Source organism: Dryas octopetala, chromosome 8 (assembly GCF_963921425.1).
Source record: "Dryas octopetala chromosome 8, drDryOcto1.1, whole genome shotgun sequence".
NCBI lineage: Eukaryota > Viridiplantae > Streptophyta > Magnoliopsida > Rosales > Rosaceae > Dryas > Dryas octopetala.
This window is the reverse complement of record NC_141373.1, coordinates 10,732,624-10,876,802: the sequence shown is the minus strand read 5'-3', so window position 1 is coordinate 10,876,802 and position 144,179 is coordinate 10,732,624. Positions and strand designations below refer to the sequence as shown.

At 35.4% G+C, this 144,179-nt stretch overlaps 18 protein-coding genes and 12 pseudogenes across 19 annotated transcripts; 18 read left to right on the top strand and 12 right to left on the bottom strand.

The window, feature by feature from the left end:
- Positions 1-10,797: 10,797 nt before the first annotated feature.
- On the bottom strand, positions 10,798-11,288 carry LOC147277156 (auxin-induced protein 15A-like). Its single transcript, XM_086255192.1, has one exon. The coding sequence runs from the start codon at positions 11,235-11,237 to the stop codon at positions 10,950-10,952; it is 288 nt and encodes a 95-aa protein (XP_086111318.1). The 5' UTR covers positions 11,238-11,288; the 3' UTR covers positions 10,798-10,949.
- Positions 11,289-12,739: 1,451 nt separating this feature from the next.
- On the top strand, positions 12,740-13,327 carry LOC147277155 (auxin-induced protein 15A-like). Its single transcript, XM_086255191.1, has one exon. It carries the CDS (start codon positions 12,793-12,795, stop codon positions 13,090-13,092), a length of 300 nt encoding a protein of 99 aa, XP_086111317.1. The 5' UTR covers positions 12,740-12,792; the 3' UTR covers positions 13,093-13,327.
- A 1,086-nt stretch (positions 13,328-14,413) lies between these two features.
- On the top strand, positions 14,414-15,097 carry LOC147277154 (auxin-responsive protein SAUR24 pseudogene; annotated as a pseudogene).
- Positions 15,098-44,259: 29,162 nt separating this feature from the next.
- On the bottom strand, positions 44,260-47,453 carry LOC147277153 (putative polygalacturonase At3g15720). Its single transcript, XM_086255602.1, is given in 10 exon segments — positions 44,260-44,523; positions 44,980-45,087; positions 45,296-45,404; positions 45,498-45,579; positions 45,683-45,890; positions 46,635-46,640; positions 46,712-46,753; positions 46,755-46,883; positions 46,966-47,115; positions 47,319-47,453. Coding segments are annotated over 10 exon segments (1,233 nt in total).
- A 1,433-nt stretch (positions 47,454-48,886) lies between these two features.
- Positions 48,887-49,578, bottom strand: LOC147277152 (auxin-induced protein 15A-like). Its single transcript, XM_086255437.1, has one exon. It carries the CDS (start codon positions 49,511-49,513, stop codon positions 49,244-49,246), a length of 270 nt encoding a protein of 89 aa, XP_086111563.1. The 5' UTR covers positions 49,514-49,578; the 3' UTR covers positions 48,887-49,243.
- A 1,071-nt stretch (positions 49,579-50,649) lies between these two features.
- Positions 50,650-51,424, top strand: LOC147277151 (auxin-induced protein 15A-like). Its single transcript, XM_086255436.1, has one exon. It carries the CDS (start codon positions 50,728-50,730, stop codon positions 51,010-51,012), a length of 285 nt encoding a protein of 94 aa, XP_086111562.1. The 5' UTR covers positions 50,650-50,727; the 3' UTR covers positions 51,013-51,424.
- A 746-nt stretch (positions 51,425-52,170) lies between these two features.
- Positions 52,171-53,024, bottom strand: LOC147277150 (auxin-induced protein 15A-like). Its single transcript, XM_086255434.1, has one exon. The coding sequence runs from the start codon at positions 52,819-52,821 to the stop codon at positions 52,537-52,539; it is 285 nt and encodes a 94-aa protein (XP_086111560.1). The 5' UTR covers positions 52,822-53,024; the 3' UTR covers positions 52,171-52,536.
- An 868-nt stretch (positions 53,025-53,892) lies between these two features.
- Positions 53,893-54,565, top strand: LOC147277149 (auxin-responsive protein SAUR21 pseudogene; annotated as a pseudogene).
- Positions 54,566-55,775: 1,210 nt separating this feature from the next.
- LOC147277148 (auxin-induced protein 15A-like) lies at positions 55,776-56,457 on the bottom strand (annotated as a pseudogene).
- A 763-nt stretch (positions 56,458-57,220) lies between these two features.
- Positions 57,221-57,585, top strand: LOC147277147 (auxin-responsive protein SAUR21 pseudogene; annotated as a pseudogene).
- Positions 57,586-58,512: 927 nt separating this feature from the next.
- LOC147277146 (auxin-induced protein 15A-like) lies at positions 58,513-59,311 on the bottom strand. The gene has a single exon (XM_086255456.1). It carries the CDS (start codon positions 59,224-59,226, stop codon positions 58,942-58,944), a length of 285 nt encoding a protein of 94 aa, XP_086111582.1. The 5' UTR covers positions 59,227-59,311; the 3' UTR covers positions 58,513-58,941.
- A 743-nt stretch (positions 59,312-60,054) lies between these two features.
- LOC147277145 (auxin-responsive protein SAUR21 pseudogene) lies at positions 60,055-60,548 on the top strand (annotated as a pseudogene).
- A 1,129-nt stretch (positions 60,549-61,677) lies between these two features.
- Positions 61,678-62,375, bottom strand: LOC147277144 (auxin-induced protein 15A-like). Its single transcript, XM_086254239.1, has one exon. It carries the CDS (start codon positions 62,298-62,300, stop codon positions 62,019-62,021), a length of 282 nt encoding a protein of 93 aa, XP_086110365.1. The 5' UTR covers positions 62,301-62,375; the 3' UTR covers positions 61,678-62,018.
- An 815-nt stretch (positions 62,376-63,190) lies between these two features.
- On the top strand, positions 63,191-63,667 carry LOC147277143 (auxin-responsive protein SAUR21 pseudogene; annotated as a pseudogene).
- An 882-nt stretch (positions 63,668-64,549) lies between these two features.
- On the bottom strand, positions 64,550-65,261 carry LOC147277142 (auxin-induced protein 15A-like). Its single transcript, XM_086254240.1, has one exon. It carries the CDS (start codon positions 65,170-65,172, stop codon positions 64,903-64,905), a length of 270 nt encoding a protein of 89 aa, XP_086110366.1. The 5' UTR covers positions 65,173-65,261; the 3' UTR covers positions 64,550-64,902.
- Positions 65,262-66,462: 1,201 nt separating this feature from the next.
- LOC147277141 (auxin-responsive protein SAUR21 pseudogene) lies at positions 66,463-66,745 on the top strand (annotated as a pseudogene).
- A 733-nt stretch (positions 66,746-67,478) lies between these two features.
- On the bottom strand, positions 67,479-68,794 carry LOC147277140 (auxin-responsive protein SAUR24-like). The gene is made up of 2 exons (XM_086254238.1): positions 68,719-68,794; positions 67,479-68,276 (listed from the first exon to the last, which is right to left on the bottom strand). The coding sequence occupies exons 1-2, from the start codon at positions 68,724-68,726 to the stop codon at positions 68,003-68,005; spliced, it is 282 nt and encodes a 93-aa protein (XP_086110364.1). The 5' UTR covers positions 68,727-68,794; the 3' UTR covers positions 67,479-68,002.
- A 377-nt stretch (positions 68,795-69,171) lies between these two features.
- Positions 69,172-69,577, top strand: LOC147277139 (auxin-responsive protein SAUR21 pseudogene; annotated as a pseudogene).
- A 4,782-nt stretch (positions 69,578-74,359) lies between these two features.
- On the top strand, positions 74,360-75,426 carry LOC147277138 (auxin-responsive protein SAUR21 pseudogene; annotated as a pseudogene).
- Positions 75,427-76,339: 913 nt separating this feature from the next.
- LOC147277137 (auxin-induced protein 15A-like) lies at positions 76,340-77,037 on the bottom strand. The gene has a single exon (XM_086254241.1). It carries the CDS (start codon positions 76,942-76,944, stop codon positions 76,678-76,680), a length of 267 nt encoding a protein of 88 aa, XP_086110367.1. The 5' UTR covers positions 76,945-77,037; the 3' UTR covers positions 76,340-76,677.
- Positions 77,038-77,525: 488 nt separating this feature from the next.
- LOC147277136 (auxin-responsive protein SAUR21 pseudogene) lies at positions 77,526-78,634 on the top strand (annotated as a pseudogene).
- Positions 78,635-79,813: 1,179 nt separating this feature from the next.
- LOC147277135 (auxin-induced protein 15A-like) lies at positions 79,814-80,509 on the bottom strand. The gene has a single exon (XM_086254243.1). It carries the CDS (start codon positions 80,435-80,437, stop codon positions 80,171-80,173), a length of 267 nt encoding a protein of 88 aa, XP_086110369.1. The 5' UTR covers positions 80,438-80,509; the 3' UTR covers positions 79,814-80,170.
- A 1,545-nt stretch (positions 80,510-82,054) lies between these two features.
- On the bottom strand, positions 82,055-82,720 carry LOC147277134 (auxin-induced protein 15A-like). Its single transcript, XM_086254242.1, has one exon. It carries the CDS (start codon positions 82,661-82,663, stop codon positions 82,397-82,399), a length of 267 nt encoding a protein of 88 aa, XP_086110368.1. The 5' UTR covers positions 82,664-82,720; the 3' UTR covers positions 82,055-82,396.
- A 749-nt stretch (positions 82,721-83,469) lies between these two features.
- On the top strand, positions 83,470-83,757 carry LOC147277133 (auxin-responsive protein SAUR21 pseudogene; annotated as a pseudogene).
- A 1,333-nt stretch (positions 83,758-85,090) lies between these two features.
- On the top strand, positions 85,091-92,511 carry LOC147277132 (TMV resistance protein N-like). Of its 2 annotated transcripts, XR_015123861.1 has the most exons (7): positions 85,091-85,960; positions 86,087-87,185; positions 87,576-87,851; positions 87,975-88,910; positions 89,074-90,434; positions 91,444-91,580; positions 92,270-92,511. XR_015123861.1 is itself a non-coding variant. In XM_086254232.1 (5 exons), exons 1-5 carry the CDS (start codon positions 85,467-85,469, stop codon positions 90,148-90,150), a joined length of 3,882 nt encoding a protein of 1,293 aa, XP_086110358.1. In that variant the 5' UTR covers positions 85,091-85,466; the 3' UTR covers positions 90,151-90,740. The 2 variants fall into 2 exon arrangements, 1 of the variants encoding a protein (XP_086110358.1); XM_086254232.1 differs by lacking the exons at positions 91,444-91,580; positions 92,270-92,511 and having other exon boundaries at positions 89,074-90,740.
- A 3,836-nt stretch (positions 92,512-96,347) lies between these two features.
- On the top strand, positions 96,348-96,841 carry LOC147277131 (auxin-induced protein 10A5-like). Its single transcript, XM_086254236.1, has one exon. It carries the CDS (start codon positions 96,626-96,628, stop codon positions 96,791-96,793), a length of 168 nt encoding a protein of 55 aa, XP_086110362.1. The 5' UTR covers positions 96,348-96,625; the 3' UTR covers positions 96,794-96,841.
- A 4,497-nt stretch (positions 96,842-101,338) lies between these two features.
- Positions 101,339-101,653, top strand: LOC147277130 (auxin-responsive protein SAUR21 pseudogene; annotated as a pseudogene).
- Positions 101,654-107,412: 5,759 nt separating this feature from the next.
- Positions 107,413-109,391, top strand: LOC147277129 (pentatricopeptide repeat-containing protein At2g13600-like). The gene has a single exon (XM_086254234.1). It carries the CDS (start codon positions 107,421-107,423, stop codon positions 108,852-108,854), a length of 1,434 nt encoding a protein of 477 aa, XP_086110360.1. The 5' UTR covers positions 107,413-107,420; the 3' UTR covers positions 108,855-109,391.
- A 915-nt stretch (positions 109,392-110,306) lies between these two features.
- On the top strand, positions 110,307-115,279 carry LOC147277128 (transcription initiation factor TFIID subunit 14b-like). Its single transcript, XM_086254235.1, has 6 exons — positions 110,307-110,440; positions 110,821-110,909; positions 111,005-111,226; positions 111,866-112,053; positions 112,136-112,257; positions 114,964-115,279. Exons 1-6 carry the CDS (start codon positions 110,327-110,329, stop codon positions 115,048-115,050), a joined length of 822 nt encoding a protein of 273 aa, XP_086110361.1. The 5' UTR covers positions 110,307-110,326; the 3' UTR covers positions 115,051-115,279.
- A 5,566-nt stretch (positions 115,280-120,845) lies between these two features.
- Positions 120,846-121,719, top strand: LOC147277127 (protein SMALL AUXIN UP-REGULATED RNA 12-like). The gene has a single exon (XM_086253991.1). The coding sequence runs from the start codon at positions 120,846-120,848 to the stop codon at positions 121,380-121,382; it is 537 nt and encodes a 178-aa protein (XP_086110117.1). The 3' UTR covers positions 121,383-121,719.
- Positions 121,720-144,179: the final 22,460 nt, after the last annotated feature.

The window sequence follows — 144,179 nt, the reverse complement described above, 5'->3', positions numbered from 1 at the left end:
CTGAAAATAGCTGAATCGCCCACTGTTTTCCACAGATTGAAAGAAACCACCTGATTATCACATCAATGATAAATTTGCAGATGCATAAGAGTATGAGAGTCAGAAATCAAGACTGACAGTGAGTACATGTGCCATATATTGAAGTTATTGTTTGTGGAAAATAGTGGGAGTAGACTGATCATGAAATTTAAACTCATGATTTCTTTGACAAAAGGAAGATCGATGTCATTTATTAGATCAAATATCAGTTATTTTTTGTACACATTATTGATGTCATTGGCCAAAAATATTGTAGATATAATAATACGTGGCTGGTTAGAAAAATTATTGTATATAAGTATATAACAACATAACATAGTTTGCTGATGTGATATTACAAATTTATTCACATTATTATACATATAGTGACTAACAGTTAGTGTGAGAATATTGATGTGATATTACAAATTTATTCACATTATTATACATCTAGTGACTAACAGTTAGTGTGAGAATATCTAATGTGGCACAGTCACAACGTACAGCTAATGTGGCACGTACAGTCACAATAACTGTTAGTCACATGCCTAATTGTGAGAATAGACTTTTCATTTTGGATATGAGATATTCTCAACAAAATAAATTAAAGTGTGTATCCTAAGCCATGATTGAATAATTTGTAAGTGATAACCAATCTGAAGTAAGTAGCAGTTGCGGCTAAAGCCATAGATATGGGCAATGGCAATATATAACTTCAAATTGGCACATGTACTCACTGACAGTACTGACTTCTGACTCTCACTGTCAGTACTGCCACGCATTTTACGATTAATGTGATGAGTGCCAACTCACACGTCGATCACATGCACTACTTGCACGTTCCATCCCCCACCCCATCTTTCCCACTTTTCTGATTTTTAATTGGAAAAAATTTTCAAATAGGACATTTATTTTGGAATCAATTTTAGTTTAGGACACCAGTTTGAGTTTGTCTTAGTGTAAGACACATATTTAAGATTTATATTAGTTTGGGACAATCCGTCAACTCCGTTAATTTTTCCGTCCAAAAAAGGATAATTTGGTCATTTTATATTTTTAAAACAAATAAAAACAAAAAACTGGGGGGAAGGGTGCGACGCGGGCTGGGGGTGGGGAGTGTGACGAGGCGGGGGCTAGGGGGAGGGGGCGAACCAGGTTGAGTTGGGGAGAGAAAGACAGGGGTGGTTCTGGGTGGGGAAGAAGAAAGCGGGCGGGGGGGGGGGGGGCTGGTGCTGGGTGGGGGGTGAGACGGGGGCTGGGGCTGGGGGGGAGGGGGTGCGACAAGGGCTGGGGGTGGAGGGTGTGACGGGGCGGGGGCTAGGGGGAGGGGGGCGAACCAGGTTGGGGCTGGGTTGAATGAGGTGCGACAGGTGGTCGGGTAGGCTGGGGGTGGAAAGGGGAGAGAGAGAGAGAGAGAGAGAGAGAGAGAGAGAGAGAGAGAGAGAGAGAGAGAGAGAGAGAGAGAGAGAGAGGGGAGCTTGGGGTCGAGTCAGCAGGTAAGGCCTCCGCCGACGGGTAAGCTGTCGTCGACAATAGGCCGTGCAATCCAGATCTGCTGCATCTCAGTTTTTTTTGTTTTTTTTTTTTGTTATTAGTTTTAATCTATTTTAAATTAATTTTTAGTTTTAAACTTTTTAATTATTTTTTGGGTTTTTTTCATATTTAGTACCTAAACTTTGATCATTGTCTTAATGTGGTACCTAAACTTTTATTTGTCTCAATTGAGTACCTAAATTTTTATTTTGTGTCTAATAGGTACCAAAATGAATTTCTGTTAAAATTGTCAACAAAAATTAGGGGCAATATAGTCACTTCAAAAAATTTATATTTTAATTATAATTTTTTATATTTTTTGTTTGTTGTGTGTTTTTTTTAATAATTTTAAACATATAAAGAAAATAATTAAAATATACTTTGAGTATATTGCCCCTAACTTTTGTTGACAATTATAACAGAAATTCATTTTGGTACCTATTAGACACAAAATAAAAGTTTAGGTACTCAATTGGGACAAATAAAAGTTTAGGTACCACATTAAGACAAGGGTCAAAGTTTAGGTACTAAATATGAAATAAACCCTTATTTTTTTTTCCTCCAAAAAAAAAGTTTTGATTTTTTTAGGTAGTAATTAAGCTTTGTTTTTAATTTTTATTTGTTTTAAAAATATGAAATAACCAAATTATCTTTTTTTTAACGGAAAAGTTAACGGAGTTGACGGGTTGTCCTAAACTAACATAAATCCTAAATATGTGTCCTACATTAAGACAAACTCAAACTGGTGTCCTAAACTAAGATTGACCCCAAAATAAGTGTCCTATTTGAAAATTTTTCTCTTTTTAATTTTCTTTATTGGATAATAACAACATGGTCGATCAGTTCATGAATATATAACACGTAAATTTGAAGAAATTGAAATATTTAACCTTAAATTAATTAGTAACTTTTAATACATTTTTTTGTATGAGTCATTTAAGTTAAATATGTAAATAACTCTTTAGATGATGCAAGAGCATGTGTGGTCCTTTAGTCAATTTCACGGTCAACACCACTTTGATATCATACAAAAATTAAAACATCCAATACAAAAATTAGAGCATATGCGAAATCTTAACATTCTACTCTGAAAGGCTTTGTTTTCTCAATATATGCACCTCAATAATATTTGATGACTTTTTGTTTAAGGCAGCCACTCTTTGAGCCAATGATATGCCAACAATTAACATCTCCAATTAATTACAAAATATTGGAGAATCAGGCGGTTTCAGGTTTCTTTGTTTTCTCTGTGGAAAACAGTGGGCGAGAGAGAGAGAGAGAGAGAGAGAGAGAGAGAGAGAGAGAGAGAGAGAGAGAGAGAGAGAGAGAGAGCTATTTTTGGTATATACAATAATGCGGGACCTTCATTGCCACAATTTAACAGATTCAATTAATGATGTGTACAGGACAAAGTACGTACAAGTTGGACTTCCTCCTCTATATAAAACACACATAAACCAAGTCTCAGAGAAACCTCTCAATTTCACAAATTGTATCATTTCATTAATTTGAACAAGAGCAAGTTAACTACTAGCTCCAAATGGGCATTCGTGTAACCAACATAGTTCTTCTAGCCAAGAAAACTATTTGGAGACATAGAAGCAGCAATTCTCAATATTCCAAAAAGCATCAACTCTCAAATCCACCATCACCAACATATATCAATAATATTGGATGTTCCAAAAGGTTATTTTGCGCGCGGTTTATGTCGGAGAGGAAGATCAGAAGAAGAAGCGATTTGTGATTCTGATATGGTACTTGAACCACCCTTCATTCCAAGCCTTGCATGTTGAGGCAGGCTGCTGAAGAGTTTGGTTTTGATTATCATGAAGTGGGTGGCCTAAGAATTCCTTGCAGTGAAAGGCAGTTTATTGACCTCACTTTCTGTTTAAATAGATAAAATTCTGAGACTAGCTTAGCTACAATGTTATTCTAGTCTTTCTTACATAGTTCATAGTTATGTAAATATATGCTTGGTTGAAGAATATCCAATCCCATATATATTTAAATATTTTGGGTTTCATATAGGGGTGACAAATTTTGACACGACACGATAACACGATGCAGTTAGCTGTTGGAATTTCTAGATATGCATACAAAAGGGACTGACCTTGTGAAGCCATCTCAACACACACGACAAAAGAATAGCTGCAGCAAAAGTGTTTGTAGGTAAACCTTGATCAGCCTAAGTCTTCCTCTCTCTCTGTATCTCTCTATGCACTCCTAATATGGGGTAGGAATAATTGTGCTTAATTGGTACATGAGAGAGGGGACCTAAGCCTTATATTTATAGGTGAAAACCTCTAGATTCCTTGCCCATAAAGGAATTCTCGATGCTATCCTAATCACCTCCTGATTTTCATGACCTTATAGTATAGGTATTCCATATAGAATAAAACTTCAACTTCACCAAAACATATCCGGTTGTCTAAATTGATTTCTATCTTGTATTCTTAGTTAATTAGGTGTTTAAATAGGATGCAAACTCAATTAGGTTCTTACATTCTCCCACTTGAGTGCCACACCTATTTAAAAACCCTTCTTCACAACCAAAAATCAATTTCCTTATGTGCACAATTAAGAAAACAATTTAGACAATACCTATTTCAAACTCAGCATTGATCACCACATACTTATAGAGTTACAGACATGATTTCCAATAAACATGGTATCATCCACCTATAACCACCATAAGTAATGACAACCACACAGAGTACCAACAAGCCATGAACAAAATCATATGACATGTGAGCTAAAATGTGAAGTATTTCACTTGTCATACAAATGGTCCTCCTTATGATCCCAATGTGATCTATCCTTAATGCTTAATGAAAAGCCCTTATGTTGACAAGAACATCTTTATTATGTTGCATGATAAACAGAAAATTTTAAAAACCTGAAATTTAATCCATTAATAAGCTTGAAAGAAAATATAACACTCCTTAACTTTAATGCATATCCATGAATCACCAACAAATAACTTAATCAAAAATAGAAAATTAAAAGCTAAATAACTCCCACTGAATTAGGGCATCTTTAAAACTGGATAGTACCCCATGTTGGTGACATGCTCCTAGAAAACTGAATTAGCTAGGGACAACTTTATTCGATAGGTACTATATCCCAAGAATTCCTTATAGATAGGTACAAGAAAAAACAAAGTACCAAAACAAATAAGAATCCTAGCTCAATGGAAGCATAATTCATAGTAGAAGAGTTCATGACTGAATATATAAGCACACCAAAACAATGTAATCATAGAAAACTTTGTGCATTAAAAAACCAAGAACACATGATATTTTATATTATGTAGTACTGTGAGAAAATCAACTCAAGCTCCCACAGATCGGTCCTACCTTTATGGTTCTTTTATGAACCCCTTTAATGCTTCTTTAAGAAGCATTTAAGTTTAATCAAAATAAGCAACTTAATAGTCATGATAACACCTTATATATGACAGAACATCAATATATGTAAATATTCTAAAAATGCTGGAACTCCTACATTTCTGTCCAAAACCTTCCTTATGCGTGCGTCAAATTGAAGCCCTTACATCTTTATTATAAAGACATAAAAACAATAAGATTCAACTTAAATAATACAATGATTTTCAAGATATTCCTAAATTTCTGTCAGTCATGTATATGTGAAAAGATCACAAGATCACAAGATCTCCCCGTAGGTGCATAAAACAAAACTTTGCTCTTTGTTCCTTATCAACTAAACTTACTACATTCATCATTAGTGGTATAAATCTTCCCCCGAATGTAGAGAAGTTTAATTGTTCACACAAAACTGTAGAAATTTATGTATTTGTTTAAACTGTAGTAAACCGAATACATTCATTAGTGTTAAGAAATTAGGAACTGTAGACAGAATACAAAGAAAATTAAAAACCGTCTTTCTTGAAACTATAATTTATTCGGCCAAGTAATTAACACCAATCAATCAATAAAAGCTTTACAACTCATCAAAGCCAAAATCTGTAAATTAAAGAAATAGCCACTTCTATATAGTGGACAGAAAACCTACAAAGCTCTAATTTTCTGTTCTAGTGTACAAATTTAATATATAACTAACTAAATAAAAGCATCAAATCAAATTCATATCCTCCATCATCAAAATTGCATTATACAGTGACTTTAAGCATCAAACAAATTGATATGGTAGCACCACTGTCAAGCCACCAAGATTCACTAGCATTATGCTTCCAACAAAATATATATAAATAGCACATATGCATGACTTTAAGCATATATACATACTTAGTGAAAACCCTTACGATTGATTCAAAATAAATGAAATAAAATAATTTAGAAATGGAAAATTATGAGAGTTCTCAACCAGCTAAGTCATGATAAAAAAAAGACTATAAAGTAATCTTAAATCTCGCTTTCCACTTCTTAAAAATTCCTGCCAGTCAAGGGTTCAATGGAATATGCAACATGATCAATCTAGCTTTAACCCCAATAATCTTTATGCATGAAAGATACTCATCTGTGGACAGAATATCAACATGCCCTTCGTTTCTTTCACAAGACTAAAAGCATGAACTTAACATGATAATCTTTTATCAAACCCTTATCATCTGTGGACAGAAAAGAGCCAATTGATATTCATATAAGTTAATGTAATATCTTGTTCCATCATAAGTGACATCCAATTAGGGTTCACACCTGTAGGCAGAAAACTCTAATTGACGGTGCCTTATGATGCAATTATGTCACTGTTACCTTGAATTGATAAACAATACCTAATTTATGATTATCTGTGGACTAAACAATAGATTAGATATTCCATATCAAAATGTGACATTCTTATTGTTCATAATTTCTTTATGCAGAATTTAATATATTCATGCTTTATGAAAAAAGGAAGAACATGTGCAGTACATGTACAAACTTGCAGTTTATACCATTACCCATATTCAATCACCGAAATATTTAAACACAAATAGTTAAAGGCTTCTTATTTCCTTATTGGTCATAATTTTCCTTGGCATGCAAACATGTTTCTATAAAAGCAGTAGATTAATTTAGCCTAGCAAAGCATAGAAACAACAAGAAAAATTTCGTGCAAGCAAGCTTCAAATTTTAGATCTTTAGATGCATGAGAGTTCAGATGTGATAAAGAAATAGACAATATGAACTAATGTGTTAGTCTTTTATCAAAAAAAATTTCATCTGTGGACAGAAAAGATTCGGATATGCACATCAGTTTATATGTCATCTCTTCCATCATGAGATATGTTTCAATTGAATTCACACTTACGAGCAGGAAATTCAATTGATAGTCTCTCATGATACAATTTTGTCAGTTTCACTTTGAATTGATTAACAATAATTGATTAATGATTGTCTGTGGACTAATCATGAAATAATTACCATTAATCAAAGCCTGAAATCCTTACAAGATATTCTCTTTTTGCGGAATTTTAGTTATACTAATGTATAAGAGGAAGATCATACAATATAATAGGTTCTTTAAGCAATTATCTTTATATGTAAGAAAACATGTTAAGGCAGCGAATTTAAAAGGATATGTTCTTACAATGAAACTCTTACAGTGAAACTTGATTGCTTTAAGTGTGACTGATATGATTTAAATATACTGATATGCAAACATATAAATGGCACAACCATGAATTTCAAAATTAACTTTATCCCATAATCAAGAAATTCACAGCATGTGTTCAAAGGCATATCAGTTTCAGCAATTACAACAATGGGACAGAGTGCTTGGACAGAAAATAAACCTATATGCACCTAATTCTTTAGTTTGTATTGAGATTACACCTGTGGGGCAAGAGAAACAACAATACCCTTAAATTCCTTATCATATCACAGACTTTAAAAACAGAATTTAGAGATTTCCTACACCTGTATGGCAAGAAGGAAATATCTACCATATGTTATTAGAATAATGCAACAAGTTGAGCTAGTCCATAATAAAAATTAACTAGCAACAATGAATTTAAATTTTCTCCAATCAACATGCACACAAGAAAAACATACCTTTGTGCGTTTGGTTCCTGCAAACTTGTTAGAGTTGAAAAGCAAGTAAGAGTAATCTGACTCTAACCCATAATTGAGAATTTAAGCAAGAATAGAAATTCGAAAATTTTCAACAAAACCGAGAAAATCAAACAAAATTGGAGATCCCAGAGTCGATATTGTTTAGTTAGCTTTACGAATTGAGCATTAAAAACAAACAATCAACCAATTTCGAAATTTTCCCAAAAATTCCCAAATTTTTTGAAAATTATCATCGATTCTTAGCATGAATTGGTATGAATTAAACACAACATCTATGAATAATCTGTAGCAAAACTCAATCTTAATTTCAACAAAATCACATACAAAATCGATTTTAATCCTTGAACCCGAAAAAAAAAAAAAAAAAACCTCAATTTTCGAAATCAAACATGTTTTAATTCGAATAAACCTTGAAGTAAACAAGCATACCTTAATCGAAATCATGAGATAATCATTATTGAACAAAAACTAACTTCTTTATGAGATATTTCTTGTTGGGGAATTCTTTTATCATACATAGAGGAAAATCAACACATAAAGGCAGATATAAAGCCTATACTGCTTGTAACGTGTGAATAAACAATCACATATTATATATATGTATATATATATATTAGTGACAACTTGTGTAAACAAAACAATCAGAAAGATAGCTTTTTTTTTTTTTTTTTTTTAATCAACTTGTGAGTTAACAATCATGTAGTTTATAAACAACTATATATGTGGTGGCACTGGCAGTCATCAAAGTCAAAAGGAACAAATAGTGCAAATTGTCTTAGCATGCATATATGTTTCGTTAGTTAAAAACAACCAAAATTTGCAGGCAGATTTCTCTAGTAAAGTAACCAAAAATTTATGCACACAGACTTCACAAAATAGACCTTAAGATGCATAGAACCTAAAGCTCTGATACCACATGTTGGAATTTCTAGATATGCATACAAAAGGGACTGACCTTGTGAAGCCATCTCAACACACACGACAAAAGAATAGCTGCAGCAAAAGTGTTTGTAGGTAAACCTTGATCAGCCTAAGTCTTCCTCTCTCTCTGTATCTCTCTATGCACTCCTAATATGGGGTAGGAATAATTGTGCTTAATTGGTACATGAGAGAGGGGACCTAAGCCTTATATTTATAGGTGAAAACCTCTAGATTCCTTGCCCATAAAGGAATTCTCGATGCTATCCTAATCACCTCCTGATTTTCATGACCTTATAGTATAGGTATTCCATATAGAATAAAACTTCAACTTCACCAAAACATATCCGGTTGTCTAAATTGATTTCTATCTTGTATTCTTAGTTAATTAGGTGTTTAAATAGGATGCAAACTCAATTAGGTTCTTACATTCTCCCACTTGAGTGCCACACCTATTTAAAAACCCTTCTTCACAACCAAAAATCAATTTCCTTATGTGCACAATTAAGAAAACAATTTAGACAATACCTATTTCAAACTCAGCATTGATCACCACATACTTATAGAGTTACAGACATGATTTCCAATAAACATGGTATCATCCACCTATAACCACCATAAGTAATGACAACCACACAGAGTACCAACAAGCCATGAACAAAATCATATGACATGTGAGCTAAAATGTGAAGTATTTCACTTGTCATACAAATGGTCCTCCTTATGATCCCAATGTGATCTATCCTTAATGCTTAATGAAAAGCCCTTATGTTGACAAGAACATCTTTATTATGTTGCATGATAAACAGAAATTTAGACAGCCGATGATAAGGGTTTGATAAAAGATTATCATGTTAAGTTCATGCTTTTAGTCTTGTGAAAGAAACGAAGGGCATGTTGATATTCTGTCCACAGATGAGTATCTTTCATGCATAAAGATTATTGGGGTTAAAGCTAGATTGATCATGTTGCATATTCCATTGAACCCTTGACTGGCAGGAATTTTTAAGAAGTGGAAAGCGAGATTTAAGATTACTTTATAGTCTTTTTTTTATCATGACTTAGCTGGTTGAGAACTCTCATAATTTTCCATTTCTAAATTATTTTATCTTGTATTCTTAGTTAATTAGGTGTTTAAATAGGATGCAAACTCAATTAGGTTCTTACATTAGCGAGTTTGGATTGAGATAGTTCAAACAGCCCCTATCTTCAGCCCTCTTTCTTACATAGTTCATAGTTATGTAAATATATGCTTGGTTGAAGAATATCCAATCCCATATATATTTAAATATTTTGGGTTTCATATAGGGGTGACAAATTTTGACACGACACGATAACACGATGCAGTTAGCGAGTTTGGGTTGAGATAGTTCAAACAGCCCCTATCTTCAGTCCTCTTTATACCAAAAACAGTGAGCGGAGATTTATGGCTCTAGTGGTTGAGGGAGTATTTGCCTCTACGTCAATGCCGGAGTCCGTATCCTCCCTCCTCGTTTGGCCTTCCCTTGTAACTCAAAAAAAAAAAAAAAAAAAAAAAAAACAGTGAGATGAAAAACACAGAATGAGTGAGAGGGAAATTCTTTACACATGTAAAAACTTCATAAAATTGGCACAAAGAATTCCCGTATAAAATCTTGTTCGGACCAGTTGTGGGTGCGAGAATCACCCATCAAAACATTTCATTACATAATTATAACCAAAAAAAAAAACATTTAAGAGGCGAGGGCATTAGCCCCAGATGACAGGAAGTAGCCAAACACCTATCTTAGGATGCCGTGGTACGTGGAGTGGAGTTGGACTCCACCGCAAGTCAATATAACAAGGATTTTCCTTTTTCTCATTGACAACTACAATCATGTTCCAAGCCAATCTAAGTTATCCTTGCTAATTCGAGATGCTAATGGTCTTCGGTATGTCTGGGAACCAATGGTTTTTATAATTCTAAAGAGAAAGAAGAATTGAAAATGGTTTTTCAAAGGACTTGAAAACAGAGAACATGCACTTTTATGCTTGGGACTGATCGATAAGATTTGTGTTGCTCCTAAACTCTTTTGTGTATGTATGCATTGCTTGGCTACCAAAAGATTATAAATTAATAAGAAAATGAAAGATGGACGAAAAAAGTAAGCAATTCAATTAAAAGGAACATATTATATTCCAATTTTTTCTTTGCAGAACAACTAATTAAATATATGAGTAATTGGCTGTCATAAACAATCCTCTGCTATCTTTAACATTCAAATTTACGCAGTATTATCGTTTTTCGAAATGGTGTTAGCGAGTTCAAGTCCGCTGGGCCGGCCATTTTCTCCTCAGCTCACGAGCGATTTGAAGACTTGAAATTGTAGCTCCTCCTTTAGCCACAGGTACCAACTACCAACTACGTACTGCAGCCACTTACTGGTTTCAAAATTGTGTGCATATATATGAATTATGAGTCTCCGCTCACACGCCAAAGCGCGAGGTAAGATCAAGGAAGGTATCTTCACTGCAGGGGATTGTGATACCCCCCATTGGATGATCATATCCAAATTCTTCTTCAGCTCGACTTAACAAATCTTGGAATGAAGGTTGGTTCAAGTATGATACCGGGATAACAAACCGCTTCTTGTGGCCCTGCTCCCCAACATAGACTGCAAAATAGCCTTTAGGGACATCTAAGGCCTTTGAAGAAGATAGAGACTGAAAGAGATTTTTCTTGGCACGGACGATACCAGGCAACCGGAAACCCATGGTTTTGAAAGTTCTCAAAAATTAGACCAGCAAAGAATTTGAAATAAATTGTGAAACGAATTAAGCTTTGATAGGCTTGGGAGTGAGAAGGCTTGTGTTGCTTTGCTTCTCGATCTGACCATGTGTATATATTTATAGATAAAGTGGTATATGTTGAAAGCTAGCCATCATCTGTTACATAAAATTAATGATTGGTGATTAGGCAATTAGATGGACCCTAGTGAAAGACATTAGCTCATGCTATATCACATGAATTTGTCTTACAACTAATCAAGAAAAACTCATTAATTAGTCAATGTCCTTAACCAAGAAACATCTTGTCCTACCTCTCTTAATAGCTTCAGAGACCTACACAAGTAATTAAAACTCAGATACATCATGTTCTTGAATTTTAGGTCCAAATTGAAGAGAACCACAACCTAAAAGTTGTTAGCTTATGTGTCATGATCATTAGTGGTGCTTCACAAACTATATTGCTGTGAATTATTGGAGCCATATATGAATTTGAAGGGTGTGGTAGCCAAATTGGGAGCACATAACCAACCAGCATGTGGTGTTGTTCTGTGGCAGATGATCAGTCGCAGCAAGTAATCCCGGGTTTAAAAAACTTCACCAAATTGATGAGTCGATCAATCCCAGCAAGCAATCCCATATGTTACATGCATGATTAGAAAATTATAATCATTTAATCAGATAGAGGCTTATCCTCTAAATAGAATTTCATCCACAAATTAGTATTTTGTCAACTTGGTCTTTTGAATTGCTGACCACAGGAGAAAATGCTTTGTCTCAGTTTGTCTTAATCTGATAGAGGCTTATCCTCTAAATAGGATTTATTGCATTTGAGTTTTCAAATAGCTTGTCTCAGCATGTTTCTTTGTTATATATGGACCAATAACTCATGAGTTGGAAGACAAATCCATGTGATTTTCAAACAGCTAATGTCTCTCACTTTGGTCCATCGATCTTGGGGCCTCACTCTAACTTGAATAGATTTTCTGGAGAACCCTTTTATTATACCTAACCAAACCAAGTCCTCAAATTTTATCTCAAGCATGTTTCTAATCTTATAGGCCTTTCTTTCTTGGTTTTAATATCCACACATTCTCTAATCTTATATTGTATTTTAGTTTTAATTACTTGTTATTCTTGCTTGTAGGGCATTGTGTTTCTTTGGTCATATATTGACTCGGAGTTTTTCTTGATTAGTTGGAAGACAAGTCCCTGTGTTTTTCCTTGAGTTTTAATTACTTGTTATTCTTGCTTGTAGGGCATTGTGTTTCTTTGGTCATAAATTGACTCGGAGTTTTTCTTGATTAGTTGGAAGACAAGTCCATGTGATTTTCCTTGAGCTATTGTAGTCTCTCAACTGGGTCCATCCCAGTGCTTCATCATTAATCATTTTTTTGTAAGAGAGAACTTTCAACATACCACTCTATCTATATATACACATACATGATCATTAGATATGAGCAAAGCAACAACCTTCTCTGTTTCACAATTCATTTGAAATCTACTTAATTTGTTGGTCTTCTCATTCAGAAATTTAGACACAATGGGTTTTCGGTTGCCTGGTATTGTACATATTAAGAAAAATCTTTTCCAGACTCTGTCTACTCCAAACCAAGTGTCTTCAAAGGCCTTAGATGTCCCTAAAGGCTATTTTGCAGTCTATGTAGGGGAGGACCAAAAGAAGCGGTTTGTAATTCCGGTATCATATTTGAACCATCCTTCATTCCATGAGTTGTTAAGTCGAGCTGAAGAAGAATTTGGGTATGATCATCCAATGGGTGGTATCACAATCCCCTGCAGTGAAGATGTCTTCCTTGATTTCACCTCTCGCTTTAATGTATGAGTGGAGCCTAACATTTTTCATTATTTTGACACCAGTGGACTTAGCTAATTCTGGCTGAATTGGAGGGGCTTGGATGCCTTTGATATTTTACGGGCTACAACTTCAAACCGCTTGTGAGCTGTGGACAAAATCGCCAGCCCAGCGGCCTGACTTTGCTTCATAACACCATTTTTCAGGAACCATATGTACTGCTTTAATTTGAATTAGAAAGATAGCAAGATTATTTATTGTCAACCCCATGAATTAGAATATATTACCTTCCCTTTAATCGAATTGCTCATACTTCTTTGATTCATTTTTCATTTCAATATTATTGTGCTGATCTAAACAAAGGTGATGACTTAAGAAAATATCCAACTGCATGGTTAAGTCTCTAATAGTAATGACTATCTGAATTCACCATGAATAATATTCATTGACTTAGTGAAGTTGCAAAGTTTTGGGACACATCGTTTTTAATCATAATAAATATAAAATACAAATAAACGAGTGAGAGCTGTGAGAACGCGGAGTGTGTTGTTCCAAATAGAAAAATTATTATTTTGTGTAAGTGCTACTTTATAAAGATCTCCCTCCTATTGCCAATAAGATTTGAAATGAATGACTAGATTCCTTCAAGGGGAAGTTTCAGGTGTGAGATTTCATCTCAAAAGGTAGATCAGATCTGTAAAATTGCCATTAATATGTGCTTGTCAAGATATGACATATGGCATCACAAGCTTGTCCCTCAATAAAATTAGATAGACACCTTACCTATCCACAACTAGGCAAATTCATCGAATTCATGGCAAATTTATTTTGCTTTTTAGCTAATAGGGGGTCCATCACTGCCAAATTCCTGATGCTGATTCGGAAGACAACCAATGTGATCCTTCAAATGCTTATGTGTACTCCTAACTTACCCAACCCCACCATATAGCACATATTCACTGCACATTTCATGGACTTTCCAATCTATATATCTACCTTTCACACATATAAGCTGGTCCATCAAGTTGTTATATCAGACATGATTGGGTTTAAAACAATATATCCAACAAATATATTGTCTCAATCACTGCCCAAACAGAAGCATGTGATCCTTCAAATGCTGATGTCTCCCCAGTCCCCACCAAATAGCCTCTACATCAGTCACTGCACATTTCAGGGATTTTCCAATCTACTTTTCATCTATATATATATATATATATATATGAAAACATTACTGCAAAGCCAACTCAAGTTCCCACATTTTCCACTAGAAACATCTTCTCTTTTTCTCCTAATTCAGTTCTGAACTTCAACCTCTAAATTAATAAAGCAATAATCTAATTAGACAGAGATGTCGATTCGATTTCCTGCTATTTTGCATGCCAAGAAGATCCTCGGTCAGTCTGGTTTGAGAGGTAAACAAGCAGAAATGATGTCAAAAAATGTTCCCAAAGGCTTCCTTGCAGTCTACGTTGGAGAGGAGCAAAAGAGGCGGTTTCTGGTACCAATAACATACCTGAATGAGCCTTCATTTCAAGAACTGCTCCGCACGGCTGAAGAAGAGTTTGGATTTCATCATCCAATGGGCGGTCTTACAATTCCCTGCAGAGAAGACATCTTCGTTGATCTCACTGCTCGCTTAGGCTGATCAACACGACACTAAAATATATCATTGAGCAAAGACGAATTTGCAAATTCATACACATTTCTTTCACCTCAAGCAAACGAGAGAAGGTAGCAATTTTCTAGCCAATTGGGGAAAGTCAAAAGTTGTACTGCCATATCGATCTCAAAAGAAACTATGAGAGTCATCAGATTCTCAGGATGTGCAGGAGCTGCTGATGGCTTGAAGAGGCCACAAAAGCTTGGAAAGGCAACATCACAATATATCTGCATTGAAGAGACGCCAACAAGCCTGCTCATATGCTTCCCATTTGGACTTCAAGCATCATTCTCTTGAAGACAGAAAGAAGCCTCTTTGATCTCTGTAATTTGAATTTTAAAAATCAGAGAGATCAATGTTATACATGATGATCGACGGCTATGTCGCTGGACATGAACTGATTGACACAATATGACAATAGCTTGTCTTTTTCACTTTGAATACAAGAATTATTACTCCCTTACTAGTAAATTTTTTGAAGAAGATATATAAAAAGTTCAGTTTTTTCTTCTCTTTAATTAGTTGATTTGGTTGTGTTCAGTTTAAAAAAAATGCTTAATTTCACTTTTGGTTTCTATAGTTTCAATTGTTCAGATTTGTACGCGGTTATATACTTTACAAATTGTTGCAATTTAAAGACACATTGTGAGAATGTGAAGTGTTACTCTACATCATGAAAATGTATAACCTTATATAATAACTTATAAGAGTTTGAGCTACTCTTCTCATTGCCAATTGGTTTTGAGATGAATGCCTATCCTTAACTCGTTTACATAACTATATTGTTACGCAGTCTTGATATAAGCTAAATAACCCAAAAAATGAAACTGTTTAATTTGTATGGATTGATGTATGAGCTCTCCTCTTTTTCTTAGACTGATCGATACGTCAACGACCTTATTAATTTGGACGATTTGAGTTGTAAGCAAGATCAGCTGTTTAAGTCTACCAATAGGCAATAGCTAAATATTCAGTCCAGGCTCTCAGTAGCAATATTTCAGTAAATAAACAACTGATCGAGGTGAATATTTGGATCCATCATAGGAGTCTGGCCGGTAGCAATAACGTACTGAATGAGCGTTCATTTCAAGAATTGCTCCACATGGCTGAAGAAAATCGATAGAGTTTGGATCTTATCATCCAATATATGGGTGATCTTAAGTACAATTAATTCCATGCAGAGAAATATACTTGTACCCTTTTGGCTCAAGAAAATGGTGAACTTTATATTATACCAGGGATTGCTTGCGGCAATTGATCTACCATACATGCAGAAGTAACAGAACAACACCATACTTTTTGTAAAAGGGAGTTGGTTGTTGACTAATAAAATTAAATTAAGAGAAGTTTTCTTAATTGTTCCTATTTTTCTGATATTTCATTGAATTATCGGATTGGTAGATGCCCTGGAACATCAAGACGTCCACCACATGCTTCACCACTCTATGATAACCCTAGCCACTTCTCTTCATGCCAACTCTAATCTTAAGGCGGGCCAGCCTGACCACTATGACGGCCCAGGTACTGCAATTGGGAGTGGAGATAATTGTGCCAACCGGCTGGATATACACGTGTAGGGCAGGCCCACCCACTTGTGATGCTGTGATAGGCCGGGCTTCACGCCAACCCATCATACTCTTTTTAATCAATTTTGAGATGATGCATAGCCTAATTCCCAAGGCCAGTCTTTGATTGAAAAAAAATAAAAAAAAAGTTCCCAAGGCCGGTCAAAACTCATCTTAGCAACATGGTGCTGAGGTGTCCTACTTTGTCTGTCCAAATCATCTTTCAACCTCACATCTGGATGCCACGTAATTTTATGGCTCAAACAATTAAGTTATCAACTTGTTTGTCTTAAAACATCTCCAACCTTTCTCTAAACATTTCTCCAAATTTAAATTTAGAGGAAAATAATATAAAAAACAGCTCCAACCATTTCTTAAAATTTTCCCAAATTGCACATTTTTTTAAATTTTTTCCCAAATCAAGTTGAATTGATGGAGCTCCTCAAACTTTCCTCAAAGTTATAGACAGATTTTAGACTAGAAACCCAAACAAAAAAAAGAGTTAGGAAAAATTTCAATTTTAATATTGGAGAGCCCTTCCCCAAATTAATCTAACTTTTTTTCCTAACTTATCCTCAAATTGGAGAAAAATATAAAAAAATGACTAAAGATGCTCTTCAAGTTGGACAAAAACATATGTCAAACTAATGGTCTATTTTTCTGGACATATCAACCTCCCCAGTCAAAACAATTGTCCCAAATGAAGCTTTATGTAATTCCCTTTAGTCGTCTATTGGTATGGGAGGAACTTCGATCAATAGGCTGGACCTTAATTTAAGGTTTGATCACCCTTAATTTATGGTATGGGTGCAATTTCTCTCATTTCCTGATAGATTTGACACGATGTATTCCATTGTCGTTCTCTTCACCTTCACAACATGCAGTGCGGTTGGAGTTGTTCAGATTCTTTTCTCAAAGGATACTCTTCTCTAAAATCATAGTCAAAAGCTAACTTGATGCTTGTAATTATATATAGAGGGCTTGTGTGTGATCAGTGAATGTGTGTTGCAGTTCTAAGATTGAAAGCCGATGAATGAAGCGCAAGGCTTGAACATAGGAAAGCGGAAGGCCTAGGGTGAGTAAGGTAACAACAGTGTTGATCGAGTGTGGGAAAATATTATTTAAGATTTAATAAGTAGTGCAAAAATAAGGTGTGTGGAAAAATAGAAAAAAAGGTGAGAAAACCAGCACTAAATAGTCTCTCTCTCTCTCTCTCTCTCTCTCTCTATATATATATATATATATATTAACGGCTTTTAGCAATAGGCCCTAGAATTCAATTACATCACAAAGGGGCCTCCTCTCATGATCGAGGACCTAGATTGCCAGGATTTGGTCTGAACATAGATACTATATGGTGATAAATAATGCCTATTCTATACCAAAACGTCCACATATATATATATATATGTGATAATACATGATGCACAGTTTATTAGAAGACATGTTTTCTTGCATATATAGGATGATCACCATGTATTGCCATAGAGTCATAGAGAGACGTTCTCATATAAAATAAACATTATGTATCGTCGTATAGTGTCTGGATCCGGTTGTATAGTATCTAGGTTCAAATCAGATCTTCATCACTCAAGATGTTCAATCATGTGAGAAATTCCGCTATATATCACAAATATACAAGGACAAAGATCTTATACATGTATTAATTATCCCTATTGTAGCGAGTATATTTGAACATCGATCTTGAACAAATTAATAAACATTCTGATTTCTTAATTAATTTCATCATGATCGTACAATCCATGTCAGGTTTGCCTGGATAGATAGATATATACAGAAGCGCTACAGGCGCGCTAGCACAACTTCAAAATAATGAAATATGCATGGCAGATTACTTTCCAGCAGTTCAAAAATCACATCTACATGGTCGATCAGCTACAATCTGAATACTTCGAATGGCTTAGCTACTTTCTGTATCAACAAATTAGTTGAGCAACTTATAATCAATAAAGTCAGTAGAAAGAAGGACAAATTAATATACAGAAAAAATAAATGATTCAAACCAATTCTTGGTGATCAATCTATAGACATGCGCGCACAATTCTAATCGTCCAGTTGCATGCAAGACATCATCACATACCATTATTTATTGTAAACGATTGATGAATCTTATAGATGCCCAACAATATATAAAAATAAATTAAAACCATTTAGGAAGAGCCGATTTAATTTGAGCTTCCTTCACTCCAATACCAAAAAAATCAAAGTAGTCTCGTCTCCAACTTCATGCAAATCCTTAGCATGCGTACACCCAATCGCTATAGAGCGCACCTAAAGATATTCATGAACTAGCAGCCGTGGCCTACCATCACCTCTTTTCAGAATTAGAGTGAATGAAAGCTCAAATTGAACCCCGAATCTGGATTTCTGCTAATCCATTATATGCTAATCTCATACTAATCAATAAAAACTATGAGTTCTACTATGTAAGCTCATGATCACAACTGTTCATATTTTAGACCACCCTTCAAAAATCATCTCTGTAAAAAAATTAACCAAATCGAAAATTGTTTAGTCAATTAGCTGTTATCAAATAAACTTAATATTGGTTTATTCAATAACAATTACATAACCAAACGATTTCCGATTTGATTAATTTTTCGCAGAGATGATTTTAAAAGATGATCTAAAAAATGAATAGTTCCAAGTATGAACCTGCACTGTAAAACGACGTAATTTTTATTGATTAATATTATGAGATCAACATAGAAGGGATTAGTAGAATATCCAAACTATAATAATATTTGATATGAGGATGGGCAGACCTTGGGTTTATTTATATAGGCTAGGACTCGCATTTAGATGAAATCAGGGCCGTTCATTTTAAGAGATTTGATATTAATGAAAGAATCCAATAATGAGATTTTCTTGTCCAAGAATTGGTAAAACTTTGCATTATTAGTACCGAGAAATTAATTAGTGCTGATTTAGCATATCTTCTTAACTTTCCAACTATGTTTATCATTGATTGTTCTTATGTATAAGTAAATATATTATATTTATGATTTAAAAAAAATAAAAAACCAGAATTTTTAGGTCCCATGCACGGAGTTGCTTGTAATTAACTAATTAAGTGTGGATTGGTCATCTGATTGGCTGACTTTTTATATTAATTACTTTTTGCTTACATAGTATGAATTTCCAAAATTAACCTATAATAATCATACTCATGATCCAATCAACTCTCACCATGGACTAAGTCCAAAGACATCAAATTTTTTGGCCTCGAAAGGTCCTACAAATTTATGAAACTGACTTTTTTTAAAGTTTGTTTGTTGATAAAGGAATCACACGAAAAAAGCCATACAAGGGAAGCCTAAAATCCAAAGAGACTAATATATCCAAACAACATATATGTAGTCATGTATTTACAAAAATTTAAGAAAATATACATATAATGGCAAATTCAAATCCTCTACTTATTTATGTATGACTTTTAATCTTAGTCAAGTCATGTATTTATTATCCAAGGATAGGAAGCTAAAGATGAAATGGGTTCATAACATTTTTTATGTATGAGTAGAGTTACATAAACCCTAGCTTGCATTTATATTATATGGTTTGGATCGAAAAAAGTAAAAACAATATAAGTAGAGAATTCAAATCCTTATATTGGAGGCCCAGGAGCCAAAGTCCTTAAAAAAAAAAAAAAGATAGAAATTTAACAAAATACCATAACCCTAAAACAAGACACACCTCTTACTGCCATCAACCATCAAAAGAAGGACCCCCGTAGCAAGATGAGCCATAACGGCAGAAGAATTTCAGCAACAACCAACAAAAGACAAAATCAAATCCTAATAAAAAAAAATCTCAAAGTCGAGAACTATATCTATAGATCCAAGATCCAAAACAGATCGACCACCCACATAATCAATACCCACAAGCATGTGAAAAAAATAAACAACACAAACCAAGGTCCAAACCTTGACAAAGATCAAGGAGGTGCAACCACCCATGTCTTTACACTGTTCGGTTCATCCACAAGTCTAGTGAATTCACTAGTACAACAAAACTTGCATTAGGTCAATTAGGACCGGATAGGAGATCCAGAGCTGGACATCGGTTTCAAAGAAAAATACTGGGCAAACAAAAAGAGGGAAATGAAAGTAGAGAATGAGAAGGTGCATGGGGAGGTAAAAAGTAGGGTTTTAGAACACTATATTTGGCGCATGGGCTGGGTAGAACAGAGGCAAATAGGGAAAGAGAAAGAAAAAAAAAAGGAGAAAAAAGAGGCAAAAAACCCAAGGAATAATTATCATCGACTCTCAAAACAACAATCTAAATCGACGACAAAGGTTGAGTGATGAGAAAGTTAGAGAGCATATGTAGAGAGAGGAGAAAAGGTCTCTCTAGAAAACCGAAAAATATGAAAAGGATGACTTAATTCAACCTATTATATAACCAAGTTGAATCCGAAAAAAGGCGAAGAAAATCAAAGTAATTATTAAATTTAATTTAGATTAAAATCTCAACCAGAATCTAAAACGATGCCTAAATTTAATAAGCATTTACCAGCGTATCAAGAAGAATTTAAAAAGAGGCCAAATTTGAACAAGTCGGGTCGACACGAGCACAACACGAGTATGACACTAGTTTGATACAATTAAAATAGGTATGGCATGAACACCAAACAGTTTAGGCCGACATAAGCACGACATAAGTAAATGGACCAAGTCGGGCTCAAGTTAATTTTCAACACATCAAGCACAACACGGGCCAAGCATAGTACAAGAGCAAGGACAAAATGGGCCTGAATTAGGCACGACTGGTTTAACATTGTTTTATCTTCTTTTTTTAAAAAAAATTTCAACAAGAAAATTCAATTTTTAAAGAAAAAAATGTTCATATTTTATTATAATTAAAAAGATTACATTACAAGTTTCTAACCTAAAAAACTGGAAAGAAAAAAGGGCTTGTGGGCCAACCTGTTTAAGGCACGAGAAAAACATGGCACAAGTACTAATAAGCCATAGGCTAAACCGTACTAATCAGTCAAGTCCTTATTATATGAGTCGAGATGAGTGTCACACGATTATTAAATGGGCTAACACGAGCATGACATAAAACATGCACGACACATTTGGAACCTCTAGTATTGGTCCATACACTGTATTGCATACCGCCCGCCACACTATGAGAGCTGGCCATACCCGAATCAGGACCGAGTTCAAATTGGCCTTCCTCCTTTGGCCTACTTTATAACTTAAAAAAGAAAAAAGAAAAAAAAAGTTACAAATCTTTGATAGCTATGATGATTACTAACATTACTTAATTGGCTACCATATAGCTAGATCCATAAGAAGATAATAAAATGAAAAATGAAAAAGAAAAGTACGTACGGATCGTTTGAGGTCGGGCTGGCCAAGGTTGGTGATTAGTAAGTTACTAACATTACTTGGCCAAGGTAATTGTTTCGATGTCGTTCAAGTCCATCAATTATCAAAGGTCTCTTTCATCATTAGATATGAGAAATCAATTATATGATCAATCCAAGACCGGCCCTCCTTCAATTCAGCCAGAGTTAGCAAGATCCATAATTTCTTCCAAGCAATCCATTTGCTACGTACCCATTACAATTGATAAGGACGCATCCTACAATTAACGAAAATTGAAGGGTTTAACAATTTCTGCTAAGATTGCAAATATATGTCAGCTGATAGAATTGCTAGAATTGAAATTACATAAGCTAAATTAAAAAATCCCAAAAAACTTTAGGAGATAAGCGAAATTGAAACCCCATCAAACTATAGGAGAAAAGTGTAGTTTAAATACAAATTATTTATGTAAACATATGGCGTACGTAATTATTGAAATGTTCTACAAATGAATAACTTTAGTATGAAAAAAAAAAAAAAAAACAGAGTACCTTACATTTTAAAAAGAGTGCTGCTATTTGCACACCCTAAATTTCTCTTTGCACACCCTTTCTTGAAAAAAAAAAAAAAAAAAACTCAAGGGAAAAGACCATTTGGCCCTTCCCTCACCCACACACCCCCATCCATTTTTCTTTTTGCACACCCTCCCTAAACAGAAAAAAAAAACACACACACACACCCAAAACTCACACACCCTATCCCCATCTCCCCCCCCCCCCCGTACACACCCCCTCCCCACCTCTCCACCATGCTGCACCACCCTCCCCGCGCGCAGCACCACCACCGTGCGCCCACCACCCTGCTGCACCACCCTCCCCGCGCCCACCACCATGCTGCACTACCCTCCCCGCGCGCAGCACCACCACCTTGCGCCCACCACCCTACTGCACCACCCTCCCCGCGCGCAGCACCACCACCGTGCGCCCACCACCCTGCTGCACCACTCTCCCCGTGCCCACCACCATGCACCACCCCTCTCTCTCCTCCCTGCTGTACCACTCTCCCCGCGCCCAACCCAGCCCCGACCACCCCAGCCCTCCAGCCACCGCGCGCAGCGCTCTCTCTCTCTCTCTCTCTCTCTCTCTCTCTCTCCTTCCCTCTCTCCTCTCACCCAGCAGACAGCCAAACAAATTAAAAAAAAAATAAAAATGCAGCGGGTTCGGCGGACCAGTGCCGAACCCGGTGGTTTCGTTCGACAGGTACCCGCCGAATAGAATAGGATTGTTCGGTGGGTACTTACCGAACGAAACCATCGGGTTCGGCACTGGTCCGCCGAACCCACTCCAATTTTTTTTTTTTTTTTCAGTTATCTTCTCTCCGGCGCGCGACGGTGAGCTAGCTGCGAGGAAGGTGGTGGCGCGTGGTGGTGGTTCTGCGAGGAATGTGGTGCTGCTGGTGCGAGGAAGGTGGTGATCGGCGGAGGGAAAAAAAACAGAGAGAGGGGTGGGGTGGTCGGGGCTGGGTTGGGCGGAGGGCTGGGGTGGTCGGGGCTGGGTTGGGCGCGGGGAGAGTGGTGCAGCATGGAGGAGAGAGAGGGGTGGTGCAGCATGGAGGAGAGAGAGGGGTGGTGCATGGTGGTGGGCACGGGGAGAGTGGTGCAGCAGGGTGGTGGGCGCACGGTGGTGGTGCTGCGCGCGGGGAGGGTGGTGCAGCATGGTGGTGGGCGCGGGGAGGGTAGTGCAGCAGGGTGGTGGGCGCACGGTGGTGGTGCTGTGCGCGGGGAGGGTGGTGCAGCATGGTGGAGAGGTGGGGAGGGGGTGTTTACGTGGGGGGGGGGGGAGATGGGGATGGGGTGTGTGAGTTTTGGGTGTGTGTGTGTGTTTTTTTTTTCTGTTTAGGGAGGGTGTGCAAAAAGAAAAATGGATGGGGGTGTGTGGGTGAGGGAAGGGCCAAATGGTCTTTTCCCTTGAGTTTTTTTTTTTTTTTTTCAAGAAAGGATGTGCAAAGAGAAATTTAGGGTGTGCAAATAGCAGCACTCTTTAAAAATAACTGAACCTATTTCTTCTATATTTGAGAATTTTAGATGGAAGAGAGCATTCATGGGGGATGAGCATGTTCATCAAGACACACTGAAAATGTGAAGGCAATCATTATATACTTGTTTGTTTTAAGCATTTTTCACCGAATAGTTTTTAAGCATTAATGTGATGAGCGTGGTCATTGTTATTTGTTTTTAGTAAAATTACTCTCAAAACCACTCTCCACTCCCACCACCTATTTTTAGACATTTCCTCGCATAAAGCTTGGGCTTCACCTCTAGGTAACTATATGCAACTTTTTTTTTCTTCCTTTTCTTGATCTATGAATCTATTCATTTTTTTTCCCTTCATCTATGATTTTGTGTGTACTTTATTTTTTGATTTAATTTACGATTTAAGAAAAAAAAAAAAAAAAACCAACCAAGCTGGGATGAAGCTAGGGAAGCAACATATATTTGTTTTCATTTTTGTGAAACCCTTTCTATAGCTCTCTCTTTCTCTGTTAGCAGAAGACCGAAGGATTATATAAGTTTAATGAAAGTTTACGAGGCTTTAATGATATGTTTTATTTTCAGCTTGAAATATTTTTCTTATGTATATATACGTCCTTGGAGGGCCCTTCTAATAAGGGATCCCTCATTTAGTGTTAAATGAGGGATCGCCTTGTGGGGATCACACGAGTCGTTTTGTGTTAATCCGAACCGTCCATTTTTTACATCTCCATTGATAGATCATTCCTGCAAAAAATCAACTAAATCGGAAATCGTTTACCCATTCGATTAAGCGGTCAAAGTTTAGGTGTTTATAGAGGAATTTGATGTTCGTCCATTTGTTTTAAACTTTGACCGCTTAAACGAACGGGTAAACAATTTTCGATTTGACTGATTTTTTGCAAGGATGATCTATCAATAGAGATGCAAAAAATGAACGGTTCGAATTAATACAAAACGACTCGTGTGAGCCACACAAGGTGATCCCTCATTTAACACTAAATGAGGGATCCTTTATTAGAAGGGCCATGTATGTCCTTGATATTCAACTCTGAACTCCTATATTTTAATTTATACAGTTGTATGTGAAACCTTAAAATAAGGTACAGTCTCTTTCGTCTTCCAATATAGTTAGCGCGGGTTTGATTGTGTAATTACTGTGTCATTTTGTGAGAAAAGATATCTCCTTCGCAATAACAAGCCCGTATATAATTTGGGGAATGTAAAAAAGATGAATGCCATATATGCATGTGATGTAATATAATTTTATGTGCCTAGTTTTTTGTAAATAAAATATATAGTTTTCTTTTTAGATTTATATTAAACCATATTTGTTCTTTTGTTTCCTTTGATATATATGCCCCGGCCCTGATCGAAATTTTTAGTAGATAATGGTTTTCTTTTATGAGTTTTATTTTAAATATTTTCTTTTTGTCTCCATCTCGTCTTTGATTTGGTGATTTTGTGTAATCTAACACAATATAATCTATTGTACAGATTTTTACCTAATTGATTAGGAGACTGACTTTATAACAAAGGGATTGACCATAAGAAAAAAGAAACCATCATTTAACACGTACTTCGGTTTTTGAAGAGATGAAAAGCACATTTTTCTCATCTAAATTGTTGGAATGGGAGGTTTTGGGAATAACAAAGTAAATAATAACATAGCACATTCAGACAGCGAAAATGGAGACTTTCATGCCTCTATCACCGTGAGACATGGCCGTGTTCACATACCCCAGCTTCTTTGGTATATTGCAAGTCAATAATGTAGATGTGGGTTAGAAAATTTCTACTTGTAGACAATAAAGTGGCCGGTGCAGCAACAGGCAATATTGTGTATATATATGATCAATGCTTGGCTCAGCGGAGGTTGTGCATGGAAAATTGGGTCAATCGACCTCCAACCTCCCTAGTGTCTACTCTTGATCGGACTCCTTGCCCTCCAAATTAGAAGCTCTGCTTGTTGGTCCTTCTTTTGTTATTTTGATGTTTTATCTTTTTAGCTTTCTTGGCCTGTTTCCTTTTCTGCCTCTGTGGCTTATGAATTATCTTTTGACAAAAAAAAACAAAAACAAATGCTTGACTCCACTTATACACAAAAGTGAAATATGAGATGATTGAGGAAGTGTCTTCAGTCTTCACTATAGGTTTGGTCCAAATATGATACTTCTTAGCAGGTGCAATACCAGTAGCCAAAAACCCATAGTTGATAAAATTTCTAAATAATAAGACCCACATGGAAAGATTTAAAATGAATAGTGAGATAGAAAAAGCTCTGATCATTTATTGATGGAGTGCCATATACATATGCTGAAAACCATGGTGTTACATATATAAAATGATTGGTGATTACCAACCGGACGCTAATGTCGACATTAGCTGTTTGAAAATTACATGACTTGTAAGTAATTAAAACTCAAATACAATAGACCTTATTATTTCCCCAAAAAAAAGAAAATGATACAATAGATCTATTTGAGAAGATAAGCCGTGCAACTAAATTGAAAAGAACCACAAGGACTAGCTACGCACATTTGCTAGCAAGTAGCAAACATCAAAACAAACACGTTACTAGGTATTGAATCAAGAAATTGGTGAACTTTATTAAACCAGGGCAGCTTGCTGCAGTTGATCTGCCATAACCCATATGTAGAACAACACCATACATTTTGTAAAAGAGCGTTGGTTATGGGTAGCCAATAAAAATGTTTTGATATATAAGGAAGTTTTCCTTGGTTTTGGGTATTGAGAGATGTTTTCTCCATAGTTCCTATCTTTAAAGTATAGAGAATTATCATATTAATAGGTCCCTTTATTCTGTCTATTCTTGTTGTAGGGAATCAAAAGGATCTAAGGAAGGTTTGTGTTTCGAAGAACCTCATGTGCTGGATCACTCTGTGATAACCCTAGCTAGCTGCTTCTCTTCTTACTATCTTAATTGGTGGGCCTGACCAGTGACCACTAGTACAGCCCAGCCACTGCACTAGGGATGAATTGGGCCAACCTGGATTACACGTGTAGGGAAGCCCCATCAAGATGTATGTGTGCCTCTTACTTACACTGCTTACGACCCTGCCATAGGCCTCTCGCTTGTGCCGACCCATCATACTCTTTAATTTGAGATGCATAGCCCAATTTCGAAGGCCAGTCCAAACTCATCCTGGCAGGATGTGTTGAGGTGTTTTTGGTCAAGAAATTATTCTGTATTATCACATTAATATTGACGTGGTGTTATTAAGTCATTCAAATTAAAATATGTACAATTTGAAAAGAATGTATTATTTAAGATGTATACGTACAGTACGATACACTTGGATGCAAGAACAAAATCATATACATATATTATGCCTTGGATTGAGCAAGTACATATATATAAACATATATATAGATCTTTTTTTTTTGGGCAAAAACATATATAGATCTTGAATAATCACTTTCAACCCAAATTTGAAATAAAAAAAGTTCTTAATTAACTTCATCATGATCATATATACAAAGGGGACATGGACATGTGAGTTTTGGGTAGATAGATATATACGGCGATGCTACAGCGCTCTAATGCAACTTCAAAATTAATATGCATGCATGGTAGATTAATTTCCAGCAGTTTCAAAATCGCGTACGTCTTCACCTTCAGCAAGAGTCTGAATGTTTCATGAATGGCTAGCCACGTACTTTCTGTATTAACAAATTAGTTGAGCAACTGATCGAGGATCAGTAAAGTTAGTAGAAACAAATCAAGACAAATTAATATATATATATATAAAATAATAAATGATCCAAACCAATTCTTGGTGAATTTTGATGAGTCTTACAGATGCCCAACTGTATATAAAAATAAATTAATTAACATCATTGAAGAGCATTATTTGAGCTCTCTTCACTCCAATACTAAAAGAATCAAGGTAACCTCGTCTCCTACTTCATGCAAACCCTTAATATGCGTACACTAAATCGTTATTATACGCACCCAAGGGTATTCATGAACTAGCAGCCGTGGTCTACCATCATCTCCTTTTAGTATTGGAGTGAACGAAAGCTCCAATTAGACCCCCCACCTATATATATATATACTCTATGAAGCCCTATACACTCGTATATTTGAATATACCACTACTACTGCTACTAGAAACATAGGAAACAATATTGGATATGAGGATGGCAGACCTTGGGGGTGTTTATATAGGCTAGGACTTGCATTTAGATGAAATCAGGGCCATTCATTTTAAGAGATTTGATATTGATGACAGAATCCAATCGTTGGATTTTCTTGTCCAAAATTTGGTAAAACTTTGCATAATTAGTACAGAGAAATAATTGGTGCTCACTACAAGAAATGTGAGCAAGAGTCACCTTTATTGGTTGCACAGAAAGGGGTGGCAATTGGATAATAGGGACTAAATGCCTTGATTTTAACAAAAATAGGTGGCAATTAGGCAATACAGACTAAAGTTCCCAAATACCACCCCTTTCTGTACAACTAATGAAGGTGGTCTTTATTCACATTTTTTATAGTGGCTAATTTTGCATATCTTCTTTTTTAATTTGTAACTTTCCAACTTTGTTTATCATTGATTAATTGTGTTAATGTATACTCATATATATACTATATTAATAATCAAAGACCCTAGAATTTGTAGGTCGCATACACAGAGTTTCTAGTAACTGTGGATTGCCCATCCAATTGGTAGGATTTTAAATTTCTAATGGATTTGGTCTCATATAATAAGATTTTTCTCCTTGGACGAAGGTCCTAAAAATTTTAGGAAAGTATGACTTTTGTTTTAGGCTTATTTGCATATATGCCCTTTGAAAGTAACTCTTATTCTCATTTTATCCCTTTAAAGTTTAATTAATCTTCTCACTTTGCCCTTTGAACTTTACAAACCCTTTCAATAAGTCATATTCCTTCAAGTCCATCAATGACTCTGTCAAAAAAGCTAACGTGTCGCTCATATATCCATGTAAGCGACATGTCAGATTTTTAACGGAGCCATTGACGGACGTGACGGAATATGAGATTTGCAAAGTTCGGGGGGCAAAGTGAGAGAATTAAAGTTTAAAAGGGCAAAGTGAGAATGAAATGTACTTTTAAGGGACATTTGCGCGAATAAGCCTTTTTTTTATTTGTTTGTTCATAAAGAAATCACTTGAAAAAGTCCAAACAACACGGGAAGCCCAAAATTTAGAGACAGACCAGCCCAAACAACACACTTACAGACACAATACAAAAATTAAAAATATACATATAGCAGGCCTAAGGTTCCAAACATAAAATAAAATAAAATAAGGAAAACAAAAAATTGTAACCCCAAAAATAGTAAACACCTCTTGCTACCACCAACGATCAAAAGGAGGACCGCCACAACAAGATGAGCCATAGAGGTAGAAGAATTTCGACAACAACCAACATACCAAAGCCAAAAAGAAATTCTAAGAAGCAAAAAATATCAAAGCCGAGAACTATATCCATAGATCCAAGATTCAAAACAGACCACCCTAATAATCAACACTCACAAGCTTGTGAAAATTAATAACACAAAGCAAGCTCCAAACCATGACTAAGATCAAGGAGGTGCAAGCACCTATGCCTTTAAAGTATGCAGTTCACCCACAAATCTAGTGAAATCACTAGTACAACAATAACTTGCATTAGGTCAATTTAGGAGACCGAATAAAAGATCTAGAGCCTGACATCGATTTCAAGACAAATAGTGGGGGAAAAAAGGGGCCGGATAGGAGAGTAGAGAATGAGGTGGTGGTGGAGGTAAAAAAAAATTAGGGTTTCAGAGAGGGAACATATGTTTGGGGCACAGGGAGGACAAGACAGAAAGAGAAAATTAAGTTCAAAGTGGAGAAAGAAAGTGGCAAAAAGCCCTCGAGAATGATAATCACCGACTCTCAAACTGGTAGTAGAGATTGGCGATAAGGTTGAGTACGGGAAATGATTATCACCAACTCTCAAAATATGACTTAATTCAACCTATTATATATATCCGAGTTGAATCTGAAAAAGGTGAAAAAAAAGTAAAGCAATTATTAATTTAATTTGGAGCAAAATCTCAACAAAATCTAGAACGATGCCTAAATTTAATAAGCATTTATCAGCGTATCAAGAAGAATTTAAAAGGGGCAAACTTTAATAAGTACTGACATCAAGACCGAAGTTAGAATCATCTTCCTCCTTCGGCCTACTTCAAAGTGGGAAAAAAATAAAAAATTAGAATGGTTGTTGAAAGATATTTTTAGTCAAGTAACGGAAAGATCTTAATCGTTGCTTCGACCAAACTTTGTCGATGGGGATTCAAATAAAAAAATTTGTCATAATATATCACAACTGCATGTGTTCCAATACGAACGTAATAAAGGAAAATGCTAATGTTCAAGTACCAATGAGTGATTTTCATACAAAGTTTCCAAAGTTCAAGTACTTAAAATATTTTCATACAAAGTTAAATTCCAAAGTTCAAGTACTTAAACAAAGCTCGAATCCCCTCTCCTCAAAATAAAAAATAAAAAAATATATAAAAACAAAATATCGATCGTAACCCTAAGACTAAAAACACGTCTTACTACTACTAACTGTCAAAATTAAGGAGGACCCCCAGAGCAAGATGAGCCATCGTGGCATAAGAATTTCGACAACAACCAACCAAACACAAAATTAAAGAAATCTTAAGAAGCAAAAAATCTCAAAGCCGAGAACTATATCCATAGATCCACAATCCAACATAGACCACACTCGAATAATCAACATCGGAAAACTTGTGAAAAGAACAACACAGGGCAATGTCCAAACCTTGACAAAGATCAAGGAAGTGCAAGCACGAATATCTTTACAGTGCTCGGTTCATCCGTAAATCTAGTGAAATCACTAGTATAACAAGAACTTGCATTAGGTCAATTTAGGAAAATGAATAAGAGATATATAGCATGACGTTCATCAGTTTCAAGAAGGATATATATATATATATTGGGGAGAAAAAATGGAAATGAGAGTAGAGAATGAGACGGTGGGGACATAAAAAAGATTAGGGTTTTAAACAGCATGGAACACTATATTTGGTGCATAGGGAAAAAGTTGCAGAAAGAGAGAGAAAAGAAAGTCAATCAAGAAAAAAAGAGGCAAAAATCCCTAGGGTATGATTACCACCGACTCTGAAACGACAGTGGGAATCGGCAACAGGGGTTGAGTAAGGGGGAGAGTATGTAGATCGAGAGAGGAGACAAGGTCCCCTTCTAGAAACCTAAAAAAAATGGAAAGGACATCTTAATTTACCTGATTATATATCCAAGTTGAATATGAAAAAAGTGTATTAATTCGGAGTAAAATCTCAACAAGAATTTGAAACGATGCCTAAATTTAATAAGCATTTATCAGCGTATCATGAAGTATTGAAAAAGAGTCCAAATTTAAATGGATTTAGTCGGCACAAGCATGACACGAGTACGAAATAGGCTCGATTAGCATGAATACGTCATAAGAAAATGGGCCGAACTAAGCATGAGCCCGAACTAAGCACGAGACTGAACTAGGCACGAGCCCGAACTAAGCACGGGCCCGAACTAGGCACGACTCCCTTAAAATTATTTCATTTTTAAAAAACTTTTTAAGAAGAAAATTCAATGTTTAAAGCAAAAAAAGTTTTAAAATTAAATTACAAATAAGAAAAATAAACATAGCATATGTTTCAAACCTAAAATAAGGGCTTGTTGGCCGGCTCATTTAAGGCACAACACCAACACGGCTTGAGCATGAATGGACCACTAACTAGGGCGTCATGCGCCTAGGTTTTTGCTTTGTGGATCTGCATAAACACCACACGATTATTAAATGGGTTGGCTTATCCCATTTGATGACATTTAGTATTGATATATACACAATCACTATGGAAAAATAACTAAAAAATAAAAATAAAAATTGAAATGGTTGTTGAAGGATAGTTTTGGTCAAGTGATGAAAAGAACTTAATCATTGGTTCGACCGAGCTTTGTCGATTGGGATTGAAAGCCAACAATGTTTACTTTTAGATGAAAATTATATATATACTAAACGTTGTGAAGGAGGCTTTACTATTCATATTGTTCATAAGTTGTTCACTGAATAGTCCTTTTTGCCCCTCTTTGTTTTGTTTTTAGTTGCTTTCCATTATAATAATTAATGGAGATAGTTAGGCCCGTTTTTGTCATTTCATCCTCCCTCACTTTTTACCTTTGCCTTTTCAATTTTTTTGCATTTCTTGCCGTTCTTTTGGTTTTGTCTCATAGCTTTTTTTTTTTTTTTTTTTTTTTAATCTGGCTTGCCATCGGGAGTTAATGGGGTGGCTGTGGCCTTTTTGGTCATTCACCCTAGCTCATTTGCCTTTTTGGCTTCAGTTTGTAGAGAGAGAAGGGAACAAGTGCAGAGACAAAGACTCAGCAAGGAAGAAATGTTGATATCGATGTTAACAAACATATTTACATTGTCATATATATGCAAGGAGTAAAATTTCGATTTCGAGGAAATTTTCGATGAAAATTTCGATGAAAATTTTTGCCGAAATTTCGATTTCAATAAAATTAGACAAAAAGCGACGAAAATTGCTATTAAAATATGGAAATTTTGAATGAAACTTGACCATATGTTTATTTAACATATTATCTACTATATTGATAAAAAACATTGAAGAAATCAAATAATATAGTAGATTTCATGTGATATGTAATGAATATAATGTGCGCCGGAGACAATACTATTAAAAAAAATACTTCACTAATTAATAATTACATAATAAAATTACACGAATAAATCATCAATGTGGCAACGGAAAGTAGCAAGCTTACTCAAAGGGACTTGGAAATGGTCTTCGATAGTTAAATTAAGCCGAATTTGGTTAAAATAGAACCAATCCGATGGCAGCAGTGGTGACAACGGTTTACTTAAAATTTCAATTTTACAAATTATCATAATTGAAAAACCAAACATTAAGGAAATGAAACTTCATGATAAGGGGATAAATTTCTTTTTCATAATTTATGTTTATAACTAAACGAAACACCAAAATGACCAAATCAAACCCCAAATAAAATCTAAAACTTTTTTTTTTTTTTTTCCAATTGCCTAAAGACTTCAAATCTCAATCTACCTTTAAAAAAAAAAAAATTTCTTTCCTTTTTTTTTCTTTTCTCTTATTGTTTTTCTTTCCTTTTTTTTTTTTTTTTCTTTTTTTTCCTTTTTTCTTTTTTTTTTCTTTCCTTTTCCTCTTCTTCCCCCGTGATTCACACCTACCCCCTACTACACACTCATTCTCTCTCTTCTCTCTCATCCCTCTCTCTTTCTTTTTCTTTTTCTTCTTCTTCTTCTTTCCTTCTTCAATTCTTCCTCCCCTGCCCGTGACTAACCAGTTTGACCTCACCTCATCCTTTTTTTTTTTTTCTTTCCTTCTTCAGTTCTCATCTTCTCTTTCTCTCTCCTGGTCCCTCACTCCCTCCTCCTCCATGTTCTCTTCTCTCTACTCCCTCTCCCTCCCCCTTCCCGATCTCCCTCTCTGTCTCTCTTCCCGGATCTCTTTTCTCTTTCCTTCGATGACGACGGCGGCGGCTCTGCCTCTTTCCCTCCGGTCTCAGCCTCCCCTCTCTCTCTCCGGTCTCTACATCGAAAATTTCGGCGAAATTTTTCGAAATTAATTTGGTATGGTGTTAAAATTTCCATACCCCTAAAAAACGAAATTTTCGCCGAAAATTTCGAAATTTTACTCCTTGTATATATGTAAAAAGTCTTCTCTTTTCTTTCAATCACTACAAGAAAAACATATTTGGGCGACCACACTTTGGGCGACGAACATATATTCGTCGCCCAAAGCAATTTAGGGCGACGAACAAGAAATTTTGTCGCTCAATGTCATAAAGGTTTGGGCGACGAACTCATCTTGTCGCCTAAACATACGCAACAAACAATTAATTGAGAAATACATAGGGCGAGGAATATACATGTTCGTCGCCCAAAGTGTTTTGGGCGAGGAAAACGTAAATTTGTCGCCCAAACTTACTTTGGGTGACAAAATATTTCGTCGCCCAAACTCATTTTGGGCGAGGAATATACATATTCCTCGCCCAAAGGCTCTTTGGGTGACGAAATTATTTTCGTCGCCCAAACTATGTTTGGGCGAGGAACCTGTTCGTCGCCCAAAGGGTCATCCTGTTTTGTAATAATGGTTTGGGCGAGGAACGTAACATTTCGTCGCCCAAAGTTACCCCAAAGTAACTTTGGGCGACGAATTGTGAGGTTCCTCGCCCAAGATCACTTTGGGCGACGAAATTTGTAGTTCCTCGCTCAAAGTAAGAATACTTTTTTGTTTACAATTTTATATATGTAATAGCATACGATACGATTGTATTTCCAAAGATCATAACCATTCATTTTTTAATTCCCCACTCAAGGATCATCCATGCAAAAAATTAGCTCAATCGGAGATGTAGAAGTTAGGTAACGGTGGTTGAACTTATGAACGATTGTAAATTTTGTAATACGAATCGAAGTATGAGATGAATTCCGATTTAGCCGATTTTTTGCAGGGATGATCTTACAGTATAAACGAATAGAATGAACGGTCCCGATCGTTGAAATCACATTGTAGTCTTCACAAATTGTTGAATCGCCAAAATTTCTACCCAAAAGTTAATATAATTATACTCTTCAAGTGTATTTGTATGTAGAAGATCACTTTTGTATTGTGTTTTTAACGATCCAAACCGATCATTCCTTAGTGGCTCACTCAAAGATCATCCATGCAAAAAATTAACTCAATTGGAGATGTAGAAGTTAGGTTTAGCATTTAGGATGTATGAACGATCTTGATTCTTATAATAATAATCGAACGGGTAGATGAACTCCGATTGAGCCGATTTTTTCCAGGGTTGATCTTTGAGTATGAACATATATGAAGAATGGCTCTGATTGTGATAATCACGTTGTGGTCTTCACAATTATTGAAGCTATAAGGTTTTAACGAAAGAGTTGATATAATTTTATTCTTCAAATGCAAAAACCACTGATTTATATGTAGAACTTTATATGTCGATTGTGTTTTTAACGATCTGAACCGTTCATTTATTAGTTTGTCACTCAAAGATCATTCCTCTAAAATATTAGGTCAATTGGAGATCTAAAAGTTTGGTATTGGAGCTCGAACGTATGAACGATCATGGTTCATAAAAAAATTCAACTTTGGGCGACGAAATGTAGCTTTAGGCGACGAATAGTGCATCGCCCAAAGTCTGAAATTATGGCGGGATAAAACGGTGCCCTAAAGTCAACGACTTTGGGCGACGAATTCATGTTCGTCGCCCAAAGTCTTTAAGTTTATACCCAACACTGGTTCACTTCAGTCACTCTCCTCAGTCACTCCCTCACCCTCGCAGCGCCGCGCGCAGTCCCGCCTCCTCCTTCCCTCAGCTCTCACTCCCTCCTCCTCCTCCTCCTCCCTCCTCTTCCTCCCTCCGCCTCCTCCTCCTCCTCCCTCCTTCCCCGAAACCCAAAACCCCCCCCCCCAATCGGCAACCCACCCCCGCCGAAACCCACCCCCCCCGAATACCCACCCCCGCCGAAACCCACCCCCCCCGAATACCCACCCCCGCCGAAACCCACCCCCCACCCGAATACCCACCCCCGCCGAAACCCACCCCCCACCCGAAACCCACCCTCCCCCGAAAACCCACCCCCACTGAAACCCATCCCCCCCCAGCCGAAACCAGCTCACCCAAAACCCCCCTCCAAGCCGAAACCAGCTCGATCAACACCCCCCCGAAACAGGTTTTTTTTTTTTTTTGAATGTATGGTATTTTCTGGGTATTTTTTGTTTTTTATGGTATTTTTTTTTTTTTTTTTTGGTATTTTCTGTTTTTTATGGTATTTTCTGTTTTTTATGTTTTCTAATATTGTGGATTTTGTACTTGTTGTGGATTTTGCATAAATTGGTTGTGAAATTTCTGATTTTAGTGGTAATTAGTTAATGTTGTGGGTTTTTTTTAATTTAGTGGTTTGGTTGTGAAATCTGAATTTAGATTGATGTTGGGCTTATATTTGACAATGATTTCTTTTTTTGGTGAAGGAAGGATAGTGTTGCATTTGTTGTGAAGGATAATTGCATTTTTAGTGAGGTATGTGTTTAATCTATCTTTTAGTTAAGTTTTTGTATGATTTAGTATTTAATGTTTCATATATAATTGTATTAAATTTTTGAGTGAATTAGTTTGTATGTTAAAATTAATTACAAAATTGATTAATTAATTTGTATGTTTTTATATGCTAAAATTTAATAGTTTGTTTGTATGCTTATATGTATATTGTTAGATTAATTATAGTTTAGTTTGTATGTTACATTTAGTTTAGTTGTAATTGCAAAATTTCCGATGACGTAGTCCAGCACTCCTCGAGTACTGGGTGAGGTCATGTGGCACGAAGCGCTTGTGCGAAGTTATCAATCGATAACTTTGTACATTTAACTAGTCGTGCGAAGTTATCAGTGGATAACTTTGTACACTAAATTTAAATTCACCTTAGACCCGTTTGAGAGTCTATTGTGTGTTGTGGTTAGCGGTTCATGTGATGTGGATTAGTTAGTTTGTTAGTTTTTAAATATAAAAATTAGTTTAATTACAAAATGTAGATTAATTAGCTTGAGAAATATAATTTAGTTATAAGGTGAAAGGCGATGGAGTCAGCTCCCAATGATGTAGTTCAGCCATCCTCGAGTACTGGGAGCCCCTCTATGCCACGGAGGGCCCGTCGATCTCACCGCTCTAGTCAGGTCACCACTTCCGCTTCCGCTTCAGCTACTACCACGTCATCCACTGCGACGAGGGTACCATGTAGTGGGTTGAAGTCCTCTCGGATCGTGCGCAGTACTAGGGCGCGGATTCCAGTCATGTGTGTGCAAAACGGCCGACGACAGTTAGATCCTAACGTTGACAGTTTGTTCTCGCATGATGTGGGGGCTATTATTCGTGCCGAGTGCGCCATGGTTGCAACCACTTGAAAAAAATTGCCGGCAGAGATTTAACACAAAGTGATCCGCTCCATCTCAGTGAGTATATAGCTCAATAATTAATTCAAAATGATACATTTGATCATTCATAACAATCTAATATTTTTTTCAGGTTAACTTTGACATTCAGATGGATGATCCCCTCACTGTCACGTACATGACAGATTTACTCATCAAGTCCTACAGGCAGTGGAAGCACGAACTACACGTGCATTTCAAGGGATTTTCGTCGGCAGTTGAGGCATTGGCGAACCCCCCTATGGAGTTGGTAGAGCGGTCTGACCAGTGGCGTTTTTTGTGCGATCATTTCAGGAGTCCGTCGTTTTTGGTACGTTTTATCATCTTAAGACTTTAAAAAATCAATTATTGTTTTGTTATTCTATTATTGTATACATACACTAACATATTTATAATTTGCTTAATATTTAACATAAGAAGTCGGTCGCCAACGCCAGAAACCGGAAAGGGAAGCCGTTTAACCATCATAGTGGTCCGACGCCCATCTCATATCGAGTGGAGTCGCGACGTCGGGTACGTCATTATTTAATTTAATACATATATATTCTTTAATATTGGTTGGGTCTCTGACAAAATTATTTTCTTTTTCAGCGTAGGTCGCAATTCCCGGAGATAGATACTTTCAGAGATATCTATGTTCATTCCGGTTGTGATGCGGCCAAGGCAAAACATGTTAGTTTTTTATATTTTAATTTTTTCACAATTTTTTATATTTATTTTTCTAATTGGTTACTTGTATATATAACATTTTGAAGGATGAGATGGTGGCCAACTCGAGAATATATTTGGAGAGCATGGCCGAGCAGCACCCTCCGGGTACTCCGTTGGAGTCGATTCCAGTACCCGATCCCGATGTCGGACTTCGTATTATGATAGACTCACTGGGTGTTAGGCCCGGTAAGGAAATACGCGGCATGGGATATGGGCGGATTCGTGATGTTCGATCCTCGTCTTCGTCTTCATCTTCGTCTCAGCCATCTGCAGTCGTCGCAGGGTTGTCCGCTCAAGTGAAGAAGTTGCAAGAGGACTTACGAGCTGAGAGAGCGGAGAAGGAGGCGTTGTATGCTGCATTGACCAAGGCGATACCTGGGTTTGTCCCGCCACCATCTTCTCATCAACCTCCGTCAGATATGAATGATGATGATGCTACTAGTTTAGAATAGATTGACTATATATATTAGGGTTAATTACTACTTTGTATGGATATTTTGATATATAAATTTATGAATTTTGTTTTATATAGTTTTTGAATAAAGAATTTTTTTTTAAATATTAAATTTAAATATTAAATTTAAATAAAAAAAAACAATTTAAAAAAAAAAAAAAATGTTTGGGCGACGAAATTTTTCGTCGCCCAAAGGGTGTTTGGACGACGAACAAAGCTATTCCTCGCCCAAAGCATGTTTGGGCGACGGAATTTTTCGTCGCCTAAACATGCTTTGGGCGACGAAATTTGTCCGTCGCCCAAAGCACGTTCCAGCGAGGAAATTAGTTATTCTTCTCCCAAATCTTGTTTAGGCGACGGATAATTTCGTCGCCCAAACATGCTTTGGGCGAGGAATAAGTGTGTTCGTCGCCCAAACCCTCTTTGGGCGACGAAATTTGTCTGTCGCCTAAACATGCTTTGGGCGACGAATTTTATGTGTTAGGAGACGAAAAAAATCCGTTGCCCCAGGTGTCTTTGGGCGACGAAATTTAGAAGTTCGTCGCCCAAACTCTTGGGCGTCCAAACGCTCGACGAACGCATTTCGTAGCCCAAACGTTTGGGCGACGAAACTCTACTTTGGGCGACGAATTTCGTTCCTCTCCCAAACCCTTTTTTCTTGTAGTGAATTTTACTAAGCCTTCCATTCAAATTTTAAAACTCTTCTTTATATTTTATAGATTTTGAACAACCGCAGCAGCGCGGCTAATTTTCTAGTATGTACTACTTATTGAACTATTTTTCAGCCATTAACTAGAGTCATATCTTCTCATTAAAATAAATAAATCATATCTTAAGTACTAATGAGAACATATTTTGTTCTAAAAAATATTTAAGGCGTTAAGATTATTTGAAAACAAAACTAACTAGCTTGTGGTCCAGTGGTATTTCTTTCCACAATGTGGGAGTTTTCAAGTTTAAATCCCTCCTCCCCATGTTAAAAAATAAAAAGTTATTGTATAAAACATGGATTCTTGCATACGGGAATTCGCATTAAAAACTTCTTGTATAAGATTTGCATAAAAGAATATTCCTATACTATATAGGATTATGTCCGAACAAGGTGTGGATGACCCGGTGGATGAGCAAAACACTCTTTTTTAAAACACATCAAATGTCATTGGAATGTTTTGAAAATTAACTTAAATTTGGGCCCTTAAATGAAATTGCCTTTTTTATGATTTTAGAAATGTAACTATTGAATAGTGCTTGAACCCCCCCTTTAAGTTAATAGTGCATAAATCTTTTCAAGTAGTGCTTAATTCGTGGGGATATATATTCAAGCACAATTTGAGGGAAGCTTGAGCACCACTCAATAGTTTCTAAGACTATAAGAAAAAGGTTAAAAATATTTGATGGTTATCGTAATTACTATCATTACTTGGCTATCAAAGGTCCAGAAGAAGATAATAAAATGAAGAATGAACGAGAAAAGTAAGGATCAATTGATAACTTTATTGTTGATAATGAACAACACTCTTTCAAAGCAATATTGTTAATTCTTGGCCAAGGTTGTTATCGAGTTTATATCCGTCAGGCTATATATTTCCATTTTCTTCTCATCTCACAAGGTGTATCGAATTAAGTTCAAGCCCATCAATTATCAAAAGTTTCTTCCATCATCGGAGATGAGATATCATTTAGTGCAAGATCAATCCAAGACCCTCCTTGAGTTCAGCAAGAGCTAGCAAGCTAGTACTAAAGGATGCTTTGGTTGCACATTTGTATCCAAACGTTCCTCCTTGTAGACAACTATATAAGTGGCCCTAGTACTGCTGCTGACCATGGTGTACGTCAATATTGTGCGCATATAATAAAGTGAGTCTCATTCACCAAAGTGAGAGTGAGATCGAGGAAGCTAGGTGTGTTCACAAACTGTTCTTCAGCTCAATCTAACAAATCTTGGAATGAAGCTAGGTTGGTTCAAGTATGATACAGCTGGAATCACAAACGGTTTTTTTGTTTTTTTGCCCTTCCCAACATAGACTGCAAAATAGACTTTAGGGTCGTCTAAGGCCTTTGAAGGTACTTGGTTTAAAGTAAATAGAGACTGAAAAAGATTTTTTTCCGACATGTACAATACCAGGCAACCTAAAGCCCATTGTTTAAAATTTGTGAATGAGAAAACCAACAATGAAGATTTCGAAGGACTTGTGAAACAGAGAGAGCTTTGATCTGCTTAGGAATGATAAGAGTATTACTGTTGCTCTTCTCCTGAGTCTGGTCATGTCATATATAGATGAAGTGGTATGCTAAAAATCATCTGTTACCTAAAATGATTGGTGATGAGGCCCCAAGATGGACTCCAAGTGAGAGACATTAGCTGTTTGAAAATCACATGGACTTGTTTTCCAGCTTCTGAGTCAATGTCCATAAATAACAAAGAAACATCAGGTCCTACACAAGTAATTACAACTCAAATGCAATAAATCCTATTTAGAGATGCGCCTCTATCAGAGTAGAGACATGCTGAGAGACAAGCATCTTCTACTGTGGTCACGAATTCAAAAGACCAAGTGGACCCAATTCTAATTTGTGGATGAAGTCTATCATAGCTATTAATTTTCTAACCACTGCAGGCTAATTTGCCTACACTTGTCCTCGAGGTTTACGTCCAAATTGAAAAGAACCACCAGGGCTAGCTACGTGCATTAATTTGCTAGCAAACATCATAACAAACAAGTAACCAGGGATTGTTGCTTGCTGCAATTGATCTGCCATGCATATATACAACAACACCACATGGTTGTAAGACAATGAGCTTTTCTTGACTACTTAATTGAAAGACAAATCCATGTGATCGATATACCATGAGCTAACGTCTCTCACTTGGGTCCAACCTGGTGCCTCATTACCATTCATTTTATATACCATATATATACACGTACAGTTATACACGCAAGACTAGATTCAGGATCAAAGCAACACAAGTCTTCTCATTCCCAATTAAGCATATCAAAGCATTCTCTTTTTTTGCAAATCATTTTAAACCTTCTTTGTTGGTCTTTTTCTTGAGAAACTTTAAAACCATGGATAGGTGGGTCGTAATTTTCTCTTCACAACCTTGTAAGAAGAGCTTGGATCCTCTCCTAGCTTCCTGCAACTTCTTTATGCCATATGTTTTCAAACTCCTCGTCACTTCAAAGATGCGGGTCTTAATCTCATTTAAATTTTTGACCAAAATCCGATGTGAAAGTACATATTTGGCAAGTGGCTGGGCATTTTGGACATTTTAAATAGCCATAAGTGAGACGACTCTAATCTGGTGACATGGCTCAATCTCACAACAACACGTGTCTTTTCTTTATTGTGTTCTTTTTGTAATTGCTTGGATTTTTATTTTTTTTTTATTCTACGTACAGATGTAAAAAAAAATATAAATAAGAAAAAAAACTAAAACAAAAAGTCTAAAACCCTAAGTCCCTAACCTGATCGGCTACTTACATCCTTTTGTCCACAAGAGTTGCTGCCTCCGGCGGTCCCACCCACTCCACCGTGAGTACGTGCCTCCCCTTCTCTCTCTCTCTCTCTCTCTCTCTCTCTCTCATGTATATACAAGTATATATATATACAACAGACAGCTGCCAACATAACACAAGTTATTATAATTGGACTTGAAATTAATTGGCGTGCACTTGGATTTGTTTTGTGAGATTACATTATGGTAATGCAAATAGCGCTGCCTAAAAAATTATATTTTAAAAAATTACATTATAGAAGTTACACTTAAACAAAAATACAGTGTTGTTCAATATGGGTGACTAAGGTATGCAAGAGAGAATATGTATGAGTTACAATATAGCCCTTAATTTCTAAGAAGACTCAAGAAAAAAGTATATATGGGTCGGAATTACATGTTTTGTGTTGTGTCACTAAATAATGTATGAATGAGTAAATATAAATGCATCACCCACGCGACTACTTCAATAATTTTAATCCCAATCGTTTTCCCAACAATTTATTCAAACATTGAAGTATAAAACACCTTTATTAATTGTAATGGGATGACTGCGTAAATGAAAATTAAACGGACAACCAAATGGTTGCTTATTATAATTGTTTATTTCTCTCCACTAAAATGGCATTAAGTGTGGCTAGAGATATGTGAGAAATGGGAGCTCCAATTTCTTTAGTCGAAGGTACAGTTACAATAACAGTATGGCACCGGGATTGTACCCATTTTCTCAATCCTGCATGAACCTGTTACAGAGCAATGTTCTTGGCAATATCGATTGCAAACTTGGTCATCAGGGGTTCCTGGACTGCATGGTCCAATTCGATGTTCACCACAACACTGACTCGGGCCCGGACTCTGAACAACTACATCTTCGGCAGCTGAAAACATCATTTGGGCAATGTTTTTATTAGATAAACAATGTAACATCAAATAAAATTAAGCAATTGTTAGTTTAGATATGTGTCACAAAAGAAGAGAAAATTAAAGAAAATGATTTTTAAAGGTCTCAAATTCATCCTTCCACCTCATTAATTGGATACAAAACTTTAAGGTAGACTTTGAGTATGCTTAATTCATATCAATTACACTAACCTGCGCATAGAACAAATGTTGCAATAAGGAAAACAAACAACTCTTTTGCTATGGCCATCTTTTCAAACTTGGAATTGCTTTGGACTGTTTTGTGCCACCATCATTGCATAATACCATATATATATTAGTAATGCTGTTGTAGACCATCTTAATTGAATTTCCTTTTATGAAAAGATTGCATATATCTAGAAAGGTGTATGCATTTAATGATATGGCCGGACTTATCCACTAATTTTAGTATATTGGGAAAGTATTTACTGCTAAATAAAATAAACATATTTTATTATAGGGAAGCGATTTTCGCATTCTATTTTTCTCCACTTGCACTCCTATTCTTTTTTTTAATATTTCTAAAATATTTTTATGAGTTAAAATCTCTAATTTACCCTTCGTCGACTTTTCCTAATTAAACAACTTCATCTTAATATAAAATTTGCCTTATTCTTTCATACAAATACCTAACCAATTCACACCCAAAGCATTTGCTAATTATTTGAGGTTCATACAAGGTTTTCTCTATGCAGATTTAAGAGCTCTTTGGTTGTTTTGGATTTTGAGGAGTTAAACACCATCAACTACCAATGGGTATCCACCAAGTAAAATTTTTGTAGATCTAATATGTAAAATTTCGAAACGCACTCCTATCATGTGATGATGCTCTTTGTCCATAGAGTTCAATTCTGTTTATATATAGTACTGTTATCCACAACAACAACAACAACAACAAAAAACAAGAAAAATAAAAAGAAAAGAAAACTAGAGAAGGTGAAAGTTTGTTTGCATTTGGGTACATGTATGAACTGAGATGATGGTACTCCTATATAGTTGGGATCCCTCTTGTGGCTTCCAAGTTCCTGACTCGTTGGGAACTTAATTATTGTGGTGATTCTTATCACATATGTTTTAAATTTTCAACTTCAACTATAAAATTGGGAATGAGTTTGGTGGGAATGGCTAAAATAGTAGAGTTGAGTTGAGAGGCTATAAAGATGTGTTTGTCCCTGTAAATAAGTTTAGCTGGTGATCTAAATGAGAGAAAGAGGCATAGAACAGAAAAGGAATTGTTTTGAAAAGAAGATGGAGTTTAGAAAACATGCTTAAGGGTAAACTTGGAACTGCAACTAATTAAAACATATAAAAATATAATATATAAATAAAGGAGTGTAGATGGAGAAAAATGAAGTGCGAAAATCACTTCCCTTATTATCTTATAATAGGGAGGTATTATTCATACTTTCAAAATTTAATCTCGCACTCCACTCATTGTTTTATTTTACTCATTTAATACATTTTTATTAATTAAGAGTGATTTACAATTTAGTCCAATTTATAGACAATCTATAAAGTAACAAATACACATGTGTAGTAATCATCAATCCATTGATAAATGCTCATGGGTTCATTCAATTCATCCCAATTGTAGCAACAACAAGAATAACAAGTATATATCATCGATCAACAACAACAATGACAACAAGGTCATGATCAAGCTCTATCAGCAACCTAATATCTCATACCATCAGCAACAATTAATGTCAAGGGGCTTGAGCTTGGCCTCACCACCACCAAACGCCGCAACACCTACATGTGCCAAGCGCTTAGGGTCGGCCATTCCATCTTAACTAGCCCTTATACATAACAAGAATGTGGATCAATGATCATTACATCGATGAGCCTGCTAGATACAACTGTATTGTTTTATATATATATATATATATATATATATATATATATATAGGGGAGGGGAGGTTTGACCTTGGGACCTACTCTACACATTGTGTAGAGAAATTAAAATACTACTAGACCAATAGATAGTTGGTAATTGATGTATTGTTTAGTAGGCAAGGGACACTAGGAATAGTTGCGTTACAAGTTCCATTTACATTGTTGCAAGAGGCATAAATCTCTTTCCCAAGAATTGCCGAAGTGATATTGATTTGGTCCATAACAATGTTGAGACAACCTGTTGTCTTAGAGCAATCAAATATAATTGCTTGCTCATCAGCAGAAGTTCCTTTGAAGCCACTGTAGGTCACATCGCTCACCTCCACCACCGACGTTGTCTGTCATTTTTCAAAATAGATTTGGACTAGTTAGTTTTCATTATAACTATATATTATCCTGTCCAGATGTTCGGAAATTAACAACTTCTGAATTCAGAGTTGATCGATTGACATTTTACACCACTAGAAGTATATATAGTTTCTTCAATCAACAGATTCTTTTCCCATTTTAACTTCATAATTCAACAGGGTTTAAAAACTTAGGGTGTAGAACCACCATTATAGCTTAAATTTTAGATTTTGACCCTCTCATAACTTAAAATTCGAGAGTTTAAATTCAAGAGTTAAAATCTAAAACTAAACAATGAATAAATGTCGATAATTTGGAAAAGATGAAAATTTCAGCTGCCAATTGATTTGCGCTTGCATCCATAGTCAGTGTCCACAAACATTCAGATAAGATAAAAATTGTCATTGATTATATCCTAAACCTTTATGATAAAGTAATAAACTCACCAAATTTTTGCGGTCATTAGAGTAATGTTGGTTGACGATAATAGGGTTTTTAGCGGCTATTAGTGTGATTTGCTCAAATGTAATCTTCCTAGCATATCCAGAACCGCCCTGAAAAACAAAGAGGACATTTTGGGAAAAATGAATTTTTTCTTTCTATTCATATTTATTGGAGTACTCATGTTTATCTTTAGTGGGCTAGCATGCAAATTAAGTTTTTTATAATGGTAATTGATATATCATAGCTAGAGAGGCACCATCTAACTAAATATAATCAATAATAAAGTCCAACAAAAATCTTTAATAATAATGTTATTACCTGCCATGTCTTAATTCTAGCACCATTTTGTGTACCATTGAAACTACAATTTCGCACATGTACCTCTTCTGCTGTGGCATAAGCTCCATCTTTACCTAAGCTTCCCACACTGTATATATGTAGGTATGGAGAAGTTAAAAGTTAATCACACATATATTATGTGTAAATCACTTATTGATCGAAGAAGTACTGGATTACGAACCTAATTCCATGACCTGGTCCGCATGCAATGTTGGTGATATTGATATCAGATGAGCCACTATTAATAGCAATACAATCATCACCTATCATAATACAAAATGCCACAAAAATTATTATGTGATTATATAATTGCATATAACAAGTGAAAGAAAATGAATGTATAAGATTGATATATGGCCGGATTACCTGTTCCAATTATAGAGTCATGGATATTGACATGGCTTGATTCAGAGATGTCTATTCCATCTGTGTTGGGACTATCTTCAGGAGCACTAATATGAAGATAGGAGACAGTAACGTTGTTGCATTCGTTTATACTAATATGTGCTTTTGGGCTGTCAATATGTTTAAGACCACTTAATTGAAGATTATCACATCTGGAGAAGTGCAGAGCCTGAAACAATTATCCATAATGCATAGAGAATTTATTAATTAATAACTGTGGCATATATATGAAGATTCTTTATGTATTAAGGCGTCTCCACTATTTATTAAGAAAATAAAATTTATTTTCTAAAATAGAGAAGATAAGCACACAACATTGTTGGGGCCCCACCCCACAAAAATTGGACAACAATTTATATGTGACTGCCACGGGCAGTATGATTAATTTACTTAAATTATAACATTGGTACAATTTTAATTTTTAAAAGTATTATTTAAGGTTTAGATTTTAATATAATTATACAAATGTTATAATTATAATAAATTGATGACACACCACCGCGTGATATATGAAAAAACTTCTCCAACAAGTAATATAGGTGGCGGATCTTTTAGTCACGTGAAAAAATTCATGTGAGTAAGGTTATTAATAGTCATAATTAGTTCCTAAACATAACAAATATATTTTTACCACCAAAGCCTCTTTTAGTTACGGTGTTGTGCTGTGACTAAATAGCACTTTAATTATGGTGGCTGTCACTAAAGCTTGTAGTTTTAGGCTTTTAGCATTAGCATCGGCTAGTTAATTTAGTCACAAAATTTATAATTTTAGTGACATATTTCGATGTGACTAATATATTTGTAGTGACAATTTCTATAGATGGAGCTAACCTTGGGTCGTTGGCATTTCACTTCGTTTACCTGAAAATAAGTGACAATTTCATGTTAGACTTGAGTACGTACTCGAATTAACTTTTAACTATAAAATGTACAAGCACACAAATAATTCGAATGTCAATGCAAATTTACGCAAGAATTTACATTGATAACATGGTTAAATTGGCCAGCTTTGCTCCACCAAGGTGATTGGTGAACCTTTCCCATCGATTTCTCCCGTTCCATTGATGATGAGATTGGTAACCTCTGAAAAGAATAGCCAGCATTCTGATTCACACATTTTCCATGCATCCGTAGTGTTTGGTGCCACAATATTCCCTAGAATCTGTCATCAACTCAAACTCAACAATTTAGAAAAATATAATACATCATACATAAACTTGATCTCAACCAAATTTATTTCTTACCTCAACATGGACAGAGTTGGATTTACAAGGACCCGAGAATTTTGTAGGTTGCAAAAGGAATGTTTTCTCCACAGGGATTACAAGCGTTGGTGTCCCGTTATTATAATCTTCAGTTGCTTTACATAAGGCATTCCATGTTTTCAAGAATGCCTTTCAGCAAAGATAGTTAAAAAATTAATGATCAATAAAGGAATAAGGTAATCACAAACTAACTAGTTATTAGTTTAATTAGTAGTATTTCTCTTCTTAATGTTGGAAGAGGTCCTAAGTTGGACTCACACTTCCCCGGCCACATCAGAAAAAAATGAAATAATCTAGCACATGCAAAGTAAGAAATTAAATGACAAACATACTCCAGAATCATCACTTTGGCCATCTCCAGCAGCACCATATTCAAGCACATTGAATTTTGTTTGGCCATATCCAAGACTAAAATTTGGTGATGCAATAATACAAAATATCAAAAGGCTTGCAAGTATGTTGCTCATGGTTGGAAGCCCCCCAAGTGATAATATTGCAACACTAATAGAAGTGTCCAAAGATAATGGAAAATGCAATTCAACCGGCCATTGCATATATATATGCAAGGATTATAAGATGAAACGAATAAGCCATGCATGCATGTTTCTTTTTAGGAAAAGGGGTCATAGGCAATATTTCTTTTGAAGGAAATAATCTATGTGGTTTGAATTTTATTAGAGTTAGGTCAAAAATAATTATTTAGGACATTAAAGTTTACCAAATTACCATTTTTTGTGAGAGTTATTCCCTTTAATATATTTTTGGGCTTTTTTAGCCCAAAACAACATCCCCAAAGATGAAAGGGAATTCGAATCCGGCCCATTTTTAATGAGCTGAGGGTTTGCTAAAGAGTTGAAACAAACACTAACATGCATGCAGATTCCAAAAAAGATACTATTATACACGTACATTACCATACACTCCTATATAAATTTAGATTTGTACTTTGTTTGTCACTTAGCGGTTGCCTAATGGTGCCGAAACAAACACTACCTGTAAATTCCAAAACTGATACTACCATATAAATTAATTTAATACCATTTTAAAATAAACATGACCAAAGTACAGAACGGAATAGTGAAAACGAAGTAGATGCTTAAAATGTGGGTTTTGCTAACATTTTAAAGATAATAGGTGAAACTTTTTAGCACTTAACACTTTTTGATTATTTTATTATAGAGGTCTTTTATCATTTATTATTATTTTTTTCTTCATAGAGCCACCGCATATCAAAGGTTTCACATGCACCATGCATAGCGCGCGACCTCCACCGCCACATGCATTACCCTATCTCACATCAGGTCATATTGCCACATCACCCCATCACCTTGCCATGTCACCCCTACCATGTTACCCCACTGCTGCCATGTCACCCTAGAGTTATCACCATCGCATGCCAAGCTCTTTCTAAAGCTGTACGAAAAAACAAGGACTAAATTGTAGTTGATGAGGAGATTTTAATTCCCAACATCAAGCTTGCAAATGAAGTATCCAACCAACCCAGCAATGTTTGTGTTGTTTATACTGTTTATTTTTTGTTATATTTTTATATAAAAAATAAATCATATTTAATTTTTAATTTTTTGGATTTTTTGCACTATTTTTATCTGAATTTTTAAACTTTTCAATTGGGTACTAAACTTTCATTATGTGTTAGTCACAGTCCAATTGATAACATAAAATGGTCATGGTTGGAGGCAGAGGGCAGAGGATGACTAACTAAGAGGAGAGGATCCAGGTCCCTCTCTGAGGTATATATTTAACTTTACATTTGTTCAAGAATGAGAAATAAAACTTATCTCTGAACTCAGCCTATAATTAATCGAAACGTAAACTAATGCATATGATAGCAATTGTATATTTGCAATTAATATAAGATTTGTGCAGAAAATTTGTTCACACTAATGCTCTTTAACAACAATTATACATTCCCATATATTCCTGGAGAGAAAACAAAGAAGTTTACATATATGGGGTTAAATTAAAGACAGAATATGACTGTCTTTGAGTTCAAAATTGGAGTCATGATTTTGGGGTCAATGGCTTCGGAGAGTCATTTGCCTGCTTCATAAATTTGGCATCTTTCTGCTCAGCTCACATTTCTCACGAGCAGCTTGAGGATTACAGAAGTTTCCCATCAACACAAGCTGTGAGTCAATTCAGTGGATGATCAATCATAGCCTCTTCTTCATCCTGTAGACTCAGTGAGCTCTGAAATGAGCTATGAATTTGGATCCCAGATCACTTCAGCATTCACTCATACACATAAGCGGGAAGTGAGATGAAGGAAGGTGTGTTCGCTGCAGGGGATTGTGATGCCACCCAAGGGATGATGATATCCATATTCTTCTTCAGTTTGTCTCAGCAAATCCACAAATGGGGGTTCGTTCAAATATGATATTGGAATCACAAATCGCTTCTTCTGGCTCTCATTCCCAACATACACTGCAAAATAGCCTTTTGGGACATCTGAGCTCTGTGAAGCAGCTCTCTTGGCATTACCAATTCCAGGCAAGCGGAAACCCATGGTTTTTATATTCACACAAGTGGAATTAGAACAAGAAAAGGAACTCCAAGTAGTTGGGACACAGAGAAAGCTTAATTTGATGCTTGGCAGAGAGAAGAGTTGAGTTGGTCATGAAGCTGATCATGTGTGTATATATAGAAGAAAGGGTATGTGGAAAATCATCTGCTACTGAGATGGACACCAGTGAGCTAGGGACAGTAGCTGGTGAGAAATCAAGAAATCACATGGGTTTGTCTTCCCTACCTTCTTTCACATGCAATGACCAAACTGTATGTTTATGTAGAAACAGCATTCCCTACCTCCTTTCAAGTAGGGCTAATTAACCACTCCTTTGTTGTACTTGTTCAATAATTTTGTGGACTAATTAATAGTCTTGAATCTCATGGCCAATGAAGAGAAGTACCAGCAGAATACATATGTTATGGCCCTACCCAACACTAATAATTGGTGCTGCTTTACAAACAAGAATTGGTGGTGCTATGGCAATATCATAACGGGGACAGATTTGAAGAGATGCGATATATGTGAATGAAAGGTTGTGTAGGGAAATGTCATGGATGTGGAGAATTGATTAGAGACACAAGCATTTGAAGGATCACATGGCTCTGTCTTCCAACTCATTGTTGAGAACTCAGTAGTGATTGAGGCTGTATATTTGTTGCAAAACATTATGTACAACAAATTTTGTGACAGAAATCTACAAGGAACCCCACCTAAAATCTAGGAGCTGTGGATTGGAAAAGCCTCTAGTTGATTAAGTGGTTGACCTCTTTAAATGGAGGACAGGCTTGGACATATACGCATTTCTATCCATATCTATTTCTAGGCGACAACGGATTAGGCCATATTATATATCATATGCCATCTAGATATGTAGAAATTTCCCATCTGGTGGTCCATTTGTTGTCTGTTATTGAAAGTAGGTAGGGAATGCTGTTTCTACACAAGAATGAGTTACGTGAGCTGGAAGACAAACCCATGTTATTTCCCACAAGCAGCAATGAGTTAGGTCACAGTGACTGTTCACCACACATTTCATGTAATGGATGATTTTCCACATACCCTTTCATCTATATATACACACATGACCAGGTTAATTTCATGAGCAACTCAAGTATTCTCCTTGCCAAGCATCAACTTAAGCTTTCTCTGTTTCCCAAGTCCTTTGAATTCCTTTTCTTGTTCTAATTTCCACTTGAGAGAATATAAGAACTATGGGTTTCTGGTTGCCTGGAATCGTTAACGCCAAGCGAAGTCTTATTCGATCTCTATCTGCCACAAAGAGCTCAGATATTCCCAAAGGCCATTTTGCAGTGTATGTTGGGGAGAGCATGAAGAAGCGATTTGTGATTCCAGTGTCATATTTGAATGAGCCGTTATTCCTTGATTTGCTGAGTCAAGCTGAAGAAGAATTTGGGTATGATCATCCCATGGGTGGTATCACAATCCCCTGCAATGAACACACCTTCCTTGATCTCACTTCCCGCTTATGTGTATGAGTGAACGCTGAAGTGAATCTGGGATCCAAATTCATATCCAAAACATGCTCATTTCAGAACTCACTGAACTGAGTATTCAGGATGAAGAAGAGGCTATGATTGATCATCCACTGAATCAACCCACATCTTGTGGTGAAGGGAAACCTTCTGTGATCCTGAAGCTGCTTGTGAGCTGTGCAGAAACATACCAAATTTATGAAGCTGACAAATGACTCCATTGCCCATTGGTCCAAAAAACATGACTCCAATTTTGAAATCAAAGACAGCCAAATTCTTGTCTTTTAACCTCTTGTAGACTTCTTTGTTGTGAATATATTTTAAATCCTTATTCACTTGTCTTATTTTTCATTATATTCTTGTAGCTCTGTTATATAATTAATTAATCACCATAAGGCAGCATATTTTTACAAGAAATGAAGTATAATATGGCTTACTCTGTACTTTTAATCCATGGTGCCTCATAGAAAATGGGACCTTGATGTAGACCATAATTTGACATTCCAGTCTCCAAAATTAATGATAGAGGGATCCTTTCCCAGTAAAATTTATGCAGATACAGTCATATATACCCTATTGATATTAATAGCACATTAGAGCTATTGCAGCTGTCATCATAGATAAATTTTCAAGCCTAAGAATAGGTTAATTAGTGCTAAATTAACATTTTCTTAATAACATAATATGTTTTTTGGTCTATAGTTATGTGAGTTCTCGACTATTTCGTTGATCTGTTGTTAATATCCTTATGATCTGTATGTCCAATATTTATGTAATATAGTAATTAAGAGGCAGACAATTTCTTTCAAGTTTCACCCATATATTTGTGTCATAAATTCTGCAGATAGCTATTTAAGGCCTAAATCTGTCACATAATACTGGTTTTTTTGGTTTTTGAAATTCCTTTCATGCACCTCTTTCTTACATATAGACTACAAAAAACTTGTTAAGACATGATGCCGAGAAGATCCCTGGTCTGTCTGTTTTGAGAGGTAGTAAAGCAGCTATGATATCTGTGATTAATGTTCCTGAATGGTATTCATATTCATAACCTTTACATTTGTACAAGAATGAGAAATACAATTAATTTGTGCCTCAAATGAAGCCTATAATTAATCAAAACCTAAACTAATGCCTATGATAGCAATCATATATATGCAATTAATATAACAACAATTATATATTCCCATATTTTTCTGGAGAGCAAACAAAGAAATTTACATATAAGGGATTAAAAGACAGAATTTGACTGTCTTTGAGTTCAAAATTGGAGACATGTTTTTGGGGCCAATGGGTTCAGAGGGTTCATGAAATGGTCATTTGCCTGCTTCATAAATTTGGTATTTTTCTGCTCAGCTCACAAGCAGCTTCAGGATTACAGAAGTTTCCCATCAACAGAAGATGTACTTGGTTAGTGGATGATCAATCATAGCCTCTGCTTCACCCCGCAGACTCAGCAAGCTGTGAAATGAGCATGCTTTGGAAATGAATTTAGATAGCAGATTCATTCATGATTAGCGGAATTACTCATACACTTAAGCGGGAAGTGAGATCAAGGAAGGTGTGTTGACTGCAGGGGATTGTAATACCACCCATGGGATGATCGTATCCAAATTCTTCTTCAGCTTGACACAGCAAATCCAGGAATAAAGGCTCATTCAAATAGGATACTGGAATCACAAATCGCTTCTTCTGGCTCTCCCCAACATACACTGCAAAATAGCCTTTGGGAATATCTAAGCTCTTTGAAGCAGATAGAGATCGGATAAGACTTCTATTGGAGTTAACAATTCCAAGCAACCGAAAACCCATGGTTTTTATATTCTCAAGTGGGACTTAGAACAAGAATAGGAATTCTAAGGACTTGGCAAACAGAGAAAGCTTAATTTGATGCTTGGCAAGGAGAAGACTTGAGTTGCTCATAAGCCTCATCATGTGTGTATATATAATTATATATATAGATGGAAGGGTGTGAAAAAATAAATCATCTGCTACATGAAATGAGTGGTGAAGATGCACTGAGGTGGGCAGCAATGAGGGACACTAGCTTGTGAGAAATCACATGGGTTTGTCTTCCTGCTCACGTATCTCATCGATCCCACAAAAGATTTCACATTAAATTGCCAAAACTCTTATCTTTTGTGTAGAAACAACATTCCCTACCTTCTTTGGATAACATACAACAAATGGACCACCAGATGAGAAATGAGAAATTTCAATCAAATAAAATTATGGCTGCTAGATAAGAGGCATTAATAAAAAGATTGATGTGGCTAAAGAGTTGCTAACCTGTTCATGTCAAGAAATTATAGACATATATGTCTGAACCCTGTCCTGTATTCAAAAGAAGCCATCCACTCAAACCATCAAGAGCCTCTTTCTAACCACATCTCTAAGATGTGGCTTGGCTCTTTTGTAGGTTGTCATAAAAATTAGGTTGGCCACAATTTCTTCCCAACAAATATACAGACACAATAACTACCAAGTTCTTGTTGAAGTTAATGTCTAAGTTGATTTATGCATAAGACAAAAGTTCTGAAAAATGTGGCTTAAGCCAAAATTTTCAGAAAATTCTACCTACTTCTGCTCAAAGGCAAAACTTCTGGAAATTGTGGCTAATGCCAACTTCATCAGAAATTTGGACATAGGAGGACAATCGATCGTCAAGTCACTCGTCAAGCCAACTTTGACAAAAAATATCTTTTTCTATTTTTTAGCTTTATGCTTTGACTTTTATGTTTGGAAGGTTTGACACTCAAGCTCTGGCCGATATCATTACCTAACCTTAGATATTTTGTATTAAAGTACTTTTTGTAACTTGATATATATATCACAAGCCGTAGATGAGATCAAATATAGATTTCACTACTCACATCAGAAAATTCTCTCTCAACTCTCTCTGCATTTTTTCTCTTCTCTTGTGCGTGTTGTGCTTAACTTGAATCTTTCATTCATTGTGTGTGTGAGATTACTTGTAAGCTTGGAATCAAATCCAACAGTTCTTGACAATGAGATAGAGGACAGATCCATGTGATCTTTCAAATGCGTATGTCTCTTGCCAACCGCCATACAATTGCCTCCACACAACTCTTTCCACATTCCAGACATTTTCCTATACATCCTTTCATTTATATATATATGTTTGTATATCCCATAAACAAATCTAAGTCTTCAAATTCTTTACTAAATCTCTTCTCCAAGTCATTTTTGAACTCAACCTGTTTTGAAGTGATAATTTAGACTCATAATATGGCTATTCGATTGCCTAGTATTATGCATGCTAAGAAGATTCTCCGCCGTGCAGCTTCAACACATGTAGGTGTTCCAAAAGGTTTCTTAGCAGTGTATGTTGGAGAGAGTGAAAAGAAGCGATACATGGTTCCAGTTTCATTCTTGAGACAGCCTTCATTTCAAGAGTTGCTAAGTAAGGCAGAGGAAGAATTTGGATATGACCATCCAATGGGGGGACTCACAATCCCTTGCAGAGAAGAAATGTTCATTGATCTCACTTCTCGCTTAAAGGGATTGTGATTTGTGGTTACAAATACAAATTATCACGGACAATTTTGTATACACTTGTAAATTCTTTTGTTTACAAGCTCTTTAGCATAAGAATTAAGAAATGGATTCGATGTTTATTCTGTGATTAGCAACATTACCTTTTAACATTCTTTTTCTGCAACTATTTGGGCATCCTTTTTATTTATTGACCAATTTAATACATCATAAATACATCCCTCTTAAGACAAATTTACAGAATATCAGGAAAGGTAAATTCTTCGTTGGGTGGATTAACAATTCCTTGTAGAGAAGAAATCTTAATTCGTTGATCGCACGTCTTGCTTGAATGGATTGTGATTTAATTTGTGGTTATAGATTTGTGAAGAGTTGTAAATTCTTCAGTTTCTATGCTTTTTAGAAAAAGAAAGTGTATGACAAAGTTGCAAATGGAAATTGCTTCTAGTTAGATTTGGAAATCTAAATAGAAAATGATCGACTTTCTGTCCATATCCTTTTAACGTACTTTCTTTTCCAGTTAGCCACTTTTTCTAGCCATCTATTTTGTTTATATTTTTATCGATTAAATAGATAATGAATACATTGTTTAGACTGTCCTTGACACAATGTTAAAAAAAATTAAGCACATGAAGGAAAAAAAAAAAAAAAAAAACAAAACGAACAGAGTATTCTTGTGTTGGCATTTGTTGATATTTAATCTAGACTGTAGGTATTCTAGCCCTTTGTATTTTAATACATGTTCTTACGTACCCAAGAATTAATTAGGTGAACAAATTAGTATTAATTGTTCATTTGCTTTTCTGAAACTATAAAAGGGAGCTCATTCCGTCATTAATTTGTAATCACCAAATTCACCAATCAGAGATGAATCAGAATGTTGTTGAATCAAAGATATCCCACTTGAAATGGTTTGAACTTTCTTAAGAAAATCTTATGTTTTATTCTTTTAAGAGCTTTGTGATTACCCCTCCGCTGCTTCAGAATTCTAAGGACTCCAAGATTGAGAAATCTAATATGTAGTAATAAGTTTGCATCACAATTGTAATTTAGTTTAATCACAATAGTAAGGTGGCTGATTGGTTAGTCTTGTAAATAGACTGATTGCTTGTAATTGCTTCCTAGTTGCTACGTACATTCAATCTTGCATGAATTCCTCAATATGGAGAAGAAAAAATCATAAAAGAATCACTGCCTCAATTTTTGACGTAGTATAATAGAAAACAAGACAAGAAAATGGAGGAGGAATTAAAACATATTATATTCCCATATTTCTGGAGAGCAACAGAGAAGTTTACATATATGGGGTTCAAAGACAAAATTTGGCTGTCTTTGAGCTCAAAATTGGAGTCCCTAGTTTTTTTTGGCTAGTGGTTTTAAAGAGTTCATGATATGACCACTTGTCTGCATCATGAATTTGGTATGCTTCTGCTCAGCACAAGCAGCTCAGCCCAAGATATGACCTGTGACTAAGATCCATCATAGTCTCTTCTAGTCTTCTTCATCTTGACTTAGCAAGCTCTGAAATGAGGATGTTTTGGATGTGAATTTGGACCGCAGATTCAATTCATGATAGCAGGTTCACTCATACACTTAAGCGGGAAGTGAGATCGAGGAAGGTGTATTCACTGCAGGGGATTGTGATACCACCCATTGGATGATCAAACCCAAATTCTTTTTCAGCTTGACTCAGCAAATCCATGAAAAAAGGCTCGTTCAAATATGATATTGGAATCACAAATCGTTTCTTCTGGCTCTCCCCAACATACACTGCGAAATAGCCTTTTGGGATATCAAAGCTCTTTGAAGCAGATAGAGATCAGATAAGACTTCTCTTGGCGTTAACAATTCCAGGCAACCGGAAACCCATGGTTTTTATATTTTCACAAGTGAGAATTAGAACAAGAAATGGAATTCAAAGGGCTTGGGACTTGGGAGATAGAGAAAGCTTAATTTGATGCTTGGCAAGGTGAAGAGTTGAGTTGGTCATGAACTTCATCATGTATTCATGTGTGTATATATAGATGAAAAGGGTATGTGCAAAATCATCAGCTACATGAAATGAGTGGTGAACAGACACTGAGATGACAGCAGGGACAGTAGCTTGTGAGAAATCAAGAAATCACATGGGTTTGCCTTCTTACTCACATAACTCATCCCCCAGGACATTTCACCAAACTGTACCATTATGTTGAAACATCATTCCCTACCTCCTTTCAATGCACTTGTCTTTGTGCTGACTAACTTAATGGACCAAATTGGACTAATCAATAATTTTTGGGTAATACTTACACATCTAATGAGTACTAAACTGTTCAAGTCAAGAAATTGTAGACATAGATGTGTGAAGCCTGTCCTGTATCCAAGGGAAGTCAGCCATTCAAATCAACAAGAGGCCTTTCTTTTCCACATCTATAAACTTCTAGTAGGGTTACTTAATTTGTAGGTTGTCTTAAAATGGTCATATACAGACTCGATAACTAATAAGTTGTTGATAATGAGATGGAAGACAGAGCCATGTGATCCTTCAAATGCTTATGTCTGTTGCCAACCCCCACAGAATTGCCTCCACACAACTCTTTCCACATTCCAAATGCTTTTCTATACACCCTTCCATCTATATATATATATAAACCCTTTCATCTATATATATGCACTCACATATCCCAAAAACAAATCAAGTCTTCAAAATCATTTCTTCAAGTCATTTTTCTACTTCATCAGCCTCTTTCGTAGTGATAAGTTACACTGTTAAATATGGCTATCCGATTGCCTAGTATTGTGCATGCTAAGCAGATTCTCAGCCGAGGAAGTTTGTTTGCAAACCGAGCAGCTTCAACACATGTTGGTGTTCCAAAAGGCTTCTGTGCAGTGTATGTTGGAGAGAGTGAAAAGAAGCGATACATGGTTCCAATTTCATTCTTGAGTCAGCATTCATTTCAAGAGTTGCTGAGTAAGGCAGAGGAGGAATTTGGATATGACTATCCAATGGGGGGACTCACAATCCCTTGCAAAGAAGAAATCTTCATTGATCTCACTTCTCGCTTGAAGGGGTTGTGAGTTGTGGTTACAAAAAAAAATTAAGATAGACAATTTTGTAAAGACTTGTAAATTCTTTTGTTTCTAAGCTTTTTAGCAATAGAAGAAATAGATTCCAAAGTGTATGACCAATTGAGAAGGTTGCAAATACAAATTGTTGACACTGTACATTTTTTTACCTTATTCTGATGTTAGCAACATTGCCTTTCAGCTTTCTTGTTTTGTTTTTTTTTTTTTTTTTGGACGTCCTTTTCATTTATTGATCAATTGAATACATCATACATACATCCTTTTTATGACAAATTTACAGCATATCAGGAAAGGTTCAGGTAACACAGATAATACAGATGTATATCTTAAGAAAAGCAAAGAAGCAAGGGACAAACTTGGATCTCTGTATATAGAGTACCTTAAATCGTCAACCCTGATAAATACAACGGATTTTGGACTTGTCTTAGGACTAGAGAACATGGAATTTCAATAGAACAACTACATAATCTATTGCTGACCAAACTTAAACACATCAATTCACATATGGTAAATTAAGTTTTATTTGAATAACATCCAATTCATACACAGTAAACATCCCAATAGTGCATCCGCTTCTTATATTTTACTAGGAAAGGAGGGTACCATTAATTTTTGGAGACTGGAATGTCAAAATGTGGTCTACTTCAAAATTCCATTTTCAACAAAAAGTACAGAGTAAGCCAGTAAACTTCATTTCTTGAGAAAATCTGCTGTCATTTGGTGATAAATCAAATAACATTGCTACAAGTAGATAGTAATATGTTGGAAGATAGTGAATGACTGATTGATACTTATTGATCTCATTGACTATATATAATTAAGCTGATTGATTAGGCTGACTGCTTGTAATTGGTTTCATAGTTTGTACGTTCAATCGTGTATAAATTCCTCAATATGAAGAAGAAAAATACAGAAAAATACAGAAAAGAATCACTGTCAATTTTTCACATACTATTATGGAAAACAAGACAAGAAAATGGAGGAGGAATTAAAACATATTATATATTCCCATATTTTCCTGGAGGACAACAGAGAAGTTTACATATATGGGGTTCAAAGACAGAATTTGACTGCCTTTGAGTTCAAAATTGGAGTCCTAATTTTTGGCCAGTGTCTGAGAGTTCATTATATGACCACTAGTCTGCTTCTTAAATTTTGTATGTTCCTGCTCAGCACAAGCAGCTTCAGGATTACAGAAGGTTTCCCCTCAACACAAGGTGTGACTTGTGACTATAATCTATCAGAGTCTCTTCTAGTCTTCTTGATCTTGACTCCACGAGCTCTGAAATGGGGATGCTTTGGATGTGAATTTGGATTGCAGAATCACTTCATGATTAGCAGGCTCACTCATTCACTTAAGCGAGCAGTGATATCTTGAAAGGTTTGTTCACTGCAGGGGATTGTGATACCACCCATTGGATGATCGTATCCAAATTCTTCTTCAGCTTGACTCAACAAATCCAGGAAAAAAGGTTCATTCAAATATGATATTGGAATCACAAATCGCTTCTTCTGGCTTTGCCCAACATACACTCCAAAATAGCCTTTGGGAATATCTAAGCTCTTTGAAGCAGATAGAGATCGAGCAAGACTTCTCTTGGCATTAACAATTCCAGGCAACCGGAAACCCATGGTTTTTATTTTCTCCAAGTGGAATTACAACAAGAAAAGGAATTCAAAGGACTTGGGAAGCAGAGAAAGCTTAATTTGATGCTTGGGAAGGAGAAGAGTTGAGTTGGTAATGAGCCTGATCATGTGTGTATATATAGATGAAAGGGTATGTGGAAAATTATCTGCTACATGAAATGAGTGGTGTAGAGGCACTTTGAGGGCAGCAGGGACAGCAGCTTGTGAGAAATCAAGAAATCACATGGGTTTGTCTTCCTACTCAGATAAATCAAGAAATCGAGAAGATTTCACATGCAAATCACCAAACTGTATCGTTATGTTGAAACATCATTCCCTACCTCCTTTCAATGCACTTGTCTTTGTTCTCATGAACTTAATTCACCAAATTGGACTAAATGATAATTTTATGGTTAATACTTACATATAGAAAAAGCATATAATGACATGATTAATCCGGTCTAAAGAGTACTGACCTGTCCATGTCAACAAATTATAGACATATATGTCTGAAGCCTATCCTGTATTCAAAGGAAGTCAGCCACTCAATGAACCAAGAGGCTTTTCCTACCACATCTAAGGTTCCTTTGTAGGTTTTACTCAAAATATTGTTAGGCATAATGTTCTCCAACAAAGATACAGACTCAATAACTACCAAGTTGTTGAGAATGAGATGGAAGACAGAGCCATGTGATCCTTCAAATGCATATGTCTCTTGCCAACCCCCACAAAATTGCCTCCACACAACTCCTCCCACATTCTATATACTTTTCTATCCATTCTTCCATCTATATATATATACACCCTTTCATCTATATGTTTGTCCTCAAAATTTTTACTAAATCATATTTCTTCAAGTCATTTTTCAACTTCATCAACCTCTTTCGAAGTGATAAAGTTAAACTGTTAAATATGACTATCCGATTGCCTAGTATTGTGCATGCTAAGCAGATTCTGAGACGAGGAATTTTGTTTGCAAACCGAGCAGCTTCAACACAAGTAGGTGTTCCAAAAGACTTCTGTGCAGTCTATGCTGGAGAGAGTGAAAAGAAGCGGTACATGGTTCTATTTTCAATCTTGAGTCAGCCTTCATTTCAAGAGTTGCTGAGTAAGGCAGGGGAGGAATTTGGATATGACCATCCAATGGGGGGACTCACAATCCCTTGCAGAGAAGAAATCTTCATTGATCTCACTTCTCGCTTGAAGGGGTTGTGATTTGTGGTTACAAATACGAATTATCACAAACAATTTTGTATACACTTGTAAATTTTTTTGTTTCCAAGCCTTTAGCATAAGAAGAAATGGATTCAAAATCAATTAAGAAAGTTGCAAATGGAACATTTTTTAACGATTCTGGAATTGGCAACATTCAAACTTAATTATTTCTATTTAGGCTTGGAAATGATTTTCAGTCCATTACTTTTCAACTTTCTTTTTCTGCAACTATTCTCGGACATCCTTTTTATTTTTTTATCAATTAAATGCATCATACATACATACATTCATACATACATCCTTCTTAACATTATTTTTGCTTTTGTGATTGGTTCCCTACTTTGCCTGTCAATGAGACTAATTGACCAGGGATGAACTGTATTCCACCTAATAGTACAGTTTAAGCTATTAGTTGTGTCACCATCAAGAACAGGCTTTACTCTCTCATCCACTGCACTCCCTGGCATATGTCGTAGGCTTCAAGTCGGCTTTACTCCCTCATCAATGTCGGGAATACTGCTGAAAGATCTTTTATCATCCAACTTAAAGACAAATTTAGAGAATATAAGGAAACACAGATCATGCAGATGCATATATTCAGTGAATCAAAGAAGCAACTAGAGAACATGGAATTTCTACAGCTAGAACAACTACATAATCTACTGCTGAGCTGTCCAAAATATAAATAACAGCATTTTGATCAATGCATTAACCACAAATCATATGATTGAATAAACTGAGATACACTATTGATTGTCACTGGAGCTGCCATTCGATTCTACCAAACCTAAACATATGATTGAATAAACTGACAAAGGTCATCTTCTATCTTTTTGTAGTTGGTTTTCCACTTCACTTGTCTATTTGGACCTATTACGTGTTTGTTGTACTTTCTATCCTTTAACATGATCTCTTCCATTTTTAATGTTTCATTTTAGTTATAAACTTAGAAGGATAACTTTATTTGAATAATAACCAATACATTTAGGGTAAAAAAAAATCCCAGTAGCGCTGTCTGCGTCTCATATTTTATTGGTAAAGGTGACCAACAATAATTTTTTGGGACCGGAATGCCAAAATGTGGTCTACTTCAAGAGTTCATTTTTGTATGAAAGTACAGTGTACACCATGATACTTCATTTCTTTAGAAATCTGCTGCCATTCGGTGATTAATTATATAATAGAGATAGAACAAGATAATAATAGTAATAATGTAATGAAAAATTAGATAATAGTGTTTGAGGATTTAAAACAAATTATATATTCCCATATTTTCCAGGAGAGCAACAGAGAAGTATACATAAATGGGGTTCAAAGACAGAATTTGACTGTCTTTGAGTTCAAAATTCGAGTCCTGATTTTTGGCCAGTGTTTTTAGAGACTTTATGACCACTAGACTCAGCACAAGCAGCTTCAGGATTACAGAAGGCTTCCCCTCAACACAAGATGTGACTTGTGACTATGATCCATCAGAGTCTCTTCTAGTCTTCTTCATCTTGGCTCCGCGAGCTCTGAAATGAGTTATGAGGATGCTTTGGACGTGCATTTGGATTGAAGATTCACTTCATGATTAGCAGTTTCACTTATACACTCAAGCGAGAAGTCAGATCAAGGAAGGTGAGTTCACTGCAGGGGATTGTGATACCACCCATTGGATGATCATATCCAAATTCTTCTTGAGCTTGACTCAACAAATCCAGGAACAAAGTCTGGTTCAAATATGATATTGGAATCACAAATCGCTTCTGGCTCTCCCCAACATATACTGCAAAATATCCTTTGGATATATCTAAGCTCTTTGAAGCAGATAGAGATCGAATAAGACTTCTCTTGGAGTTAACAATTCCAGGCAACCGAAAACCCATGGTTTCTATATTCTCACAAGTGGAATTAGAACAAGAAAAGGAAGTCAAAGTACTTGGGAAACAGAGAAAGCTTAATTTGATGCTTGGCAAGGAGAAGAGTTGAGTTGGTAATGAACCTCATCATGTGTTTATATATAGATGAAAGGGTTTGTGGTATATTATCTTCTCCATGAAATGAGTGGTGAAGAGGCACTGAGATGGCAGCAGGGACAGTAACTGGTGATAAATCAAGAAATCCCATGGGTTTGTCTTCCTACTCACATAACTCATCCCCCAAGAAAGTTCACATGCAAATGACCAAACTGTATCTTTATGTTGAAACATCATTCCCTACCTCCTTTCAATGCACTTGCCTTTGTTCTCACTAACTCAATTCACCAATTTGGACTACTTAATAATTTCTTTGGTAATACATCCATATCTTAAAAGCATAACATAATCACCACTAAAGAGTATTGACATGTTCTGTCAAGAACTTATAGACATATATATATATATATATATATGTGTGTGTGTGTGTGTGTGTGTGTGTGTGTCTGAAGCCTATCATGTATTCAAAGGAAGTCAGCGACTCAAACAACGGCCAAGAGGCTTTTTCTACCACATGTAAGGTTCCTTTGTAGGTTGTCCGAAAAATATGGTTGGGCATAATGTTCTCCAACAAATATACAGACTCAATAACTACCAAAATATTTGTTGAGAATGCATGAGATGGAAGACAGAACCATGTGATCCTTCAAGTGCTTATGTCTCTTGCCAACCTCCACACAATTGCCTCCATACAAATCTTTCCACAAAATTTCATCTATATATATATACACCCTTTCATCTATTTGTATGCACTCACATATTCCATAAACAAATCAAGTCCTCAAAATCTTTACTAAATAATTTCCTCAAGTCATTTTTCAACTTCATCAACCTCTTTTGAAGTGATAAGTTAAACTGTTAAATATGGCTATCCGATTGCCTAGTATTATGCATGCTAAGCTGATTCTCAGCATACGAATTTTGTTTGCAAACCAAGCAGCTTCAACACAAGTAGGTGTTCCGAAAGGCTTCTGTGCAGTCTATGTTGGAGAGAGTGAGAAGAAGCGATACATGGTTCCAATTTCAATCTTGAGTCAGACTTCATTTCAAGAGTTGCTTTGTAAGGCAGAGGAAGAATTTGGATATGACCATCCAATGGGAGGACTCACAATCCCTTGCAGAGAAGAAATCTTCATGACCTCACTTCTTGCTTGAAGGGGTTGTGATTTGTGGTTACTAATACAAATTAACCGAGACAATTTTGTAAACACTTGTAAATTTTTTTGTTTCTAAGCTCTTTAACTTAAGAAGAAATAGATTTGGAATTAATTGAAAAGGTTGCAATTAGAAATTCTTGACACTACATTTTTTATCGTTTCTGGGATTAGCAACATTCAATGGAGACTATTTCTATTTAGATTTTGTAATGATTGCAGACCATTAATTTTTAACTTTCTTTTACTGCAACTTTTTTGGGCATCCTTTTTATTTGCTCAACAAGTAAATACATTATACATACATCCTTTTTAACTTTCCTTTCCTTTTTGTGATTGGTTTCCAACTTTGCCAGACAATGAGACTAATTGATCATGCATGAACAGTATACCAGCAAATAGTTTAAGCTATTAGTTGTGTTTGCCATCAAGAACATGCAGGCTTTACTCTCTCATCCGATGTTGCCATCAAGAACAAGCTATTACTTGTGTCTGTCATGTTGTAGGCCTTAAGTCGGCTCCAGATCCGTTGATAGAATACTCTCGAAAGATGGTATTCATCTCTCCCTAGATCTAATATCATACAACTTAAGACCAATTTACAGAATACCAAGAAAGGTTCAGATAACACAGATCATAAGACCCATAAATTGAGCGAATGAAAGAAGCAAGAGACAAGCTTGCATCTGTTCATACAATGGATTTTTTTTTCTTTTTATCCTTTCATTGATCTTTTCCTTTTCTATTGTTTCAACATAGTCATGAATTTAGAAGGATAAGCTTTATTTGAATAATATGACTGTATCTGCATCTCATCTTTTATTGGAGGTATCTTTAATTTTTGGAGACTGGAATGTCAAAATGTGGTCTACTTCATGATTCCATTTTGTACAAAAGGTACAAAGTTGGTGATTACTTGAGAAAATCTGCTGCCATTTGGTGATTACTTATATAACAGAGTTTAGAAGTAGATAATAATATAATGAAATATAAGACAAGAAAGTGGATGAGGAATTAAAACAAAATTTTCTATTCCCATATTTCCCTGAAGAGCAACAGAGAAGTTTACATATATGGGATTCAAAGACAGAATTTGACTGTCTTTGAGATCAAAATTGGAGTTCTGATTTTGGCCAGTGGTTTTAGAGAGTTCATTATATGACCACTTGTCTGCTTCAGAAATCTGGTATCTTTCTTCTCATCACAAGCAGCTTCAGGATAACAGATGGTTTCCCCTCAGGACAAGATCCATCATAGTCTCTTCTAGTCTTCTTGATCTTGACTCCGCGAGTTCTGAAATGAGGATGCTTTGGATGTGAATTTGGATTGAAGATTCACTTCATGATTAGCAGTTTCACTCATACACTTAAGCGAGAAGTCAGACCAAGGAAGGTGTGTTCACTGCAGGGGATTGTGATGCCACCCATGGGATGATCATATCCAAATTCTTCTTCAGCTTGACTCAGCAAATCAAGGAATAAAGGTTCGTTCAAATATGATATTGGAATCACAAATCGCTTCTTCTGGCCCTCCCCAACATACACTGCAAAATAACCTTTTGGTATATCTAAGCTCTTTGAAGCAGCTGATCTCTTGGGGTTAACAATTGTAGGCAACCGGAAACCCATGGTTTTATATTCTTACAAGTAGAATTAGAGAAAGAAAAGGAATTCAAAGCACTTGGGAAACTGAGAAAGCTTAATTTGATGCTTAATTGGCAAGGAGAAGAGTTGAGTTGGTCATGAACCTGATCATGTGTGTATATATAGATGAAAGGGTATGTGGAAAATCATCTGCTACATGAAATTAATGAGTGGTGAGAAATCTAGGAATCACATGGGTTTGTCTTCCCTTACCTCCCGTCACATGGTCATCACATGCAGATGACCAAACTGTATGTTTATGTAGAAACAGCATTCCCTACCTCCTTTCAATGCTCCTGTTTTTGTGCTCTCCCTAACTCAGTTAATGAATTGAACAGGTGTTAACTCAATTATCAGTTATTTTGTGGTACGTTAACCACTGCATGGATACCACTCCTTTGTAGCACATTATCTATAACTTTTTGGACTAACACTAATAATCTTGAATTTCATGCTCATTCAGGAGAAAGACCAGAAGAGTGCTGCTTTGACAATTTGGTGTTCCTACCCAACACTGATACAATTAAGTTAGCTTGTGTAATAATTGGTTCTGCTTTACAAAAAATAATTGGTGGTGCTATTACTGCTATGACAACTTTGCATGGGACCGATGGCCGGATATACTGCTATATATCTTGGTAATTAATTTGGAGTACCAAGCCACCCTAGCATGTGGCTTTGTTGTTTCATCTATGGTGTGCAGTCTCAACAAGCTGAGGAAGTATTTTATTTTGTTTGGTCAATCAACAAAATTCAATTTATGGACTGTAACCAAAACCGTACTGATTTAAATATTTGACCATTAGTTTCAAGCTATTTGTTCAAAGACTGGAGATGAGGGACATTGATGATTGATGATTTATGATTAGAATGAACACTTGGATGGATTCAAAATGGCCACTAATTAAATACTTGAACAGAAAAAACTGAAGTTAATGAATTAACCTAAGCTACTCTAGAATAATTGTCACGTCTACATGTGAGTTATATATCCACATGTGGTCTGCATGGAATCCTACTTAGGCAATCCTATACGCTAATCCTGTATAAATTAACGAGCAATCCTATATGGCAATCTCATGTATGCATATAGAATTAACATATATAGGAATACTGACCATGGGATTGGCATACAGGATTGCTCATTTATACATAATTAATATATAGGATTGCTCGTATAGGATTCCATGCGAACCATATGTGGATGACCCCATGTGGATCTGAGATTTGCTCAGCCACTCCATTCTCTTGAAGTGATAATTTCAACTGTTATATATGGCTATCCGATTGCCTTGTATAATGCATGCTATGGAGATCCTCCACTAAGCTGCTTCAACACATACATGCAGGTGTTTCAAAATGTTTCTTAGCAGTGTATGTTGGAGAGAGTGAAAAGAAGCGATACATGGTTCCAATTTCATTCTTGAGTCAGCCTTCATTTCAAGAGTTGCTGAGTAAGGCAGAGGAAGATTTTTTATATGACCATTCAATGGGAGGACTCACAATCCCTTGCAGAGAAGAAATCTTCATTGATCTCACTTCTTGCTTGACGGGGTGATCTTGTGGTTACACATGTAAATTAACACAGACAATTTTGTAAGTACTTGTAAACTTTCTTTTGTTTCTATGCTTTTTAGCAAAAGAAGAAATAGATTCGACCGTCTGACAAAGTTGCAAATATAATTCAATTGAAATTGTTCCTTTACATTTGAAAATGATTCACAGTCCATCTGCCACTTTTCTTGGCATCCATTTTATTTATTTTTTTTATTCATTTTTCTTAATTCAGGATCCCATTTTTTTATAAGGTACCATGGATTCACAGCAGATTTTTTTCTAGTGTGAGAATGTTTCATTTTTTTTAAGATTGGCATCAAATTCAAGATAGCATTTTCTTGGCATCAAATTCAACATTTTCTCTTGTGATCCCATTTTCTTTGTGAAAATCTGCTGTCATGTGGTCATTGATTATATAACACAGCTACAAGTAGATAGCAATAACGAGGGGGTATTGAAAACAAAAAGTTGTTTCTCCTATGCTATGAGTATAAAGAACCTTTTTCGTAAAATCTTGCCTACTAATCAGTATTTCTATTCCAACACAGAAAGGACAATATACAGGATGGGTAGAAGAGGGCCTTTATTCTTTTTTTAGGTTCATTGGGTTTTTTATTGGTTGGAACGTCCAGTTATTTTGGTAGGAATTTTATATCTTTATTTCCATCTCAGGAAATAATTTTTTTTCCACAAGGGATCGTGATGTCTTTCTATGGGATCGCAGGTCTTTTTATTAGCTCATACTTGTGGTGCACAATTTCGTGGAATGTACAATACAGTGGATGAGGAATTCATATATATTATGTTTTCCATACTTTTCTGAAGAGCAACAAAGAAGTTTACATGGGATTGAAAGACAGAAATTGACTATCTTTGAGTTCAAAGTTGGAGTCATGATTTCTTTCCAGTGATTTTACAGAGTTCATGATATCATCATTTGTGTGCTTCATAAACTTCATTTCATTCTGCTCAGCTTGCTTTCTCACAAGCAGGTTGAGGATTACAGAAGTTTCCCCACAGCACAAGCTGTGAGTCAATTCATTGGATCATCAATCGTAGCCTCTTCTTCATCTTGCAGACTCCGCGAGTTCTGAAATGAGCAAGCTTTGGATATCAATTTGAATCAAGATATGACTTGTGACTATGATCCACCATAGTCTCTTCCAATCTTCTTTGTCTTGACATAGCAAGCTCTGAAATGAGGATGCTTTGGATATGAATATGGATTGCAGAATCACTTCATGAGTAGCAGGCTCACTCATACACTTAAGCGAGCAGTGAGATTAAGGAAGGTGTGTTCACTGCAGGGGATTGTGATACCACCCATTGGATGGTCGTATCCAAATTCTTCTTCAGATTGACTCAACAAATCGAGAAATAAAGGCTCGTTCAAATATGATATTGGAATCACAAATCTCTTCTTCTGGCTCTCCCCAGCATACACTGCAAAATAGCCTTTGGGAATATTTAAGCTCTTTGAGGCAGATAGAGATCGAATAAGACTTCTCTTGGCGTTAACAATTCCAGGCAACCTGAAACCCATGGTTTTTATTTTCTCACAACTGGATTTAGAACAAGAAATGGAAATCAAAGAACTTGGGAAACAGAGAAAGCTTAATTTGATGATTTGCAAGTAGAAGAATTGAGTTGGTAATGAACCTGGTCATGTGTGTGTATATATAGATGAAAGTGTATGTGGAAAATTATCTGCTACATGAAATGAGTGGTGAAGAGCCACTAAGCGGGTAGCAGGGACAGTAGCTTGTGAGAAATCAAGAAACCACATGGGATTGTCTTCCTACTCACATAAATCAAGAAATCAAGAAGATTTCACACGCAAATCATCAAACTTTATCTTTATTGAAACATCATACCCTACCTTCTTTCATTGCACTTGTTTTTTTTTTTTGGGTAATAAGTACATATCTAAACAGCACATAATAGCATGATCAATCTGGTCTAAAGAGTACTGACCTGTTCATGTCATGAAATGATAGACATATGTGTCTGAAGCCTATCCTGTATTCAAAGGGAAGTCAGCCACTCAAATATCCAAGAGGCTTTTCCCAGCACATCTAAGGTTCCTTTGTAGGTTGCTCTGAAAATATTATTAGCCATAATGTTTTCCGACAAATATACAGACTCAATAACTACCAAGTTGTTGAGAATGCATGAGATGGTAGACAGAGCCATGTGATCCTTCAAGTGTTTATGTCTCTTGCCAACCCCACACAATGGCCTCCACACAACTCTTTCCACATTCCAGATACTTTTCTATGCATTCTTCCATCTATATATATACACCCTGTCATCTATATTTATGCACTCACATATCCAAATAAGCAAATCAAGTTCTCAAAGTCTTTACTAAAACACTTATTGAAGTCATTTTCCAACTTCATCAACCTCTTTTGAAGTGATAAGTTAAACTGTTAAATATGGCTATCCGATTGCCTAGTATTATGCATGCTAAGCAGATTCTCAGCCGAGGAATTTTGTTTGCAAACCGAGCAGCTTCAACACAAGTAGGTGTTCCAAAAGGCTTCTGTGCAGTCTATGTTGGAGAGAGTGAAAGAAAGCGGTACATGGTTCCAATTTCATTCTTGAGTCAGCCTTCATTTCAAGAGTTGCTAAGTAAGGCAGAGGAAGAATTTGGATATGACCATCCAATGGGAGGACTCACAATCCCTTGCAGAGAAGAAATCTTCATTGATCTCACTTCTCGCTTGAAGGTGTTGTGATTTTGTGGTGACAGATGTAAATGATCAGAGAGAATTTTGAAAATACTTGTAAATTCTTTAATTTCTTTATTTTTTTAGCTAAAGAAGAAATAGATTCGAAACCAATTGAGAAAGGTTCAAATAGAAAATGGTGACACTGTACTTTTTTTTTTATGGATTCTGGGACTAGGAACATTTATTGGAAATTTTTTCTTTTTAGATATGGAAATGATTTTCAGTCCCTTACTTTTTAACTTTCTTTTGCTGCAACTTTTTTGGGCATCCTTTTTGTACATTCATACATACATCGATCCTTTTTGTGATTGGTTTCCAACATTGTCTGTCAATGACACAATTGACCAGGGATGAAAAGAATACCACCTAATAATTTAAGCTATTAATTATGTCTGCCATCAAGAACAAGCATTACTCTCTCATCCACTTCAATGCACTGTTTTATGCGGGTAGGCTTTTAAGTCGGCTCCAGATTGATGTCTGGAATACTGTTGAAACATGTTATTCTTCTCTTACCAAACAAATTTAGAGAATATCCGGAAAGGTTCAGATAACACAGATCACACAGATGCATATATTCAGCAAATCAAAGAAGAAAGAAACAAACTTGCATCTGTTTTGGTTGATATAGAAGATGAAGACTTGATGATCTATGTACCATAAATGGCATGCCTGCTTGGATTTTGGACTTCTACTAGAACTAGAGACCATGGAATTTCTCAAGAACAACTGCATAATCTACTGCTGAGCTGTCCACAATCAAAATATCAAGATTTTGATCAATGCATTTACGGCTAAATTTTGTAACTATTCGGATTGCCATTCTAGCTGCCATTCGATTATACTAAATGAAAACATATGATTGAATAAACTGATCAACAAGGATCATCTTTCCACTTGGCCTATGTCTATTGAGACCGACCTGTCCACTTTGCGCTGCTTTTGCTAAACTTCTCGCCCAGAAGGCTCACCACACGGATTATCCTATAAAGTCCAGAAGACTTGATAATGCCGGAGAGTTTACATCGAAAACTTTCGATGATTATTGCATGTCCCTTGGGATTAATGTTGAACATTGAGTTCCCCATGTTCACACCCAGAATGGTCTCGCAAAAGCGTTCATTAAAAGATTACAAATGATCGCACGAACCTTGGTTATACGCACCAAGCTTGCACTTTCTGCGTGGGGCTATGCAATCTTGCATGCAGCCATGTTGGTCCGGTTGAGGCCCACTGCTACCCAACCTTACTCCGCGTTACAGCTGGTGACTGGGTACGAACCTGACGTTTCGTACTTACCCGTATTTAGGTATGCAGTTTACGTGCCAGTTGCGCCGCTACAACGTACAAAAATGGGTCCTCAACGAACGATGGGCATATATGTCGATTATGAATCCCCATCCATTATACGCTTTTTAGAGCTCTTGACAGACGATCTCTTTACTGCTAGATTTGCGGATTGTCACTTTGATGAGACAGTCTTCCCGCCGTTAGGGGGAGATAAGAACGTCACCGTTCCTGAAGAACGACGTGAATTGACGTGGAATGTCCCCACTATGTCTCATCTCGATCCCCGAACTGCACAATGTGATAGTGAAGTGCGGAGAATTCTAGATCTACAAAGTATAATTCATAATATGCCAGACGCATTCTCTGATCTAGCTAAAGTGACGAGATCACATATACCTGCTGCAAACGTGCCTGCAAGGATATCCGTCCCCGAAGGACGTGTCATCCCAGGAGGACGTGTCGTCCCAGATGGACGAGGTACAACAATAGTGGCTAACCAGTCATATGTCCCTGCCCAGAAGTGAGGTTGACCACTAGGTTCGATGGACTCTTATCCCTGAAAGAGGATACATTTGGCACAAACGAGTCCCCTTGACATCGCGATCTCAATCGATCCATCTCACGAAATAGTTCCGGATTATGGGTCCGTCCCAGAAGAGACGGCGTTGGGGGACGCTCCAACGTTTAAACCCACTCCCGAGAACATAGAGATCTCTATAAATTATGCATGCTTAAGTGAGCTCTGGAATCGAAAAGAGATTATCATCGATGATATATTTGTATTCGCGGTAGCTACCGAAATCATAACTAGCGATGACATCGAACCTCACTCCGTTGATGAATGTCAACGTCGAGACGACTAGCCAAAATGGAAAGAAGCAATCCAGGTCGAATTAAATTCCTTAACAAAGAGAAAGGTGTTTGGGTCTGTCGTTCCTACACCTTCCCCATGTTAAACCTGTAGAATTTAAATGGGTATTTGTAAGGAAGCGTAATGAAAAAAACGAGATTGTGAGATACAAGGCTCGTCTAGTGGCGCAATGATTTTCTCAACGCCCTGGGATTGATTACGAGAAAGAGTATTCCCTCGTAATGGATGTCATAACGTTCCACTACCTTATCAGTTTGGTAGTTTCCGAAAAACTGAGTATGCAGCTTATGGATGTGGTCACTACTTATCTCTATGGGGATCTTGATACAGAGATATATATGAAAGTTACCGTAGGACTTAAGACACCCGATGCAAATAGTTCCAGACCACGGAACACGTTCTCCATTAGTTTGAGGCGTTCACTTTATGGATTGAAACAATCCGGACGGAGGTGGTATAACGGTCTAAGTGAGTATTTGATCGGGATGGGATATGTGAATAATGTTTTAGGCCCTTACGTGTTTATTAAGAACAAGTTCCGGCTTTGCTATTGTAATTGTTTATGTCGATGACATGAATCTAATTGGTACTCCTGAAGAGATCAAGGAAACAACTAAACACCTGAAGTTGGAATTCGAGATGAAAGATTTTGGGAGAACGAATTTCTGTCTCGGCCTGGAGCTCGAGCACCGTGCAGATGGAATTTTGGTCCATCAATCGAATTACATCCAGAAGATGTTAAGGCGCTTTAATGAGGATAAAGCGAAGCCTTCTAGCACGCTCATGATCGTCCGTAGTCTAGATCCTAAGAAAGATCCGTTTCGTCCCGCAGATGATAACGAAGAGATATTGGCACCAGAAGTCTCATATCTAAGTGCAATAGGCGCATTATTGTACTTGTCTCAATGTACTAGACCGGACATCTCATTCACTGTGAACTTGTTAGCTAGATATAGCTCTGCGCCAACACGCCACCACTGGAATAGCATAAAAGACATTTTCCGCTACCTTGAAGGTACGACGGATATGGGCTTATTCTATCCCTAGCTACGCATCAAGGAATGGATCGAACCCCCTCGATCCTCGGAATGATGCCCGCCTTGTTGGATATGCTGACGCAGGGTATCTATCAGACCCGCATAAGGCGCGTTCTCAAACTGGTTATGTCTTTACCATTGGGAATACAACAATATCTTGGAGGTCTACGAAACAGACCTTTGTTGCTACCTCTTCGAATCATGTTAAGATTATAGCCCTTTACGAAGCAGTTCGTGAATGTATATGGCTAAGAGCAGTTTCCAAGCATATTCGAAGTACGTGTGGACTGCATTCCACCACTGATGAACCAACGATTATCTATGAGGATAATGCCGCTTGCATCGAGCAAATAAAGACGGGTTTCATCAAAAGAGACAACACCAAGCATATTGCACCGAAGTTCTTCTTCAATCAACAGCAACAAGAGCATCAGATGATTTAAGTCAAGCAGATCCGATCTCAAGACAACCATGCAGACCTCTTTACCAAGTCACTGCCAAAGTCCACGTTCTTGATGCATGTTCGAGGTATTAGTTCGCGTAGATTGGCTGATTTACCTAGTATGTAGTCTTCAGGGGGAGTCGACATCAGGGGGAGTATCCTGAAGTATACTCGCTTGACCATCGTGTACTCTTTTGTCCTTCGTCCAGGGTTATTTTGTCCGACTAGGTTTTGTTACCTAGCAAGGTTTTAATGAGGCACATCTTGGCATGGTCACCCTACTCATACTACATCCTGAAGATGTGTTGATCTGATATATATGCATTTGCTCATCTTTTCCCTTCGACCACGGGTTTTTCCCATTGGGTTTACCGGGCAAGGTTTTGGTGTAGTAACTCTAATGCACCCCGCTCCCATAAACATACTATCTGCTTATGATCTAGAAGATATGACTTCACCTACTTTCGAGGTTCTGATGCGACTACTCCACACTCATGCGCGTTGCACTCTTTTTCCTTCGACCAAGGTTGTTTTTGTTCCCACAGGGTTTTTATTACTTGGCAAGGTTTTAACGAGACAACTTAGAAGCGTATAGCAGAGACAACACTAATGACATGGAATATCCAAGGGGGAGTGTTGTAAATATATTGTTATATGTGGCTATTCCTGTAATTAGTTGTAGGGGCATACTAGTAAATATTCAAAACCTAGTAAACCCTACCTCTATATAAGAATATTTATAACATGAATGAAAATGACAGATCATATTCCCTCTGCCTCCTCTTTTCCACAAACCCTAATTTCTACATACTTTTACAACAAAAAGCATATAATAGCATAATTAATCTGGTCTAACGAGTACTGACCTGTTCATGTCAAGAAATTGTTGACATATATGTCTGAGGCCTATCCTGTATTCAAAGGAAGTCAGCCACTCAAATTACCAAGAGTCTTTTCCCACCACATCTAAGGTTCCTTTGTAGGTTGTCCTGAAAATATGGTCAGGCATAATGTTCTCCAACAAATATAAAGAATCATTTACTACCAAGTTGTTGAGAATCCATGAGATGGAAGACAGAGCCATGTGATCGTTCAAATGCTTATGTCTCTTGACAACCCCACTCAATTGCCTCCATACAACTCTTTCCACATTCCAGATACTTTTCTACACACCCTTCCATCTATATATATAAACCCTTTCATCTATAGGTATGCACTCACATATCCCATAAACAAATTAAGTTCTCAAAGTCTTTACTAAATCACTTCTTGAAGTCATTTTTCAACTTCATCAACCTCTTTTGAAGTGAGAAGTTAAACTGTTAAATATGGCTATCCGATTGCCTATTATTATTCATGCTAAGCAGATTCTCAGCCGAGGAATTTTGTCTGCAAACCGAGCAGCTTCAACAAATGTAGGTGTTCCAAAAGGCTTCTGTGCAGTCTATGTTGGAGAGAGTGAAAAGAAGCGGTACATAGTTCCAATTTCGTTTTTGAGTCAGCCTTCATTTCAAGAGTTGCTGAGTAAGGCAGAGGAGGAATTTGGATATGACCATCCAATGGGAGGACTCACAATCCCTTGCAGAGAAGAAATCTTCATTGATCTCACTTCTGACTTGGAAGGAGTTGCATGTGATTTTGTAGTTACACATGTAAACTAACACAGACAATTTGGTAAATACTTGTAAACTCTTTTGTTTCTATGCTGTTTAGCAAAAGGAGAAATACATTCGAAATCAATTGAGATATTTGAAAATAGAAATGGTTGACACTGTTCATTTTTATTGATTCTGGGATTAGCAACAATTACTGGAAATTATATCTATTTAGATTTGGAATGAGTTCCAGTCCATTACTTTTGGGCATCCTTTTTATTTGTTGATCAATTAAATACATCATATACATCCTTTTTAACTTTATTTTCGTTTTTGTGATTGGTTCCCAAATTTTCCTGTCAATGAGACTACTTGACCAGGGATGAAGAGTGTCTCACCTGATAGTTTAAGCTGTTGTTGTCACCATCAAGAAAAAGCTGTACTCTCACTCATCCACTGCACCGCACTGTCATATTTCGTAGGCCTTAAGTCGGCTCCAGATCAATACCTGAAATACTGTTGAAAGATTGTATTCTTCTCTTTCTAGACTTTATATCATACAACTTAAGACAAATTTAGAGATATCAGGAATGGTTCAGTTAACACAGATCATAGAGATGCATATATTCAGCAAATCAAAGAAGCAAGAGGCAAACTTGCATCTGTTTCGATTGAGATTGAAGATGAAGACTCGATGATCTATGTACCTTAAATGGTATGCCTGCTAAATACAATAGATTATGGACTTTAATTATGACTAGAGGACCTGGAATTTCGCTAGAACAACTACATAATTAAAAGTATTCTAAAGAATGCTAGATTGCTCAGCCGGAGGGGAGGGGTCTATATAAGCCTTTTAATATTTTATTTGTTTTTTTTTTTATAAACTCCGGCTGAGCAATCTAGCATTCTTTAGAATACTTTTTCTGTTTGCAGCATGGGAGCGGATTACCCAAAAAATCCCTGGGAACAATGAAAAAAAAAAGATATCTCGGTAACGAAAACTATAGGGGGCTGTATTGGCGAGATCCAACGGTGAACAGCTGCCCAAAAGAAAAACCGCCTGGAAGTCCGAGGACCTTTAGTACCGTACTACTGCTGAGGTGTCCAAAATCAAATAACAAGATTTTGATCAATGCTTAATTCTATAACTGAGATACACTATTGGGATTGTCACTTCAGCTGCCATTCGTTTCTACCAAACCTAAACATATGATTGAATAAACTGACAAAAATCATCTTCTATCTTTTTGTAGTTGGTTTTCCACATTACCTGTCTATTCAGACCTGTTAACTATTTGTACTTTCTATGCTTTAATTGATCTTTTCAATTTTTAATGTTTCAATATAGTTATAAAACTAGAAGGATAATTAAGCTTTTTTGAATAATATCCAATACATATGGACTCTATCTACGTCTCATATTGTATTGGTACAGATTGGAATGCTAGAATGTGGTCAACTTCATGATTTCATCTTGTACAAGTACAGAGTATGTCATTAAACTTCATTTCTTGAGAAAATCTGCAGCCATTTGGTGATTAATTATATAATAGAATTAGAAGAAGAAAATAATATATTGAGAAGTATAAGAATATGATGGATCGAGGAATTAAAGTGTATTATATATTCCCATAATTTCCTGGAGAAAAACAAAGAAATTTACATGGAATTAAAAGACAGAATTTGATTTTCTTTGAGCTCAAAATTCGAGTCATGATTTTGGGCCAATGGTTTTAGAGACTTCATGGGATCTTCATTTATCTGCTTCATAAATTCTGTATCTTTGTATTCAGCTCACAAGCAGCTTAAGAATTACTGAAGGTTTCTCCTCAACACAAAATGTGAGTATGATCGATCATAGCCTCTTCTTCATCCTGTAGACTCGGCAGAGTTCTGAAGCATGAGGATGCTTTGGATGTGAATTTGGATCACAGGTTCAACTCATGAATAGTGGACTCACTCATACACTTAAGCGGGAAGTGAGGTCAAGGAAGGTGTGTGCACTGCAGGGGATTGTGATGCCACCCATGGGATGATGGTATCCAAATTCTTCTTCAGCTTGACTCAGCAAATCGATGAATAAAGGCTCGTTCAAATATGATAATGGAATTACAAATCGCTTCTTCTGGCTCTCCCCAACATACACTGCAAAATAGCCTTTTGGGATATCTGAGCTCTTTGAAGCAGCTCTCTTGGGATTAACAATTCCAGGCAACCGGAAACCCATGGTTTTATATTCTCACAAGTGGAATTAGAACAAGAATAGGAATTCAAAGGACTTGGGAAACTGAGAAAGCTAATTTGATGCTTGGCAAGGAGCTAGAAGACTTGATGAGTTGCTCATGAAACCTGATATTGTGTGTATATATAGATGAAAGGGTATGTGAAAATTCATCTGCTACATGAAATGAGTGGTGAAGGGTGACTGAGATGGGCACCATTGTGGGACAGTAGCTGGTGATAAATCAAGAGATCACATGGGTTTGTCTTCCTACTCACATAACTCATCCTCAAGGAGATTTCACATGCAAATCACCAAATTGTATCTTTATGTTGAAACAGCATTCCCTACCTCCTTTCAACGCACTTATCTTTGTGATACGTTAATCACTGCATGGCTACCACTCCTTTGTTGCACATTATCTATAGTCTTGTGGACTAACTAATAATCTTGAATTTCATGCTCAATCAGGAGAAAGACCAGAAGAGTACTGCTATTTTATGGTCCTACACAACACTGATACAATTAAATTGTTAGCTTGTGTAATAATTGGTGCTGCCTTATAAACATGAATTGGTAGTATCTATATGGGAATCCTTTATACCAATCCTATACACGAAGCTTGTCCGGACAAGATTCTATACGGGAATCCAAGATCCTATACGGTAATCCTTTACACATGAAAGGTTTATTGTATAGGATTGGCATAAAGGATTCCTGTATAGGATGACTCGGGTGTGGATGCAAGAATCACCCATGGTTTTAATACCATACAAAATAAGTAATCGAATTCTTGTAATTTCATGTCATTACTGCAGAATATTTTTAAGTAATTTGCCAAAAAAAAATTAGGTGAAATCAAGATCGTATTTTTGGAAAAATGATACTTATTGGACATTTCTAAATAGTATATAATAACACCATTCAAGAAATTATGGACATATATGTCTGAAGCCTGTCCTGTATTCAACAGAAATCAGCTACTCAAATGAACAAGAGGGTTTTCCTCATCTCTAAACTTTCAAATGGGGTTACTTGTCTGTAGGTTGTCACAAGAATGGTCATGCTGTCAGCAGGCATAACTATCAAGTTGGTTGAGAATGAGATGGAAGACAGAGCCATGTGATTCTTCTAATGCTTATGTCTCCTGCCAAACCCCACTCAATTGCCTCCATGCAACACTTTCCACAATCCAGATACTTTCCTATACACCTTTTCATATATATATATATATATATATATATATATATACACCAGAATATATCATAAACAAATCAAGTCCACAAAATCTTTACTAAATATTTTCTGACCAAGTCATTTTTGGACTTCATCAACCCTTTTTAAAGTAATTAAGACTGTTAAATTTGGCTATCCAATTGCCTGGTATTATGCATGCTAAGCAGATTCTCCGTCAAGCTGATTCAACACATGCAGATGTTTCAAAAGGCTTCTTAGCATGGTATGTTGGAGAGAGTGAAAAGAAGCGTACATGGTTCCAATTTCATTCTTAAGTCAGCCTTCATTTCAAGAGTTGCTTAGTAAGGCAGAGGAAGAATTTGGATATGACCATCCAATGGGAGAACTCATAATCCCTTTCGGAGAAGAAATCTTCATTGATCTCACTTCTTGCTTGAAGGGGTTGTGTTTTTGCGATTACAGATGTACCTATGAGAGACAATTTTGTAAATACTTGTGAATTTTTTGTTTCTATTCTTTTTAGCAAAAGAATAAATAGATTCGACATTGTATGACCCATTGACAAAGTTGCTTATAGAATTCAATTGAATTGTTCATTTACATTTGGAAACGATTCTTAGTCCATTTCCTTTTAATTAAGTTTCTTTTCCTGCCACTTTTTGCTGGGCTTCCATTTTATTTATTTTTTGAATCTACTAAATAAATCATACATATGTGGTCTATATATTGTAAATACATGGTTTATAGATTGTCCTTGATAGAAATTAACAAGATTTAAGCTATATGAAGTAATAAAAAAGAGTTGTCTGCAGCCAGTTTCAGAATGCTGTAATATTCTCCTCATGGGACAGCATGTTAATAGAGTTACCGGTTGTCAGCTACAGACATGCTAAAGGTATTTAGTATGAGTCTTAAATGGTGAGCCAGTTAGTATTTGAAGTCAATCTCTCTTCATAGAACAAACAATTGTTGATTTTTCTTGGATGAAAGATGAGTTGATTTTGGGAATCTCGGGCACTAAAGTACAACTTAATATGTTCAATAAAGGTTTTACAAAACACAAGGAAGCTATATCTGAAGCATGCCAATCTATTTTTACTAAGCATTAGAATAATTTCTGAAGCTGCTTAGAAGTTAATGAAAGAGTTCTTACGTACATGCGTTCATTGTGCCCACTATTTCAATTTCTTGTTCGACAAGCCTTGAGAAGCTGATATGAAAGTTGCACTACATCTGGCGTCCATTAGTGCCAAGCTAAATGACTGTAGTTTGAAGCTATGCAGGAACTACAGAGCAATTAAAACTAATTTTATGCGTTACAACATCAAGCTCAAGGAATGCATGTATTTCATAAGAAATCTGCTGCACTAGATTATTGACTGCCAAGTACAAAATCAAAATGGACCTGATAGTTGCTAAGTACTTTGTTGAACGGACACCATGGATAAAATCAGAGTAAGCCATTATGCTTCATTTCTTATGAAAATCTGCTACCATTTGGTGATTGATTATATAACAAAGCTACAAGTAGATAGCAATATAATGAAAATAAGACAATTCAGTGGATGAGGAATTAATATTTATTATATTTTTCCATACTTTCTGGAAAACAAAGAAGTATACATGGAATTTAAAAGACAGAAAATGACTGTCTTTGAGTTCAAAGTTGGAGTCCTGATTTCTTGCCAGTGGTTTTAGAGGGTTCATGATATCATCATTTGTGTGCTTCATAAACTTCATTTTGTTCTGCTCAATTTCTCAGAAGCAGCTTCAGGATTACTGAAGTTTCCCCTCAACACAAGCTGTGAGTGGATTCAGTGGATCATCAATCGTAGCCTCTTCTTCATCTTGCAGCTTCCGCAAGTTCTGAAATGAGCATGCTTTGGATATGAATTTGGATCAAGATATGACTTGTGACTATTATACATCATAGTCTCTTCCAATCTTCTTTGTCTTGACATAGCAAAGCTCTGAAATGAGGATGCTTTGGATGTGAATTTGGATCGTAGAATTACTTCATGATTAGCAGGCTCACTCATACACTTAAGCGAGCAGTGAGATCAACGAAGGTGTGTTCACTGCAGGGGATTGTGATACCACCCATTGGATGGTTGTATCCAAATTTTTCTTCAGCTTGACTCAACAAATCGAGGAATAAAGGCTCGTTTAAATATGATATTGGAATCACAAATCGCTTCTTTTGGCTCTCCCCAACATACACTGCAAAATAGCCTTTTGGGATATCTAAGCTCTTTAAAGCAGCTCTCTTGGCATTAGCAATTCCTGGAAACCGGAAACCCATGGTTTTATATTCTCAAGTGGAATTAGAACAAGAAAAAGAATTCAAAGGAATTGGGAAACCGAGAAAGCTTAATTTGATGCTTGGCAAGGAGAAGACTTGAGTTGCTCATAACCTCATCGAGTTTGTATATATATAGATGAAAGGGTATGTGGAAAATCATCTGCTACATGGAATGAGTGGTGAAGAGGCCTGAAGATGGGCACCACTGAGGAAGGACAATAGCTGGTGAGAAATCAAGAAATCACATGGGTTTGTCTTCCCTACCTCCTTTCACATGCAGATGACCAAACTGTGTCTTTATGTAGAAACAGCATTCCCTACATCCTTTCAAGTACGTAGCTATGACAATTTCACATGGGACTGGTCTCCTCATATATATGAACTGATGCTATTTAACTTAATTTGGAGCACCAAGCCACCCTAGCATGTGGCTTTGTTGCTTCATCTGGTCTGCAGTCTAAACAAGCTGAGGAAGTATTTCATTTTGTTTGGTCAATCTAGAAAATTCAATTGATGGACTGTAACCAGAAACTGTACTGATTTAAATATTTGACATTAGTTTCAAGTTATTTATTCAAAGCATCATTGATGCTTCATGGTCTTATTTTTAAAGGAAGTCTGTCACTCAAATCAACAGGAGACATCCCTATTCCCACCTCTAATATTTCAAGTGGGGTTACTTGTTTGTAGGTTGTCCACAAATAGTTAGGCGTATATATTATGTTCACCAACAAATATACAGACTCAATAACTACTAAGTTGTTGAGAATGCATGAGATGGAAGACAGAGCCATGTGAACCTTCAAATGCTTATTATGCCTTTTGCCATGCCTTCATACAACTCTAGTAGAAGAAAACATAATATAAATTTGCATTACTAATGATTTATATGGAACAACAAAAAATAGTTAGAATTCTACTAAACTTCTGTGTACTACACTACATATTCACCATGGATTAGGAACAATCCAAAAGAGTGGCAAATTATAGACACAAAAGTGCAATGACCACTTGGAAAAGAAGGTTCCCTCTTTGCAGCAAGGCATGCTGCTGCTTTCGTGCGTGGAGATGATGTAATTCACAAGCTATTTACAGAACAATCAAAACCACCGATTTTTCATAATTTCCTTAGTCTCCAATCTCTTGTGATTCTCTCCAGAGAACTTCTCCGATTTTTTTTTTTTTTTTCTGGTCTGATAACTTCTCCGATTTCTTGTGATTCTCGTCATTGGTTGGTTTTCCACTTTACCTTGTCTATTGAAACCTGTTAAGTATTTGTACTTTCCCTCCTTTAATTTTTCAATATAGTTATAAATTTAGAAGAATAATTAAGCTTTATTTGAATATTATCCAATACATATAAGGTAAAAAAATCCCAATATGATTCTATCTGCATCTCATGTTTTACTGATAAAGGAGACCATCAATGTTTTGGGAGATTGGAAGGCCAAAATGTTGTCTACTTCAAGACTTCATTTGGTACAAAAAGTACAGAGTACGCCATTATACTTCATTTCTTTAAAAGAATCTGCTGCTATTTGATGATTAATTATATATCACAGCTACAACTAGATAATAATATAATGCAAAATAAGACAGTAAAGTGAATGAGGAATTGAAGTGTATTATATATTCCCATATTTTCCTGGAGAGAAACAAACAAGTTTACATGGGATTAAAAGACAGAATTTGACTGTCTTTGAGTTCAAAATTGGAGCCATGATTTTGGGCCACTGGATCTACAGAGATGGTGTGTTTCAGTTGTCTGCTTCAAAAATTTGGTATCTTTCTGGCTCAGCTCACAAGCAGCTTCATAGATTTCCCCTCCACACAAGATGTGACTACAATCAATCATAGCCTCTTCTTCATGCATCCTGCAGACTCAGCAAGTATCATTATATGAGAATGCTTTGGATGTGAATTTGGATCGCAGATTCACTTCATGATTAGCAGGTTCACTCATACACTTAAGCGGGAAGTGAGATCAAGGAACATGTGTTCACTACAGGGGATTGTGATACCACCCATGGGATGATCGTATCCAAATTCTTCCTCAGCTTGACTAAGCAAATCCAGGAATGAAGGCTCGTTCAAATATGATATTGGAATCACAAATCGCTTCTTCTGACTCTCTCCAACATAGACTGCAAAATAGCCTTTCGGGATATCAAAGCTTTTTGAAGCAGCTCTTTTGGCATTAACAATTCCAGGCAACCAGAAACCCATGGTTTTTATATTCTCTCAAGCGAAAAGTAGAACAAGGAAAGGAATTCAAAGGAGTTGGTAAACAGAGAAAGCTATGATACTTGGCAAGGGAGAAGACTTGAGTTGGTCATGAACCTCATCATGTGTGTATATATATAGATGCAATTGTATGCGGAAGGTACATGAAATGAGTGGTGAAGAGGCACTGGGTTTGTGAGAAATCAAGAAATCACATGGGTTTGTCTTCCAACTCACATAGCTCATTCCCTGAAGATTTCACATGCAAATCACCAAACTGTATCTTAATAGAGAAACATCATTCCCTACCTCCTTTTCATGCACTTGTTTTTATGCTCACTGAAGAGACAGACCAGCAAATTAATGTGATCTAAAGAGTGTACTAATATTTTCCTGTCAAGCAATTATATACATATATGTCTGAAACCTGTCCTGTATTCAAAGAAAGCCAGCCACTCAAATCAACAAGAGGCTTTTTCTATCCACATAGAAATATGGTTAGGCATAATGTTCTCCAACACATATACAGACTAAATAACTACCAAGTTGTTGAGAATGCATGAGATGGAAGACAGAGCCATGTGATCCTTCAAATGCTTATGTCTCTTGCCAACCCCCACACAATTGCCTCCATACAAATCTTTCCACATACCAGATAATTTTCTATGCACCTTTGATCAGCTATATATATACACACACTCAAATATTTCATAAACAAATCAAGTCCTCAAAATCTTCACTAAATCTTTTCCTAAGTCATTTTTCAACTTCATCAACCTCTTTTGAAGTGATAATTTACACTTTTAAATATGGCTATCCGATTGCCTGGTATTATGCATGCTAAGCATATTCTCCGCCGAGGAGCTTCAACACATGTAGGTGTTCCAAAAGGTTTCTGTGCAGTGTATGTTGGAGAGACTGAAAAGAAGCGATACATGGTTCCAATTTCATTATTGAGTCGGCCTTTATTTCAAGAGTTGCTGAGTAAGGCAGAGGAAGAATTTGGATATAACCATCCAATGGGAGGAATCACAATTCCTTGCAGAGAAGAAATCTTCATTGATCTCACTTCTCGTTTGAAGGGGTTGTGAATTTGTAGTTCCATTACACATGTAATTAACAGAGACAATTTTGTAAAGACTTGTAAATTCTTTTGTTTCTATGCTTTATAGCAATGAAATAGCATCCAAAGTATATGACCAATTGAGAAAGTTATAAATGAAAATTGTTGATACAGTATATATTTATTTTTCCTAGAGAATTAAATATTCAATGGAAATTGTTCCGATTTACTATTTAGATATTGAAACGATTTCAGTCTACTTCCCTTTAACTTTCCTTTCCTGGCACTTTTCTGGGATACTATTTAATTTTTTTGATCGATTAAATAAATAAAGAGAAAAATAGGGTCTGCTGTGTTGGCATTTGTTGGATATTTAATCTAGACTATAGGTATTTTAACACATGTTCTTACTTCTTACCCTACTATTAAATTAGTAGCATAAGTTAGTCTTAATTGTAAAGTCTTTCCATTTGCTTTTCAGAAGCTATAACGGGAGCTCATTCCCTCATTTGTAATCATCAATCAGAGAAAGTTGTGGAATAAAAGACATCACACTAGAAATAATTTTTCATCAAAATAGCAATTCAGTCACTTCAAAGTTGAAATGGTGTGGTTGCAATTGTGATTACTGAATTGGGCAGACTTCAGTGTGCTCTTCAAAAGGAGTTTTTCTTGAAAGAGAACAATTATGTTATTATCTCCATTTTGTCTTGCCTAAATATGTGAAAATACTTGCAATCTTGCAGAGCTCTGCTTGTTTCTAGGCCTAAAGATGACACTATCATATATCCCCCTTTTCTACCCCAGGGTTCAAATTGTCACACAACCTCACTCTATTTACATGCTGTTCCATGAGGAGATTCCATCTTGCCTAAACTGAATGCCAAGAGAAACCATAGTATGTAGGATTTAGGGGTTTTTATTCTAAGGAAATGTCAACAAGATTCGGTCTGCATGATCTAGAAACTAGATTTTTGAAATCCATAGAAAAAAAAAAAAAAAAAAAAAAAAAAAAAAAACTAATTATCTAAAGGGCAAAAGTATCAGATGAAGAGGCTAATCTTGTCCACAAAATTGACATTGATATGTGCTTGTCAAGATATTTTAGACATAGGGATCACAAGATTGTCCCTCTGTTCATATTAAGAGTCAGCAACTTGATTAAATAAGAGGCTGCCTATCCTCAACAAGGCAACTTCAGAAGGGGTCCATCAAGTCTTTATATCAGACATGATTGGGTTAAAGACAATCCAACAAATGTAGAGTCTCAATCACTGCCAAATTCTTTGATGATTTGGAAGGCAGAAGCATGTGATCCTTCAAACTCTTACGTCTCCCTATAGCATCCTCTACACCACTCACTGCACATTTCAGTATTGATATTCCTATCTACCATTCATCTATATATATGAACACATTACTGTACAAGCCAAACCAAGTTCTCACATTGTCCACTAGAAAAATCTTCTCTTTCTTCTTCCCAAGTCTCTGTTGAGAATTTCAAGTCCATCTTAAGAAAGAAATCATCTATAGATAGGTAGACATGGCTATTCGATTGCCAGCTATTATGCATGCTAAGAAGTTCCTCTCTTTCTTCGCACTCACATCAGGCAGGTAGTAGGAAACTGCAGTTTTATATGATACAAATTAAATCAAGTACAATCTTTGAGATGAGTATACCATTCCAAACTCTTTGAGGCTGTTTGGTTATCTGACTTGCAAACACGCAGTAGTATAGCTTCTATGGCCAGTCAAGGAGAGTCTTCATCTTCTTCCTTCTCCCATTCATGGACCTATGATGTCTTTCTCAGTTTTAGAGGTGAGGATACTCGTTATAATTTTACAGACCATTTGCACAACGCTTTGATTCAGAAAGGAATTCGCACCTTCAGAGATGATGATGAGCTTAGAAGAGGTGAAGAAATATCACAAGCGCTTCTCAAAGCAATTGAAGAGTCAAGGATCTCTATCATCGTCTTCTCTCAAAACTATGCTTCCTCGAGGTGGTGCTTGGATGAACTCCTTAAAATCCTTGAATGTCAAAAATCAAAGCAACAATTGGTTGTGCCAATTTTTTACAAGGTGGATCCCTCAGATATTCGGCACAATAGAGGTAGTTTCGGTGAGGCACTTGCCAAACATGAATGCAAATTCAAGGATAACATGGATAAGGTGCAAAAATGGAGGATAGCACTTTCCAAAGCAGCAAATTTGTCCGGCTGGCATTTTTTGGATGGGTATATTCTAAACCAGTGTTGTGTCCTCTTATTTTACATGGAAAAAAAAAATCCTTTTCTTTTTTAATATATATAGAGATTGAATTGTCAACTCACTAGATATTTTGTACGCTTTTGAATTGGCAGATTTGAGGCTCAACTTATCAACAAGATGGTTAAGGAGATATCAGTCAAAGTTTCAAATACAGATTTGGATGTGGCGGTGCATCCAGTTGGAATAGAGTCTCCTCTACAAGACATGGACAAGCTTTTAGATGTCGAGGCAAATGATGTCCGGATGGTAGGGATATGGGGGCTTGGTGGAATTGGTAAGACAACAATTGCCAAAGCTGTTTATAATTCTATTGCCCATAAGTTTGAAGGCAGTTGTTTTTTGGTAAATGTTAGAGAAACATCAATGAAACATGGAGGCTTAGTCCAACTACAAGAGACTTTGCTTCATGATATTCTAAGGGACATAAACTTGAAGGTGACTAGTGTTGATAAAGGAGTCAATGTGATAAAGACAAGACTGAGTCATAAAAAGGTTCTGATAATTCTTGATGATGTGAATGAACGGGAACAGTTAAACTACTTAGCTCGAGTGTCTGAATGGTTTGGTTTGGGCAGTAGAATTATAATAACAACCAGAGATAAGCGTTTGCTAACTGTTCATCAAATTAATTTAATACATGAGGTCAAGAAATTGGGTGATCATGAAGCCATGAAGCTCTTTTGTTGGAATGCCTTCAAAACAGATGAACCTTTGGATGATTATGTGAGACTCACGAAATGTGCAGTAGACTATGCTCAAGCTCTTCCATTGGCTTTGATAGTTTTAGGTTCTCATCTATATAGTAGAAGCATAGATGAATGGCAAGATGCATTAGATAATTACAAAAGAATTCCTAACAAAGAGGTCCAGAGTGCTCTTGAAATAAGTTACAATGCATTGGAAGATTCTGTGAAGGATGTATTCCTTGACATTGCATGTTTCTTTAAAGGTGGAAGGAAGGAATATGTGGTAAAAATACTTAAAGCTTGTGACCTCAACCCTGTGATTGGTATTGAAGTGCTCATAGAAAAGGCCCTAGTAAATATTGACCAATATGAAAGGATTTCGATGCATGACTTGATAGAAGAAATGGGTAAAGAAATAGTTCGTCAAGAATCGCCTACTGAGCCTGGCAAGCGTAGCAGATTGTGGTTTCACGAGGATGTTTATCATGTTCTAACAGAAGATACAGTAAGTATAATATATATATATATTCTATTATTCAATTTGGTAATCAAGAACTTAATGCATCAGTTTGAGGTCATTTCTTTTTATTATCAACACCGAATTTGTAAAATTGTTGGCCAAAAATTAGCTTGGTATAGATTTGATTGTACACAATCGTGTGTTTGGCTTGAGCAAGCGCCTCCTTGGCTTCTTCCTTAGTTGAACCATGATGTTTTGATTTGGTTGAATTCAATTGAATGAAGTTGCCTTTGGGTTTTTTCTCCCAAAAAAAAAAAACTTGAGTAGCTAATTTTCTTTCAAAATCTTATTGAAAAATATATCGAATTGTAAACAAGTTGATTTATTTGATAAAGAAATTGCTTTTTAATGCTATTGTTTTTTCATACTATATAGGGAACCGATCGAATTAGAGGTATCCTAGTAAACTTGCCTAAACCAGATGAGATACCCTTGGCTGCTCATTGCTTGTCAAAGATGAAAAATCTCAAATTTTTTATAAATTGCAATGCACGCCTTTCTGGAGACGTTGATTATCTCCCCAACAATTTGAGATTGCTTGATTGGGCTGAATATCCATCACAATCTTTGCCATCTAATTTTTATCCAAGGAAACTTGTTGCTCTCAATATGCCTCGTAGTTGCATGACACGACTATGGAAGGGATTGAAGGTACTTTAAATTACTTTCATCCATTGTAAGAGTTTATTTGTTGATATTATGTTGTAAACTTCTTTGAAGCTTAACAATATCTAATCCTTTCTTTTTTTCTTTTTTTCTTTTTTCGTGTCACAGAATTTGCAAAATCTGACATCTATGGATTTTTCTGGGTCTGAATTTCTAACAGAAATCCCTGACTTCTCAAAAATCCCAAACCTAAAGAAGTTGTATCTAAATGGCTGTACAAGTTTAGTTGAGGTTCATCCTTCTGTTGGATCTCTTGATAAACTTGTTGAACTGAGAGTTGATTACTGCTTAAAACTAAAAATGTTTCCAAAACTAGTCACCATGAACTCTCTGGAGGTGATATGTTTTCGTGGTTGTGAAAGGCTTGAGAGTTTCCCAGAAATTGCGGGAAAGATGGTATCCTTGGAAAGCATAAGTCTATCGGCCACTGCCATTAAAGAAGTGCCGTCATCAATTGGGTATGTCATTGGGCTTCTGTGGTTAGAGCTAAATGAATGTAATAACCTTACAAATCTGCCATTGGGCAGCATTTATGAGTTAAGACATCTTCAAGTATTGAGTCTCGATGATTGTCCAAAACTTGTTGGATTATCAAATAAGGTGAACTCCGGTGCAGAATCACTTTCTTCGGTGAATCCAACTAACTCAAACATTTCAGTACCTCAGACATTGGAAATCTCGATGAGAAGAGGCAATTTATCAGAAAGTGATTTCCTTCCAACTCTTGATTGGGTGTACGCATTGACAACACTTGATCTATCAGAAAGCAATATTGTTATTCTTCCAGTAAGAATTATGGAATTTGTCAACTTGTGGGCTCTTTGTTTGAGTGATTGCAAGAGGCTTCGAGAAATTCCAGAGTTTCCACCAAAGGTAAGACACGTAGAAGTTGGAGGTTGCGAATCATTAGAAATATTTTCAAAATTGTCAGACGTATTGGAAGATAAAGAGCGACCTTTCTATGAGATCAACTTGTTCAATTGCAAAAGACTCTGTGACAATCTGGGTTGTAACATGGCAAAGTGGGAAAATATTTTAATGAAGGTCTGTCTCTCTCTCTCTCTCTCTCTCTCTCTCTCTCTCTCTCTCTCTCTCTCTCTCTCCATAATAAAAAAAAAAAAAAAAAAAAAAAAACACACACACACACACACATATATATATACAAAAAGTTCAGATTAGATTATGGTACGTTATTACTGTGTTACAGGTATGGCCAGAACACCAAGAGTTTGGAGTTGTTTTCCCAGGGAGTGAAATTCCAAAGTGGTCCAAGGAAGTGAAGTTTCAAAGTGGATTGGTTTCTGCGGATGAAGGTGAACGGGTTATCTGTGAAGTTTGTATTGAAATCCCTGGAAATTTCAAATGGGAGAATGCAGGATTGGTACTCTGTCTTGTTTTTAAAATTGAAAAGTTGTTCTCATGTAATTTTAGAGCCAACGTTCACATCAATGAATACAGTTGTGTGGCTCAGAGTCAGATCAAGTGTCCGTATTCTTCAGAGTCAGATCATGTGTGGCTCCAGTATATTTCAGGATGTGAAATCAAGTCGCGATTAAACAAAGTCAATTCCAGTCCAATTTTGCGGTTGCCTCGTATGTGTCGAGTTGAATTTACGGCCGTGGTCGTGGACCGGGAGTATTTTGATGAAACTTATGCGTTACCTAATACGCCTAGTGTACGGGTGTCCCGCTGCGGGGTCCAGCTAGTATGCCACGAGGATGGTCGTAAGGAGCAGGGGATTTCCTTGTGCTTGGAGCCAATGAATTCTCAACATAATGAGGCTGGCGGAGCCTCAGATGTGATGGAAGTCGATGAATATGATGATGATGGGAATGTGGTTCATCATCATCATCAACAAGAGCAGGGGCTTTCCTCGTCTTTGCACAATGGCATTACAAGATCGATGTACTTTAAAAGCGCCATGATGGCAGTCAACGGTACTGATCATCAGCAAGAGCAGGGGAATTCCTTGTCTTTGGAGCCAATGAATCACCAAAAAAGGCCTCGTGGAGCATCACTTGTCACGTCAGTCAATGTTGGCGAGCAAGAGCAGCAATGGCTTTCCTTGTCTTTGGAGCCAATGAATCCTCAACAACAGAATGAGCCAGGTCATGCTGGAGCCTCTGCCTCAGATGTTATGGAATTAGTCGATGAATATGATGATGATGACACGAATGTGAATGTGGATCATTATCATCATCATCAACAAGAGCAGGGGCTTTGCTCTTGTTTTCATTGCTTTTGTTTTCTGGCGGATTTGGCTTTCTCAAAGTGGGGCTTCTGACGTTGTTTTTCGTTCACCAGTTTTGATGGTAGCATTTGTGCACATCGCTAACCCACCAGCTCCTCCTATGGTAACCCTAAACCCTATCATCATCATCAACAAGAAGAGCAGTGGATTTCTTTGTCTTTGCAACCAATGAAGAGTCCTCCTAGTCCTAGAAAGCGGAAGCATATGCATGACCAAGACCAGCCATCCACTTCCCACTCACACAATTACTAGGATGAGTGTTTAATTTGCACTCAACCAAACACTCCATCTTACTTAATCGATTCAGACTTTGAGAGGTAAGTTGAACAACCCTTTGTTGATATTCTCTAGCATTTTGTGTGGAGTTCTTCTTGGATTAATCCTTGTGTTGTTTTGGGTTAATTCAATATGCCCAACAAATGTTTGGTAATAGTCGTAAGAGGATTTTGGTTTCATGGACTTCAATTGAGTGGTGGAGATAGTGTCATGTATTGTTGGGAATTAATTTAGATCACATTAGCGTAAAAAAAGAGGCTTAACAATGGATAGTAAATTATGTGAATGTTTGTTGCAATATGAAAAGTTATAAAGTCCACGGCTAGAATAGTATGTTAATTTTGTTAGTCCGTATTTTGCTAACTGTATGTTGATACACAAGTTTCGTCAAGTCATTAATGACAATAATCAAAACACAAAATGACAATTACACAAGCGAACATAAGGATGAATAGTGGTTTATCCGATCCCAATTAGATCCGGGTTACGTCTACTTGGTTGTGATTAGAGTTTCACTATAAATAATTGAAGAGTACAGAGAAATTTTAGAACCCTAGAGGAGACGTTATGAGTCAATCCCCTACTAAAGAGGTGGAGGGTCTTATTTATAATAGATGATAAGATCTTTACTTTTACAATTACCCTAATGGGCTACAACACAGCTAAAGTCTAGAATAGTATGTTAATTTTGTTAGTCCGTATTGCCCTGAATATGATCCTAAATTCTCAGAAAGAACTATGAAGAGTAGTTTAATTTAGATCCAGTTGAGATTTCAAATTATAATTTGGTTAGAGAACTAGCTAGTTTGGTGTTTGGCTATAATTTGGTCAAAGCAAATAAAGATCAAAATTTTTAGTGGCCAAATTTTTCATGGTTCTGTCAAGCTAGTGTTTGTTACTTGGCGGGGGAACAGCTTGAGTAATTTCATGATTTGCAGTTATTTATGCAGTTTACATTATTTGTAATCGATAATGATCTATATTCCTACATAGTTTAGACTAATTTCAATTAAGTTTTGCTCCTCTGGATTAACCAAGCTTGTTCTGCAGTGCTAATGAACAGCAGCCAAAAACTCTTTGTTGGGATGATCCTTATCCTCATCTTTGCTGAAGCATTGGCCCTCTACGGCCTCATCGTTGGCATCATCTTGTCTTCCCGAGCTGGTCAATCCAGAGCAGACTAAGAGGTAAGCATGCAGTCTAATATTCTTTTATTGCAATGATGTTAACTATTTGAACTTAATTGTTATCATATAGAAAATACAGGACTAAAATCACCAAAAATAAAAGTACAAGACCAAAATGGAAATTTTGTAAAAGTACAAGGACCAAAATTGACATTTGGCCTAAATAATAATGCTATCAGATTCAACTTTCAAATATAAGGGTTTAATTTGTTATATTTCCAAATTTGGTTGGGTGTAGTGAGTAAATGTAGTATTTTTAAGTAGTTGGGTTTTTTTAAGGAGACCTTAGAGCTTGTTCGTTGCCCAATCCTCTGATGTTGCTTTGTGATCTGCTCACACACATCTTACAACTTGCTCTTTAATACTAATTAGCTATTAAAGAAAAAATAATGAACATACATATGATTACACATTTACAAGTACTGATAGTTGTTGCTAATTAATGATTCTACTTTTACCTTCCTCTCTAGGATATAGGAGAGGATGCCATATATATACATCTTAGTTACTTTGTTATAATTATCAATCAATTATATCATAAAGCTTTAAATAAGGTGTCAGGTGTCACAATGAACTGTATGAATTTTCATACGTGACATTCACTTTTTCTATACTTGACATATAAATCATATAGAGCTTAGACATGTCTTCTAATTAAGATGTTAATTTTGCTGCAAACTTCTTTGCAGATTGAAGGTTACTCATTAAAATCAGGTTCTCAAATTTGGTTGATAGATTTCGCACGTCTATTATTGCGAATAGATTGTTGCGAGATTGGTATGTTGTAATTGTTTCGTTCAAGAAAGAAAAAAGGAGAACATCATTAATTGTTTTTCCTGGACCATAAATTGTACCATTATTTTTATTGTGTTCCTATCCAATATATGGATCATATGCAGACGAACTTACCAATATGAAGGGTTAAATTAAAGGCTAACCTCTTACGAGCACCATATACAGTTTCAATAGCTAATTGGTGAAATGGAGATGGATGGATCCGTATTTTGCTAACTGTATGTTGATGCACAAGTTTCGTCAAGTCATTAATGACAATAATCAAAACACAAAATGACAATTACACAAGCGAACATAAGGATGTATAGTGGTTTATCCGATCCCAATTAGATTCGGGTTACGTCTACTTGGTTGTGATTAGAGTTTCACTATAAATAATTGAAGAGTACAGAGAAATTTTAGAACCCTAGAGGAGACGTTATGAGTCAATCCCCTACTAAAGAGGTGGAGGGTCTTATTTATAATAGATGATAAGATCTTTACTTTTACAATTACCCTAATGGGCTACAACACAGCTAAAGTCTAATTTTAATACAAACAATAAGGCCCAATATTTTCAATGTAGGGCTCAACATGGCACAAAATGGGTATCAACATTGTACATAAATGGAACTTGGTGTGATAAACATTTGATGTGTAGTTTAATTAAAGGAAAATGCTAGGAGTACCATCTAAGTGGTGGGGCCCACCTCTATTAGAGAGATGGTACCCCTAGCATTATCCTTAACTAGCCTCTCGACGCGCGCTCTCGCGCGTGTCAATTGGCTCTTTTTATTGTGCATATGTTGAATTTGTTTGTCTATGGTTTGGATAGATTCTATGTTTTTGTGGGTGCCCGGCTTGCTTGTGGTGTAAAATTTAATACTTTATTTGACAAATAAAATGAGAAAGATAATGAAGACTAAAGAAAAAGGCTTGCAAGAACCAAGATTCAGTGATTTTATGATGGAATGCAAAATATTGTAAAAATCATTTAGACATATTTAGAGGTTGCTATATATAACTCTAAAATTTAGAATAAATGTGACAGCCAAGAAAAAGATGAGTGAATGCATAAGCAAATGAAAAAAAAATAAGAAAAGATCAGTCAGCTATGCACATTACAAATATGTGTTGATATGGATTTGCATATTAGACTTGATTCATATGGTATGCAAAATTTGTATATTAGGCTAGTCTCACCACGCTTCCACGTGTGCTAAAAGCTCTTACCTATTACGCATGTTGTTACATATATTTATTTATTACAGATAGAGGTCTTTTCTATTGTGCATATATTGTTTTTAGTGCCTCTATCTGTTTTATTGAACCACTTACTATACGGAAATTCTATGATAACTGCAGGCATTGGAAGCCTTGAAAGTATTGACCGTTAGATTAGCTCTAATTGATCTAACGGAATAGAAAAAAAAAATAATGGCTAACTGAATGCAAAGGGAATGATGTGAACCATTGAATTTTTTTTTTTTTTTTGGCCAGTATTGAATTTTCCTTAAAGCTGGGAAAATGTCAAAATTGGTTAGAGCATATGTATGTCACAATTGGTTAGAGAATATTTATGGTTAACATAGGTTCACTCTGATCTTCTTGGCCATGTTCTTTCTCTCCTTCAACTGCTTCCTTGACTTCTCCACCTTGGTATCAAGCCCATTCTGCCATATAAAAAACACTTTAGTGATATAACATTGGAAATATAAAACTTTCAAAACAGAAACAAAGAGTGAAATATTCAGAAACACATACAACTACCATAAAAGTATATGTTGTGCCAAAATTTGTTACATTAGACACATATCTAAGTATATTAAAAAGAAAAATCTTCCCCAGTCAGCCGCCCACCAGACAAATTTTTTAATTCACCCTTTGAAAAGTGTATCATTCAACATACACCCATAACTAAACTTATCAGAAAATGATGGTGAGTGTGTGTGTGTGTGTGTGCATGCGTGTGATTATATTAAAGATATTGATCTTGACTAATAAAAGTACAATTATCCATCAATAAGGTTTCTGAAAGATAATATCCAAGTGGCAATAAGTATACAACAATGGCATGGAATATTAAAAATTAAACATTGTTGATTTAGTATATCTACAGCCTGCTTTTTGGCACTTCCTTTAAAATAAGGAATTCTATAATTGCAAGAAGATTTAGAGCGAAAGTTCTCTTTTCTCAAAAACTAAAAGTTCTCTTCATTCATCTTAAAACTCCATTTTTAATATTCTTCGTCTCTATATGTGTGATCAGAGAGATTCAGAAGAACAATGCTACCACAAAGTTCACAGAATTTACTACAACAATATCATAAATGTCCTGGACTTTATTTTATACCAAAATATCCTTCATGTGAGGCAGAAGTTGTTCTCACTGTGATCAAGAATTGAAGTTAAGAAAATGGAGGAAATAGAAGTTCTGTACCCTCTTTTAAATTTCCAATTATTTCGGCTACCAATTGTGGTGTTGCCAGTTGTTTGAAATAATTAATTTCACAACTATTGTACCAATTTGGTTCTTAAGATGGGGCAGGGTCTAATTGGGACTATTTGCAAACTCACTTCACATGCACTTCATGGGTCTATTTTGCAAGGTGATGCAACAAAGCAACAAATATGGTACTAAATAATTAGCTTAACACATGCTACCAGTTAATAAAACACTTATCCCTATTGTTTGAGACAACAACTGAAGTTCTAATTTCATTTGGAAGATTCATGTTTATTTTGTCATTTACTAGATGTCTAGCCACCTCTTAGAAAATTAGAACTTGTATTTAATCTGACTCTTGCATTTTACATTTTTACTCCATATTCTACCTACAAAATGACATGGGTAGATCGAGTTTTTGTCTGCGGAATATTTTAAGGTCATTTGCCAAATATACTTAATTAGGTGAAAAATAAGCCTGCAGCAGCTAGATGTTATTTTTGAAAAATGATACTTATTGGACATGCAGTAGGTAATACATACATATCTACATAGCATATAATAACAAGACTAATCTGGTCTAAGTTAAGAGTGCTAATCTGTTCCTGTTGAGAAATGATAGACATATATGTCTGAAGCCTGTCCTGTATCCGAAGGAAGTTGGTCACTGAAATCAACAAATATATGCTCTCCAAAATTCCAAGTGTGGTTACTTGTTTGTATTGTACATACATCGAAATATCATTTGATAACAAGATTAATGTGGTCTGAAGAGTGCTAATCTGTTCGTGTCAAGAAATAATAGACATTATGTCTGAAATCTGTCACTCAAATCAACAAGAGGCTTTTCCTATCCACACCTCTAAAATTCCAGGTGGGGTTACTTGTTTGTAGGTTGTCATAAAAATGGTTAGGCATAATGTTATACAGACTTAATAACTACCTAGTTCTTGAGAATGAAATAGAAGACACAGCCTGATGTAGAACGGATGGCGGAGAAGTTTATGCAACAGCTTGATCGTCGCAAACCCAAGAAATTGGGGAAATGATTTCTACTAGTCGGAGGGTTTGGCTCAGAACGTGGTACTAATGCATATCGTTGCGAAGGGAATCGCGAGACGAATCAAACTCATCGCTGTGCCATGACGTATGGGCTTTTTCGGCCATCCGAGATCGTTTAGGGCCTCAAAACGGCATTTTAAACTTTTAGACATTTTATTTATTTTCGTTTATATTTTATTTGGGTTTGTAATTATCCGTGGGCCTTAATTATATGGTTGTTTGCGCCCTAGGGTTTCGTTAAGCGTACTTAAGCAATTTTTACAATTGCTAGCGGATTATTCTATTATTATTTTTATCAAACTAATTGTTGAGGTTTTCTCTCAATTTCCTGGTGGATTCCAGGCTTCTTGTTCTTCTAGGTTTACGTTTGTAAACCTCTGGCTGATTGTACTGCATCACAGCCATGTGATCCTTCAAATGCTTATGTCTCTTGCCAACCCCCACAAAATTGCCTCCACACAACTCCTCCCACATTCCACATACTTTCTTATACACCCTTTCATCTATATATACACACTCTCACATATCCCATACACAGATCAAGTCCTCAAAATCTTTAAACTTTTCTTCAAGTCAATTTTGAACTTGATCATCAACCTCTTTTGAAGTGATAATTTAGACTTGAAAATATGGCTATCCGATTGCCTGGTGTTATGAATGCTAAGCAGATTCTCCGCCGAGGAAGTTTGTTTGCAAACCGAGCAGCTTCAGCACATGTAGGTGTTCCAAAAGGCTTCTGTGCAGTTATGTTGGAGAGAGTGAAATGAAGAGATACATGGTTCCAATTTCACTCTTGAGTCAGCCTTCATTTCAAGAGTTGCTGAGTAAGGCAGAGGAAGAATTTGGATATGATCATCCAATGGGGGGACTCACAATCCCTTGTAGAGAAGAAATCTTCATTGATCTCACTTCTCACTTAAAGGGGATGTGATTCATGGTACAAATATAACTTGCCAAAGACAATTTTGTAAACTCCTGTAAATTTTGTGGAAATTGTATGATCAATTGAGAAAGTTTCAAATAGAAAATATTTTTGACAGTTGACACTATATTTTGTTGTATCAATTCTGGAATTAGCAACGATTAATGGAAATTGTTCTATTATGATTCAGAAATGATTACCTTTTAACCTTCTTTTCCTGCTACTTTTTTGGGCAATTAAATACATCATGCATTAATTATAATCCAGGGTTGAGTCCAACCACTCACCTTCACGAGCAATTTATTAGTGTAACTGTAATACCCACATAGTGTTACTTATTCAGGTATGTTATAACACTGTGTATATTAACTAATACTATGCCCTAAAAGTATAAACTCGTCATCCACTCATATTATAATACATAGATTAGTAACACTACATAATAATGTTACGATCACATACAAAATTGTTTCAATCTTCACGAGCCTTCACACCACACATGCCGATATTTCCCAACACATAATGGTTATGAGATGGCTACGACCACATGTACTAGAACCTCCATGAATCTCAGAACTGCTACCAATAGAATACCAACAAAAATTTAGCAGGGAAAAGAGGGGAATAGGGTCTATTGGCACCAACTGACATAGCTGTGTGGATCATGTTTTGCTACTTTTTGGCAATAAATTCATATCAGAATAGGAATTGAGTCATTAAATTCAAGGCCGAATGGCACAAATGTCATCCAGATTTTGAGGCTTGTGCGTAAATGTCATTCAATCTTTCAATTGCGACAATTTTTCATCCAATCTTTCAGAATTGTGCAAATTTGCCATCTGCCGTCAATTTCATCCATTCACCAGTTAAAATTAAGGGTGTTTTCATCAATTTATCTCAAAAAATATTTAATAAATATATAAAATATATATTTATTTCTTTTGCAAAAACAGATCCTCTCTCTCTCTTGTCTCTCTTGGCCAGTGGCTGGGTGGGTGGCGAAAAGAGAAGGAGAAAGGGGAAAAGGGAAGGGTGGATGGCGCGGGGGTGAGTGTGTGGGGAGAGGGGGAGCCCGGGGGTGTTGCTGGGAGAGGGGGGTGGGTTGCGGGGTGAGAGGCGGGGGGCTGTTGCTGGGTGGGGGTGCGACAGGGCTGGGCTGTGGGTGGGGGGTGCGATGGAGCTGGCTGGGCAGGGCTAAGGCTGGGCTGGTGTGGGTGGGGTGGAGAAGAAGAATGTTTTTTTTTTTTTTAATTTGATTTTTAATTATATTTAAATAAAAATTTTATTTAAAATTCAAATTTAACAAAATATTCTAATTTAACATAAATTATAACAGCAGACGACAAATTTGCACAATTGTGATAAAATGGATGGCAAATTCTCGTAATTAAAAGATTGGACGGCATTTGTGCACAAGCCTCAAAGTCTGAATGGCATTTGTGCCTTTCGGCCTAAATTCAAAAGTGGTTGTTGCAATTAATTGGGATACTTGTAGGTCACACTTCATGCGCTCTTCAAAAGGAATCCTAGCAAGTTGATGCACAAGGACAACAAAATTCCGGTGTATACTAGTCAAGGCTTTTTTGGCCTGTTTCCATGCCTTGGACATGTACGTCATGTTGGTTTTGACATTTAATCGAATGACTTGTCGACATTGTAAGAATACAACTGTACTTGAGGATCATGCCAGGCCAGCTTGAGAGGAGCCCAATGAGGCAATATTTTAGCCTAAAAAATGATCCCAACTAGATCCAATTCTATATTATTTCAAGCAAACAAGAATGATATATTGTGTTTATTTAATTCTAAATAAAATACCCCGACTCAAGTTAAAAGGCCCAATTCTTTGGGCTAAACTTATTGCTCAAATACCCAATAATTTCTTTTTTCTTTTTTTTGGTCATGAAGTAGGCAATAAATTTATATAACAAAAATGCTATTCGACTTTACAAGTGGTTTTTTTTTTTACCAACTAATTATTAGTCTAGTAATATTTTATCACAATATTTAAAACATTCCAAGTTTGAATCGCTCATCTAGATAAAAAAATAAAAAAAAAATGGTACTAAGGACCTATTTGGTTCGCAAAATTAATTTCTTGAGAAATCAATTTCTAGGAGAAAAGGAATGTAAGATTTATATTTCCCTGTTTGGTAATGTTGAAAAGTAAACCAATAATTCCATTTTTATTTCCATTCATTTGTTTGGTTTGTGCAGGAATAGGAAATAAATTTGGTCTAGTTTTCCAGTTATACCCTTATTTATTAAACACAAGAAATATTTTTTTAAATTAATTTAATAAAATATCAGGGTTAATTTAGTTTACAAAATAAGCAATAAATGTTTTCCCAAGAGGGGAAAAACAAAACCCAAGCTCCAACAAGGGTTTCATTTTCCCCCAAATAAGGGAATTCAAACATGTGAATAGAATTGATTTCTCATTTTCAGGCTTCTAAAACTTAAACCAAACGGGCCCTAAAGGGTTGAAGCCCAATAAAACAAAATAAACACTAACGAGAAATTATCTGGGTTTTACCACACCACACAAATCCTCTATTAAAGCTACACACAAAGGGAAAGGCTTATCAAGGTACAAGTAGCCCAAATTAGTGTTGAAATCCAAATTCAAAATCAAAATAAATTATTTGTATATTTGTGTGAGACCCATTTTATAATCCACCTCAAACCCCAAAAAATTAGACCTTTAAAAATGGTCAAGGCTTGTTGGGCGGTGGGAACCCGACCCTATATTTAGGAATTTGGGCCGGCCCGACCCAATATTATGGGCAAGCCCAGCCTACCCCATTTGTTCATAGGACATGGGGTATACATCTTTTGTCAAGAGCCAATTTGGCCCAGCCCTATATTAAAAGTTATAATTGTTAAAATTAAGACTTTTTGTATTCTATAATTTAATTCATTCTTTTTTACAAGTAAAACATTTAGTTCAAGTGGTATGATGATGGAGTGAGATTCTAATAGATCCCAAATTCAAACTTATTTTAATCAAATTAATATTTTAGTTAACCAAAGAATGGCAAAAAAATAATTAACCAAAGAGTGGCCCATATGACTCAAGACATTTGGTAGGGCCAAATAGGCTCGGCCTAAGGACCCGTCCATAGGCCCGTAGGCCCTTGGGTAAGGCTTAGGTCTAGTTTATTTGGCATAGGGCCGCCTAACCCACCCATCCCTTAGGTCAAAAGCTTAGGATTGGGTAAGGCCCGGACCCTCCTTTTCTAGGGCTGGCCCCAGCTCAACCTATTTTACAGGCCTACACAAACTTTAGGGAGAGTGAAAAAAGGAGGGACTGAACTATTAAATAGTGATAATATAAAGGCCAGTTCTATTCCGACCACCTTAAATTGCTGAGTTGACCACCCTATTTCAAAATTCTAACTTTACCCTTAAAACAAAAAATTTCAATTTTGTTCGTCGGGTCATTCGACAGTTATCTACCGAAATATTTATGATTATTCGACAGTTATCTGCTGAACATTGGTGGATTATTCGGTGGATAACCACCGAATGGAAATGAAAAAGGCATTCGACAGTTATCTGTCGAAATATTTGTATTTATTCGACACTTATCTGCCGAACATTGGTGGATGTTTCAGTAGATGACCACCGAATGAATCTGGGTGATTTCATCATGTTTTTGCAATAAAGGGTAAAATAGGAAAAAAGTTGAAAAAAATATGTTAGGGTGGTCAACTCAGCAACTAAGGGTGGTCTCCATAGCCTCACTCTAATATAAAATAGTTGTTAACCTTTGCTTCAATCCTTTCGGAAGCTCTCTTTAGTGATGAGTATCCCATGAATTTTCTAGCAATGCTATTCAAGAGGACTGAGAAACGTAGCAAAGAGGTTGCAAGAGAAGGATTGGCCTACAGAGACAAAAACTCATCAAATATTTTGTAATTTTGTGAGAAATAAAAATTCAACACTGTTTGTCTACCGAGAGATCTTGTCTCCATTACTTACAAGTTGGGTATGTATTAGCTGACAGTAGTAATTAATAACAAGATATTTAGAGGACTTAATATATAATAATATTATTGAGATAGCCCCAATCTGATCCATATAGTGTTTACATGTTGTCAAGAAATTTCAGACATATATATGTCTATGGCTGCCCGCTATTTAAGGCCAACCACTAAAACTAATTAACAAGAGCTAGCACTAGCTTTTCCTCACTAGATCCCGTTCACAAGTCATGTGGTCACAAAAATGGTTGGGCACAAGAGTCCCAACAAGTACACAGTCACATTCAGTAGCAACATTTTGGGGATGAGTTTGAAGACACAACCATGTGACCTTTCCAAACATTTATGTCAACAATTATTCCGTACCCAATTTCCTTCACAAAATGTACAAAACTCTCTCTTGATCCATAGGGTTGTCTCCACACTTTGGTTCCTCTATTTATACTCGATTATCATCCCACCGAAAATTGCAATTCGAGTCCTCGATCACATTGAGAAAATCTTTGCTCTCCAACTTGATCTTCTAATCAAAGTGTTACTTATAATTAAGCTGCCCTCTTAATTAACCATGGGTATTAATCAATTTCGGGGCATTGTGCAAGTTAAGCAGATGCTGCGCCAGTCGAGCTTGTTTGCGAACAAAGCAACAACTTGTACTACTGCATTAGGTGTTCCAAAAGGCTACATTGCAGTATATGTTGGAGAGAGCGAAAAGAAGCGATTTGTGGTTCCGATATCCTTCTTGAATCAGCCTTCGTTTCAGGAGTTGCTAAGAAAGGCAGAGGAGGAATTCAGATACAATTATCCGATGGGGGGACTCACAATTCCCTGCAGAGAAGACATCTTCATTGACCTCACTTCTCGCTTGAATGGATTGTCATGATCATTAACAGCATGCACTGCACTAATTATTGATATCATTCTTGTAATGTTAGCAGAGAAAATTTTGTAAAAGATTCTTTTACATTCTTTTCTTGTCTTCCTTTGATCTTCAGCCAGATCAAATTGTCTGACCACCCAAAATTAAAGTTGATGAAATTCATTGAATTTTTTCTTTTAAATTCTTAAGATCGATGCATGTTCTCATGGTGCATATCTTTTCTTGTTTCAATCTATGGTTCAATGTCATCATTGTTATATTATCCGGTAAACAATATATATCAGGAAATTTTGGACACTAGCTCAACTTTAAGCCCGTCAAAGATACTATTTTTGTGGGGTAATCTTAAAATTACAACCACTGAATGGTGTTTGAACTCCCCTTGAGTAATGCACAAAACTTGTCGAGTAGTACTCGAAGTTTATGTAGTGCCCGAAGCTTGTCAAGTAGTGCTCAATGCTTGGGGATTATATTTTTAAATTTTGAAACAAAAAAAGGGCCTAAAAGTCTTTGTTTTGTACGAAGGCTAAAAGTCTTTTAAATAAGCAAAAATAGCTAGTTTCTACTTTTTAAAATTTCTCGACAATGCCTCGGCTCCTTGTCAACATCAATGATATTTGGCTGAGAATAGAACTCTTTTTTAATATGTCGTGAGTGTGTGTATATAAATGCGAAAAGCCAAGTCACAAAAGAAGATTAAATTATATCATGGATAATCAAACTTACCTAATTTAAGTGGTGACGAGAGATGGAGTAATGAGTTAGAATTATGATAGGTTAAAAGTTTTTGTTTGTTGATAACAGATTAAAGAATTTAAACTACCCTAATAAAAAGTGACTATTGTGTAATTTTTTATTTTGGTTATATAAAACTTTAATCCAACGATATTGGCAGTGGAATATTGGCACTCCACTTTTTAACACTTGGACTCCTGTTAATTTGAATGTTTTTATGTCTTATTATTACTTTAAATTCCAGAACTACCCTTAATATTCAGCATTTTAGCTTCACCTGCTATGTTTTCAGTCTTTTTCTAGCATTTGTCCTCTATTGTCTGCACCTCTTTATAAGTGATTAACAATGAATGATGAAAGATAAGATATAAGCAAAATCTCAAGGTTAGGGGAGCTTCATTCTCACATAAAACCCATGTTTTTAGACCCACCATCTCATTTATAAAGCAGGAAAAAAGAAAACACTTTTATTTTACATTTTAATGAATATGAAAGGGATGTAGTAGTTGTGACTTGTGAGAGATCGACCTTTCATTTCTGCACCAAAAGAATTAAGATCAAGGGGTTCTTTTTCTTCTTCTTCATGGATTCCTTATTACAAAAACAATAGCTTTTGCACATGGGTTTATTACAGAGAAGAGAAAAGGGTTCTTGTTAAATATATTGTTCGTAATACAATTGTAATCTCAATAGATAAGCATAAATGAAAGGTGTTTTGGATTACTGAAACGGGTAGAAGAAGGTGGAGCTAAAAAGTTACAGAAAATAAAAAAGATATTAAGGGTAGTTTTGAATATAAAGTAATAAATAAATATGAACAACATTAAAATAAATAGGAGGAGTGCAAGTGTATAAAAGTGGAGTTCCAATATCACCTCCCTAATTTTAAAGGGTATCTAATGTTGCAATTGACTATATTAGTTGTTTGGTTGCAAATGAGAATCAAGTTTAGTCTGTTTAGAATGAAGTTTGGAACCAAATTTGGGCATAGGGTCTATTGTCTAAGTTTTGGGTTGCAATTTGAGGTAGGGGCTCCAACTCGGGACATTGAGTTTGGTGTGTTGCAATGCCCTGTTCACTGTCAAGTTCACATACCGGCCTGAAATGTATGGTTTGACAAAAAAGTTGATATCTATCTGTTCCATTCCATTCCAATGTTGGTTCCACTTCATTCCATCAAAACCAAACATCACATATAATGCAAATTATTTTGTGGTAGAGGTTCTTGATTCTATATTTCTATCTCCTTTTTTTGTTTTTACCTGTATTCCCATTTTTTGTTTAGGATTTGTTTGTACACCCAAATCTCTGTAATCTTCTTTCATTTAAGAACATTATAATGATTAATATTAGATATGTCTGGGGCATGTCTCCAAAACAACAGGTCACATTGTTCTAATTTACAATATTCGGCAACCATGCATTAACTGTCCAATTAATATTTCCAATCTTTAGCTGGCCAACCCTTGGCATATTTGGACATTGTAGGACACTTAGGTTTGTGTACAAATCTACATCCACTGTTGAGCAACCAGCTGTCCACTACCAATCTTTTTATGGCACTCCATTGGCTTAATTGTTGTAGGGCATAGTAATTGGACCCAATATGATTTTCAAGTCCCCAATCTTTGTTGAATACTTTGAATTAAGTCAGAACCATGTGAAAGCCTCATCATCATTATCAGCTATGTTCCAATTTCTAACTTGTAAGCAATTAAAGCATATACCAGACCAAAAATGCCTCTACACCAATCACTCAAAGTCTCAAACAACCCCAAAGGATTTCATGCATACCACACATTATTCATATATATCTACACACGCATCATATGGCCAGTGGCCACAACTAAGCCAATTAAGTCTTCACATTCTCTGGTTCTCAGCTTTCCTTAAGAAAATTTAGGTGCCGTCTGTGGAATTGAGACTCGATGAGTATATTTAGTTTTATTAGACACTTTGCTCAACCAATATAAAATTAATATTCATGTGCAATCCCTTTTTAAGTGGTCGCACACCTAAAAAAAAAAAAATCCTTACCGGCAGTTTTTATGCTTATTCCAACTTACATTTAATGGTTCTTGTACCATATTGTATATCCATACTAAAAATTTAAACTATTAAGTTGAGAGAGTATATATAACGTTATTAAACACTTAGCCAACCAATAAAAAAGGATAAAACTAGTTGTTTAACATCTAGAAAGACATAGTGGCCAAAAATATAAAACATCTAGAAAGACAGAAAATACTGTATTGAAGCGGCCATGACTTTTGGCTATGGGCTTGCTCTGATATGCTTCCTTTGTTGTTTTCTTTGGGCTTTCTGTTTATTGCTGTTAGTTGTGTTGGGTTGGCCAATTCTCTTCTTGTTGTTGGGCTGCCCGTCATGTTTTCCTTGTCAAAAGAATAAGATTAAAATGAACAAACAAAAGAAAAGAAGGATTCTATGACCAAACAAAGGAGGGATTTTATTGATACCCAAAGTTGTTTTTTGTAAGGGTGGAATCGGTTTGGTAACCGACCCGAAACACCAAAGCAAACTACCGAATTGATCGAGATGGAATGCAACAAAAAAACACCCGCTGTCGAATCGATTAATGTCGGTTACTGACTTTTCGGGATCAATCAGCGATATTGGAGGTGCAGTTTGGTGGTTTTGTTGTTCCGAGGGGGTAGTTTCCATACCGCTTTAAACCTCCGGCATAGGCGGTGCGGTTCGGTTGTGCTACCAAAACCAACGAAGGAAGAACAATCATCGAACCGATCAGTTCAGATTGAGTCGGTGGTCGGTAAAAGTCGGTCAGTTGAGAAAAAATGCCAACCTTAGTTTTTTGGACACCTAGACTCCAAAGTTTTGTTCTTAGACTTCCTAATTTGTAAATAAAAAAGGAAAAACTTAAATTTAAGCTTGAACCTCCTCCCCCCACCAACCCACCAACAACTTCTCTCAATCCTAACTCTTCACTTCGCTACCATAGACCACTAGTAATCGGAGACAACTATGGTCGCCACTAACTCCTATCAACCTCCAATGTTGGTGAGGTAGGCGGAACCATGATGGTATGATGAGAAGGCATGATAAATAGAGAGAAAAAGAAGGGAGAGGTCAGTTACCGGTGGTTGAGGATGGTGCGGGGTTAGGGTGTTGTGCAACAACAATTGATCGATTGTGGGGTTGATAAAGATTCTTAATGAGATTTATTGGTTTAAGATTTAAAGTTCGTATTTTTTATTGAAGATATATAGAATAACTGCAATGTTTTAACAGTTGCGATTGAGATTGATGTGAACTTTCGATTGATTGAAATGAAGTGCCAATCAGCAAAATGAATCAACACCTCCAACTAATAGGGATCTACTAAGCAATGCAACTAGGAAACCTAGCTTCTATCAAAAGTTTTGAACTAGCATATGAAGCTAGGAGGAACTTTGCCTTGTATTGCTATCGATGCTGCTTTTTGTCCTGAAAGGTAAAAACAAAAGGGTATGTCGTTTTACGTAACAATATCTATTTTTTATAGTTAATGGACCTAAATTTACAAATTGAAAATTTAAGACAACAATTTAGGGCCTCACTATGCAAACAACAAGCTTGGTGAATCCTTAAGAAAAACAAAACATAATAGAAATTTGAGAAAAACTTTAGCGAGAATAACTATTGCCAACTCACCTTGCTAAATGGCACTACCATCCATTCAAAATTTTCCATTGGTTCCACTTTAATTACAATTTTCAATTTTTTCTACTCTAAAATTTACTTTTAGATAAAATGAAAAAAAAAAATAAAAAACAAACCAAGAACCCCAACCATCCACCCTCCCTCACCAGTGGCGGCATCATCATCGACGGCTCCCACAGTCAACGTTGGCCATCTTTGTCCCCTCCATCTCCTCTTACAACAGCCATCGATTAATTTTAATGAAGTAGTATTCTAATTTTTTGTAGTAAAAACTACAAACAGCCATTAGAAATTGCTTAGTGAATGGAGAAATATATTTGTAGTAGAGGTTTTAAGGAATATAGTTCAACAGATTGCCCCAAACAAAAAAAGAAGATCAAATAAATACAAAGAAAGAAATCTAAATTAAGTAGAGAATAGCAGAGAGAGGGGAATGGCTAGCCGGAGCTGCCGATCATTTGTTTTTTTTGTTACATTAGAGGGAATCGAATCATTGACCTATCCTAGTCCTAATTCATGGGCTTACCCAAAATCACTTAGGCTAACCCCAAGAGTCACCCCAATATCCTTGGATAAAGGGTGCTAATATACACCATTTTTTCTCTCATTATACACCCCTCTCGCTCATTTATTAAATTACAATTCTAACCTTAACCCAAAATGACCATAAAGGCCATGGACAACTCACTCATACCCAACCACACCAAGTTCCAACCTCACCACGCGCCAACGATTCAATCCACATGCCTCATTTCTCTCTTTGTCTTTTTCTTATATATCTTTCTCTCTTTATCACTCTTTCTCCGACCAGTTGCAGAGGCCGGTGACCTTGCCAGCTTCTAGAGAAAGAAGTGAGAGAGAGAGAGAGAGAGGAGAGAGAGAAAGAGAGATATATAGAGAGAAAGGGAGAGAGGAAAGATAGGGAATGAGAGAGAAAGGGAGGCCGACTGTTGAACCATCGATGGAGATAGTGGTCGAGGTCGGCTTCGGGGGTAGGGTTAGACTTGAGTGGCTAGGTTTTAATGGTTTTTTGTTTTTTTTTGTAATGAAGGTATTTAAAAAATTTGGAGGTGTGTTTTGAGAAATTAAATAAACAAAAAAGAAAAAGGGGTGTGAGGTGAGAAATTGCTGTGTAGTGTGAGAAAAAAGGGTGTGTATATAGCAACCCTCTTGATAAAAAGACCATAGAGTTGCATAGTGACCAAACTACCCCTATGGGATTTGAGAGAATAGATGCTGAAAGTACGAGGCATACGCATGCAGTACACACTAATTTTTCCTCACGTTACTCGTGCAACCGAACCTTACCAGTCTGTTTTGAAGTCCAACCATTTACCAGTCTGTTTTGAATGTTTTGATGTCCAACCATTCACTCTTAAATAAAGCACAAATCTTTGATGCCATTTCTCGTTATATACACCAAATTTCTCAAACCAAGAATCTCAGTGCCGTTAAGAAACTCCATGCTCACCTACTTACAACAGGCTTGCTTTTTACATCCCCTTATTTTCAAGCTAAACTCATCCTCTCATACACCAAATGCCTTCCCCAAAACAACAACCTTCAGACCTTAATAAACTTCTTCAAATGCATTAAACCCAGCAACCCATTACCCTTCAATGTGTTAATATCTGATTTTTGCCGAAATGGGTTTAGTTTTCTCGCCCTGAAAACCTTCTCTTTCATGCATAGTAGTGGTATTTCTATAGATACGTATGCTTTGTGTAGTTCATTAACTGCTTCATCTTCCATTAAAGATATTAACTTTGGTAGAAAGATACATGCCCATGTGACAAAATCAGGCTGGTGTTCTAGTGTTTTTGTTGGCAGTGCTCTGATTGATTTGTACGCCAAATCATTGTTCATTAAAGATGCAGAAATGTTGTTTGATGAAATGCCGGTTAGGAACACTGTTTGTGCAAATGCGCTTTTATCGGGTTATGGTGAGGCCAAGTTGTGGGTTGAGGCGCTAGAATTGATCCGCATGATGCCCGAACTGAGTTTGTATTATGATCACTTCACTTTATCGGCAACATTACGTGCATGTGCTGGGCTAGCTGCAATTGAATTGGGTAGGCAGGTGCATGCTTATCTCATCCGTTCAATTTACGATGTGGGAAGTGATGTGTTTCTGCAGAGTTCATTGATTGAAATGTATGGTAAATGTGGCCTGGTTGCCAAGGCTTGGAAAGTTTTCAATTTTGCTGGAAAAGGAGAGGGAAAGAGAGATGTGGTTATGTGGACTTCACTGCTTGGTGTATACGGTAGAAATGGACACCATAAAGAGGTCATTGGATTGTTCAGAGATATGTTGACTGAAGGAATTAACCCGGATGGAGTGGCATTTGTGACGGTCATCTCGGCTTGTGCTCACACCGGCCAATTGCATCCTGGCATTGAGTATTTTGAATCCATGGCTCGTGACTTTGGGTTGGAACCTGGTCCAGAGCACTACAGCTGTCTAGTTGATTTGCTCTGTAGGGCTGGTGAATTGGGTAAGGTGTGGAAGCTGGTTAATGAGATGCTTCATAAAGGTCACAGCAGCTGCAGTGTCTCTATGTGGGGGGCTTTGCTTAGTGCTTGCAGAGATCAAGGGGATATTGAATTGGGTAAACTTGCTGCTCAAAAGGCACTTGAGTTGGATCCTCAGAATGATGGTATTTATGTTATGTTATCGAACTTATATGCTAGGTTTGGAATCTGGCATGAGATTGGTCAACTGAGGGAGTTGATGAAAGAAAAGGGTTTAAGGAAAGATATTGGATGTAGCTGGATTGAAGTCACAAGTTGAATTGGTAGGCTTGCAGCTAATGGAATCATGGCATGATAGCATCTAAGCATAAGTCGAAACAGGGATAGGCCGAAAGGGATGGTAAACGGCTTTTGGTTTACTCCTATATGAAATTAAGAACTACTTTGCTTGTGTGTGGCACCTTGGAGACTGAACTGGACAATTCTCATGTTGACTTGGGATATAACCACAAGAAAATTTGAAGGTAAAACCTTCACAATTCACTTTGTCTTTATAGCTGCCCAAAAAGAATAGGAAATAATTGTAAAGAATGGTGGTCAGAGAAATGGTTCCAGAAGTCATTGAGCAGCAGTCTTTGTCTCTTTGAGTAGGCTGATTATGCTTGGGGCAGCTGCATATGCTCTTTGGTATAGATTGTTAAGTAATTCCATTTTCATTGCCAGACAGCAGGTGAGTGGAACCAGGATGGTGTCAACCATTGAAATGATTAATTAAATAAAACTCCCCTGAAAATTCCTATTTCCATAATTAAAAATTACTCTACTTTTGCATTCTTCATCCTAGCTATAATTAAAAAAATAAAAAACAAAAACAAAAATTTCATTCTTCATTTGGGCTGAACATATGTGGAAAGGTATGCTGAAATGTCTCTCAGTTTTCAGGGAGATGCTGAAGTACTAATTTTCCTGCCATACTGCACTGCACTTGTGCATTGATTGCACCAAGTGAATTCAATTCCCTAAATGCGACGAGAGAGTGTATAAAGTGATTTGGCATTTCTGAAGCAGACTTATTTTCTGGTGATTTAGGTTTTAAGTAAATAATTTAAAGATTATTTTTCTCTCAGCAATTTATTTATTTATTTCGCTAGATTCAAGAAATGCCAAAGGAAAATTGCCACCCTAAAAAATGGACACTGTAGATGCTTAAAAGAAAGAATATTGCATAAACATTGTATGACATAAAAAAATATTTTTAATTCGAAAATATTAATTGGTTCTTTTTTTCACTAAAGTGAAAAACTTTTACTAACAAATGTGTTTGTATAAATACAAGCATTGTTTCATAAACAAACTCGAAAGTAATGCAAAAATAGGCTATTCTTAATTTCTTACCAACTAGTTATTTATCTAGTTGAACAGACTGTGAGAGGAAAATCATCAGAGCAGTTATATACCTGTCGTTTAAACTTTAACGGTAAAAGAGAGCAGAAGAGGTTCACTACTGTGTGCTCTTTCACACACATTAGCCATCCACATAACGCCACTGCTTTCAAGAGAGGGTATTCCGGTGATTTCACAGGAGCTTATTTTCTTTCACCGACTTAAATACCCCTCTTCAGCGTAACGTGCGGCCATTTCACTGGTTTTCAATGACACAAAATTATAACCTCGTCGTACAGGATAACTCCTGAGAATCTAGAGCTTCGAGTCTGTACTCCCTGTAACTTCGCGGGAAGAAACCCTAATTTCTCTGATCGCGCTTGAAAAGAAGGGGCTTTTTTCAAGGACATGAACAACAGTTCCTCTTCTAAAAAGCACGGTCGAGATCAGCCTGAGTTAAACGGGCCCACGCCCAAATCACAGCGCACCAAAATGGGAAAACCCGAAGACAGTGACAAGAAGGTACCTTTCTTGTTCGATTTTCAAATTTTTGCATTACCCATTTCCGAATTCACCAAAACAAAAGATACCCAGATGCCCAAAACTTCTTTTGAAAGTAGTTCTGAACCTCTACTTAAAGACCCTGTTTTTAGATTGTTTTCATTTGCTAACATTTTGTTTCACATTGTATGTTGTTGTTAATGGTATTGTTACGGAGTTTGAGAGTGGATTTTGTTTCAAAATTTAAATATAAAATTTCTGCCCATTATTCGCACCACCATTATGGTTACCCAAAAACCAAGAAAATAATTTTGAGCTTGATATACTTATAATATGAATCTATGTTATGAACTTAAATTGTGGGTTTTTCATTGTATTGCTTTTCATGTAACTTTGTGTAGATTTTTCATAAGAAACTCAAAGATGTTGAGATTAGTGTTCCGATAGTGTATGGCAATATTGCATTCTGGCTCGGTAAGAAGGCAAGCGAGTAAGTATTGTTTAATTCGTGCTAGGTTTATTGGCTTCTTGAATTACTTACGCGATAAATAGAATATTTGAATGCTTTTTATAATATTCAATTAGGTACCAATCACATAAGTGGACTGTGTATGTTCGCGGGGCCACCAATGAGGACCTGGGAGTGGTAATAAAGCGTGCTGTTTTTCAGCTGCATTCCAGTTTCAATAATCCCACAAGGGTGCTGGAGTCACCGCCATTTGAGTTATCAGAATCTGGCTGGGGTGAATTTGAAATTGCCATTACACTTTTTTTCCACAGTGATGTTAGTGATAAGCCATTAAACTTGTGAGTTTCTTTGAATATTATTTTTATGTGATTTACTTGGTATTTGGCTAGCCAATTTTGTATTTGATGCTCTCTGTCTTCTCGGAATTTGGAGCAAGTGTCTAAAGAATGTTCAAGAAAAGAATAATAAAATTAAATCTAGTTGAATAAAGAAATGCTTAGTTGTTTTTAATTTCCATAGTTAATATGTTCATTTACCATCTGTGAGTTATTAGCAAGTATCCTCCAGCAACAAATCCTGGTGTATTTGTACCATATTCTTATGGAAACTAGATTTGGCTTATAACTGTCTGATGTGCTTTATTGGAGGATCATTTGTACAAAAAATGAGTTTGATTGGACTACTTTATATGCTTTTATTGTTGTACTTTTCTTTACTTTTTATTTATAACATGTTTTAGGGTCACTTTACTGTCCATAGAATTTGATTATAACCAATGACTTTAAGGAGCCAAACAAGCTGTTTTTTGGCATCAATTCAGTACTATGGTCCACCCATCAAAGAAAGCTGAATTTGATCTTTAATTGTGGAAAAAGGAATATTGGTGATTATCTAAGCACATTAACTATGAAAGATGGGACATATAGAAATAGAAATTTATTAGGCTTACAGTTTATTGAAGTCGAACTTGTTCACAGATTTCATCATTTGAAGTTGTACCCAGAGGATGAATCCGGTCCTATGTCAACTAAGAAACCGGTTGTTGTGGAATCCTATGATGAGATTGTGTTCCCTGAGCCTTCAGAGGCTTTTTTAGCTCGTATGCAGAATCAGCCAGCTGTAGCCTTGCCCAGACTACCTGCTGGCTTTGCTTTGCCTCCTCCTGGTAGAAATTCTTCTGCTGTGTTGTCTGTAATTTCCCTATATCATCTTGTGGATACATAAATTAGTTTTTTCATTGCATGTAGTTCCAGTTGAGGACCCAAATAAGAGAAAGAGAGGTGACACTAAAGATCATCCCCTGTGTCAGTGGTTCATGAATTTCTCAGAAGCAGATGAGCTGTTACAACTTGCAGCAGCTCGTCAGCAGGTAAGCATTACTTCATCTGAAATTTCTGGATAAAGATTATGGAACTTCGACCTGATTGAATTTTTAGATTTCTTGCATTTTTGTGAGCATCAAGAGCTGTCATGGTGTGTGTATTCTCGGAACAACTTTTACCATTTGTGGTCCCTTAGATTATGTACATGGTCATTTAATTTCTTTGTACAGAATCCATTTGCCATTTAATATTAGTGCCTATGCTTAACCTTTTTAAAAATTTAATTTTTTGTTGAGAGATTTCTTGTGAGTGCTCTACATTCTTACTCTTTGTGCACTCAGAAAAGAACCTTGGTTATCTATTGGTAATCTTTTTTTAAGAAGAAGCCTCATTAAAGCTGTCAAATAGGTGGTCCCCTTCCTCAGCATTTCACACTAAGCAAGTAAACTACCTCTCAATTGTTGGGAAGTTTTCTCTTTAGTAAATGGTCGAATAGGAGCAATTAGGCCTTCAGGCCTTTCCATAAGTAGAAGTATTTTCTTAAAAGAATAATTAGAATTAATTCACCCTTCTCATTTATGTATATAATTGAATGCTATCCCTCTTTTGCAGCTATATCTTTGGTTCAATTCAAAGCTATATTTGAGAATTATGAACTTTAAGATCATCATGTTAAGCTAATGAAGAAAACATCAAACATAAGATCTGTCTGCTTAGACTAATGAATAAATCATATTCATAATCCTAAGAACTGTGAGGGGTTTCATAACAAATTGAGTTAGCAACTGCTGTGCGACAAACAAGAAATCTTGAACTAACACATGACAGCTCTCTAACCGGTCCATTTACATGGTGTCCAAGCCAATATAACAGTGTTAAATCTAACAATCATGTGGCAACATATCCTCACAGATGCAGGGATACAATGATTGTGTCTGACCCGAGGGTGTGATTGTGTCTGAACAGTGTTTGATACTCAAATGCTGATTAGAAAACTAGTTTACTGAACTGATTTTGGGGTGAAAACCAGCCAGAACCATTCCATACCTGAGTTGGTTTCTTCCATCTGCTCTCTCTCTCTCTCTCTCTCTCTCTCTCTCTCTCTCTCTCTCTCTCTCTCTATGGACAACATTTTCCACAGTACGATTGCTGCAAGTTGCAACACAATGGACAAATGTATGCCTATGGGTTCAGTAGAACCTAAAAAAATAAATTTGGGGGGCTTGTGGTCTGCTTATGGGTCATGACGCCCATGGGGTTTCTTATGGTGGCTCAGATGTGTCCAGTGCAGGCTGATTTAACGCTGTTCATGTTAGCTAGTTGTTTTCATGTGGATTGTAAAGGTATTCTTATGGACTTAGTAGAATGAGAAAAAAAAATCAGCATGCTTGTGTTTATGGGTAGCAATCTCTATGGGGTTTGTTGCAAATTGTGATGGCTCAGATTTTTGTAATGCTGTTCATCGTAGGTGCCTGTTTTGGTTCCATAGGCTATATAGCCAAGGTATTGAGGTTTGGGGAAATTTAGTTGCAAATTGTAATAAAGATTGTTGAAGACTAAGATGGTGGTTCAGTGCATCATGGAGGAGCTTATATTGGTTTGAGTTGGGGATTTTAAATTAAGGCTGTGATAGGTTTTAGTTAGCTTTTGCACGGGATCTAGCCTGAAATTTTGGGTGGTATGCTCTCTGGTTGCTAGTTTGGTGAAGGTGGTTGGTGGTGGTTACAAAGAATTGACACTTCTTCTTTTCTTTCGGTGGTGGCTTTAATTCATAAGTACTGACAGTGGCACTGACAATCTAGAAATTTTGTGCATTTTCTCTAATATAACAAAAGCGAGAAGACTTTTCTTTTTTGTGGTTCTGTCTAGTTTCAATTTTATGTCGAATTTGTAAATATGTCTTTTAAAATTTTATATATGTGTCATATTGTATTCTATTATATACAATTAATATGTGTTTGTAAGAAATGGTGAACCAAAATTGTAGTTCAGAACCAAGAAAGACCCAAATTTAGATGCCATAAATAAAATTCTAAACTAGAGCTGAGGTAGGTTTTAAAATTTAAACTATCAAGTTTTATCTAGAACTGGTCTAGACCAGTTTTTCAGTTTTCCAACATTCCACAAGTTTGTGTTGAATGGATTGATGGACTTCTTGAGTAACTTAAGGGAAGACTACCTCACACCTATGGATGAATCGCAAATTATTTGTCTCTAAACAGAGCATAAGTGTAATAAATAAAATATGGAGTCATGGAATCATGGTATCTATCTCAGGTTAAGTTTTCCTGAAATTTTCTTTGAGCGAATTAAACTGTTGCATCCTTACATGATTCATTAATTCTTACTGATAAATTTCAGTAGGTCTATTTTCTTAAGTTCTAAACTTCCAAAACCAGTCTAATTATTTTGTAATAAATGCCTATTCTGTTTCTTCATTTGCATTGAGCCATCACAGTCAAATTTCTTTTAGATTTTGCAATGCCATTCCATTCTGTCTTATTAACCACTGAAGTCCAAATAAGTCAGAACTGAGCAGGTATGAATCATTAATCGTGTAACCGTTAATGGGATGAATTCCATGTTGTAAAGATACTAAAGTATTTAATGTTGTGGCATGCTGGCATGAGTAGTAAATTATGTAAATATAAGTTTGTTTACTCTATAACTTAGTTGAGATAAGATAGTTATTAATTAAGGGAAATGCTCGAGCTAATTATATTGACAGTTGGTTTCAAATGCTATTGTATTAGGTTCAAGCTCATATTGCTAAATTTCGAAGAGAGATAAGTCTGTTAGATGGGCAGCACCAACAATTGAATCCTGCCTCCGACCAGTGAACGTACATTATACTGCAGATTTTTTGAGATTTCAGTTCCAAGTTTCGTTTGCAGCAGATTCCCACAATGGCATACAAATGTAGTGATTATATGTATTTTCTCAGATATTGAGAATTTTTGTCCTCTGCTCCTTTTTTTGTACACAAATTTGTGGTGTTCTTCATCGCAATGCGGATCTGTATCGATAAACAACTTAAAGGAAGAAAGTAAAAGGTGTATCTTTGTACTACTAAGTACTAACTTTTAACTATCAGGAAAAAAAAATATTCCTGGTTTACTTGGGCACCTATATTTATTGTTCAACTTGTAACACTTTTTTGTGTTTAATTGTTTATCATCTGAAAGTAAAACATTATTTAGATCAATTTGCTCTCTGAAATAAGTGTTTGGGAGTTCGAGAGGTGTTTTGGGTTTAAGGTTTAGTATTTAGGATTTATATTGGATATCCGAAATGAAAAACGTGTATTAAATCTTCACCTTTGATGTCGATTGTTGTAGTACTAGAGCTTAATTTCTCGGTGATGTACATTTTACTATCAAAAATTTCATTTTATCTCCATTTTCCCAAGTCCATAAACTCCTATGGGCTTTTTTTTCTTGTTTTTTTTCGGCCAAGAACTCCTATGGGCTTGATTAGCTGCTTTAGCCCTAAAATTATCAAATATTCACAGACTTGACTGCACATCAAAAATTCCATAAAGTATATACAGTACATATCAATCAAGTGGGCTGTAGACCCTAATTAGCTGGTACATCTTTTAGTCCTTGCATCACCATAGTACATCTATGAGTACTATGGTGATGGAAATTAATGAGTTCAAGTCTGGCTTTTATCTGGACCCTGCTGCATCTACTGTTAGGGTTCTTGAAAATCACCCATTGTCATTTGACGTTCTTTGTCTTGCACATTTCAGGTATGATCCTATCCTTAACTCTCAGAAACCTTTTTTAATTTGTTGTGGTGGGTCCAAACCAATAATTATCTCCTCCCCATAATTGCACTTAGCCAATCGAATCTAGGCTTATACAGTGTAGGTTATAATGGTTGGTGTTTCCCAACTGCCTTTTTTTAGCTGTTAAGTAGTTCTTAACTTCTTATGGAGAAAAGCATACCTCATATATTGAGTAGCTTTATGTCATCTTTAGTGTCATTTTCCCTTCTTAGTGTGTGTTCTACTAACCATTCCTGGCCTCTTGCAGGGCAGATGGGTGTGGAACTAGTTTTACAAATTTACATTTTGATGGCATCACCATCAGTTACTTGATCTTCTGATATGGATAATGATTAGCGCTTTGAGAATATATATGGATAAGTACTTCATCTTTCATGAATTAATACTCTTTGACTAATCATTGTTTTTTCTATGTATTTCTTAGATTGTTTATGTTTATGATATATTTGATTGAAACTTCTTATGGAACATCCCATATGACCATGTATTCTGACATCACCATTATCAAAATCCATTATGCAGCTTCAGGTTTCATTGTGGAGGCAATTCCTTACAACCCACATGGGTGTGAATAGTACTATTGTTTAGTCAGATGGTTTCTCTGCTTGTTTTATGACTTTATCCATGCCTCAGTACATATATAGTGGTAGCTTTAGGTTAAAAAATTTCAATATTATGATCTCATTTTTCACCAAGTTTTCAGCATGTAGCAGTGGAAAGGACAAAGACATATATATAAATGGACGAACTAAATATTTTTGATAAAACCGTTCATTTGTTTGATCAAAGTTAGATAGGCAAATAATTTCTGATTTGGCTAATTTTTTACAAGGATAATCTATCAATGAAGATGTAAAAATTGAACGATTCGGATCGACACAAAACGGCTTGTGTGGACCTCAATAGGGTATACCTCAACATAAATAAGTTGAGGTACACCTCTATATATATATATATATATATATATATATATACAAGAATGTTCTAAAACTAACTAGTTAGTAAGTTAATACAAAACTAACCACCATGTTGGGCCCACTAGTTTCATATTAACTTGCTAACTGATTAGTTTTAGAGCACTCTTCTATATATATATATAATATGTAGCTGACAGGAAAGGGTTTTCACATAGCTCTGGGGACTCAAAAGATATTCCAACTTCCAAGTAAGGCAGTTATAGTTGAAGTAATATTTTGAGTAAGTAAAGCAGCCGTTTTGAGTAGTTGGAATGATCTCAGAGGTCCTTACATTGTTGTCTTTACAGGAGGCTTTTGGGGCAAGAGTAACATGGCCTTCATGTGCCAAACCAGGGGGAGTCACAATCACTGAAAAAGAAAATATATACGTACCCTCCTCAAGTCTATATTGGCTTTGGAGGGCACCGTATTTTGAAGAGTATGCATGGTGGGCCTTTCTAGTCCCTCTCATGCTTTTTGCTCTTCTTTCCCAATCAATCTCATTCACAGAACATGGAAGAGCTTCTTCAAAGACGGTGGCATGCAGGTAATTAGATGGGTAACGTTTTCTTATCACATATCTAACATGTTATATTGTTAAACTCTCAATTTAGACTATACATTTAAAGAAAAATCTAGCCAGTTAATAATGTAGGTTAATCGTCTAGCAACGTAATAGGAAGATTACACTTATGCCTGCCTCTTGGACTTTGGGGTCTATCCACTTTACCCCTAAAATAAATGACTCACATTGCCTCATGTATTATGAATTTGTTGCAATGTGGGTTCCGTCCAAGATTAATTAGTCAGAATTCCCATGTATTCGACTTTCACATTTGTTTTACTGAATTATAGATGGGATTAAATCAAAACTCACATTGCAACAAATTTATAATATAAGGGTAATGTGAGTCTATCTATTTTACCCATCAAAGTAGGACAGATTCCAAAATATATTGTACGTACCCCTTATAATACTACCTTCCTCTTGGACTCTTCAATGGTGAGGTTTTGGCAAGGTTCATTAAGGAACAACAGAGAGCTCAAAACCGAAATAGTCTAAAGTTATCTATACACCCTCTAAAACAAAAAATTTATTGGTGTCTATGTGTAAAGGATGTGTGTACTTAATAGAAGTTGGGGAAAAAACAAAAAGAAAAGACAAATGCAGGACATTCCCGTATCAGGCACTAAATCTTAGCTTTGTGGATGACCACTTTATGAGCCTTAGAACATGGAGGGATATGATCGACTTCGCTGAAATGGAGCCAGTCTAGGAAGGTATAAGTGGTGTACGTTTGAAGTAGATTTATGTCTTATTGTAACCTCTCTTTCTAGTGGCAATGGTTTCAATAGGACCACATAGAAAGCTCTCTACATTATTAAGACACTGCACAGTACTTCAATGTAAGCTAATAGGCCACCGGCTCATTTGCTCTAATTTAATTAGGTTTTAGCTCGACTTAGACCCGTCAATGGGTCTAGCTCGAGCCTTATTGTTTACTTCGGCGTCAGCTAACTTGGCTTTTTTTTTTTACAAGCTAGCCATGGACTAGCTCGTGAGCTAGCCTATTTGGTTAATTTCATCCACATTGTCAAATTGTCAAAATAGTTGACAGAATTACATACGAATTTGGTCTTAATCGCATGTAAATAGAAGTCAATCACAAAAAAACACAAAAAAAATTGATCATGGAGAAGAAGGATTCGAACTTGGTACCGCTTCTAGTATTAGTAAGTAAATCATTAAAATATAATTAAAAATTTTTGAGCCAATAAATTGAACTTGCAGCAGAAAGTAATCCATATAATTAAGGACCAAAAGTATAATTTGAATAATAAAAAGTAAATATATTATTTGTAAGAGACATATATGTGTTGCGCATGCATGCTCCTGTGGACTTTAGGGCTCTTTGCTGACAGAGATATGGTTTCTGTTTTCCTATCTTAAGACCAAACTAGGGTATTAAAGTGCATATGTGGCAACATAATTAATACATTATGTATCAATTTTTCCAGTTTTTGGCTAATGAGTAATGGCTAGGCTGCCAATTAAGTACTTGCATTGCGTGAGAGTGCGAGACATAAACACTATTCCGAACATGTCTCACGTACGTATGTACAGGAAAGGGAAGAAAATATGTACTTATCAAATAAAAAATATGTCGTCTGCAAGTTAATGAAGTTATGTGCTCAATAACTTAAGTAAATGAGTCTAACAGTATATAGAATTGGGTGAAATTAAGTGAACTTAAAACTTGTTGCAAACAAAATTTTGGCACTATGTTAGGCAACTATTGTGTCCCAAAAGTTTAAACTATTAAGAAAAATGAGTCAGATCAAGTACTTAACCTATATAACTTACACAGGTGGCTCAAGAAATGAAAGGGTAATTAAGCATAAACTAGTATGAATTCATGCATCTTCAATTTGAACTTTTACGGAAACGGAAAACAATTAAATTCACTTGACATGTGTAGTTTTCAAGTGACTGCACATATTTGTCCTTCATCTTAATGCCATTTAAAATTTACGCTATAAAAAAATATGATGTGAAATAAGAAGATTCTATAGTATGGACACTGTATTTATGACATACAAACACCATTTTAATCTCTTTGAAATCTTTACCTTTTCATACCAGAATATAAACTTGCAAATCGAAATACTTATGTATAATACAGTAATCCGTACCATAAACCAACTCTAGTGAAATAATACAAACTCATCACAACAATTTTCATTAGCCAAGAAAAAAAAAAGTACAGAAATGTTAGTCAAACTTAGATTATTACTAATATATATGGGAATGATGAAAGTAGGAAAGGGGTTCAAGATTTTGTTTACTTTGTTGGTATCTCCCTCAGGAAGTGTGAGGACTTGAAGATAAAAAAAGAAAAGTGTTGATGAGGAAAAATGTGCAGAGGCAGAAGTCAGTAAGAAACACAATTACACATGGGTACGTTTCTGCAAGGCAGTAACAAACACAACTACACATGGGTTTCTGCAACAATTTTCAATTTGCTATGTGCTCTCATCAGTGAGTGCTATTGTTTTATCTGTCATGTTATGCACGCAGTACATGGAATCATAAGACCAGGTTGCCCAACAATCACAAAAGGACAAACCCTCAACGGGACTGTACTGGAGAGTACACTTATTGTTGGTCCGTGATTTTAGCTTGAGATAAAGAGATTCAGATAGTGGTCAATTACTTAATTAATTAAGGTGACTGGAATTCAATACGAACATCATACAATCCAATAGAATAAAAAAGCTGAGAAAAGCATAGGAGGTTGGTTCTGACAGTGCAAATTCATGCACTTTGAATTGATGAATAAAAATAAAAGCTAAATTTTTTAATTTTGGATGGGTTTCGAGTGTGACATACTTGCTGAGTCAAGCTTAAAAAAAATATAGGTCCGATAAATGAAGCGAGCTATAAATATATTCAAACTTGCAAGATTCGAATATATTTTAATAAATGTTTAAGCATCCAAATTTTACTTGATGCATTAAGTAATTGGACTAATTGAAAGTTTACTTTAAGATTTTATACTCGATGAAAGTAAATCGCAAAGTGTTTTCATCGTTACCCCAACTTTTATATGAAGTCATTGTATAACATATTGATATATCTTTGTGTGGAAAGTAATGAATTAAGAAATGATTTGGTCAAGGGTCAGTCAACCAAAAAGCCATTAGAGCTTGCCAATAAGTAAAACCTTCAAATTAAGGTATCGTTTTCTGAACAAATTTCCATCAAGACATATAGAGAGAGGGTCCATGTTGTCATTTGGAGGGCCAACAAAGAAGAGTAGAACCCAATGGGCTTGGCTCCCACCATTGCCTTGCACATATACACATACCCCAACACACCCGTGTTATGTCCTTTCTCTCCCCCCCACACCCACATGAGTACATGACCTCTCTCTCTCTCTCTCTCTCTCTCTCTCTCTCTCTCTCTCCAACCTTGGCTTATAAATACCCCCATCACCCCTTCACTCACTTCACCACCTCCACCTCTCTTCTCAACTCTCTCTTATCCCACCTCCCATTTCCTTTCACTCCAAAACCAACAAACACTTGTCTCTCAAACCCTCAAAACATGGCCATTAGAAAACCAAACAAACTCGTCCAAACCGCAGTCCTCAAGCAAATCCTCAAGCGGTGCTCGAGCTTGGGAAAGAAACATGGCTACGACGAAGATGGTCTTCCTCTTGATGTCCCAAAAGGCCATTTCCCAGTCTATGTTGGCGAGAACAGAACAAGGTACATTGTCCCCATCTCGTTCTTGACTCATCCCCAGTTCCAATGCCTCCTTCGCCAAGCTGAAGAGGAATTTGGGTTCGATCACGACATGGGTCTCACGATCCCTTGTGAAGAAGTCGTCTTTCGCTCTCTAACTTCAATGCTCAGATGAACGAATTGAAACATTATGTTCGAGATTCAAGAATTTGGTGGGATATATATGATTTTCATGGAGAAGATGACCGAGATGAAGCTGCAGAGCTTCTCTTTTTTTTAACATCTTTCTTCAGTTGTCTTTCAATCTTGATCACCAAAATTTGTTGGGTTTTTTTTTGTTTTTTGATTCTTTTTTGGAGGATGGGAGTGGAGTGGTTTTTTTTTTTTTTTGGAACCCTTTTGAGGTGTTTAGTTATTAATGACTCTGACTTTTTGAAACCCATGGACATATGAATGGGTTGCATTTGTGTATAAAGTTTGAAATTTTACTCTCAGAGCTGAGTTGTTTACACACCCTCTGAGAGAAATTAGTACTACTGTTTGAGGAATTAATTAAGAAGAGGTTATTAATTGCCTGTTTGCTTTACCAATCTCTCTCTCTCTCTCTCTCCTCACACAGAACACACACCCCATATATGTACGATCTGTGCATGGCTTGCAGCAGCAGCAGAGGCAGCTTAAACTAGAGGATATAAAATGTGAAGTCAAATCACAATCAAGAGCATCTTTAACCATAAAAAAGTTTATCCAAGGACATATTAACAGAGTAGACATTGGCATGTACGGACCATGCATCATATTTGGCTCCTCTTTATTATTTAATCACAAATTCACAATTTGATATTTCATAATTGTTATATTATTATAAAAATAACATAAGAAATTATAGGCATCGACTTTGTGACCACCGCAGTGAAACGTTCTATTCTAATTGGGTTTTTATCACCAAATAGTCTTTCAACTTTCATTCAAACATTAAATTAGTTCCTAAAGTGTATTTTCAATCAATTTCATTTCTTATTTTTGCTATTAAATATCAATTTGGTACCTAGACATAGTTTAAAAATTCACCAAAACTAGTTTGGGATATGAAAAAATTTCTCAAAAATTTCCCAAAAATATTTGACCCTATATAAAAATAGTAGTAGTCAAGACAAGTCCGTAAGAATTTTCAGAGAATTTTTTTGTATTCCGAGCTATTTTTGGCGAATTTTCAAAGTGTATCTAGGGACCAAATTGATGTTCAGTAGTAAAGATGAGGGATGACATTGAGTGAAAATGCACTTTATGGACCAAATTGATGTTTTGGTGAAAGTTTGAGGGACTCTTTGTGATAAAAACTCATTCTAATTAGGTCTCCCTTAAGGATTATCAACCTGCAAAATTTAATCAAATTAATAATTTTTTTGTCATTTAACTTATACAAACAAATACAATTTATTATATAAAAATAAAATGATGTTGATGATAATCAATTAAATAAGTAAACAATTTTTCATTTGATTAATTTTTTACAAATATAATTCTTAAAAAAATTTAAAATATAATAATTTTGATAATTAAATTGTAGGGCAAAATATAATCTCATTTAAAAAAAAAAATCGGAATATTCTCACTTGAAATTTCCTCTCCATAGAAGGGTATTATAGTAATAGGGTGCAAATAATGTTGTGAAAAGTGCAAATAGGGTGCTCCAAATTAATTATAGCAATAGTACGGTACAGTATGTGGGAAGTGCTACTCGGACAGCCAAAAAGAATTGGGAATCTTGGGAAAAATTTTGTAAGTTGTGACTTGTGAGTGGCCAGATCGATCACCTTCCTAATGGCAGTAGTTAGTAAGTTATTGGTTATAAAGAAAGTGCTATTTCGACATTCATTTTGTCTAGTGCTATATACAGTGTGGGATTTGAATTTTCTTTCGTCACTTATTTTTACTTTTTTAATTCTATTTATGCATTACAATTTTACAAATCTAATAACTTTATGAATGTAACACCATAAACACCTAAAACTAAAGTAATTTCTATTTTACTAATACATCCTTATATAGTTATATTCTTAATCTATGATTAAAACTAAAGTTAAAGTGTTATGTGAGTATGTGACCTCTGGCTACACATTAATGCTCTATGACTCTACATTTATTCCCTTTAAATATTTGACATTTGAGTTAGCTAGCATAGTAGCGTGCACGCCGATAGTGGAATACAACGCCTATAACATTCGAAGGTACTATAATACATATAATCTTATATCATTACTCTATCAATTAATTAATAAAAGCAGTAGTGCTAGGTATACCACATTTTTATACCATAATTTCATACCACCTTATGTGGCAACTTACATGGCATTCATACATTGGATACTAAAAAATAAAAATAAAAACCCAAAAAGAAAAAGAAAAACTCTGTCCAATAAAGTAATGACACGTGAGATGGTATAAGAATGTGGTATAAGAAATGTGGTAAGTACAGCATTATTCTAATAAAAGTGCTATTCAATCAAACTATCTTTTTATGTCTTTTATGTTTTTCAAAATCCTCTTATATGAAATCACATGAGTTTCACAATAAAATATGGATCTCATCTCATACATAAAGAAATTATTAAACTTAGTTAATTCTATAATAACTTCTTTCATTTTGTTAAAAAACTACTGAATTCTAAATAATTAAGTTGTTAGAGAATGAGATAATAATGCATATCAAAATATTATGTTTTACGCGCAGCTGCATCTTACAAACAGTATAGGTGCAACTTTGTAAGAAATAAGTGAAAATAACCATGACTTCATGAAATAAAAATATGAAACCATAATTATGATATTATATTAAGCTACCACTAAACCCGAAAAATTTAACTGTATACTTACTTATAATGTATATTAAATTAATATTTTCTTAACTAATCATTGAACATGTGAGGCGATAATTCTACATCCAAAACCAAAGAGTAATACTACATGTATTGCTGACTACATCCCTTATATGTGAAACTCACATGTATAGTGGCTAGGTTCTACTAAAATCTTGTCCATAGAAAATAGAATCAAAATATGATACAAATAATTTTGTTCAAAACAAAAAGTCAAAGCACACACTCAAAAGTGTTTTAAGGCTTCAGTACTGATAATAAAGGAAACCTTATCGACAATGCAAGGCTTGCAAGCTGAATTAAGTGCAGTCCTTAATAAATGTTTACAATGATAAACGCGTGGTCAACTTAATTGCTGGCGTGGGTCTCCTCCTCAACTCTCCATTTTTTACAAGTTCCTGTGAAGAATATCTTTCCGGTGTTTATAATATGGCTTAATAGTTATTTTGGCCCCGCAACTAAACTCAGATATTAAATTGCCTCCGAAACTAAATTTTATTTAATTTAAAATTTAAAAAATAGATCATTGTGATATATTCCGTTAACTTTTTAAGATTCCATCCATAATTTTGTTCAAACGCATGTTATGTGCCATGTGTGTAAGGGTAAAATGGACAATTCATATTCAAATTTAGAGTGAAATGACTATTATACCTAAAATAAAATAAAAATGCAAAAATAAAATAAAATGGCTATCATTGTTTTCTTCAGTTTTTTATTTTAGGCATAATAGTTATTTTACTTTAGGCATAAATTGTTCATTTTACTCTCACTTGCATGGCACGTGATCGACATATGTTGGACGGATATATGGATGAAAGCTTGACAGGATTGGGCCACATTTGCCTATTCTTAAAATTAAGTCAGAAGGGTAAATTAACCAAATTTTTAGTTTGGGGACAATTTGACACCTAAGTCATAATTGAGGAGGTACAATGGCTATTAAACCTTATAATAAAGCTAAAATTACATGATTTATTATTTAATATTTCAAGTTTAATTATATCAGAATATGAGTATATGTCAAACACTTACTGTTACTATTTTAATAAGGTACTTATCTATGTTCTAAATTTGTTAGATGACAATTAATAGCATATATGTCTTGGTTTAAGCCTATAAAACTTCACCGAATAAGGGTAGTTTTGTCCAGTTAAGTGTAGGGTTGTAAATCAGCTTGATACGGTTTGAATTTGACTAGTGTCTTCAAAACTCATTCGAGCTTGAGCTCGTTGGAAAATATACGAGCTAAACTTGACCACCTTGGTATTCGGCTCAACTCGGCTAAGTACGTTACACTCCTAGTTAAGTGTTCAATTTCTAAATTCCTGCTGTTGGGGGGCCACATCCCTTAGATTGCACCCGTATTGTTCCCAACTTAACTATCTAAAAAGACATATGTGGAGTTTATCCCAAAATACCTTAGTGCAATTTAGGGAGATATCGCATTTAATATATTTAATTATGGACCATCAGTTTTTTTATGTTGGACAATTGAATTGGATCCACAATTCCTAACAATCTCCCCCTTGGATCGAATCATATTTCTTGACAAACTTTTTTCTAAGTCCACCTTAAATCATCTTAACATCCATGGACAAGTCCAATTAACTTGAGCATTGATTCTTCCTTACAACTCCAACTAATTTCCTCTGAGTTACTCCACCTATTGGTGGTCAATTGAGTTTCCATTGAACATGTGTCTACTCCATCTCGAATGATGATCATATCATGATCACGTGCGATGCATTCCAGCCGAACTGGCATCTCTAATATCACTTGTTGTGTGGAAGTCGTGATGAATGAGCAACAATGGCAAAACTTTGGATTTTACAGTCTCGTGCAATCAATTTGAAGAATTTAGAGAGCTAGCACATTTGGATCAAGGTGGAGCGAGTGTTAATTTGGATCGTGAAATAATATTTGAAGAAGAACTCAAATCTGGCCAAGATGGAGATTGTTGGAGAGAATAGCTCTGATTAGAGATCGATACGTACATCGGCAAATTATCTATATATTAAACAATATGCTTCACTTGACTTTTGAGTATTGGTAGGAAGAGGGGATTGTGGACGAAGTTATCCTTATTCCATCAAGTTTATAAACATATTATATATATATATATATATTCCATTTTAGCCTTAATATATTATTAAGCATAGGAATCAATATTTAGACACTTAATTAAGAAGTTTTAAAATTTTGGGGACTGAAACGAGAAACCAGTAAAATTCAGGAGCATTGGTGTATGTGCATGTATCGGCATTGGAACCACGTAATGAACTGACACATATATCTATCTCTATGAATGATTCATAGAGATCATGATCCAAATTATGGTGATCAAGTACCATATCAATCCGACGGTACATCTGCAATTACATGACAATGAAATATCAGTTTTATCTTATCCCTTATTTATGACATAGGATCTAAGGCAATCTTATATATATACCTTTGGATTTTGGAATGTACATGAATACTACGGATTACTGGGGCGCCAATTTTTCTGTGCATGTGTAGTAATACTCCATTATCAACCATATATATATAAATTCAATGAAGTTTATATATTCATTTTATTTGGGTTAGATATTTATAGGTGGTTCTTAGTTAGCAATTAAGTCTAATTAAATAATGGAAGATGCTATTCGTCTCAAAGTTTTTTTTTTAATTTTTATTTTTCAATTTACATGATATTCATGCATTCGACATAAAAAAAAAAAAATCCCTATCAAGTAAAATGATAACACGTAAAGTGAGAAATAAAAGTTAGCAAAAAGTGTTGAAATAATTAACATAATCTGTCAATTAGTAAGATAATTAACATAATCTGTCAATTAGTAAGATGAAGAGATCGCGTAACCCTAATGTGCCACATTAATTTGTAGTACTACAAGGCCCTATAGTTAGCTTTTTTAACAATCTAGTCTCTAATTTAATAACACGTAAAGTGAGAAATAAAAGTTAGAAAAAAGTGTTGAAATAATTAACATATTTGTCAATTAGTAAGATAATTAACATAATATGTCAATTAGTAAGATGAAGAGATCGTGTAACCCTAATGTGCCACATTAATTTGTAGTACTACAAGGCCCTATAGTTAGCTTTTTTAACAATCTAGTCTCTAATTTAATAACATGTAAAGTGAGAAATAAAAGTTAGAAAAAAGTGTTGAAATAATTAACATAATCTATCAATTAGTAAGATAATTAACATAATCTGTCAATTAGTAAGATGAAGAGATCACGTAACCCTAATGTGCCACATTAATTTGTAGTACTACAAGGCCCTATAGTTAGCTTTTTTAACAATCTAGTCTCTAATTTAATAACACGTAAAGTGAGAAATAAAAGTTAGAAAAAAGTGTTGAAATAATTAACATAATCTGTCAATTAGTAAGATAATTAACATAATCTGTCAATTAGTAAGATGAAGATCGCGTAACCCTAATGTGCCACATTAAATTGTAGTACTACAAGGCCCTATAGTTAGCTTTTTTAACAATATAGTCGCTAATTTAATGGTTGAATGTATATACGTATATGAAGAATTTGAAACAAAATAAAGTCTCAAAAATAAAAATGATTTAACTTTTTAAAATAGAGTTCAAAATTGTAGACCCTTATTAAAATGCCACTCGGGTCATGTTATGATCGAATTTCTATCTTAGACATCTAGTTATACCATTAGTCTTATTTGCCAAAAAAAGGTCCTTAAAAGTTAAAGCTAACAAGGCTTTCTAGGTTTGGGACACAGTAATTAAGGACAAAAAAACCAACCCACCCATGACTCGCAATATTGCATGCATGCTCTCTCTCTCTCTCTCTCTCTCTCTCTCCACACACACACACACGCGCAACTGACAATTTCACTACAAAAAGCCCAAATCATCATCATCAAACCATTGAACAGGTTGGTCAAGAAACTACTAATAGCTCATGCAATTTCCTTTCACAAAAGTAGGGCCAGCAAAGATTTAAGCAAAGGCTGCCTATGGATGGCTGGTCCTCCCTCTTATTATTAATGCATCTTTGTTTGTTTTCCTTTGCAGCCACACAAAGTCTTCTGATCGACACCCACAAAATACCTCTACCAGAAACTGCTTCTACAACTGCCTTTAGACCCTACAATTAATACTACAATATCTTCCATCTGCTGCCCCAAATCCAGAACAAATTTCCTCCTCAGAAACTAGAAAAATATCTCCTCTCTCATTATGTCATCGTCCTCTTCCTGACTTCCTTGTTCTTCATATCTTTCTCTCATTACTCCTAATGTGTTTGGTTTGAATTAAAAAATAATTAAAACAAATTCCCTTGCTTCAAGTTTTTATATTTTATTTGCAAGGAGAAATTAATTATCTTCAAACTAACTTTTTTCATTTGAGAGTAAAATTCACACATCTACTGGCCGATTGGTGGTTTAATAAAGCATTAAACTGTAGGGAGGAAATTTAAAATGGTTAATGGCTGGGACAAATTTAATAATAAATTATTCCTAATTTAATTTTTAAAAGATTTTTAACTGGAAATTAAGCTAAATAAAAAAATTAAGTAGAAGTCTAATATATCCTTGTACGCGTGCGCGGAGGGGAAAAACGCGCTACCGAGCACTCGGAAGCTTACCGAGAGCTCGGCGGATGTCCTACATCTACACATTAATTTTTAAGTTGTAGATGCATCTTTTTAGATAGCAGATTTAGATTTTTAAGTTGTAGATAACAAATTTTAAGTTATATATGCATGTTTTAAGTTACAAATACAGGTTACATATGCAAAGAAGAGCGATCGACAAGTACGACCGAGCGTTCGGTAGACAATTTGGATTTTTGCTTAATTTTTAATCGGCTGAACTGTGAGTTAAATTTCTTTCTCATTTTGGGATTCTAATTAAAATACCCAAAATTTAAAGTATGTAAGTAAATGGCAAGTGTCCTATTAAATGTTAAATTTCATTTGATAATTTTAAGTATATGTATCAGTATTGTATCTTAGATGATTTTTTTTTTTTTGTCTTAGAGAGAAATTAAAGATTGGAACATGGAACATTTCTCTCGTTGAAGAAAAATACCACTAAGCCAATATTAATTGATGAAAATAAATAAATTAAATTTACAATAACCCATAATTTGAATAAATATATAAAACACTACCCTAGAAGGTCTCATTGTGTTGAACATCAATGCTAGACAGTCTGAGAAATTTAAGTGAAGTGGTGAGTTTACAGTGGATGTATACACGTTCTTCTGCATCTTTGTCCCAGTGTCCCACCCCTAGTCTCCGAAGTTTCTTGGAAGGAGCCTTCTGAATCTGATGGTCCAAAGTTCCTGATCTGTATTAATTGGAAATAAGATACGATTAAAGTCATGTCATTTATTAGACCATATGCTTTCAGATCGTTGTCTTTTGCAGAGGAAGTATATATATAGACATCCCAATGTTTACTATATATATATATATATTGTTTTCGTCTATGCTCAACCAATAAATTTGTAAATTCATTCATAAAAGAATATTTAGACATAGAATTAATATTCTCCAATTTGAAGGGAAACAATTAATGTTGATTTGTGAAACAAAAGTTAGCATTATATACGAAAATGATATACACACTTTGCAATAAAAAGAGAAAAAAACAAAAAAAAACGTAATTTTCTTAATCACAAGACCAATCGGCAGCAAGACTTGAGCTAGAAAGTATATGAATGGACCGAATGGTGTTTATGATAACATATATGAGGGCGAGAAGAGAGAATGAGATATATGAATGTACATGTACGTACAGTTGTGGAGGTGAATAATACCTTATCATCATCAACACAGTATATATGTCTATAGTTGTCCATGTTTTAGATTTCCATTCAAAGTTTTTGGAGGAGAAGCTGTGATTTTATTGGATCAAATATCCAACGTTTGATGCTGATTTAATGGTGTTTATGATATAGTTAATCTCGAAATTTTGGACATTATATAACCCAAACGCTACCCATTTAATTAAACGTGTAGTTACACTCAATAGTAACTCAAAATGTTTATAATTGGGTCATATTCATATTAATTTACATATTTTGTGAGCTAAAAACATATAACTAAATTTTAATTCATTTATTCTTAAACTAAAACTATTACTTATACATTCACCACTTATAAAATAAAATTCACTATAATTAATTACCTTATAATTGTATAATAACTCATAAATAATAAAAAAAATGAGAAAAAATAATTATTTTCTTTGTATAATACTAGCTTATCCTATCAAAATCAGGCTAGTCATGTTTAACATTAACTTGATCGTGATGTTTTTGTTTAGTGAGTTGTGTTATATTTGTGTCTGTGTCAAGTAATGGTCAAGTTGAACTCTCTAACATCACGTTCGTTCGAGTTATTTTATTGTAAGTTTTATCAAAAACTATCAATCCCACATATACTGTATTTGGATACAAATTTGAAATTCATACTAGCACTCTTAATTTATGCATATTTTTCTGAATTCTCAAGCAAATTTAAATTTTTTTGAATATATCTACGAATATGTATCTTTGACTAAAATCAAAATATATTATCTAATACCCGAATGTAATGAAAATTAAATCTTATATAAGAACGACAATCTAATTACCTAGAAAAAAAATATTGCATATTTTCTTAAATTATGTGGACTAGACAAGAGAACATTTGCTACGGTGAGGTGGGCTATATACATATATATGTTGTTGGGCTCCAAATATATTTGGAAATCATAGTGTGAATTGGTACTGTCGGGGAGTACGAGTTTGGTTTCCAACTTTCCACGTCTCATTTTCAATGTATCTTTGCACTCTCCACACATCCTCATATCACATACCAAATTACAAAGCCTAATCTTCTATTCTTCTTTACCAACCTTTGTATAGAAAATAAATTGTGTCTTTTCTATATGACTTTTCAACCATAAGTGCATTATTAATTGGCAATGTCTTTTCTTTTGGGTGGCATATAGCTGGATAGATATAGGTACATGATCAGTACATATGTTTCTTTTCCCCACCTTATAATAAAACTAGCTAGACATGGCCTATGAGATCCAAATGCATGCTATTACTTTATAAAAGCCTACCTCGAAGACAAATCTTGCATCATGAGCTGGCAATGTCTTCATTGGATGACATTAATTTAAACAATGGTCAGTTGCGTAAACTGAATGCCTAATTAATTATCGTATTCTTACTAAATGCAAAAGCAACAAATATTAAAGGGGTTTTCTGGTTTTCATCCAAGAAATATTGAAAGACTATAGTCAAACTTGTATTACAGTTGCTCATTATTGTTTTAAACAAGAATATAAAAACTCAATCTTTGTGTTCAACACTCACCTTTGATTTTTCATTTTAGGGAGTTTTAGAGATTTAATGATGACAAATTTTTCTAAATCCTATTTTATTATGCGGGAAGTCAGAAGAAATTGAATACAGCACCACAACTTTTATAATTTTTCACAGAATGCACCCATCCCAACGTAAGGTTTACTCATGTCAAATAATTTTTTGAGTCAAGAATATGCCAATTTGACTATCTATAAAAATGAACATGACAAATTCAACATGTACTAAAACTTCCATAGGTGCATCTGAACTTTTGAAAAAATAAAGCATTCCTTCCAATTTTTAATTCCCAAAACCTCCCATTCCACCAATTTAAATGGGCAAAATATGCTTCTCATCTCTTTGAAAAACAAAGGATTTAATGATGATTTTTTTTTTCTCATCTATAAATCCATTCATTCTAAATCAGTCACCTAATCGATTAGGTAAAAAATCCGTATAATGGAGTACCATCTCATAGAAATAGACTTCGATTAAATATGCTTAAAACAAACAAGTATATAATGATTGTCTTCACATTTTGGTCATATCTTCTATATGTCTTGATGAACACATTAGGTGAATGGTCATCGCATATCACATTTTTCATATTAAAGTAGTTCAATTAATTAGTATTAATTAGTATGTCATATGGTGTGGTGTATGTCATATAGTTAAATTACACCTTTTTCGTGTAGTTTCCGCTAGTTTCCACTTTTTCATATAATTACAATTGAAAATTTTAACTTTTTTATTCGGTGAGCAAATTTAATCTCTTTAATTAATTCTAAAGTGAGTTATAAGTCGTGGTTGTTGAAAGTAGCTTGATTGAAAGGGTCATAGAATTACTCCCTCTACACTCAATTTGGATCCTCCTCCCCCTTAATAAAAAAAAAAGTGAGTTATAAGTCCCCACTCAATTAATTAAATGGAGTTTAGGTCTATGAAATGATATATAGTTGAATCTTGCAAACTAAGATTTAAGGCTATAATAATTAATGTTATCTAATGAACTGGAGCACCATCAACCATTTTGTTTAATTTTGGTGATTGTATTGGCACCAAAAAAGTTGGCCACAACACTCACCCAAACCTGACCCAAATTTTAAAATTACACTTCTACTCAATACGTCCTAGTATATTCCCAAAACACCGTTGAAAGAATGTTTATGTTATTTCTTTCAAAATAGAAAAGATATTTTCCATAAAAAAATTCCAACATAAATTAATTGCATGAAAATTAAAGAAATAAGATTAATAATAGTAAATATAAAAGATGGCAATGAAAATGTGAAGATTCAGAACTTGAAAAGTAAAAGATGATAAATAGATTCGGTGTATGGGGGTTAGTGTGGTTAGTGTGGTTCGCTTAATTCCTTTCTTCTAACATATATGCCTGGGGTATTTAAAATTTTAAAGGGCTGAACCGAGCCCAAAAAGGTTGGCTACATTTTGGCGTTAATTGTTGCTTGTCAATAGGATTCTTTATTTGACTTAAATTAGACTAAACCACAACTTGGTTTAAGAACTTGGTTTAGGCTGCCTATATGCCTTAATTAAGATATTTATCGTAATTTTCACATATTTTTATTCCAAATTATCTTGACCGCCGGATTACAATCTGTAACCAATTGCGACTATAGATGTAAAATGTTAGCTTAAACACAAACAGTTAGATTTGGGTCGATTAGGCATATATATATATATATATATAAGGTATCTTTTTATTTCACTTTTTATTATTTTGGACTTTACTTTTTTGTTAATATAAATTTTTTGTCCACGCATTACATGTAACAATCCTTCTATCAAGAAGTGTGATTGCATTTATAATAAAAGTTTTAACCATAGTTTGAAGTATTAGACGAGTGATTGGAAGCCTATTTATTTTAACACTTTTTTTTAATTAATATTTCTTAACTTATATAACATTTATAATTTTTATTGACCAACAAACTTACGTAATATTTATACATTAAACTCTATAAAAAAAAATAAAAAAACTGAACCATGTTAAATAATTAATCACAATTAAATTGAGAAGGAAAAATTAAGCAAAAATGTTACAACAATTAGCATTTTTCAATGAGTGATACAGTGATACAAAGGTCCATGAAGTGTTGGTTTGCCTTGGATGTATCTTGGGCCCTATATCTTTGTCCTCGTATCAAGTTAGCATAGAAATGTCAATATGTCATTTTCAAAAATTGCTTTCATCTTATCTCTTACCAAAAATGTCCCAAACATTTTCTGAGGCTATTAAAGCTTTTTAATCGTGAGCCAGGGAAGGGACAAAATTGTCTTATGCCAAAAGTACGAACCCTGTACTTGGTTCCTTTTGTCGGGCTTTGATAGGCTCACCTGTTTTTCACAAACTTACTGTTAAACGGTAAATGTGAAAGACTGAAAAGTGAGAGGCGGGAATCGGGGAATGTTGTTGTCTATGTGGTTGAGTCATCGCTAGACGGTAATGATAGGATATCTCCTGTGGGCCCGTTTTAAAACTTTTGCGGATGAGTAGCACACTAGCACGTGGCTAGTACCCCACACGTGGCCCACTTACTTTTATAATGTGAATGATATTAGCTAAAAAATTTATTGTACGTGATTATAATATCATATTACATGTTGATATAGGCCCCGTTTGAGATTGCGGTGGAGAACCCAAAAACTGCTGTAGATGACAATTCTCAATCACCTACATCAGTTTTGGTGTTTGGTAAAAAAATTAAAAAACTGCTTTCTCTCACAATTCTCAACTCCCCACAGCAAAAACAGAAAGCAGATTTCTAGGTGCTTTTGAAAACTGCAGTGAATCACAACAATAATGAATATTTTATTTTACCCATACTACCCTTATTGATTTCTATAATTTATATTTGTTTATTTTAAATTAAAAAATATGTCCATTGTTAATTATATTTTATATTGTGATAATTAATTATGATATTTTATTTGTACGATTAAAATTATAATATACTTAAAAAATAATAGGAATACTTATTTAATAATGTTGTTCTTAAAAAAATTAATGCTAACAAAAATTTGTAGCCACAAATTTAAAAAATAAGTAAAAAAACATTTTAGTTTTACTAAACAAATAAGTAAAATACACTTTCAGTATCATGTTCATTTTAGTAATTATACACAGTCACAACACTTTTACATTAACATTTACCAAACACTTTGATATTATTTTTTGCACTCACAGCACTTTTGAAAACATAGTTTACCAAACACTCAAATGCTTTACTTTACAGCTGACTTTACTTCACAGCTGTTTTACTTCACAGTTGTTTTTTCTCACAGCAATACCAAACTGGCCCATAGTGTTATCAATTTATTCAAATTATAACACATGTATAATTTTTAAATATATTGTTTAGAATTTAGAATTAATGATTGTACACGTATTATAATTAAGTAGATAGATAACATCACATTAGCATGTTACGTGATATTATAGTCATACAAAATAATTCTTCGTTATCATGCTATGTACAAATAGCATTATTCATCAAATTAAACAAATAATTTGATGAATAATGTCATGGATTCATACTTGTGCTTATTCCTCTTCTAATTTTGGTCTTTAAAAAATCCATGATTAAAATCTTAATTGAAATAATGAAAATAAAAGACATGACCAAAAAATTGGTCCCAAAAAAGAGGAAAATGTTAGAAAGACCATCTCTTTGTACCATTTAGCATCCCATCTATCTAATAGAGGTGGGCTCCACTTGTATTGTGGGTCCTATCTCTATTAAAGAGATAGTATACTAGATGGTACAAAAAAAAAAAGTTTCCCTAGCACTACCCAAAAAAAAAAAAAGAACAACCAAAACTGTTACTTTTCTTTTGCATTATTTTAAGACCCAGAATGTGCCAAGCCCAATAGCATTCTTTCCTTTCTTTCTATTTCACGTTTAAAGTGATCCATATTCATATTTGCTTTCTTTCTTCATTATTGGAAATTTTCAAGGACCCATGGGCTTTTGTATTTAAGAGCCAAAGCCCAATCTGCTTCTCTGTTTATCCTAGGGATGACAAATATATCCACAATACTCATTCCCGTTCCGTTTCAAAAATCTTTTATTTATATCCATTCCATATGCGTACACGTGTCGAGAGCATTATCCATTTCCTATATCAACTTTATAACTGATTAAATTGTTGTGAGCATTACTCATTCAAAAGTCCGTTTAATTTTAATGGGCAAATTACACAAAAGTACCTCAACTAACCACCCTATATCACTTGAGTACCCCAATTACAAAAAGTTGCTCGTAGGTACCTCAATTACTGATTTTGCACATCCAGGTACCTCCGTCAACTTTTCCGTCAGGCCTGCCGTTATTTGTCCACGTGGCACACTAGAAACATGCCACGTGGATAACAAAAAAATAAAAATAAAAAAAATAATAAAAAATGAACTAATTATTAAAAAAAAAAATTAAAAAAATTAAAAACTCAAAAAAATAAAAAATAAAAACAATAAAAATGGAGCAGCACCCCTCCCTCCGCCCTCCGCCTCCCACCCCTCCCCCGAGACCCACCCAACCCCAGCCACCCACCCCTCCGACCCCAGCCACCACGCCGGCGAGGTGGCTGGGGTCGGAGGGGTGGGTGGCTGGGGTTGGGTGGGTCTCGGGGGAGGGGTGGGAGGCGGAGGGCGGAGGGAGGGGTGCTGCTCCATTTTTATTGTTTTTATTTTTTATTTTTTTGAGTTTTTAATTTTTTAATTTTTTTTTTAATAATTAGTTCATTTTTTATTATTTTTTTTATTATTTTTTTTTTGTTATCCACGTGGCATGTTTCTAGTGTGCCACGTGGACAAATAACGGCAGGCCTGACAGAAAAGTTGATGGAGGTACCTGGATGTGCAAAATCAGTAATTGAGGTACCTACAAGCAACTTTTTGTAATTGGGGTACTCAAGTGATATAGGGTGTTTAGTTGAGGTACTTTTGTGTAATTTGCCCAATTTTAATTTTAAAATTTTTGATGGACTAATAAATTAATTAAAAATGAGATTGTATATCTCCAATGTATTTAAAAATTAAAACCCAGTTTAATAAGGTTTTTTTTTTTTTTTTCCAAAAAACCCCTTTTTTGTGCATTTTCTCTTTGAACTAGAACTAAATTTTCAACATACAAGAACACAATAGCTTAATTGGATTGGCTCTGTTGCCCTGCATGACCAGCCTTAATTCTGATCATTATATAAGTGCAACGACAACATTGCATGTATGCAATCGTAAGTGAACACATTTTTTTGATAGAAAACTATACAATAATTAATACTAAAAATTAGGACCAATAACATTAGTTTACATTAATGTCTCAAAATAATATTATTCCCCAAATAGAAGAGCAATACTAAATAACATTATAAACTCAATCTTCCAAATTGTGAGCTCTCTAACATTGTAGAGAGATTCAACAGTTTTGATTTAGTTTACTACATACACATACATATTCAGACAAAGTCACTGATCGACTACAATTTGAAAAAAAAAAAAGAATAAGATATGGCTCATTCTGCTGTTGTTTCCATAAATTTCTTTTCATAGCTATATGTTCCATTGGTCATGCGCGCTCTGTGAAATTAATACCACCAGATAATTATTTGGCGGCATATATACAACAATCATAACAGATTGTCATCTCAGTACTTAGCGGCTTTATGCATGAAGATGAGACTAACCACAACAACAACAATGGAATGTCCCTCCTATATCTGTAGCTACCAGCATTGGAGTTGAGATGGAGCAGAAACATCTTGTAAAGTGGAAAGAACTTCCATATGAATGGGGAATCAAGCCACACATATCTGCAAAAGGAATTGACACAAAACAATATTATTGGATGCACCCAAAGTCCTACTTTTGTTTTCTATTTAGTTTCCTTCTCTTGAGTTTGGTTATGTGGCTTTAGATATATCATATACCCATGGGTACGATTCTTTTTCTTCTCTACCTCTTTAACTTTTCCCACGGACAAACAACTCATGCCCAGATTCATGAATTTCGATTTCACCTCCTTTGGTTAATTTCCATGAGACAGAGAAGAGAAAGAAAGAGAGAGGAATATCGAAATCTCTAAATAATGGACTGTGGGCTGATGGAAATGACATATTTAGTTAAAGAACTACAGGGTATAGCTAAGATGAGGATGTCAATATATTTTTATTCATTTAAACCATAACAGAGTACTACCGGCCAGTATATAATTAAAACAATAATCAAACTTTTAGGACCAACAAAAGCAAAACAAGATGACATTCTTTAATGAATATAATGAGATTTATTAATCATACCACAATATAATCTGGTAAATCATTGATCCGATTAAGATGTGTGTCATCTTCCTCAATGTGCATATATATTCTTGACTTGAAATAAAGCTTCCACAAGATCTTCGGAAAATCTTCTGAGATTGCTACCAAAAAAAAAAAATGTAAACATTATACAACTAATTAAAGACAAAAAGAACACGGAGTATGTGTATGAAACAAAGAAAAAAAAAAAACAAACAAAAGTTAGTATGCTTAAAATAAATAATCTTACAATGAAAAAATTTCATGGGATAAAAAAATTTCCCAGCACCCCAAGCACATCTAATAGTGGTCTCAAAACTCTCTTGTTCAGAATGGCTCATTTTTATGAGTACTTGAGAAATAGCATAGAATCCTATTTCATTTATGGTGACTACAAGGAGCCTTTAGGTAACATTTAAGAAATTGAGTAATTAATAATCGTATCCGCGGTTGAGATATCTTTTGCATCACAAATAAAAACTTGATATATATAGCTGGATACGATATCATCATATTGAAAAGGGTCATTCATGAATGTTAAAAAATTCATGTAGATTTGCAAGCCAGATCCAACTGCGGTGTCATGATATTAATAATATCTTAATGGCTTAATAGCACACATTTGCCCCCTGACTTTTAGATTTTTTCTCACTTTGTCCCCTCACATTTATTTATCTTATATAATCCCCTGAACTTTTATACTGTTTCTCATATTGCCCAATTCTGTCAATTTCGTCTACACCATCGTTAGAAATGCTAACGTGGCGGTGTAATTTCTTCTTTTCAGTCACAAAGGACCAATCTTTGCCATATGGTAATTTGTGGGACCTAATATGCCATGTTGGCAACCCTCCCACAATTTTTTAATTAAAAATATAAAACAGAAATTTTAATTAAATAAAAAAATTTAATCAAAAAAAGAAAAAAATTTTCTATGGATTGTGCAATGGTGGGTTTGAGGTGAGGCTGGGGGAAAGGGAGGGGGAGGGGCTGGGTGGGGGTGGGGGTGGGCCGAGCTTAAACCTGGCAAAAACACACACGACCCATTAACACGACACGAAAATTTACGGGTTCGGGTTCGAGGTTATCGGACCGGGTTGATATCAGTGTCACCCGTTAGTGACCCATTAAAATAATGGGTCGGGTCGAGTCAATTCGCAGGTACCCGTTATGATCCGTTAAGGAATACATTTTTTTTTTTAATTAATGAGATTTATCATTTAATTTTTACATTTCTTAGATATTTCTTATGTGAAATATTTAAAATATACATTTATGTAATAAAATATATTTATTTATGTGATAAATGTATTTATTTATGTAATAAAGTATATTTAATTCAAGTTTTTTTTGTTGAAAAATATATTTTTTTTAACGGGTAAAAACGGGTCGGGTCGTGTATACCCGTTATTTTTCAGGTCGGGTTCAATCGGGGCAACGTGAGGCTGGGTGGGGCGGGGGAAGGGTGTGGGAGGGGCTGGTGCAACCTCAAACCAACTGGGATGTCATGATTTTATAATGTTTTAATAAATTTAAAGTATAAGTCTCACATAGAGGTATTAAACAAGTTGGGCCGACATGAGCACAACAAAAGTTTGAAATGGGCAGGGTTGGCACGAGGATGACACAAATAAATGGGTCGGGCTAGGCTTATAAAGTTTTTGACCCCTCAGGCACCAGCATAGCAAGAGCACAACATGAGTCATACACGTCACGAGCACAAGCACGAAATAGGCTTAAACTAGATATGACTCATTTAACATTGTATTTGCCTTTTTAGAAAACTTTTCAACAAGAGCATTCAATATTTCAAGCCACAAAATGTCAATATTTTATTATAAGACAGAAATAATAAAAAAAATAAGTTTCTAAAAAAACAAAAGGAAAAAAAGAGCTCGTGGGCCCAATCTACTAAAGGGACAACACGAACACGAATAAGTCATAGGCGTTGAGCCGTGCCAGGAATAGGTCTTCGCTTTGTGATTTAGTACGACATCGAAACAATTATTAAATGGGCACCAAACAAGTATGACACGAATTACGAATAAACTTAACTTAAATGGGTCAGGCCAGCATGACAGGACATGTTTGACACTTCTCGTATCATGCAATACGTTGGCAATGTCATTACAATAGAAAGTGGGTGGGTTCATTAGAACTTGGAAATGAATACATAAAGTTGGGGTTTTTTAAAAAAAATAAATTAATAAGATCAAATAAAAAAGTATAAGGCTAAATAATGACATGGGCTTAAAAAATTTCAAGTTGGTCCATTTTTAAGTGGCCCGATTTATTGGTAAGGGGCTTGGATCGATCCATGGGAACACTAAGGAAGGGCAATTAATAATGTATCCATGGTTGAGATATTTTCACATCACACTAATTATAAACTTGATAAATTTAGATAGATACGATTTTGTTTTTATTAATTTGGATACGATATAATAATATTGAAAAATTCATTCTTTTATGAATATAAAAAGATCCATATACTTTTGTAACTCCGAATCAACCGTTGTGTCAAAATATATGAATAATACTTAATACATAAAGTAGTTTATAATATACATAGGATTTTCTCTCACGTCCGAATTTTAATTAAAGAACACATACATATATTTTATGGCACGTTTCGATCTTATAATTGGTTATTTTTCCAAACTAATATTGCTGCCAAAATTGAATATGTCACAACACATTACAAACACAATCTTCCAGAAACCATAATATTACTCCTCCAAATTGAAGAGCAATATTATAGTACATTACAAAATCGATCTTCCATCAACATAATATTACTCCCCAAATTGAAGAGTCATATTACAATATTAATTACAAATCCATTTTCCAGCGGGCATACAACAATCAAAATAGATTTTATATGATTACAATTAGAGAGATTATCTATCACACCATACTGTAAATATAGAATATTAAGACGATATCACTTAGAAGCTTGATGCATGAAAACGAGAATTGCCACCCACCCAATAATCAAAACCCTCTAAAATGCCACTGCCCACAACAAATAACTCCATGTGCTTTGGTTGAATCTGTTCATATAGTCCAGAGAAATAAACCCTGAGATTGAGGCCCTCCATTGATGAAATCAACTTGGCCTGGGAGTTGTAAATCATTCTTCAGCTTCTCGATCATCAGTGTGATGCAGCTCCCAGAACAGGGTCAGAACAGAAGACACCAAATTTTTATCAGTCTCTTAGGGAGGGGAGTGATGATAGTGATGACAGTTCCAGTTCCAGTTCTTCTGACTCGGAGGATGCCTTTAGAATTCAACCTTCCTTCAATGATATTGCAAAAAATCAAAGCAGCAAAGGGGAACTGCTCTGGCTGATTTTCTTATAGCTGGGGATAAACAAGGGAGGTCAAAATCAAGGTGGGCGTGAATTGCTCATTTTCCTGAAAGATATGAATGGAATATTAGAAAATTATGGAATGGCCCACATTGGCTTAACTCCAAAATTTTAATTTAGGGGGCTAGCCAACTCCATCAAGGTGTCTATATATATGATTAAAATAATAATAAAATTTTTAGGAACAACAAAAATGAGATGTATACATCTTACCGTAGTACAATCTGGTAAATCATTGATCCGATTACGATGAACATCATCTTTTTCAATATGCATATTCGTAATTTTAAATAATGGTTTCACATGGTCTTCTTCAAGAAATCTTCTGATCAAATTTGCTACAATAGAAATAAAAAACGTAACTTATTATACAGATAAAGGAAAAAACAGAAGACTCATCAGTATGAGTATGAAACAAAGCAAAAACAACAGATAAAAAATCTAGTATGCTTTAAAGAAATAATCTTACAATGAAAAATGACATGAGATCGAAGAAATTTCACAACACCCAAAACACATCTAATGGTGGTCTCAAAACCCTCTCATTTTGAATGGCTCATTTGTATAACTTGATTAATTTCTAGTGCTTTACCAAGCATAGAGATCTATTTCATTTATAGTGAACTACACGCGGGTTTCGGTAATACTAAGGATGCGTAATTAATAATCGTATCAACATATGAGATATTTTTCACTATCACATTTATAAATTTGATATATTTAGCTGGATACGATTTTTCCGTATTGAATGTATATCCATGATAACCCCAAACCAACTGCGGTGTCATGATATTAAATAATATCTTAATGTATAAAGGTAGAAGTATCACACAGGCGATGCGTGAGTACTGACGTCTTGGTAAGAAGAAAGAATTAGGTTAATTAGAACTTGGAAATTGATATATAAAACCTTTAGAACTTGGAAAGTTATATATAAAGCTAAGGTGTTTTTTTTTTTTTCAAGTCCGTCGACTTTTAGGTACCAAATCGATCTCTTTTTTTTTTTTTTTTTTTTTCAACTAAAACTTTATGTCATTTTAATTTAGATACCAAATTCAAGCTGTAAACCAAAAATTACAATTTATTTTTAACTGGGTTACAATCACAGCTTATTTTAGGCTTTGTTTCTTAGAGTTCACATTATATTTTAAGGCTTTGGCTTTAGTCTTTAGTCTTGACCCTAAATTTAAAGCCTTAAACCTTTATAAACTCTAAATGTTTATGAACACCGGTACAGTCATGTGATTGCCCACAATCACAATTATATACCAAACAAAGAGCATATATATTTTGGCCTCAAATGAAATGTTTCTCACCTGCTTGGTACCTAAATTTTAAAAAAAAAAAAAACTAAAAAATCCTCCCAAGTCCTAACTACTGTTTTACAAAAAAAAAAAAAAAAAAATCTCATTTGGTATTAAATCTAAATTTTCATTTTTTATAGGGCTAATTAAAAATAAGTCAATAAAACATTTCAAAATTACAAATAAGTCAATAAACATTTTTCTAAATTCCAAACTAGTTACCATTAACCTATTTGTAATAAATGAAATTATGCATTATACAAAAAAGGACATAACAAACACTAGAAATTACAGTCACTGCCATTAAAATGAAAATTTCAAAAAATTACAAAAAATGTCAAAACTAATCAGAAGCTGACATATGTCCAAAAGAGAGAAAATCTGGTACTGGGCTGGGCCCGTACATGCGCACACCTATTGACCAAAATGTAATTATTAAAATTAAAGCAATGAGCTAGGGGCAAAAGGGTAAAACAAACTAAAAAAAAATCAGTAATGGGTTAGGCCTACAAGGCTATTAACCAAAACGTAATTTATGAAATTAAATGATTGGCTAAAATTGGATAGCAAATTTTGTTTTGACCTTTTTGTAATTTTCAAATATTTTATTAATTTATTTGTAATTATTTATTTTTTATAAGGTCAAATCATTAAATACATCAATAAATAAGAATGCGCTAAAATTTCATGTCAATCCAATTTGAAGTGGCCCGAACAATCTACAAGGCCATCTCTACTTTCATGGCCAAAATACACGGGTACATTTGTATAACATGACTTGACAACAAAAAGCATTGTTATTTTATCTTGTTCATTCATGAATGTTAAAAACTCGTCTAGGTGTTAATTCGTTCAAAATAAATTAGGTTTAGAAGTTAGAACGAACTCAAATTTTGAAAAATAAAACACTACCGCATTATTTTATGAACTATAAACAAATTTGATTAGTGTGTATGAATTACTAATAAATAGAAATCTATTGCTACATGGAAATTTCTCTGAGATTTTAGACAGTTTCAAAGTTTTTTTTTTTTTTTTTTTTTTTTTTTTTTTTTTTTTTTTTTTTAAGTTTTGAAAGGAATTATAAAATTATAGGGTCCTCTTTTGTACAAGTCTTGAGAAGTCCAGGATAAAGGCCATTGAGCAAGAGAAACCAAGCATCTATCAAGGGCATATCCATTAGTTGGCTAACCTGGGCTGTAGCCCAACTGCCCCAAATTAATTTTTTCATTTTTCACTATATATTTTTATAAGGAAAATTCTAAAATGTTTTAACTGTTTGATTTATGAAAAATGCTAATTGCATGTCTCAACACTTTTTCTTACCTTACATGTCATCACTTTATGACTTTAATTGACATAATTTATCTTTTTATTTTTTAGATTTTTATTTTTTATTTTTTAGTGTCCAATGTATGAATGCCATGAAAATTGGGAAAGAAAAATTGAGAGAAAATGTTAAGACAAATAGCATCATCCTTGATTTATAAACCCAAACATAAATTTTTTCTGTCAAACTTCTATATTTGCCCTCAAATTAAAGAAAAAAAATAAAAAATCCTAGCATCCAATCATCCACCGTACCCCCACCCCAACCCGATGCCACCACCATCCCCTCCTCCTGCCCATCCAGCCAATCTGCGGGTTGGGGCGACCCTCTTCCTCCCTCCTCCCTCCTCCCTCCTCCCCCCGTCTCCCCTCCTCTCTCTCACTCAATCACTCATGACAAACACTTCTTCCCATATAATGGAAGGA

Bases quoted from the DNA above. Each gene is read 5' to 3' on its own strand.
- LOC147277156 (XM_086255192.1), bottom strand. From the start codon at position 11,237: ATGGGTTTCCGGTTGCCTGGTATCGTCCGTGCCAAGAAAAATCTCTTT.
- LOC147277155 (XM_086255191.1), top strand. From the start codon at position 12,793: ATGGGTTTTCGGTTGCCTGGTATTGTACATATTAAGAAAAATCTTTTC.
- LOC147277152 (XM_086255437.1), bottom strand. From the start codon at position 49,513: ATGGGTTTCCGCTTGCCTGGAATTGGTAATGCCAAGAGAGCTGCTTCA.
- LOC147277151 (XM_086255436.1), top strand. From the start codon at position 50,728: ATGGGTTTCTGGTTGCCTGGAATCGTTAACGCCAAGCGAAGTCTTATT.
- LOC147277150 (XM_086255434.1), bottom strand. From the start codon at position 52,821: ATGGGTTTTCGGTTGCTTGGAATTGTTAACTCCAATAGAAGTCTTATC.
- LOC147277146 (XM_086255456.1), bottom strand. From the start codon at position 59,226: ATGGGTTTCCGGTTGCCTGGAATTGTTAATGCCAAGAGAAGTCTTGCT.
- LOC147277144 (XM_086254239.1), bottom strand. From the start codon at position 62,300: ATGGGTTTTCGGTTGCCTGGAATTGTTAACTCCAAGAGAAGTCTTATT.
- LOC147277142 (XM_086254240.1), bottom strand. From the start codon at position 65,172: ATGGGTTTCCGGTTGCCTACAATTGTTAACCCCAAGAGATCAGCTGCT.
- LOC147277137 (XM_086254241.1), bottom strand. From the start codon at position 76,944: ATGGGTTTCCGGTTGCCTGGAATTGTTAATCCCAAGAGAGCTGCTTCA.
- LOC147277135 (XM_086254243.1), bottom strand. From the start codon at position 80,437: ATGGGTTTCCGGTTTCCAGGAATTGCTAATGCCAAGAGAGCTGCTTTA.
- LOC147277134 (XM_086254242.1), bottom strand. From the start codon at position 82,663: ATGGGTTTCTGGTTGCCTGGAATTGTTAATGCCAAAAGAGCTGCTTCA.
- LOC147277132 (XM_086254232.1), top strand. From the start codon at position 85,467: ATGGCCAGTCAAGGAGAGTCTTCATCTTCTTCCTTCTCCCATTCATGG. The intron at 87,852-87,974 runs GTACTTTAAATT...TTCGTGTCACAG, and splicing joins GACTATGGAAGGGATTGAAG to AATTTGCAAAATCTGACATC. The intron at 88,911-89,073 runs GTCTGTCTCTCT...ACTGTGTTACAG, and splicing joins GGGAAAATATTTTAATGAAG to GTATGGCCAGAACACCAAGA.
- LOC147277131 (XM_086254236.1), top strand. From the start codon at position 96,626: ATGAAGAGATACATGGTTCCAATTTCACTCTTGAGTCAGCCTTCATTT.
- LOC147277129 (XM_086254234.1), top strand. From the start codon at position 107,421: ATGTCCAACCATTCACTCTTAAATAAAGCACAAATCTTTGATGCCATT.
- LOC147277128 (XM_086254235.1), top strand. From the start codon at position 110,327: ATGAACAACAGTTCCTCTTCTAAAAAGCACGGTCGAGATCAGCCTGAG. The intron at 111,227-111,865 runs GTGAGTTTCTTT...ACTTGTTCACAG, and splicing joins AGTGATAAGCCATTAAACTT to ATTTCATCATTTGAAGTTGT. The intron at 112,258-114,963 runs GTAAGCATTACT...CTATTGTATTAG, and splicing joins TTGCAGCAGCTCGTCAGCAG to GTTCAAGCTCATATTGCTAA.
- LOC147277127 (XM_086253991.1), top strand. From the start codon at position 120,846: ATGTCCTTTCTCTCCCCCCCACACCCACATGAGTACATGACCTCTCTC.